This window comes from Odontesthes bonariensis, chromosome 20 (genome assembly GCF_027942865.1).
Source record: "Odontesthes bonariensis isolate fOdoBon6 chromosome 20, fOdoBon6.hap1, whole genome shotgun sequence".
Lineage (NCBI taxonomy): Eukaryota > Metazoa > Chordata > Actinopteri > Atheriniformes > Atherinopsidae > Odontesthes > Odontesthes bonariensis.
Window position 1 is genome coordinate 8,771,642 of NC_134525.1, and position 114,277 is coordinate 8,885,918.

Here is a 114,277-nt window from a genome sequence, read left to right on the forward strand (position 1 = left end):
GGGCTGAACACTTTGTGTAACACGTCTTTGTTGAGCGAATCCAGCAGACAGTGTGATAAAAGCAGGATTTATACAGTCAGCGGACATAAAAGGTATTGAGTAGGCAGACGGTGAGGCAAACATCTCCAAAACGTTGCTGGGACTAAAAACACTACAGCAGATACAAGAAAAGAAGGCTGAAATCTTTTCTTTAAGAGGCACAGGAGGGGGTCTGCTGTGTACTGAGCAGTCTGTGGTCCATCCTGACAGAAAGACAGCCGTGTCATAGTGTCAGCATACAACAAGGCGAAGTGAAAGACCCTCAGCCTAAAGGTTGTTCCCAGAAGAGCATAGAAACATAGAAAATATGTCGAGATATTTTACTATTTTATGAAAAACAATAGATTTGATGGCAGCAAAGTATTTTCAAAAGAATTGGGACAGAAAAATGTTTAGCACTGCGTATTATCCCTTCCTCTTTTAACAACAGCCTGCAAACATCTGGGAACTGAGAAGACCAGATGTAGGACCTTTGGGAGATGAATGATGTCCCATTCTTGTCTAATATAGGATTCCAGCCGCTTTTATGATGCTGCGAATGTTTTCAGGTCCGGACTGCAGGCAGGTCAGTCCAGCACTCGGACTCTTATACTCTGAAGCCGTGCTGTTGGAACAGATGTGGTTTAACACTGTGTTTGGGGCTTTCCCTGAAAACAATTAAGCTCATTATGTTAAGCCAATTAGGCTAATTAGTTGCAGTATATCCTTCCAGATGAAACTCTATAAGCTGTTGTTGCGTGAAGCATCTTATCTCACACAAACATCGCACTGTCACACTGCGGTGAGGTCAAGCGGGTTTTTTGTCTCGTCTCCATGTCATGTCTCGTCACTTCCTGTTTTATTTTGAAAGATTAACTCTCCTCTCGTGTCCCAGTCTGATTGTGGCATGAATGATTCCGCCTGTTCCCTGTTGACCCTGTGTGTATAAGAGTCTGCGTCTCCCGTTGTCTTGTGCCAGTGTGTCGTATCTGTTGGTCTTAACGTGCTTCACTCTCGCCTTCTCTAAGCCATCGTCCAAGTTACAAGTAATCGTTTTTGATCGTGTCCTCGCTAAGAGTTTTTTGTTCTGAATAACTTTTATAATATAGCCTTGATAAAGCCAAGTTTAAACTTAATAGCTTTCTTGTTTTTTCCTCCGAGTGGAGTGACTTTTTGTTTCGATAATATTTCATAGTGTAGTGCCTCCTGTTTTTCAGGTGAGGTTTTTTGTTTTCCTCCGTAGCAGGAGTGACTTTATGTTAAATTCTAAAGTTTGGTAATCCTTTTGTTTTTCCCTCCTTAGTGGAGTGATCCTTATTTTTCATAATTTTTCATAGATATACTTCTCTCATTTTGGGAGAAGCATATTATTGATAACTTCTATAGCCTGCTTTGTTCTCTCTTGGAGAGTTTTGTGAACTCCTGCTCCTGCGTCCTCCATTCTCTGGGCCTGACACCACGGGAACCTAACATTAGTTGATCTGTTGCACTCAAGTCTTCTAACACATGGAGGATTTTTACTGAATTTTGGTTAAGCAGACTAACAGACTAACCACGTGAAATCCAGCATCTCACTTCATTGTAGCAGAGGATGTTTGCCCTGTGGAAGAATTGAACATACGCAGAAATGTTGCTGAAACAGGAGGAAGAAGCTTCTGGTCGGCCCTCACTGAGCGCCGACCTGCAGCAGAGCTGAGCTGAGCTGCATTTCTGTTGACTCATCAGGACAGTTTCCATTAAAACCTTCTCACTGTTAGCATAACAGAACCCATGAGTCACATTTTCCTCTTTGCTAAAATCTTGAGTCTGTTTCACAGACATAGGGAGAATGAAAGCAGTTGAACGACTCCCTGTCAATCCAGGCTTTTATTATTCCAAATGAGACAAGCCTCCATTTGGCATCTGTTCAAACCTGTGATTGATTGCACCAAATTATCATAAACCCAAAGGCCTAATAGGCAATTGATCTCGCTGGCAGAAAAGACACGGCCATTTCTGGCTCCTCGGTGATGTCCATTGAAACTTAAGATAATAGCTTTGGCCCCAAAATGATATGCAGTCATTTCTGATGGTTAACTTTGTAAATATTGGCAATAATTGTTGATATGTCTGTTGCTGAAACCCAGATGTCATTACTCACTGGGCCCCTCCTACACAGCTGAGGTTAATTAGATATTTATGAGCATACTGCATCCGCACAGCCTATACGTGTTCAAAGATAGCTGCTCCAGACACACACGGTCCTGCAGAAATCCCTTCCCGTGTAATTATCTCGCTTTCTGATGGCAAGTGTGCGAAATCCGTGTCTGTGACGGTCCCAGTCTGTGACAGGAAGTTGTGAATTTCCTCGGCACAATGTGCAAAAGCTTGTTTTGCTTTGTGAAATGATGAGTCCTGCTGGGCTGCAGTTGTCTACTCGCACTGTCGTGATTAACTGCTTGGGCTCGATGACGCCTGTCTCCTAATTAGGGGCCTTGCTCCAGCACTGCAGAGAGGAAGCCGCTTCTCTGAGAAATCCCCTTCTTGTTCCTGTCAGACAGACGACGCAGCCATTTGGAAGATACCCACACACACACGGGGGCACACATTTTTGCTGTGAAAGTAGCGCTCTGGGCCTGTGTTGAATCTGTTATGTGTACCACCCAGTGGCGGCTGCTGAGTTTTAAAACAGGGGAAGCCCATATTACGCGTTCAGGGTTGTAGTGGCTCGTGCCATCCCAAAGCAGAAGATAGCAAAGTTAAAAAGAATTAGTTATAACATAGCTGTGTCTAGTATGACAAGTATGCCCAGTAAATACACAGAAAGAAGGTATAGACTTTGAAAATTCACACAGAAAGGCCAAAATCAAGTATGATCGGATCTAAGGCCTGTAAATGGCTGGATCTGTGGCTGGATCAGAATCTGTGGAGCATTTTTTCCTGTCATAATGAATACTTAGAGTTTGATGGTGGTGGTAAGTATTCTTAAAAAAGGTAACATTTGTGAATGGGCAGCATGAATTCTGGAAAGAAACAACTAAAAGTATTACAGCACTTTCACAGACAACCAGTCTCTTTGGTATCCGCTTTGGGACTGAAGTTCCAGCGTGCTTCTCCCCGCTTAAAAATTCGGCTGCCACAAAATCTCTTATGATGGACAAACACTAACTCCAATCATCACAGCACGGCCCCTCATATTGACACGCCCACGTCTAATCTACCCCCAGAGACGCCGGGCAGCCTCGGAAGTGATGAGTTTTTGTCGATTTAGCCAATGATGACCTAGAATTGTAGAAAAAAACTTGACTCTCCCGCCCCCTCCTGAAGCCGGGCAGCCCTCGGCTCGGAAGCCTGGCTGTTAGTGGCGGCTTCATAACATGATTTCCTCAGTGAACGGCGGCGATTTCAGAACAAATCACTTCATTAAGCTACAGGACAACATGTTGTAGTTATGAAAGTAAATGCAGTATTGGGCATATCTTGTGTTTTGTGAGTAACTGTTTTATCGTCAATTTAACATTGAAGATGTAGCAATTTCGCCAGAGAATGGGAGAGGCTGCCCGGCTTCCCGTGTTGTCTCTGAATAGCCGCGGCTGGTACCACCAATACCGCCAGTTAACTCGTATTTATCGCGTTAACGCGTTAATTATTTAACGCCGATAAATATTTTATCCCGCATTAACGCATGTTTTATTTTTTTTATTTAAAAAAAGTAATAATTTTAATTAAAACAAAAAGAAATTTCGAGGGCAAAACACACAACTGATAGCAGCAAGTTATTCAAGGAAACAGACAGTGGAGCGAAGCTTCTACATAAAAACTACAGAAAGATGCTGATGTTAAAAGTGTGTTTACACAACAAATGTTATGGCACTTTCATTCATATGGCAACGATTAAAATGTTTAATCTAATTAATCACATGATTTCCCTGATTAATCACGATTAATCGCATTTGTAAGCAAAATCCAAAAATGAATCCAAAAGTAGTGTATAGCTTTCAGCATTTAGTTTTATTTTAAATGTGCTGCCATATGAATGAAAGTGCCATAACATTTGTTGTGCAAACACACTTTTAACATCAGCAATTTTATGTAGTTTTTATGTAGAAGCCTCGCTCCACTGTCTGTTTCCTTGAATAACTTGCTGGTATCAGTTGTGTGTTTTGCCCTAAGTGACATTTTAGACTGGAACTACTACGGTGAGAAGACAATTCAACTTAGCTGTAAATGCAGGAGTTTTATAAAAAATTATTTTGAAATACGTGCTTTTATGTTGAAACAAGTAAAACAGGAAGTAGCGCTGGTTAGCCCCGTGAGCTTCACACAGAGACCGAGGAGCACGGCTTGTTTGCCTATGTTGATTGGGATAAAATTTGGCCTGGCCTTAATAAATATGTACTAAATAATAAAGTCAAGGAAGTTTCATTTAAAATATTACATTTAATTTACCCCACAAACACACTTTTACAAAGATTCAAAATTGATCTGCCAGATTTATGTGTTTTCTGTGGTATTACGTCTGAATCTATTTGTCATTTATTTTACGAATGTTTTTACTCAAGATTTTTTTGGATTGAGGTTGAGCGTCTGTGTTGTGAGGTATGGTCTTGTCATGTTTCTTTAAGTATGAAAGATATTTTACTTTTCTTTGAAAGAGATGATTTTTGTGTACCGTATATCTTTATTTTAAATCTTTTTATAAGCTTGGGAAAATACCATATTCATAAATGTAAATGGGGAGGAAGGAAACCATCTTTTGTTGCTTTCAAAAACGAACTCAAATTTTATTTGAACTCTTTAGAAGGACTGAACAGCCGAAATGCCGAAAGGACTATTGATTTAATGGCAATTTATAATTTTTGTTCCTCTTTTGATTAGTTGTTGCACTGTACCCCGCCTTTACAATGTTTGTTTTTGATGTGTTGTTACAATAAAAAAAAAAAAAAAAAAAAAAAAAAAGAGACCGAGGAGCACCTGTAGCGGTGATGTTACCTGCTAGTTTATTTTTATTTTATTCCTCCATGCTTCGTGGTGTTTGCTGTAACTGCGTGAATGTGATGCATTCAACAGACTTTTACAATAATAAAATCTGCGTTAATGCGCGATAAAAATATTTATAGGCGTTAAATAATTAACAAGTTAACGCGATAATAACGAGTTAACTCACCCAGCCCTATGGGCAAACACAAACAAATCACCTCCAGGTTGACAATGCTACCGCTAACAGTGCTTACTGAGGTGACAATAGAGGGTAACTGGGTTCTGTTTATATGCGGCGTAGAGTCAGTTATCCGTAATTTGACCTTTTTAGGGCTCTTCATCCCGGTGTTGATGAACATGAGCATGGCAGTAAGCCCTGCAACGCCTCTGCACTGTTTACGCAAAAAAAAGGGTAGGACGTTGAGCGTGGAAAGAACAAAGGCAGGTCCACTCATGATGTGATAACTGAATTAGTTTCACACTTTGCTGTCTTTCACCAGAGACTGCTATAGAAACAGATGCCTAACACAAAGCCCAAGGCCGGGCCGCTGGTGAGTCAGAGCCATACCGATGTGTGTGTGAACGAGGTTAATTTAGTTTGAAAAAAAAAACGTCATCTGTCTTTATCACTCAATTATAGCAATTTTCAGAAGGTAAATGTGCTTTATCTTCACTGTTTCTGCCTCCAGGTAGCACGCAGGCAGCTGATTGATGGCGACGAGGCGGCCTCTCTCGGGGACCGATGTGAGATCATTCACACGCTGTTAGTCATTCATTCGCAGCCATTTGTGCTGCAACATCTGAATCATACTGCCAGTCTAATGGTGTATGCACATTAACTCTAAAGAAAAGGAAAAAATCATCAGTGTGAAATTAACTTTCTCGTTAAAAAGAAGGCAAAACAAAAAATTGGATAAGTTTGCTACAAGAACTATCTGAATACCCCCTGAGAAAGCAACATAAATGTGGAATTAGTCGATCCGGGGCTCAGCCTTTGGTGTTGTGAGATAATTAATGCCTCTGTCAGCAGACTGCACAACACGCTGCAGCCTGTTTAGCCAGCATTTGTTTACAGTTTGTCAAAATTGCACAGTTAACCGTTTACTATTCTGCTTAATTACAGGATCACTGCACTCTAATAACAGTGTCATGTTAAATAAGAAAAGGTGGAACACAATTAAGTCTTTTTTCTTACTAAGAACTGGAGCCCATAATATCAACGATGCAACTCACTGGAGAAAATGCATCAAAATGTGTTAAAGCTATGCTAATCCACAGAGCAGAATCCATTAGTTTCACATTAAAGGCTTTAAATTGAGAAATCCAAAAGTAGCTTCTTTTTGGCCTGCATTCACTCTCACATTGCAGGTTTTTTTTTTTTTTTTACTGTTTTTATTTCTAAAAGCCACATTGAAGCTTAATTGCTCCCAGTGAGCATGATAGAACGATGGCCTGCATTATGAGATATAAATGCAGTTAATTTACCTACCAGTTGGGATACGTCCTGCTACAGATACTACAGGTGTTCACAGCAATTCACAATAAATACAAAAAAGTCAACTCAGGGCCCCATACAAAGAAATTAAAGCTCTATTCAAGTTGGGACACTGCGTAAGATGTAATTAAAACAGAAGTCAATGACTTCTGAAACTCATAAACCAACAATTTATTCACAATAGAATCTAGAAAATATATTAAAAGTGAGACATTTCACTATTTCATGAAAAACATGAGCTCCGTTTTGAATTTGACGGCAGCAACACGTCTCAAAAAAGTCGGGACGGGGCAACAAAAGGCTGGAGAAACTTTATCTTTTAACTAAATGCAAGAGTTGAGAAAGACTCATCGCGGGGCTCATTTAAGAAATATTCTGGTGCCCTTGATCATTGTACCTGTTCACATTTCTGACAAAGATAATCTGGTCAAAAGCTCTGCAACATTCACTTAATGGGCTGAAAAATGAAATGATGAAAGCATAAATAACATTAAATCATTTATTCTTAGTGTTGCGTTTGCTCTGTGTTTAATCAAAATACGTTTGTAGCTAACTGAGAGCAGAGATGGGATTAAATCCACACTGAATGAGTTATACCATCAGGCTGAGACTACTTAAAGTAATCACTGGCTGCAGGGCGATGCAACCCCTCCACACTGTACACCTCCACCCATGGGAAACCTGAGGGAAGATGTGCACCAGAACACTGTGTGTTTGCAGCCCTTAAAGGCAAAGTGAGTCACCCTGAATAGTACAACTTATTGTGAGGGGGCTTCACAACAGCCCGAGCTTAATGGATAACTATGGCTCTCACAAAAAGGCTCTTTTTTCTGTCGTGGAGGAGACTGTCTGCACTGCAAAACAGATTTATCGATTTCTTTTCTGGGAGTTATATTGAGCTCTCTTTCACAATAGCCCATGAATTAATGTGTGCTTCAGCAAAGAGAAATTCAGCTTCAAATTATGCATTAAAAGTGGCTAAAAGCTCAGTTTTAGTGTCGAGGGAGGAAAGGGGAGACAGAAACATTTGATACTACCTACAGCTTGCAAAGTATGGATCAGATATAATGTTGCAGTTACTATAACGATAACATTTCTGAAAATAGTTTGTTAAAACGGCCAGTGTCAAGTTACATAGAACCTAAAGATTCCACTTTCATAGTGAGTTTAACACAAGGCAAATACGCAAGTAGCAAATCCACAGAGAAAGTTGCATTTGTATTTATTTTTCAGTGTTTTATCTTTATTATTTAATCATTTTAGATCTTGATACTGTAAATGCACACACACACAAACTTGTTTTTCTGTCTTAGTATTGATTCACCATTGGCTTAAGGCATTCCTTAGCCACAAACTGCAAATGGTTAACCCTAACACTTAACTAAAGTCTAATTCTAACCCTGATCATAAAACTCAATTTTGACCCGAAAAAAATCCCTTTAAACTTGTTGGGCCGAGTGTTTGGTCCCCACTAAACACATTGCACCATCAGTATACTGTGCTTCCTGTTTCCGGACCGTTTTTTCCACATTTTTCAGCACTTTCAGTTCAAAGTTTTTACATATTGGTACTCAATACCAGGTTTTAAAATCAGGTAAATGGAACTTCATATGAACAACAATATCTAACATATTTAACAGTGTCATTATTTATAGACAAAAAGTGAGCCAAAATGCAGAGGCATAAAAAACAGTCCACCACATGATGCGTGTGGTACAGCAGCTGCACCCAGAGGACAGCCCTGTCCCCACACTGGAGGAGCTGCACAGTTCCTGCTGCCTCAAGAAGGCAAAAAACATCATGTAGGACGTTTTTCACCCTGGACACCAAGTCTTTGAACTGCTCCCATCAGGGAGATGGAACAGAATTATAAAAACAAAGACAAATAGACTAAATAACCGTTTTTATCCCACTACAGTCGCCACACACTGCCAATACATGACTTTTTAAGTCTTTTTTACACGCGAAAAGAAATCGGTGCAATAATGCTCGTATGTGTGCTTGTGTGTCGGTGTACACGTTACAATGACGATAAAGATGATTGATTAATAATCTAAAGTAATAGTATAAATTAATCAATGGTTTTACTTTTTTTTTTCAATAAGATTTAATGACAAAACTAACAGGCTGGTTTTATCCTGAAAATCTCATTTAAACTGTAGTGAGCAGATATGACCACTTGGTGGTGCTGTTGATCCGGGATATGCACGAGTTTAAAAACACCGACATCCTGTTTTGTACAGAACAACAGGTTGTGTGTCTTATTCTTTTTCTTGTATCATCAAAAAGGTACAAGCAGAGAGAGGAACCTGGCAAAGCTATCCTTCCTCTAAGAGTGTAATTATCTATATTACACAGATCTATGTGAGCAAGTGGTAAAATAGAAATGACAGACAAGAGGTAAAATATTACAGATGTGCAAAAGTTCTTCTCTCCAAGACAAAGAAATGCTTTGAATATGTTTTATTTGTCGTGTTTTTCTACCATCTACAGCACAGTGAGACTACGCAGTGCTGCCAGAGTGTGGAGCCCCAAACTAACTCCTCGGCCCCACAAGAATGAACAAAAAGCCTTTACACTGCAGAGACTTTACCACAAGCGCAGGTAAACAATGCACTGTTCATTAGCCCCGTATTGTTGTGCGAAACAAAGGCCTTGTGTGCTCGGACATCCTCATGATCACTCTCCGCTGAAAGAATTCAAACGTCCGCAGGCACATTCTGTGCAAACCTCTGCTGAAATTTCAATCAAATAAAGCCTTGTTTGAGGTCATAAATACAGGAGAAGAGCAAGTGTAACCACACGTTTCTTTTCTTTTTTTTTTCTTAAAAGTTAAGGAACAAGCAGCAACAAAGTCGACCAAATAAAAAGAAAACGTGTCGTCCTGCATCGTGACAACGTAAAGAATAAGGCCACTTATGATCTTCCTTGGTAGAAATTAGTCTTCAGATTCTGTGTTGCCTCCTGCGGTCTTCTGAAAAGCAAAATTTTATTTGACCCATTTTGCATTCGTCTCGTAGCAGCTGAAATACAATCCCCCTTCTGTGATTATCAACCGTAGGAGCTGGTCAGACTCAAAACAAGATGTGTTTGAGGTCCACACAGGAGTCTTGGTCCTGTGCCAGCATGACATTACAGCCTGGAGCCTCTGAATGCCGCCTTTGTTTCCTTCCCAGATCAGTGATAAAGGCTTTAGTAGTGGGACCCCCTTCTGCCTCATGACACCCCAAACCGTGGCAGCTTCAGGCAAATAGTTCTCTCTAACTTTGTACCTCTTTAGTAATGATAGCTTGGATATATTTGGATGGGTAGAGAATAAAAACAGACATTATGAAAACGTTAGCATGTGCAGCTCCAGCAGTCACAGACATCAAAGAGTACATGAAGGGAAGAGTCAGTGATCAGAACTAAATTTGACCTCACAGCTAACAATTAACCTGTACTTTTCCTGTTGTAACGAGTAAATAACTTGGGGACTTGTTCATAAACAGCAGTTTTGGTGTTCGCTTGCCATCAGATCCCAAAGCAATCATAAAACTGGACTTTTGTTAGATATATGGAAGAACCAGTTACTCAAGCCTATTTTTTCTTCTTTAAACCTGTCCAATGCTCAATAGATTATTGGATCGTATCGTAGGCCCTCAACAAAAGATGCTAAGTCCCTGCAAACTCTCCAGTCTTGGCTCGCATTTCATTTTAGCACTCTGACTTCTCCTTTTTGAGGAAGATGGATTGTTTTGGAGCTCTAATCATCTAATTTATTAAGTAATATCTATACCATAACAATGCCTCAGTTAACCACTAATGTGATTATCTGCTTCGCTGCTTGGCCTTTTGCAACGTGAAGATCAATTTAGCAGCCCAGTAAAATGAAGAATGCCAGGAAAGATGTCAGTGCTTGTGCCATAAAATGCTCATTATAAAACCAAATACCTCAGAGAAAGTATTTTTGAATGGCAGGTTAAAATCAGGGATCAAGGGATGAAGTTGTCATCAGCCTTTAGTGTGTCTGGAGCTCATAAAATAGCTCAACTTATCTTGTTCATTTGATCTGTATATAAAAAAAATAAGGTCTGTCTGCTGCTGAACCGGAAAAGAAAGTAATCGGCGGATCCACCAAACATGGAGAAGGGTACGGAACCTTTACTCGGCCATTTTCATTTTAAAGTTCTTCCAGACGGCGGAGTCGACAGAACCAAAGTCATCTGTAAACACTGCCAAGTTGAATTGTCTTCTCAGCGTAGTAGTTCCAGTCTAAAATATCACTTAAAGGCAAAACACACAACTGATAGCAGCAAGTCATTCAAGGAAACAGACAGTGGAGCGAGGCTTCTACATAAAAACTACAGAAAGATGCTGATGTTAAAAGTATTTGCACAACAAATGTTTTGGCACTTTCATTCATATGGCAGCACATTTAAAATAAAACTAAATGCTAAAAGCTATACACTACTTTTGGATTCATTTTTGGATTATGCGTACAAATGCGATTAATCGTGATTAATCAGGGAAATCATGTGATCAATTAGATTAAAAATTTTAATCGTTGCCCAGCCCTAAAAAAAAAACAGTGAATAAACAAATAAGGGATTAATTTGAATAAAAGATATGTTAAAACCAGGGGTGGAAGTAACGAATTACAAATACTCACATTACTGTAATTAAGTAGATTTTTGGGTACTTGTACTTTTATGAGTATTTTTTTCAAGTGTGTAATTTTACTCATACTTGAGTACAATTTACACCATGTAATCTACTTTGCTTCTTTTAAAATCAAAAGTCGCCACTGAGTTCGCCCACAATTTGAATTAATATTCAAACCGTCAGATTTCTTTTTTTTCCAATGCAAATCCTTGTTGGCCGTCAGATCGCGCCCGGGCCAATTAATCTAAGACGTAATGTAAGGAAAGGCTAACTCAGCTGCTGCAGCAGCTCAGGTTTCTGGAGGTAACACACCTGCACAGCGGAGCAGAGAGACTGAGGAGACAGCGTCCAGATGCAGTGAAACTCCACGCTGATATCAGTTTACAAGACTTCAACGTTTAATCTCAAAAAACACACTGCGAGAAGAGGTTTTACAACTATACTTGTATGATATTGCTTTCTTATTTTTCATGTGTTAAGGTTATTAATCTGGCTAAGATAAGTCTGCAAAGCTGCCATTGGTTAGCCTGATAATAAGACGGAGCGAGCTAACGGGTGGAGGCAGAACCGAATGTTTTCATGTGTGTGCCATCTGTTTACACTCTGGCCTCATAATAGTCATATCATTGCAGTAATTTCACTGTTTAAGGTGAGCTGTTTGGTTAAAAAAACCTGGCACACAGTGCTGAGCTGCATCTCAAATTAAAGGGATAGTTCGCCTCTTTTGACATGAAGCTGTATGACATCCCATACTAGCAAAAATCATTTATTGAATTTTCTTACCCCCTGCTGCGTCCTGTGAGCCGAGTTCCAGCCGAGTTTTGGCGTTGATGAAGGTAGTCCGGCTACCTATTGTGAGGTCTGACTTTTTCCTCGACAACGATTTTATGATACAAATGTATTACTCTTCTGAACGCATATTGTTTTGAGAAGCAAAACGCTTTATTTTTTTAAGCCACAGCCAACTAGCCGGACTACTTTCGTCAACGCCAAAAACAAGGCCGGAACTCGACTCACAGGACGCAGCGGGGGGTAAGAAAATGTTCATAAATGATATTGCTATTATGGGACGTCATACAGCTTCATGTCAAAAGAGGCGAACTATCCCTTTAATACTCAGGTTCCCAGCTCTCTAGACCAGGGGTCTGGAACCAGTCTGCCCATTCTCCTCTGACCTCTCACATCAACAAGGCATTTTCACTGTCTTTGACATATTTATAGAATATTTATAGAACGTATGCATAAATCTATGCACTAATTATATGAAAGAGATAAATGTAAGTCAGACAATTTTAGTTTAAATTCAGATTCTTTATTTTTTTAAGGCGTAATGCAGTGGGTTGATGCCCCCCCCCCCCTCGTTCCGACGTCTACGCGCTTTATAATCCCATTTGTAACATTTACTTTTTTATAATTCTTATTTTGAAAAAGAAGGAGAGCAACCAGCTGGTGAAACAGCCACGAAGCTTTGGCTAATCTTTTGATTCGTGTCCCGGGACAACGAAGCTCGCGTGCGTGAGTGACCACTGCTGCAAACGGTTAACGGTCCGCCGTGACGTCACGCCCCCGCTGCTACTCCTCCGCGGGCCGCACACTGATCGGGGAGAGGACGAATATATATCCACCAAATCCACCAACAACTTCCACGATCGGATCTCCCGGTGCCGCCGAATAAACATCACAAACATGGGCAACTGTCAAGTAGGTGTCGTTTTTTCTTCACCGTCGCCGAAAACACGCGTTTCCTTCGTTTCTTCTTCTTTTGAGTTAAATCTCTACAGTAATCAGTTCGGTGTTTGCTCACAGCAGGCGGTGACACGTCTCAAACTCAACGTCGCTTCTTATGTCACGATCCACACAATCGTCGGGATTTTGTTAAGGAAACTTATTCTCAGGCGATGTAAATGTACTGTTTTGTTTTTTTTAAAATATGTCGCTAAAAGTGTTTGCCGTGACCGTTATTATGGATTAAAGTATTGCGACCACGCTGAGTGACTAAGAGTTTTTCGTTCAGGCTTATAATAAGCGGTGTGTCTTTAACTATTAAACGGTTAACACGCTGTGAATGACACCGTGTGACAGGCGCCTTGTCCGGGTTTACGCGGACCAGAGGGCCCCTCCTCTGCGGACTCCATCACAGCTCCGTTAGACGGGTTACATGAATGAGCCTGGATGTAGTTCAGAGGGAAGGTTTTTTTTTTTTACCATTAAGTCCGTCTTTTTAACACCCATCTCTTATTGTTTTCACTTTGAATACAACTACCACCAGCTTTTATGTCTCATGCCATCAGTTGTAGTGGTAAAATGTGAAGAAAATGTCAGAAAATGACAGACCAAACTGGATTGACTGCACAGAGTAGGCCAATCTGCTCAGGTTAAAGCTCTCGGAGAAGAGTCGGCACTGCGTTCACCTTATTATGGGAAGGAAAAGTGAAACCAGTCTTTGCAGCTGGACAAAATGTCCTTTAAAAATGCCCCATCAGACCTCTTTTTGGTCTCTGGACTGCACTTTGGTAGCTGCTGGCATTCTTGTGGCCCCCATGAAGTTTGTTTAAAGACTTTTGACCCTGAATTCCTCAACCAAAGCCTCATATCATCCCCTCCCCCACCCGCCAGCTGCTCCTACACACCGCCATGAATCCCCGGTTAAACAATAATTACCTTGATATCATTATTGTGTGTTGCGTAACCCTTAAAATGCCCAATCTTTTTTTCTTCCCGTAGCCCACAGTGTATCCCTATGAGGACTTTGATGTGGTAGCCGACATCAAGGCCATCCGCAAAGCCTGCAAAGGGCTCGGTAGGTTGAAGACAGTATCAGTTATTGTCTTTAATTCTTGTTTTCCGTGAACTTGATGAAAGCGTCTGCTTTATTTGCGTCTTCTTTTCAGGAACCGATGAGCAGGCCATCATTGACATCTTGGCAAACCGCAGCTCTGCTCAGCGTCAGGACATCAAACAGGCCTATTTTGACAAGTACGATGACGTGAGTGCCATTCGCCGCTGTTCTTTACGAGAGAATCGCACTCCGTGTCTCTGCTTCCTCCCGTCTGTAAGAGTTAAACCTCATCTGTCTGCGGCAGGAGTTGGTGGATGTGTTGAAGAGTGAGCTGTCGGGGAGCTTTGAGAAGGCCATCCTCGCCATGTTGGACCCGCCCGTCATCTACGCCGTGAAGGAGCTCAGGAAGGCCATGAAGGGAGCCGGGACGGATGAGGATGTCCTGGTGGAGATCCTCTGCACTTCCACCAACGCCGTAAGCTGCAAATGATACGCTTTTAGCAACGGTTAGCGTGCTATTACAGTCCAGAGATCTGAGCAGTGTGATGGAGAAACTTCTAACTTTCCTTTTACTGTCAACAGGACGTTGCCATGTTCAAGGAATGCTACTTCCAGGGTAAGTAGTTCATTTTTACTCACAGATGGTAAAATGAAGCTTTTTTAACCTCTCACCCACTAAGTTACTGCAAAACAGCCTTTCCCGTCACTGTATTGTGAACTCTAGAGGAAATTACAAAGGCTGACTCATTTCGGCTGACATACACTTCACACAGCCCTATTTCTGTCGCTAATACCACTTAATGAAGGGTCACGCTTTGTTTAGTCAAGGCCCATCCTGCTGTAACTTCCCCCTCACAATGACACCAGCGCTGACAGCCGACTATGTTTGCCAACTTCTCCTTTAGGGTTCCAACGCTCTGTGACGTTTTAGCTTCTGAAATCTTCATTTTACCAAAGCAAACTCCTCTTGTGCTCATCCTGAGATTGTACGTGGACAGAATGTCCACTGTAAACATGATTACTTTAGGAAAACCTAAAGTAATTATGTTTACAGTTAAAGTAGAATTTACAGAGACTGGGACAAAGATTGGAGACTGATTGGTATGTTTGAGGATTTTTGGCACCGGCTCCGTGCTAATTAGCTTAAGAAACTTAGCTAGCTTGTTGGTTTTCATATCTCTCGTTCTTTGTTAAAGTGAGTAATCGGGCTTGTTTGGTTTATTAGGTTGTTTTATGCTGATTTTATTAGCCTCTTGGCTGGTTATCTGCATTCTGCTGGGCATGGCATAAAGCTTGCCACTTTGTCATGAAATGTATGCATGCACTCATGTTTTGTAAGAACAACTGATAGTTCACCTCAGGCATACTTCATCTTATTATTATTATTATTATTATTATTATTATTATTATAAATAATGCTTTGTTAATGCTTATAAAGCATTAATAATGCTTTGTTAATACTTATAAAGCATTAATAATGCTTTGTTAATGCTTTATTATGTTGTTTGGGCTCAGAATTAGCGTTTTTAGCTGCATTCATTAAGGGGATCGTGTGTGGGGACCTGAGTTTAAGCAGTAAACAGACTTGGTGCACCTACACAGATTTGGGCCAGTGTACCTGGGCTGATTAAGAGGTGTAATTCACATCATGCATTCAACCAAGTTGTTTTACCCACTTTGTGTCCAGCCTGGAAATTGCTGTTTTTCTGTGGTTCTCAGTGGGTTAGTCCCTCCTTGTCATTTACCACAGTGTTTGTGTACAAAAGCCAGTTCACTTTACAGTAAACTTTGCCTCTTAGTTTGAGTTGTGGGATTGTCGTGTCTGGTTTGCTTGCTGCTCAGATGTGCATCTGCATACACTGAGCTGCGTTCTCAGAGGGAAAGAGGTCAGAGTGGGGAAAAATGCAGGATAAATATTAACTTAAGACTTGTGAAAGAGTAGAATTCAAAACAGAATAACAAACTTCTACCAGCTGCCTTGTGATTTGCTTGGTTTCTACCTTTCAGTGCATGAACGTGATCTGGAAGCAGATATCGAGGGAGATACGAGCGGGGAGGTCAGAAACCTTCTCATGGCTCTTTTGCAGGTAAGCAGCCTGGAGTTTTCTACTCCACTCGTGTAACTGAATTCCTCCCATCTGTCCCCGCACTGAAATGGAGCTCACTCTCCCTGGGCCCAGTCCTGCCCTTTAGACGCACACACACACATGCTGGCCACTGTCCAGACAACCTCTCATCAGTAAAATGGAGGTCAGATAAGGTTGCTCGAGTCAGACAGAAAGGCCTCACTGCTTAGATCCTCTTTTTTTCCAGGGCAACAGAGATGAAAGTTACGACGTGGACGAGGATCTGGCTGAACAGGATGCCACTGCCCTGTTTGAGGTAAACATTTCAGTTTTAGAGTCATCGTAATGAATGAACTGTGAGGCTATTATGAACCCTGAGCAGCACTAATATTTGCTCCTCTCATGCAGGCTGGTGAGGGTTGCTTTGGGACGGATGAATCCACCTTCACCCACATCCTGGCCACTAGAAATTACCTGCAGCTCCAGGACACCTTCAAGATATACGAGCAGGTATTTGTCATCAGTTTACCCCACATCTCGTTTTTCAGTTAGTTGTTACTAGGGCTGGGCAACGATTCAAATTTTTAATCTAATTAATCACATGATTTCCCTGATTAATCTTTAGGTAGAAGTAAAATAAAGCTGATATTGTCTTGTGATATTTGAGTAATCGGGTGTTTCAAGTGACAGCATCGCATTTGTACGCAAAATCCAAAAATTGATTCAAAAGTAGGGTATAGCTTTTAGCATTTAGTTTTATTTTAAATGTGCTGCCATATGAATGACAGTGCCATAACATTTGTTGTGCAAACACACTTTTAACATCAGCATCTTTCTGTAGTTTTTATGTAGAAGCCTCGCTCCACTGTCTGTTTCCTTGAATGACTTGCTGCTATCAGTTGTGTGTTTTGCCTTTAAGTGATATTTTAGACTGGAACTACTACGCTGAGAAGACGATTCAACTTGGCAGTGTTTACAGATGACTTTGGTTCTGTCGACTCCGCCGTCTGGAAGAACTTTAAAATGAAAATGGCCGAGTAAAAGTTCCGTACCCTTCTCCATGTTTGGTGGATCCGCCGATTACTTTCTTTTCCTGTTCCGCAGCAGACAGCAACAGACTTTTACAAAATAAAAGCCTGTGAGCAACAGACTTGTAGAATAATTAAATAAATAATAAAACGGGTGGTTTGTGGCGTAGTGGGTTGAGCAGGCGCCCCATGTAGAAGAGGCTATAGTCCTCACTGCAGCTGGCCCCGGTTCGAGTCCCGGATCGGACGGCCCTGTGCTGCGTGTTGTTCCCCCTCTCTCTGCCTCCTGCTTCCTGTCTCTCTGAACTTTCCATTAACCTTGTAGCACACAAGCATATGAATAATCATTGAAAAAAATCATTTTGGCTCTGCTTGCATCTTTTTGGGTGGGAATAAACCAATATTTTTGGAATTTTTGGAATTGGGCTATTTTTGATCATTTTAGGCAATGTTGCATATTTACAACTGTGGGCTTTCCTGATTAATTTTATTCACAAAACCAAGTCATTCTCTGCAGATCGTTTGGCAAAAAAGGTATAGTGAAAGGTGGACAAAGCAGACCACACCAAACGAGACCAGAACGAACTAGAACAGACCACCGCAAAGCAAAAGTCTAATTCACTGACCCAAGAAAATGATTGCGGTGACAACTGTCGGCACATAAAATGTGATGTAAAAAAATATTACACATGAATGTAAATAATCTATGTAAATTTAAAAAATCAAATAATGTAATGTAAATAAAAATGTAATGTAAATAAATAATGTAAATAAATAAAAAGCTTGTTGCATATCTGCAACTGTGGGTGCTACAAGGTTAAAGGCACAAAAGCCCTCAAAATTTTTTTTTATTTTTAATTTAAAAATTCTTTTTTTTTTTTTAAATAAAATATACGTTAATACGCGATAAAATATTTATCGGCGTTAAATAATTAATGCGTTAATGCGATAATAACGAGTTAACTTGCCCAGCCCTAGTTGTTACTTTACCCACTGAAACCGATGAACACAACTCTAGGATACTGAGACTCCGTTACTTTCTCTCCGTAGCTTTCTGGAACTGAAATCTTGGACGCCATTGATAACGAAACGTCTGGAACACTGAAGAAATGCTACATTGCTCTCGGTGAGTAGGGAAGTGGAAATACGAGTTGCATAAATTGCACTGGAACCTACTGAAGACCTTTTCTTCCCCCCCGCAGTGAGAGTTGCTAAGAACCCTCAGCTCTACTTTGCCAGGCGACTGCATAAAGCAATGAAAGGCGCAGGCACCGACGAGGACACTCTGATTCGCATCATCGTGTGCCGTTCAGAGGTAATTGTAATAAAGATTAATGGGTGGAGCCAAAGACTGAAAGTAGCAGACAAATCTAGCATTGGAGGGGCCTTAACAGCACACTCAGCAGCACGTTTACATGCTCACAGGCCAAGATAAATAAGGCTCAACACTTTACTAAGGCCAAGGCTTCTTAATCTGTGCACCAGTTATTATTTAAATGCATTTAAAAAGGCGTCTGTGAGTATTTGCTATTAGTTTGAAGATCCAGTGAAGTAAAAAAAAACATAATCAGAAGCCGTCTTAGATCTTTGTAAAGCCCACAGACAGACTTAAAGACTCCCCAATAGCTTTGATTTATGAAATAAAAACCACAAAATATGATGGAAAATGTTCTTTCCACTCTACAATTCGACAAATTCAGGGCCTGTCAACTTACATTTACTGATATATCTGCATATAAAGAGCTTTTCTTTCTGCTTCCGTGGCAACAGTACGATTTGGAGACCATCAAAGACATGTACCTGGAGAAGTACGACGTGTCACTGAAGGACGCCCTGCGGGACGAGTGCAGCGGCGATTTCAAACGTCTCCTGGTTGCCATCTGCCACTGAGAGCTGGAGAGGTTTCCCGTCTAACAAACTAACTAAAGTCAGCCTCTGTAGGACATTAAGTCGGGAGCAGGAGGGTGTTGAGGTAATGGGATTATTTACATGTCCAAAGTAAACGTCCGCGAATGTTCGTGGCTCTTTCTAATTCCTATTTATTCACAGTCAGTGTGTGGAACTCGCATCTTTTACTGCCCATTTGTCTCAATTTTGTAGCTCCAGTTGTTCTTACCAGTGTTTATTAGATGGTAAGTGTCTTTAATGTAAGGAAGCACCAAGATTTCTGTGTTTCCAACGTAAACAGGAGCCAGCTGAAATCACGCCATTACCAAGGAAAGCAACATTTTAGCCTCAGCTTGTTCCCCTGCTGCGTGTACTCATCTAAGTTTAATTTTTCCACCTTTGCAGAAGAATTTTACTGTTAAATCAAATAATTCCCAGCAGCTTTTTCACCCTCCATGCCCCAAACAATGGTTATACTTCACTGCTCTCACGACTAATTAAAATCACTCCATATGGCTCTGAAAATGTGCTTTGACATGAAGAAATGTGAACGTTTGTTTTGATGGACTATCAGCGGGACTCATGAAGGATACGCCATGTTATTACGGAGCTGAAAACAAATATATCTATTTACAATATGTTGTTTTTGTTGTTTTTTTTATCCTGTGCAACTACAATAACTTGACAAATCCAAGTACACGTCACTTTGTTATAAACGTGTTTTGTAATCCATGACTAACAAAGAACAGAATTAATATATAGCATGATAGAGTTGGCGGTTTTTAGGGAGCCCAGAGGCTACAGGGGAAAGGAAACCTGATAACAACAGCGTCCATGTTAGCTGAGCATTTAACATCTGGAGACCCTGATGTGACTCTTATTTGTCTCTTTATGGCAGCTTAGATTCGTCTGTAATCACCACAAGTTCAGCACATGAGATCATCACAACGTTGACGTCAGTTGTTTGCCTCTTTGTAGCCAAAGAATTTTAATCCAACTACTAATAAAGTCTACAGTAACACCTCAGATTTCTGGTTTTATTTCATCTGATCACACCTATATATCGATGGACGGTGGAATGAAGCTTCTGTGGAGACTTTTTACTACCACAGGGCAGGTTAATAGGGTTTCCATGACTACCCTATCGAACACCCAGCAGCTGTCAACTGCATATCAATCCAATACTTCACTTTCTGTGGCGGGACACGCCCCCTACAAATCCATCTGTGCTGTTTTGCTGCTTTCTAGTACACTAAAAATACTCAAATTTTAAACTTAAATGTTGAAGTAGGAGCACGTTGACAAATCAGTGGGGTGGCTGATAAGTTTACAGAATATATACTGCAGAAATAGTTAATTATAGGTAAATTATCTATGTGGTACCTTGTCTATCATGCTTCCATCACTGTCACCCATTCCTCACTGTCTTGTTCTATTACATGTTTATACACAAATGTGAATAAATAACCTGAAATACAAGTTAAAGACTGTCTCTTCTTTCTTTTTTTTTACTGCAAATAGCAAAGAATGGATTCTAGACGGAGGTCATTATGAAGAGTGACCGACATATTCACACCATATACTCGGAACTTTATGATATTTGCTATATTGTGTGCACTAAAAGTGAAGCAAGGATGTTACAGCTGCTAAAATCAGGGGGAAAAAATGCTAAGTTCTTGACCCATTAAATTCTTTATTTGCTTCCAAGCAGCCAGACTATCTTATAATCTTTTAAAGTGGTGTTGAGCAATAGTTCTCCAGGCTGAGTGAAGATCTCTCAAAGTTTTTCTTCTGACATTTGCAGCTTTTTAGCGAATTTTCAGTCAAGTTTTGGTACTTGGTTTGTTGCTTTGAGATCCTAACCCAGGGAATGAACAAGTGTTGTCAACGCATTACAGACAACTTAGCAAAGAAGCCATTTTAAATGTTATCTTTAGGTGTTTTGGGACGAAAAAGATGCCAAAGACAGACATGGAACAGTATTTTTTCCCCCAACAAGGTGATTCTCAAAAAAAAAAAAAGATTTGTATATAGCGAATGTTTGTTCACTATTTTTATTTTTATTTTATATTTATTTATTTATTTTATATTTATTTTATTCTATTCTATTTGCTTGTTCTTACTTTAATTGTTTTCATATATTTTAGTGTAGGCCTATGCTGCTGCAACAAAACAATTTCCCAAATTGGGATGAATAAAGTATTTATCTATCTATTTAGGAGCTGAAAACTTGGCGTATCTCACATAACAAATAAAGTATTGGAGGAAATAGACAAAAGGAGGATAAAAGAAGCAGATAAAAAGTATCTGAAAGTGATGTCCGTAAGAAAGAGGAAATAATCCAGCAAAGACCTGACACAGGAGCTGAGAGATGCATCTGGACCTTCTGGCTCTGGGTGTACCTCGGCTTTCCGACTTCCTGTGGAGCCGTATCCCTGCGCCGCGTGGCCCCGCCCCTCTCCCAGGCATGCCTGCTGCGGTCTGGTCTGGCATTTTTCTGCTGCTCTCTGTTTATATTCTGGATAAACGGGGCGTTTCACACGCACTGAGATCTCAGCTCACAGCGGGACAAGCACGGGAACATTAGAAACCCCGCGTAAAAACCTCTGGACTCACTTGGAGGTACGTTGTCATGTGTTTCACTGGCTTTGTTAGTCCTTTTCCCATCTTTTGGCTGGTAATTAGTCATTAGCATCCATCTTGGTTGTAGCTAATTAAAACCACAGCAGGAAAAGATGCTTAGTCCGTTGCCTTCGTGTCATTATACCTTTTATAATGTTTTATCTAGGTCTATAACTTCTGTCATGCAAAATATTCCCTTTTGAAATAATGTATCTCTCACTGCAATGTTGCTGAGAAAATATTTAAGGGTAAAGATAACAGGCCTGTAGACTTAAATGTGGTCATATTACCTTGTAAAATATTATAAAAAGCCGTCTTCAGACCCTGGCAGGTCATTTCCGTGACAGTAACAGGCATTTTTAGTGCGTTTAGTTATTCTTTTTGTCAGATTAATAACTGCAGTACTTCCTCATGTTTGGGTGCTGCAGTATGCTTACCTGAAAAATCAGCTGTCATAATACAACTTTTCACCTTTAAAACTGAAGTGAAACAGTGATGTTCTTCTGTAAACACGGGCTGTTTACAGTCTGATAAGCGCACCACGTCTCTGTAGACTGCAGCCAGAAGACAAACATTAATAACTGAAACCTGGCTCATAATGATTTCATGCTTTCATGCAGATCTGGCCTGAAGGACTGCTGTAAAGCACTGACAAATGAGTTAATTTGTCACTTTATTCGGTGGAGATTAATCCCCGCGAAGAGGACTCTAAAACCTGTGGAAAAAACACTTGTATAATGGGCAAGATTTCAGATTTTTCATCGAGAATATTCAACTGCATAATGGGACACGTAGGCTTTACTGTCTCTGCAGCTCAAGGATCTGGGAAGTCAGGATATCTTGGCATCTTCTTTGATTTAAGGCTCAAATACAAGAAAAACAGCATCGCATTTCTCACGCAATATCCCATTAATAACCATTTCTCTGTCTACATCTCCATTTTATATAAGCCTCTTAGCCCTCCATGTTTTTTGTTTTTAAACTCATAATTTAGTGATGCTAAATCATTATTTCTTGATATTTTCTTTCGTAACTTGCCACTGACTTCTTGTTCCCATCAGAGTTTGTCAGCTTTTAACGTGAAGTCGAGCACGCGCGTCCAACTCTTGTAAATTAGCGGGTGTTGCTTCGCCACACGCTGCAGTCGCTGATTATTGGTCCCATAAAACCTGTTCAGCTGCAGAAACAGCAGTTTGTGAGGAAGTCGAGCCACACTTCAAACATCACCCAGAAGCCGGTGAGCACTCAGTTTGTGATCCGAGTGCGGATGGAGGGATTTTGTTCTTCTTAAAACAGCTGCATACTGACACCTTTCTGACACATCCCTGAGATCTTTTGGCCAATATCACGAGTGATGAAAGGGAATCCATCCTGAATGACACGTACAGTAGATGTTCAAAGCAAATGATGAACGCAGGAGGACAAAGTGGAGACAGTAAAATGTGTAGAGAGACGAAAAGCACGACTACGGAAAACTCTGAAGCTGTATTTATGAAGAAGCATGGTCTCCTGTTCATGAATCATTCACTATATTCTAGTAAATATTTAAAACCATCATATCTGCAACTTGTGTGGCTCTGCATTGATAAATGATTAGCTCTCTATTTGATGAGTAGATTAAGTGCAAAGGTGATATAAATGCTCACTACAGCTGTTAAAGGGATAGTTCGCCTCTTTTGACATGAAGCTGTATGACATCCCATATTAGCAATATCATTTATGAACATTTTCTCACCCCCTGCTGCATCCTGTGAGCATAGTTCCAGCCTCGTTTTGGCGCTGACGAAAGTAGTAAACACTACGTGCTGTGTAGACCGTGCAGACCGAAGTGCAGACCGAGCAGTCCCCTGCTTCCGAGCAGCAAACACCGTAACAGGTGCGGCTATCGGCAGGCGGCAGCACGCAGTGATACGAAGGGAGAGAAAATAGCGCCAAGCGATTGTGAGGTCTGACTTTTTCCTGGAGAACGATTTTGTGATGCAAATGTATTACTCTTTTGAACGTATATTGTTTTGAGAAGCAAAACGCTTTATTTTTTACACCCCAGCCAACTAGCCGGACTACCTTCGTTAACGCCAAAACGAGGCTGGAACTCGGCTCACAGGACGCAGCAGGGGGTAAGAAAATGTTCATAAATGATATTGCTAATATGGGATGTCATACAGCTTCATGTCAAAAGAGGCGAACTATCCCTTCAAACAAAGTGGATGCATTCTTTGTTGATCATTAATCATGGATCATGAGGTTGATGACGTCACGAAAAGCCATTCGTCAGCCCAGTTAATGAATTATTATGAAGATTAGAATACCTGAGTCTTTGTATTAATCAGTGTGTTGTTCTTATATTTAGATGTGAGCGAGTTGCTCATAACACATGAGATATTACATGCATTAACTAGTGCAGAAATTCTTACTTAACCAGACCCAGGACTGATTTAGAGGTCTTACAAAACCTTACAATCTTCTGTTTTAAAGGACTAGAACGTCTTCACCCGGGCCATAAACTCCAAGTGTTTTCATCTCTTCAACAACATGCATCATTATTCGAATTTAGGAGCGTGTGCTCATGTTCAAACAGCGCAGATGTAGAAAGGAGCACGTAAACATTTATTCATTTCACCGAAAGAAAGAAGAAAAAGTTTAAAAATAGTTGGACAAACTTTGTTAAACGTCATGATCTCAACATGGAGACGGATTAAAACTAAAGTTATGAGCTCCATTCAGAAGCTTAAAGGCGGGGTAGGGGATCTTTTTCTGGAACATTTTTTTACATATTGCTTGAAATACTCTTCACACCTAGCCTGGGAATTCCCATGCTGCTTTGCGCTCGATTTCATTCTCACTGCAAAGTCAGCCTGGAAACCACCGCCCTTATTTTTGCTAGAGTTTGGGAACCAATCACAGAACGGGGGGGGGGGCAGCAAGACGATGACGACGTCTATGCGCTACACCGAAGCTTGTAGAGCGTTAATCCAACATGACAGCGGACACAACGTTACCGTTCAATGCAGCCTTAGAAAGTGTTTCGGAGTAGATTCACCCTAGGGTCATTTGAACCGTGACATCCAGCCAAGTAGCCCACCCGAAGTTTTTCCGATATTGGCTGAACATCAGCTGAGTTACCGAGTTATCCCGAATAGCTTAGTACAAGCGCTAACGGACCCTGGTCCGTATCTCCAAAATTACCACACTAAAATCACATGTCATGACACCAAACTTCTACAGTTGTACAAATATGGTCTGTACTCACCAAACGATGCATTTGGAAGTTTGTACATAGTCCAGGAGTTTATTATTATCATCAACACAAGCCTGATAGCTTTTCTGCTGCTAAAGCTTCGTTAACGTCACTTCTGGGAGCCGGGAGCTTCAAAGTAAGATGAGGGTTGATCTACTACTGTAGACAACAAAGCAAGGCTGGTCAATTTCTCCATTATTAAAATAAATTCACAACTCTACAACATAAAAATTCATGTAGAATATAGCATATAGGCCTACTTTGTTGTCAATTTAAGTAGCTTAGAGCGCAAGTTTACTTTTATTTTCCATTTTTTTCTTCTTCCTCGTCGAATTTCTGTCGTCATCTGGTATAAGTGATACAATTGGCTATGAATCGCGCGCAAAGCAGCATGGGAAGAACCTGACGTCATTTGATAGACATTCGTAGCGCCCAATAAACGGCTCTAGGCATTCGTAAACCACGCCTCAAATACGAGAAAATGCACACCTAGTTCCCAGACCACCATCTCATCGAGATTGTGGACGCGTCAGCCAGGCTACTTCACACCCCCATTGCAACCAATTAATTAAAAGTTTTGACACAAATATGAAAAGTTTTAGTGGCCTCTAGAACGTACAATCTAGGAAAAACTGCACTCTGCTCCTCCCTCCCCCTCCCCCTCCTTCCCCCTCCTTCCCCCTGTGCGCGTACCCTGTTCCGTGAACGAAGCTTGGCAGGAAGCTAAACTAGAGCCAGCTTGGCTAGCACCTAGCATTATTAAACGTATAGTTAGCATAAACTAAATACTAAATACGGCAACGATCGATGCTTGCTGTCAGAACAGCGCTCGTGCACCTTCGTGTGCTCGTGCGCGTTCATGTACTCTAGAGGCGTGCCTTTGGGGGGAAAGTGAAGAAAAGGGTTGGGACTTTTTACCTGTGTATTTTCAAAATGCAGCTTCGCTGGACTCAAAATCCAGGATCTCCTACCCCACCTTTAAGGAGTAGAAAGGTGTTGGAAAAATATCACGAGGTTATACTATAAGAAAAGAAGTGCCGTGTGCACAAATGTTTTACGGTTTGGGAAGATTAAGGGACTCTGAGCCTCATTGGCAGAATTTTCTTCACAAAAGTACAGATATTTGTGTTAAAATTGACCAGAGAAATAAGCGCAGATACCTGGAAATTCCACTTAAGCGCAGTAACAAAGTACGTGTGCTTTATTACTCCCAGCTTCTGCAACTCTGTCAACATATTAACGCTTTAGATTCTTATGGATATGATTGACTTGGATCCAAAACATTACTTATATGCTGTAAAAAGAGGTGGAGGGTGACTACAGATAGCTGTGACTTATATTCAATTCAGTTTTATTTATATAGCGCCAAATTCAACAAATGTCATCTCAAGGCACTTAAATAGTATAGTCCAATTCAAGCCAATTAGAATTCAATTTGTTGTAATCATAATTATTTTCAAAATAATCCAATTCATTCATATAGAGCCAATTCAAAAACAATTTCCTAGCTAAGGAAACCAACAGATTGCACCGAAAATTAACTGGAGATGCAACACTGAGGTCGTCTACATGAAGGGACTGAACAGACTGTTCTTATTAATGAAGCATGGGTCCTTCAATGTGTTCATCAAGATGCTGCAGATCCTGTGAGTCTGTTGTGAAGAGAGCAACCTGCCGTCTGTTGGAGCAGCAGCATCAGAGCCAGTGACTCAAACAAACTGATGAAGAAGGCTGGCTTTGGAGCTGATTGTGCATGATGGACAACACTGCATGCCCTCTTTATAAAGACAGGGATCAAGCCACAAAGTGTATTCAGCCATTTGTACCAGCAGCAATAACCTTGCTAATGATAAGGGGTGTGATTTAATTCAGTTCTGTGTATTCCGTGTCCAGGTTTGGAGGATGTCATCGGTGTGGCAGCAGGAGCCGTCAGGTTATTCCCCCTGCTTGGAGATCGACTCCAGCTCAGTGAGGACCAAAGACCGCCTTTGCTCTCCGCCTTGGCTGAAGCAGGAGCACGACGAGCTCCGCATCATGAAGTGGGAGAACTTCCAAACGGGAGCCTCGACAGATGCTGTTCAGGACAACACGCCCAGCAGCGCCATGTCTGGTGAGTGCTGCTGCGCAAAGGAACAAAATGAGCTGTTAAAAGCTTCTATAGTTTCAGTCTGTAAGCTAGTTTTAAAGGGATAGTTCGCCTCTTTTGACATGAAGCTGTATGACATCCCATATTAGCAATATCATTTATTTACTCAAAACAATATGCGTTCAAAAGACTAATACATTTGCATCACAAAATCGTTCATCCAGAAAAAGTCAGACCTCACATTCGCTTGGCGCTATTTTCTCTCCCTTCGTATCACTGCGTGCTGTGCAGACCGAGCAGTCCCCTGCTTCCGAGCAGTAAACACCGTAACAGGTGCGGTTGTCGGCAGGCGGCAGCACGCAGTGATAAGAAGGGAGAGAAAATAGCGCCAAGCAATTGTGAGGTCTGACTTTTTCTGGATGAACGATTTTGTGATGCAAATGTATTACTCTTTTGAACGCATATTGTTTTGAGAAGCAAAACGCTTTATTTTTTAAACCCCAGCCAACTAGCCGGACTACTTTCATCAACGCCAAAACGAGGCTGGAACTCGGCTCACAGGACGCAGCGGGGGGTAAGAAAATGTTCATAAACGATATTGCTAATATGGGATGTCATACAGCTTCATGTCAAAAGAGGCGAACTATCCCTTTAAAGAGCATGCAAGGTCCTAATTCAGATGTGGAGCGCCTGCATTAATTTGAGTTAAAGGTTTAATTGTGAGAGTCCTCTTCCTGTTTCCTGTCACCAATCATTCTTTTGTGGTTTGTCCCACTTGATGAAACTTGTTTCCAGCTGGCTCACATGTTGAGAGCCTGCCTCCGAGGGTGCTGCTGACCATCACCAAGCTGCAGTGCATGCTGGAGAGCAAACAGGAGCGCATCGCCGCTCTGGAGAGGCAGGTGGAGGACCTGATGCAGGACCGCAAGTTCCTGCGCAGCCAGATTGAAAACCTCACAACTAACCGCTCCATGGCAGCATTTGCTTCACCCAGTCCAATAACTGAAGGTCAGCGACTGAAATGAACTTGTGCAGAACGTTTGAAACGTACCTGATGTTGTTATTTACGTCAGTTGTGTGCTTTGTTTTATCGGCCATATACAGCTCCTAAAACGAGCAAGGTGCAGCATTCAGAAAACAAATCTCGAAAGAGAGAAAGGGCTTCTTCTTGCTCCTCCGCCAGCAGCAACAGCGGTTCTGAGGCGTCCGACTCTTCGGAAGTGTCAGCGGCCTCAAGCGAGCACAGACGGAAGAAGCACCACAAGGACAAGAAAAGATCCAGGAAAGGGAAGGACTACAGCAGGAAGAGAGGTAGTCAGACATTAGGAACTCGAGCAGGATTTGTTGTTCCATCAGTACCAGCTGGATGACAGATACATGACAGCATGTGGTGGTTGAGGAGCCTAATTGGTTTGGGGGAATTTAAGATAAACAAAAACCAACTAAAGTGAAGATGAGAGTCAATTACTGCAAGCAGCGGTGGGCCTTAAACTGGACCAGGGTATACAAAACACTGTCAGTCAGGACTGTTTAATGGAGGAATCAGGGACTCATACAACTTGGAGTTTTATCTGTGATAGCGTTGTTTCTGGATATAGATGTCTGTGTGGATGTGTCTGGTTTTATCTCCAGAACTCCCACCAAAGGTCTATCCGCTGTAGGGATAAGCTGCTCAGTCCCAGAGAATCCACATGATGGACTGCTGATTGGCCAACAGGGAAACAGAGCTAATAAAACCATAATTAAGGGGAATAATATTTTGCTCTTGGCACATTCTGTACGATCGCTTTCATAAATCATCTGAAGTTTCATCTAATTATATCATCAATTGATGGCAGCGGTTTGTCGTCCACTCAGCGGCTCGGAGCCGATGTGTAACATTCCCAGCTATCACTGCATCACATCACCAGGGAATTTATGCACATACTTCAGACAAGAATCGTCAATGAGTGGAAAACTGTCCACACGAGGGAGCATTTGCAACTTCTTAACACTCACTCACTCATCAGGTTGACTTTTGGCTGACACCTCCTCTGTTTTCATTGGATAATCTCTGGTTCTACACTTGTGTTCAGTCTTCAATAGTACCATCAGCAGGACTGGTGGTTGCAGCAGTAGGATGTCACCGTACCCTGTAGGGTAGTTCTAGGAGCTGTAATAGGAGCTGCAGTAGTTACATGGTTGGGGTGGCTGTAGCCTGATTAACATAGACTTTCAAATCTCTTCGAGATTCTGGTCTGACCAAGACCATAACGAATACGATTCGAAATGGCCTGGTCAACCCGCCTCCCTCGGGTTGCTACTGGTTGTGGCCAGAAAAGGGTGTGCCTAAGCTTAAGCCAATCACACCACTCTTTCCTCTGACGTATGATTTAGCTACCAGCGGGGCTAACTGGTAGATTAAACTCTTACCAAAGCCAGTAGGGAGCAAGGCGAAAACGTCTTTCCTGTCAAGAAATGATTCAAGGGCTGTTCTTTGCTCGATTTTTAACGAGAATCTCCCGTCGAACACTTTCATTACAGCATCTACAGCAGTGTCAAAAGCTTGACGCTGCTCCATGTTGATATTGAAAGAAGCGCTTCCGTGTACAATCCATGGGTTGAGTGGCAGTTCAACCACGTCACTACCTTGAACACGCCTCTACCCTGGGCCGTTGGCGCTGCTCAAAGTTGATTGCTTCCCGACAAAGTGGGTGGAGTTCCCATTTTTTCGGGAACTCGAATCCACCTGAATGAGCAGTTTGCCTGAGTAAGTGTAGCAGAGCCGAAGGTGTTGCGTCACTGTGAGGGCGGAGCCTGGGTAGGGTGGCTGTAGAATTAACACCATTTCAAGCATTGCTAGTTTTAAAAGGAACTACAAGATTTGGTGGAAGAGGTGTCAGAATCTGAAGGAATGGTAGTGAAAATGAACTTATCTAGTAAAGACCAATCAAAAAAGGGGACACATCGGCTGCCGTTCCCCTCGCCGTAGTCTCAAAACGTTAAAGGGATAGTTCGCCTCTTTTGACATGAAGCAGTGTGACATCCCATACTAGCAATATCGTTTATGAACATGTTCTTACCCCCTGCTGCGTCCTGTGAGCCGAGTTCCAGCCGAGTTTTGGTGTTGATGAAAGTAGTCCGGCTAGTTGGCTGGGGTCACAAAAATAAAAGCGCTATTTTCTCTCCCTTCGTATCACTGCACAGCACGCATTGATATCAACGATTTTGTGATGCAAATGTATTACTCTTTTGAACGCATATTGTTTTGAGAAGCAAAACGCTTTATTTTTTAAACCCCAGCCAACTAGCCGGACTACTTTAGTCAACGCCAAAACGAGGCTGGAACTCGGCTCACAGGACGCAGCAGGGGGTAAGAAAATGTTCATAAATGATATAGCTAGTATGGGATGTCATACAGCTTCATGTCAAAAGAGGCGAACTATCCCTTTAACCTGAAGAAAGAGCTTGTAATGAGCTTTTGTGAGCATGCAGACAGTTAAGTGCACGTTCTTCACAATCCAGTGCGCGGCAGGACTGTCCCTTTGCACACAGAGCAGAAATGCTTCCTTACAAAAATAGTTTTTGGCTTGATTGACGTGCTCAAACTCATTTAAGATGAACTGAGAGGAAGTGAAAAGCTGTTCTAAGGTCTAATCTAAATTTAAGAGAAAAAAACTAAACTAAAGAGGAGAGCGGACCATCCTGCGTTTCGTCGGGTCACAGTTTTAAAGCCAGCATACGTGGTGGTATGGGAGTGCACTGGTGGACATAGCATGGATAACTTACACAGCTGAGAAGGCCTTATTAATGCTGAGCAAGACGATATCAAGATAATGCATTAAATGCATTTAATTTCATTTGCTTAAGTGCTGTTCTTGCTTTCTAACAGCCACCGGTGTCCAGTACGTCATACATCGCTACAAACAAGTCTTATCTGCTTTCATCAAGAAGAAAAGCATGAGTGAAGCCTTCCGTCATCTCGGAATCGACCGGAACACAATCGCCAACACGGCTTCAATCGCCGAGCTCCATCTGGCCGGCAAAGACATGGTGCCTTTAGTGGGCTTGTTTCGCCAAGGGGAAGAGACTCTGGTCAGCTACGCCCAAAGGTGCACCTTGGTCATCGACAGCGATGCAGAGCTGTCCAGAAAAATCGACCAGATGAAAGCCAACGGCGAGCTTCTGCCCATCTCAGGGAAAAGGTCGAGACTGTTGCATTCTCACCTGCAGCCACTGGGGGGAGCTGCAGAAAGCATTTTAATAGGTTAACCTTGATTTAATTGCACTGAGAGGAGGTGGAACTTGATGCCTTTGATGAAAATTGTTCAGTTGTTTTTTCTGTCATTTGAAGCTGCTGGATTTTGAAGTTTTAAGGAGTGTTTTTGTTCAAACATGCTTTATGTCTCAAAGGGACCAGATCATTTAGTCTACAGTATTTTAGTATTCTCTGTACATGTTGAGGATGTATATTTAGTTCTGAATTGCTATAAAAAAGTTGTTTGTGGCTGCTTTTACTGATGGAGAGAACTTTTTAAATGTGTGTAGTAATAGAAAGAGCCACAAGATGGCAGTGCTCTCGTATTATGATTACATATCACTTCTCTTGTCATTTATTTCAAAATGGTGGATTGACAGTGTCCCTTTTTTCCAGCACTTGAGTTATGAGAGTTTTTAAAGGTGTTTACACTCTTTGTTCAAATCATTTTCACCCTTTTGTGATTCATATGTTTGTATTTAACAAACGTGTGTCCGTGTCCTTCGACCAGGAAACTGTGACGGGATACATGACGTTTAATATGTCACAACCACTTGAAATGACTTCAAAGTAAACATTGATCGCCCTGTCTGTCCTCTGTAAGCTGAAATGTGATTGATAACAAATGCTGTGCAGGCCAGTAGAGGTGTACAGCATGTTAGAGGGGTATTTTTAGTGCCTTGAGGAGCAGGCAGCACCAGTTGTGTGAGACATCCTTGGCTGATGGTAAGTGTCAGTACAGAGCGTTGCCATTGCCTTTCCTGCTGGTTGCTTTTCACACAGAGTGACAAATTACTTGTGCAAAACCATTATGGGGGCTACACCCGCGTTGTTTATCTTTGCACGGGACTCTGTCACTGTCACTTTGATTTGCAAGCTGGCTATCTGCTTATCTTTCACTCTCAAAGCCCGATCAGTCCACGCCCTCCTTGGCAAGCCCCCACTCTCCTCCGTTATGGACTCATTAAGTCATTTCTCATCACATATCAATCTCCGAGTTTCTCTTCTTGCCCCATTTTTTTTGTCCGATCCTTTCACTGAAAAGCTGGTCAAGAAGGTTGGAAACATTTCATGCCAATGTGACAGATCAAAAGTTCCTGCCAGCGCGCTCACAGCCAGAGGGGACAGGTGCATGCTGGTTAGCTCAGCAGCGCCAGTTGGAAAATGGAGGGTATATCTCATCCATTTCCCACCTTCTGAGGCATGCAAATGCCACTTCTACTTTTCTTGTCCACCACGAAATTTGACGGGGGGCACAGGAAGAAACGTAGTGAGATGGATCTTTGTTGCATGGAGCCCCATTTGGTCAGCACGTCTGTAAAAAAAAGGCTGAAAGTGCAGCTGCAAATACTCTGGCGTGGGGATGGTGAATTTGGTGCTAATGGCTCAGGGTGATGGAGCTCGGAGCTGATGGAGACTATGATTTGGGCCTAATCGAGCCTGAAGCATTCTTCCCTCCTCCCCAGCCCACTTGCGAGGCCAGCTGAGACTCCATTTTGTGCCTTTTCTGGCTGCAGGTGCCACGTCACTGCTGAGTATCTCAGTGCCCGATTGGTACAAATCTAAGCCCCGTCCACCTCCCGGTTGGTCTTGACCTTGAAAAAAAGAGCATCTGGAGGTTCTCACATAAAGTTGCCTGTAATAACCACCAATGTCTCAATATGTCTGAACTGGTGAGTTGTTTTTTGTTGCTGTATGATATATGTAGCAGACATTATGCAAAGGATTATAAGATTTGTTATGGACCACAATAGCCCAAACTGGTAAAAAATAGGTTTCAGAAGCTAATTAGAGTGAGATTATTGTTTGATATTGGCAAACAATGCTCAGCTTGTGTTGAGGCTTATTGATGAAAGAGGCTATTAACACGATATTTTATGCTTTTTAACTTGCAAGTAGGGACCTAATTTTTATCTTTTATCATGTCTTTAATTTTGACTTGTTTCCAATTTTAAAGCACCAGAAATTTCTTCTTTGTAGAAGTGGTTAAACATCGTTGTTCCTCTGTAACCAGACATTACCTGATATAACTGATGCCATTGGCTCACGCTGCAAAGATGAAATACGATCAGCAATACGATTAGCACAAAGTCAGCAAAATAACCTATATTTTGTATGGTTTTTTGTGCGTTTTCTGTGTAAACCTTCACACTCCTTTGTAAAATAAACTAATTTCAGGGGTGCCATCAGTGTAGATAGTACAACATTTGAATCTGAGATGGATGCAGAACTGGAAAATGGTGTTAAATATTATGAGTTAGGAGAGCACAAACACTTCAAATGTGTAAAGTTATTAGGTTATTGTACCTAAACACTTAATAAAGATCTGTTTTCTGGCAACATTATCAATTTAGTAACAATTTATTAATACTGATTACGAACTCTTCGATGAAATTTGCTTAGGAGTTCAGAAACTAGTAGTTAAATCTCTACCGATTCCTCATTTGTTCCCTTTTAATTACTTAAAATGTATTTTTGAGGGTTACTGGATTTTCTGTCATTAAGATGCAATAGTTGTTTCCCCCTGTGTAGGGTGGAGATGGACTGCTTAGCTCAGCAGAGAGATGGGGGACAAGCTAAGGGGACTGTTTCAGAATGCAGAAAAATCTTTATCTATTTCGGTTTAACAATAGGCGTTAAAATGGCAAGGCTAGCAGTCTCCTTCTGTCCTCAGTTTGTGCAAAGCTGCACTGGAGCTCAGACTCTCAGCATAGTACAGCAGAAAGATGGAGGAGGCTAAAATAAAGATGCATTTTTTAAATTCAACTGTAATTATTCGTTTATGGAGGTTATAACAATGACAGTGAGCTTTAAAGCAGCTGGTTGGTGTCTTTTATATTGTTTAGACACAGCCAAGCTAGCCGTTTCCCACCGTCTCCTCTCTTTATGAAAAGCTAAGCTGGAGCCAGAATAAACTTAGCATGGTTTGGCGATTTTTCTCATTTAATTGGAAAAGTTCTTAGAGAAAACATTGCAGATACACAATGTCTCAACAGGGAGGTTTAGAGGTGGCTCTTTAGCTAAGTAAGCTGTATCCCTTTGTGTTTGAAAAAAGCTTTTGGAAAAGTTAGTGCAAAGATGTATTAATCTGCTCCAAAGTTAGGAAAGAAGTCTTGCTGGTTTACTTTAAGAAATTCAGCCCTTGAGAGACTGTCGTGTGTGTTTTATTGACTGTAGACACAACCAATCGAGCTGTTTTCTTTCTTAAAGATGAGATAATTGGCTACTAGCTCCAGCTTTATGTTAACTGTAAGTCATGTGTATCAGAGTGCATTTAATCACATCAGGTGAGCTGTAGTTGTGATAGGCTCCAAGTAAAAAAAGAAATCTGATACATTGCCCTGACGCTAAAGTGCTAAATTTATAAGTCGATGCTTTAACTGCATGCTGGCAGTCAGAGTTACTCAGCTCTGCGTTTAAAGCCACATCCTTCAGCAGCAGACAAGCTGCACAGATATGAGCTACTCAGATTTTAATTTCAAAATGAAGGTCAGTTTGGGTATGAACACGAGTTTCTTTACTTGTTTGCCCTTGCTCTTCCATTAATGAAATCTTAAAATAACCTGCTATCTGCTGAAAAAGTGGGTCAGAGCCCCATTGTTACACAGATTCAGTACACTAGCATCAAGTAGTGCATTATGGGTATCTACCCCTTTGGTAGAACTGAGGTGGGGGCTGGATTTTGCGCATCAGCGGATGCCTATTCTTGTCCTTTTTCTGCAGTGACGTGACATGCTGGTGGAGCAGTCAAAAACTGTCTCTGTCAACGTGCAATCATAGATATTGCATCCCAGCTTTGTGTAATCATGACTACACGACACCGCTGGATGACAGCAGGGTAGCATCAGCGGGACTCAACATCGAACTGGCTGTGGTAGGAGGCACTAGAGAACAGTGTTTCAGTTCACACTGCTGTGTTGTTGACATAAGACAGTTTGCAACATCTATTAGTCTAATTTTTCAATTAATTTCAAACTAAAGACATGTGTGTGTGTGTTTCTAAGAAACCTTAAATAACAATTATGCCATTAATGAGAATTTACTGTGCGACTCAGGAATGGTTAACAAAAAAAAAAAAAAACAGAGATGCTAATCTAAAACTACACAAGCTCCCCACAATGACAGTATTTCTGCCAGCACCGCTCGATCAACAAGTCTTGAGGTATGGCTGGTGTTCTCTCCATCTGGCTGCCACTGATAAGAACTTACTAGGGGCTGTTGGATAATAGTCTTGCAAGCACAAAGGGGGGGGCATAATTTATTCTGTGGGAATCCAGCAAGCAGAACCCCATAAAGCAAGCCTCATCTCCTCCTTGTGACCGTATTTGGGCAAAAACGGCCCCCTCAATATAACCAGTGGAGGGGGTGGGTGGGACATCATGTTGCCAAACACTTGATTTGCAATGAGTGTGATTTAACTCCTGCAGAAACAAGATGGCTGCATTCAGTCACAACATATGAGTAACATCATGTTTACAATAAAATGATTTAATCCTGTAGCGGGAATGCTTCACTCCAAATGACCTATTTCTGTCTGTAGCCTGAAATATTTGATGCTGGTATGGCCTTTACTTTAAGGGTCAAAGTGTTTTTGCCCCCCCCCCCCCCCAGGTATCCTCAGATGGATGGGGCTCTCTCAGAGGAGATTAAAGATCATTTTTCATTCCCTTTGTGACAGCGGGGGTGAAAACAGTAATGGTAATTTTGTGAATTTATATTCTGACCTAAGCTGCCGAGCAGAAGTTGCTCTGAAACTGCCTTCATTTATGGAAGAAAAAAAAAAAGGAAATCTTTCTTTCTCTACCCCAGAAATTACAATGTGGACTCGTGAGAAGACGATGATGATGTGTGACGTAGAAGAACACGCACGATGACATTACGAAGGAACCCTAACTCCACCCTCCAATCCTGTTGGTTAGTCATCTGGTGACGCAGGGCCTTTTTGGCACCAACGGGACTGGAAGCAAGCAGAATGTAAAATGCATCACAGTACGCTTCAGAATATTTGCTGATGAACGGAAATTCATTTGGATTTTGTCCGTTACGTTTCATTGTAGCCTCAAAGCCACATGAGGCTGCTTCACGCCAGCGGTGTGTTTCAGCGTGATAAAGCTGTTTGATCTGAAGGTTTCACAGTCCTGTGTGTCCTCAGGGTTATTGACAATCATTAGTATTGTTGTAATACCTGTAAACAGACATTGATTGGAAGTTTGGTCATCTGTGATAATTGTATTTAGCATTTTATGGTTGGGGAACACATATCCTGGATACATGAAAACACAGTTTATAAATGTCTCCATTAGAGGAAGCTGGGATTTCCTGTATTCACCTGTACTTGACCTCCACTAATGTATGATAACATAATAATCATACAGTAGTAACGTTCCCTGTGAAGCTGTTGTTTTCACACATTGCATGCTTTCCTTTGCTTTTCACATTCCTCAACAGAGTCACACAACATGCATCTGTAGATATTTTAGAGTAAGACACACATGTCCTTTGTGTGCTGCTCTCAGGGGTGTTAGTGCCATTTTACTTGCCAGATGTCGTGCTGATCTGGGTTAATTACAGCCAATTCTGGAGTTTTCTGCTGGCTGCATTTCAGATTAAGAAGAAGAATTTGCCCTCTGCTCCTTGAATCAATGAGTTTAGTTATGACTAGAGTAAATATAAAACAGCAGCAGCTGCCTGGCAACACTGCAACCGAACATGCCACTGCATCACTGGCTCCATTTGAGCCAACCTTTGCTGAGAAATGTGCAACAGACTATGCGATTGGCACTGCATGGTTGAAATAACACCACGTCAACCTCCAGCGAATCAGTTATAGTGTTTGAGTTACCTATTCATGTTTTTGTACGTTAATATTTCTAGAAATAGCTTCCATAACCACAGTTTATTTCCCCGCTGCTCATAGCTGATAACCTGCTACCAACTTGGCGGTGATTAGGAACAGAGAGACAAAATGATAACTTTTCATGAACCAGGCCTTTATTTGTGATTCTGAGACACTGGATGTGGTTAACAACAGTTATCCTTAAACCTGGACCCATCTGGATACCAAAGTTCTGTCTGGACACATTCCTCTGCTGCAGCTATCTTTGCCATAATGTCACCTTGTTAGCGTCCCTTAACACTAAAAATCCTGTTTTCTTCATGAGCATAATGAGCCATTAGTATGGTGGATTTACAGGTGAAGTGAGAGAGCCAGTATGTTTAAGTAGAACATTAGAGGAACTAATCCAGACTACTTGGTAGGACTGTCCAGATATTCTGCACACACTGTGACAATAAAATCAGAAGCTAGCAAGAAGAAGTTAGCCTAGCTAGCTAGGCAGCTTGGGCGCAGCTTGTCTGAGGGACTGGCAGCCACCGGGACTCATCCTTACCAAATAAAGACTTTTAAACACATTTTATAGATTGATTTATAGAAAATTTGTTTTACAAATAGGCTATCAATCTCTTGGCAGCACTAGTTGCTGAGATTAAAGCTGAATAATCAATGTTTACTGTGTTTGTTCCATTAAGGAAGGGAAAAAACTTAAGCCCTAGATATTAGCAGCCTGTTTTGTTGGCAGAGTAAACCTCAAATGTGGTTTCTTACAAACAAGCTCAGTTTAATTGCTGAAATTCTGCTCAGAATAATTACATAAAGAATTAATAAAGACATAACCAGAACAATTTTGTTGCCTTTTGCAGCTGAGTGTTATTAAAGTGTGGTTGACATGATAGTGTATTAAGCAGAAGGGATGCAGCTCTCTTCTTTGGCTGTAAACTCATCTTTTTTAAACATGCGCAAAGAACAAACTAAATTCTGTTATGACTGATCCTTCATGAGTCACTTTTACTGGAACTTTAAAGGATACAAAAGCAACCTGAATACTGAGAGCAACAGAGGATTTTTGCATCACCAGGTTACACAACTCCTCTCCACAAGTGAAGGACCAACTCTGTTTTGATGGTGAGTCACTGATGGGACTCTTCAGCATCGTGTCTGGTTCTACTTATGTAGGATGGAGGCTGGAAGAGTGGGAATTGTCAAAAGGTTTTTTTTTGTTCATATTGTACTTTACATATTTAACAAAGTACTTGAGATTTATTTTAGCCATGCTAACAACGTGACTCTGGAGATGGCAGTGTTGGTCTGCTAGCTGATTAATCAGCTACACAGATTCATATCCCTCTCGGGGTAAATCACGATACCTTTATTGATACCTCAAATGTTCATTCTGCGCCACCTGATTTTTAAATATTAAAGGTGAATTTGCACTCTTTGAGGATGTTGATTCAGCTGTTTTATTTAGTAAAACTATAAATAGATAAATAAACATATCACAGATATTAATTTAATCCAATTAAATGAGTTAAATATAATAAAACTGTTGCAATTTTTAGCTTCCCCCCACCTTTGTCTTGTTATGGACCATAAATTATAGCTCAGATTGAGATCCAGGCTGTTTTTAGGTCATGTCGTTTAAAAAAATGAAATACTTTACTCTGTTACAAGATGCATTGTCATCCTGTATTTGACCTCAGAATAACCAAACCTCATTTTGACTGATGGAATGACAAATTTGTGCCAAAGGTTTAGTGTCCACACAGACATTTATTGCAGAAAATGACTGCCATCTCCCCAGGGCCTTTCGATGACATCAACACCATTTCAGGCCGTCATCTTTTTCATTGCACCAAACTAAAGTTCCAGCATCGTCTCCTTGTCCAGGGCAGATGGGTGATTCATCACTGAAAATCACTTTCGTCCAATCATCCATGACTGCTGCTTATCAGCCCACAGTAACCTTGTTTTCTTCTTCTTCTTCTTCGACGCCTTTTCCTTGGTCGACCTGTATGTTTCCAGTTTACAAATCAGTTTTCATTTGCATTTTTAGACACAGTTAACTGGGAAGAGCAGACATCAGAGCAAACAGCCGTTAGCTCCAATATTTTGGAATATTTAGGTAGTTTTAAGGCTGTTGAAATCTTACTTAGTTATTTTTTTTTTTAAATGTTTAGCTTTGTCGCCAAATACCTGCATAACTAATGTAATTTATATTAAACTCAGTTGAACTTTACCATCAGTGATAAGCAAATGTCAGCCAGCTAACATTAAATGAAGGCAGTAATGTATCAAACCTTGAAACGCGCATGATAACATTGTTACTGTGTGCGTGCTGAGCTTTGCATTCAGCCCAAAGCAAATTGAGTCTCTAACAGATACACAGAACATACAGCAGTTAACACAAATAGTTCAACTGAAAATTACATTGTTCGAGCAGATAAAGTCAATATTTGCAGAGCTGCAGAGGATGCTGTGAACAAATGTCTTTGATGTCTTAGATGTTATGATCTGCAATTGTAGAGACAAAATTGAGCATTTCATAGTCAACCCACAACAGATCCATCAAAATGTGCATACTAAGGCTTGTTCTGCGGTAGTTTCACTGTTATGTTAGCTGCGCAAGTTGTGCTTGTGCTGCATTGAATTGAATACTTTTATGGTGATGCGGTTCTTCTATTTTACCTCAAGGTATGTTTTCCTTCACAGTTCATCAAACAAGGTGACGCCTCACAGTATAGTGTGCCAGAACACACACAAAAGCAACAACGGGCAAGGTTGTCAGGTCAGCCGAAGAAAGGTGGGCCAACGCAGAGCATAATGTATGTATATGGTTGTGGCAATGATAGCCTAATGATCTATCAACTGCACAATCCCAATACTCATTTCAGTGGCTCATGATATCCCATATAGCACAGCTGGGGAAGTCACGGCCCAGTGCTTTACCACAATGGCAGCCAGTCATTGAGAGAAGTCACAAGACTGTCAGGCATTCACACCACGTACTTACAGACACAAAAGCCTCATCAGTAGCCTTATTCAATCTGTCTTCACAGACAGAGATGACTCGGGTGCTGCAGACCCAGCTAGCCACCCACTGATGTGCATCACTGAGGCATCAACAATCAGAGCGTGCCTCCTTAAATCTCCTTCAAGTGATCTCTGATTTTGCCTGATTGTGTCCACCACTCTGCCGTTGTTCCACTCGCTGCTTTCAAGTGTGACCATGTGATCAGTGCAGAAGACGACGGTATACTGTTTGTATATATTATATTAGCAGTGCAAAAAAGGATGACAAGGCAATGTACATGTGTTTACAAGTCTGCTTGAACGGCTTTCAGCCAAGTGAGGTTTGCATTGATACATAAACTAATTCAACCTCACTGAAGTCATTCGAACCACAATTAACCTTGTAATGATGGGGCAGGACACAGCAGGGTGTGCTCTGCTACAGGAGCCATATGAGGCTTATATCGATTTGCACACGCCACACACAAAGAGTGTGAGACAGTGCTGATCAATGCCCTTATCAATCAGTCAGTCAACCTTAATAAATTGCTGCCTGCCCTTCAGACCAGTGTGTCACCGCCACAGCACAAATACAGTCATAAGTGTTTAAATCAGAAGCGGTTTTTAGGAATAAAAATATTAATTTGCTTCAGCTTCAAGGGCAGCAGATAATAAAAGGCAGCTAATCCTTTTATTTTTGACATTTCTGTCTCATTGCAATGTGAAAGCGAGTCAAAGTCAGAACCATAATGGCTGCATGTAAGATAATCCAAGTTTGGTTTGCTTTCATAGACCATAAAATGTTGATAAATGCTTCCAAAGCCTTGAAAATGACAATGCAGAGATATCCATAATAACTGTGTAGGGTTTAGTGAGTGGGCTAGAGGCGACAAAGCTGAGTGACCTGCTCGTCAGTCCAGTGCCACTTCATTTTCAACAACATAATTGTGTTCAACCCTTACACTGTTGTGAATCCTCACACATTTCACATATTATCCCTCTGCAGAGTTGGGCTGAGAACATGTCTGAGAACAGCATCTTTAATTTCAGGTAAGACACTTTGTTCATTAAATCAGACTACTTCTAAATTCATATTTAAGTATAAAGCTTAGCTATTATAGACAGGATTAGTATTCAGGTTGTTTTGGATGTGCATCTGAGCGATAATTCAGTTTATTTACATGGTTTGGTAGAAATATGGCAACCATCCAGGTCCAAAAAAAGGAAATGAAATCAGTGCAATAAGATTGGGTAGTTATATCTGTGAGCGAGACTCGTGTTTATTTATTCTATTGACTTATTTAATATTTAAAAATGTATCATCTCTCTGAATGAACAAACTTTTGAAAGATTCTCGTCAAATATGCAGGCAAAATATACTCCGCAATAAACTGAAAAGACTAAAATTAGTGCATGTGCTGACTCTGAGCTCTGGGCAGTATGCGAGGAGGATTATTGGATCATGTAACCATCTTACGTGTGTCATAAGATGAGAGATCATTGTACAGCATCAGACAGAGAGGATGATTCCTCATGGTGTTGAGAGATGTGGCTCGGAGTGCAGCGGAGCAGTATGTAGGTTACCTGTCAGGAAATTAAGCTTATTAGTTGCTTATGTAACACGTCACACATCAGGCTCAGGTTCCTTTTCCATATTTCATACGTGGTTTTCGGTAGGAAGAGACTTTTGTGAAGACGTTTTGTGCAGGAGTTGGCTTTTACACAACCTAAAAAGACTTGTGTTTTCATGTTGAGACTAAATAGCTTTAGAAAATTAAAATATGAGCAGCAATTTATTTTGTGCTGCTATCATGTTGTTAGCGGTGCTGTGATAATTGCAGGAACATGCTCACAATGGCAGTGCTAATACGATGCCTACAGCAGCAATTATTTCAGTCAGACTAAGTGTTAATCTATAGATTAGTTCATAAGCTTCACTTTTAAACCTGTCATGGTCTTTATTATTGGTTTTATTCCTTGACTCGCTTGACTAACACACCTGCATTGTGTTAGTCATCACTCCCATCAGTAAACCAGGATTCAGATACTTGTTGCTGTGTGGTTCTTTTCTCCTCAATCTTATTCTCTTCATATCTATGCGTTTTGGACATTCTGCAGTTTTGGATTTGTTTTAAAGTTTATTATTGTCTTCTGAAGTCTGCATTTGGCACCTCAACTATACACACCAATTTTCTAATGAGGTGGGCAAATAATAAGCTCCAGTCTTAATGAGTCATTGCCAGATTAGCAGGGATCAAGTCCATTTCATATCTATGTTTCTGTTGTCCATGAACCCCACATCTATTGTACGACCCTTCTGGATATCCTGCTGAGTACCAAGGCCATGAAATGAGACAGAATAATGCATTGTTATCTCCTCACTAACTATCCTTAAACTCAATGTTTATCTTGTAGAACACCATGTTTATGATTTGATCAAATTTCAAGCAAAACAGTCTCCAAAGTCTTTCTCTGGCCATGTGGATGTTTTAGGACACTGGAGGATTAAAAAAAAAAAAGAGGATCATAGCAGATAATAGGATTCATCTAAGATGGTTCAGAATTTCATGGCAAAAAGATGTTCAAGTATCTCCCTCTAATCCAGAGAGTTGCATTAATGTAGAAACTTGATTTCCTCGAAATCATGCTAGCTGTGCCAAGCAAAGAAATAAGGAAAGATCTGCAAATAAAAACTGTCAAATCCAAAAAGACTTTCAAATGTCTTGGACTCTGCTTACTGAGAAAGATGTCATAAAACAATCGAACACGTTTATTTCTATAGATGTTTTTATTATTTGTACATTCCTAGCTCAAACCAGGTGTGGAATAATTCAGTGGGGGCAGGGAGAGTTTGCACACTGAGCCAGACCTTTGTGCGTTCTAATCATACGGCTATTATGGCCATCGGTGCATCTCCTTTCTTGGTCTTGGTTCAGTGTCCAGGAGCCATTTGTAATGCAGCAGACCAGGAAATGAAGTTGGAGCATTGCAGACACCAAAGCCTGGAGGATGAGCCTAAAGGAGCCACACTTAAGTTGGCATGCTGATTACGCATGGTCCCTTCCAGACAGACAGCAGCGGGGTCATTACAGGGGATAAGGGGGGTGGAGGCGGAGGACTAGGTATTACAAAGTGTTTGTAATGGACATAAATCACTATTCCTCAGATTTATTCCTGTCAACCACCGATGCCCTGAGGCCAAATAAATGATGAGGCTTTATGGCATGGTTAAAGCAGTGGACCTATAGCAATTTAGCTCCTCATTGGAGCCAATTGAAAGTAGATTTATTATTCTTCAATTTCTGAAATCTTCTTGTCATTTTTGTTTCTTTTCCTTCTATTTTCTAATTGTCTTTGCTTTCAGCTGTGTGGATCTAAATTTAAGTTTTTGTTTTTTTTTATCATGTTGTGCTGCATACTGTAACGTAAACTGAAGCCACTGCCTTTAGTTTCCACTATCGCTTACTTTCTTCCACAAATATTCATGCAATAAGTGTTACAGTTGGTGGGTGGAGAGATGAGGACCCAAATGCAGAATAACAGAAATTAAACTTAACTTGAATTCTATTTAAGAAGCCAAAAACGCGGCCGAGCCAGAAAACCATGAACTAAAACTGAGAAAAATGTTTAAAAAAACTAAATACATAACTATTCAGAAGGCTTAACAGAACAGCTTAGCAAAGAACTGACTACAGAGAATTTCCAGGTGGTTGTTACAGCAAGGATCTGACAAAGACTGAGCTGAACAAATGACTATATATACTGAGGGGAACTAATAAGGTAGTGGCAGCAGCTGAGGTTGACTGAGTTGACACAGGTGTGGAAGTGGAGCTGATTACCAAAACAGGGGGACTGAGGATAACTTGGAGTAATGACCTGAACAAGAATCTAAAACACAATACGAAGTATGAGCTCAAACAAAATACCGACTAGGAACCTGGAACAGAGAGCAACCAAGGAGTTCAAAGAAGCCACCAACTGAGAACACAGAAGAATACAACAAAGAACTAAGAAATGATGAAACCACAGAAAAGACCAAAGACCCAAAAACCCAAAAACCTGGATTAACTATGAACAAAAAGACAAATCAAGAATACACTAAAACAATCAGAAAGCATCCTAATTTAAACCAATGGCAAAATAAGACACACAGGAAAATTAAATTCAATTCAGTTTTATTGGTATAGTGCCAAAATCACAACAAGAGTCATCTCAAAGCACTTCAATAATAGAGTCCAATTCAAGCCAAATTCAAATTCATTGTAATCATAATTTCAAAATTAATTAAATTCAAAATTAGTCTAATTCAAAAACCATCTCCAAGCTAAGAAAACCAACAGATTGCACCGAAACTTCTCTTCAGTCCCGTCCTGAGCGTGCATGAGGCGACTGTGGAGAGAAACGACTCCCTGTTAACAGAAAGAAACCTCTGGCAGAACCAGACTTGGGAAGGGCAGCCATCTGCCTCGGCCAGCTGGGGTTTGAGAGGACAGAAAAGAGGGGACAACATACACTATAACACCTTTCATACCTGCTGAGAAAGATAGTTCGAGAGAAATAGAGAGAAAGGTATACCTAAAATGTTCAAAGCAAAATGTTGAATTGAATTGCACCAACAGCAATTGGATAAATATATCTTATAGCCTTTCCTGATTTGATTGAGATACATGATGCAGATATGCCTCAGAGTATTTAGAGGAAAATAATCACTCTGCCATCTGTTAGTCTGGATAATAAATGATCAGCTTCACTGCTACAACAATTAGTTTCTGACAGCTTGAGCAGAATCCATAATTTACAAAGAGTAAACCATAGCTGCATTAAATTACTTTTCATATACATACAAGGAGACTGGTAATTGGGCAAAGTTTGGTCAAATCAAAGGTATCATTATCAAAAACAAACAAGATGACTGAAGGACAAAAACAACTTATTCGTTATGTAATTAGCACAGCTAGTGACGGTTTTTCAAAAATAAGAATGTTGCTAATTTTCCCCTACACGAACATGTTATTACTAATAATATGCAATACTAACAACTATGCACCTTATTATTAATGCTTACAAAATAGTGAAATGAATATGTGTAAGCAGCATTTTGTACAGTTGTGGAAATGGTGGTCTTGCTAGCAGGTTATGTTAGCTTGCTAACATCTCCTGTGTTAGCAAACTTATGTGAAAAAAAAGTTAAACTTGCTAACAGCTTGTGCTTGCTTAGCAATGTTAAAGGAAGCGTAGTAAAAGAGAAAGAAAGGGGAAAGTAAAATGAAAGGTGGATAATTGATTATATTGTTGCCAACAAAAAGCTAGATTGGGCTAAAGTTAGCAGTTTTGTTAGCGAGTCTAGTCTTGGGTTTCTCTTTCTGATCAAAAAGTCTGGGCTTTTCTTTTGAGTCTGCATTCTAAACCAGTGGCAGGCTATTTCTGTTTTCTGTGGTTTAAAAGGTAAAAGGGGGATCCTAAACAGGCTAACTGTGATTAAAAACCCAATGCATGCTTGAATTGCATTGTATATGTCCAAAAAATGGTCTTCAAAACTCTATATTCTACATGGCTTTAGTCCAAAAGCACTGCATTTGGAACAAGGCCCAGTTCAGAATATCCATCCATCCATTTTCTATACCCACCAAATCGTCAGTCCATCATAGGGACAAACGAGACACACAACCAGGCACGCTCATAGTCACTCTTACGGTCAATTTAGAGTCACCATTTACCTAACATGCATGTTTTGGGGCAGTGGGAGGAAGCTGAGAGAGAGAACCCATGTAAACATAGGGAGAACAGGCAAACTCCACGCTATGTGAACAGCATAAATAACTGCCAACATCTAAAAAAATCAACATTAATCTTGATTTGTCGGTATTATCATGAAGCAAGCTTTGGCCTGACAGCAAGCAGTGTCCCTCCAGTGGCTCTGTCTTTAGTTGTGCATCCAAACCTCGAGTGCGTCTCAGTGTGATCATCATACAGATTTTGTCGACAGCTGGAACAGCTCATTCAGTGAGGCACAAAATGGCTTTAACAACCTTATAGCTACTTAGAGGAAGCAGTGTGTGTTAATGGGTTAAATAGGAGTTCTCTGAGCTGAACTCTCAGTTCAGCTCTGGCTCGGCCTCTCAGCAGCTCTTTCCCCAGCGGTGCCTGTGTAATGGGACACTGCTAAATGATGCTGAGAGCACCCCGGTGCAGTCATGGCCTGTTACACCTGACTCGCTGCTTGCTGCTGTCCATGCACTTGGCTGTTGTTAGCTTGTCTTCTGCAGGCTAATTTATTACCCTATCAGGCTCGTTGGCTGCTGGCTGTCGGACATGTTCATGCTAAAACCAATTACTTAAACTAATTACTTGAGCCTAATAACTTCGATATGTCCTTCCTATTTCTTGATGTGTGATATATGGCAAAGGTGGCTGAGCCACACAGGAACAAAATCCTGCTATCATCCAAGAGATACTCAAGCATGTTGAATCACTTCAAGAGGAGTAAGTATGATGCTGAATTTTGGCATATTTATGTTTTGTAAATATGTCAGCAATTGCAATTCTATGTATGGACTTCCCTGGACTTTTCTTGGCTTTCTTTGGCTAAACAGAATGTACACATACCTACTTCATTTGGATTTCTAATTTGCAAGCTTTGGGAGCGGCCGGGGAGATTGCTGCTGTATGCAGTGTGTGTTTGTTTGTAAATCGATGCTTTATCCTACCATCAGTTTGTCTTTGTTCGCTTTATTCTTTTTTCAACGCCGTCCGTCAAAGGTCAGTAAGAATTAAAAATGGAAATGGTTTGTTTATAAGTTATCAATCAATTGTGTAACTATCAGTCTGTAAAGCCCAGACAGGTTTATGTTCAGTGTTTGGAGAAGTTATGTTACTACGTAGGCTACTGCTTTTGCCAGACTTACTCGTGATATTTGTTGCTGTTTTACATTTCTTTGCTAAATCAAACAGTAAAAGCAGGAAGTTTCTCATCGTGGCGTTTATACTTTTCTTTGACCTGAATCTTGGACAAACTGCACTCTGGTAAAGTTACTAAGAAGCCCTGCAGATATGCTTTCATTTCTGTTTGTGTGTAAGAAAAACAAACGTTTGGCTTTATTCTACTTAATTTAACATTCATCTTTACCTTTGTATTCACAGTCATTTGGATTAGTGTTATTTAAAAAAAAATGTCTTTATTGTGTCTTCTCATTGTGATGAACACAGCATGGAAGATTATTCTGGCTTATATGTCAGCAGTCTTCTTGTGACAGGGTTAAGCTAAAACTTTAACCCACTCATCAGTGTTAGAGATAAGCTTCAAGTGGCCAAATGTCTGCTTAGACATCACCTAGATCAAACGGTGTCTAGTCTACTAAGTGCTTTATTTCAGATTTCGGTGTTACTAGTATCTTTTTTCCTTTTGTTTTAAGCAGTTTTATTCATTTCAAAAACACAATTTATTTAAAAATCACAGTCAAGCTTCTCCTCTTACAGTAAATACACACTCAGCCATACATGTGTAGCTCATTATATGTGCACTTGTACACAGGCTGTGGTTAATGCCACATCCCTACGCAACTAATGAAAAGTGACAGTCAGCCAGAGCTGCGGGGCATCCAAGGTTAGATAACCCAATTCGTACAGACCCACAAACACACACACAACCTCTAAGGGGTTATTTCCTTGCAGCCTGTGCTGCTGTTGGAGGTGTCCAGTGTGAATCCTTAGGTTTCACCTTCCTGTCTCATGTGTCTCAGTGTGTTGACACATACAGAGGCAGTGATGTATTATTGAACATGTCTACAGATTACCAGGTGCTGTACATTTGGCTAACAGCAGCACAATTACCTGCACGAGGATACATCTATAGGACTCTTAATTGCTCTGCATGGGCAATGACTGATAATGTCAAAGCAAAATAATGTCTGGGTCTACCAGTTTCATCTTCCTACGGGCATCTGATCTGTTAACAGTTACCCAAAATGAATCATCACAATGATAATTAGTTGAAACAAAACAAAAGCTCGGGACGGAATCTAAGAAAGCACATGTACTGCAGCCCTTTCTTATTATTAATAGAGTAACCAGTGATAATAAAAAGAGGAATGGCCATTTGCACCTCTGTGCAGTCAGGGCCTGTAAACAGCTTTCCTTTTCGTATGAATGGGAGTCTATATGAGGAAAGGCTCATGCTGCAACACAGGCTAATTCCAGCTAATCCCACTGCAGCTCCTACCACTTAGAGATGGTTTCCAATGGCAGCCCTGGAGCAGGGGAATTGCTAGTGAGATTAGCTCCCGTTAGCTCCTCCTCTGTGCTTTACAGTCACAGCCAGGCCAGGCCTGCATGTCACTGCTGCCATGCTAACCTTTCGCACACAAATGGATTAATTTGGTTTTTTTTTATACAAAATGTCACGTCTCGTATTGGGAGAATAATGTAAGTTTGATTAAACTTGTTCAACTCTTGCTTTAGCAATAATTGAAGTATATTATTGGTCAGTTATAGTGTGAAACGCATTATTTTCCTTCATGTGATTGTTAGTTTTGCTCCTCTGAACTGTCTTCTGTGCATTTCCATGCAAACATAACATCTTTTAAGTTCAATGTATAGCATTTTATAACCTTGTATTTACATTGTTGACTTGTCGTTTTGAATTTCCTCTGATAAATGTTACATCGGATGATACTAGCTTTAGAAATTGACCGTCTCTTGTGTTTGGCTCTGAACAGACGCACTTCTTTGAGAGACAAGAAGCAAGCTATGACATCAAAAGGTGTATGAATTGCTCATCTTTTTTTATGTGTTAGTAGATAGTAGCTGTGTGGGAGAGTGTTAGACCCAACCATCCTGAAATAAACCCCCAACTATCTGGTTACCCAGGATTAACCTCAAGTTCAACACTCAATCGCTCAGTTTAATTCCCAAACAGACCATCGTGAAGCACTCTGAGCTGTAAACAAACGAGTCACATGGTTACACTCAAGCATTAAAGAAAGGTCAGGTGTATGTTTTAATGCACATTCTGCTTTAAGTCTCCTGTAGATGAGCTCATCACTGATATCTTTATTAAATTATATGTGTAGTGACGCCAACCTTTTGGTCATACACAGTGTCCTCTCCTATCTGGCACCTGCTCTTTTCTAACTGTGACCCATTTTTATATTTCGTCCCCATTTTGCAGGAGATCTCTCCTGAAGATGTTTCCACAATCAGGAAAATCGATTGTCTTTGACAACTTTCCGGATCCCACCGACGAGTGGGAAATCATTGAGACGATCGGCAAAGGGACCTACGGGAAAGTCTACAAGGTGCTCAACAAAATCGATGGCAGCAAAGCAGCTGTGAAGATATTGGATCCCATCCATGTAAGTTGTGCTGGCGAGTCCATTGTTAGTAGAGTGTAGCTGAGTATTGAAACTGAAAGACACTAAGTCACAACATACCCATGTTACAGTCATTGCTTAGTGCCTTGAAGCTCTTGGTGATGACACAAAGATGCTATTGGACTGTGGATTTCCTCCTTGCCACTGCAGCGCACCAATTTCAAACAGCCTGGATTTTACATGTAAGGATGTTTATGACATGTATACGTGAAGAGCCAGTGATGGCGAGAGGGCCCCCGCTGGGTCTCCTCACATCAACAATGCAGCAGGGGAATTGTTAGTAAGATTAGCACATGAACACGTTCCCAAAGGCAACTTTCGACTGCCAGCCAGGACGTACAATCTGCTACTGTGAAAGAAAACAAAGCTCACTTGTGCAGAAGGAGGCAGCCGTACATGTGTCATTCAATAAGGGAAACCAGAATATTTAAAAAGGAAACACACTGCAGTGTGTTATTTGGCCGAACTGGTCCCTCTGGAGTCATGATTATCATTTGGTCTTTAGTTTCTTCACTCCACATGGCCACGTTGTTGTGAAAGAGACTGTGCGTGACTTGTTGAGTTAGCTGTTTGCCTCCCTTCTGCTGCACTGAGCAGCCTGTGGGTGAGCTGTTGCACCAGCCACCCCGACATCAGTTGCACGAGTTGAATTGGCTAAAAATCATGAGCACAGTGTCTGAAACATTAGCTCAGCCCTGGATTGTATTAAAGATTCAGACATTTCAGGGAGATATTTGACTTTTTGTCCAGTTCTGTAAAGTTTTGCTCATTCAGCATTTATTCTTTCCGGATATAAGTTCAAATATAAATCTAAGGGGTAAAGAGAGACGTAAAAAAAAAAAGCAGTTTTTGCTGATTATTTTCTGGCTTTCATCTAATAATTCTCATTGTCTTGTGGACAAATGGATATTTTGCCCCAGCTGTTTAAGGAGTAGATGCTCTTTGGTTAAGTTAAGGAAGATTCAGAGCTATGATAAGGATACCTTTGCTTGTTTTAAGGGTAAAAATATAATGTTAAAACCAAACCAGAGGGTACGTTTGTCATTCAGTCCAATATATAATGTCACAATCTGTGAATACAGCTTGTGAGATGGGAATGTATTCCTAGGATGCTGTTTTCATGTCTGCATATCTGCTTAATGTAGGAGGTGCTCAGTGTCACAGAGATGTGTGGATAAGTGCTTTCACCGTCACATCATCGTCCTTATAGTCCTTATAAGACACGTAGAAGCCGACATCATCGCATAGAAGACGTTGAATGTCACTGTGCTGATAAATTGAAACTTAAGGGGCATCTGTGTAGGGAACAGATTAAGGAAAACATATCATTTGTACAATTTTGGGGCCTTTTTTGTGAAACTGCAGCGGACCAGTGCTGCTATTTCCAGCCTGTAGTCCAGTAGTAGCAAAACTCAATAAATGTTAAAACGGGGCAGCTTTAATGAATCAAAATCAAATCAAATCAAATCAAATTTATTTGTATAGCACATTTCATGTACAAAACAATTCAAAGTGCTTCACAGAAAATAAAAGCATTGCAGCAGGGAGTGTAAGAAGCTTTAAAAATACATAAAAGAATATAAAGAGAAACAAATAAAATAATTTAAATGAATTTAAAAACAAGCAACAGTCCAGATAAATTAAAAGATATCGTGCAGATTTCATGCATAGACACATGAGAAAAGAAATGTTTTTATGAGGGTAAAATAACAAACTGGATTTTTACAATTTTTGAGCAATGAATAAGGTGCTTATTCGGCTTTTTATTTCTTTTATTTCTCTATGTTCTCTTTGTTTTCATATTTAGAGTGTGGACATGAGAGGGAAAATGTTTATTCCTTTAATCCAGAGTGCTGGTATCAGCATGTCTGTTTGGCACAAAATTAAAGCTGCTCAACCTGTAGCTGCAGGTGACAAAATCAGTTGATTTTTCTTATTCTGTCTGATCTGTTTCCCCTGTATTTCAGGATATCGATGAGGAGATCGAAGCAGAATACAACATCCTCAAAGCTCTTTCTGACCACGCCAATGTTGTCAAGTTTTTTGGCATGTACTACAAGAAGGACGTGAAATGTGGGGATCAGCTGTGGCTCGTACTGGAGGTAGGAACACCGAACCCTCCTGTGCCGTCACTGTGTCATTGACACACAGAATGCAGGTGCTGATTAAACCTCTGATTGGACCTCACACGATACGTCTTGCTAGATATATGCAGCAGTGACCCAATTTGGTCAGGGATTATGTAAGAGTTTTAGCCACCACCGGCAGTCTAGGAGTTTATTTACTGGCCACCTGGGGATTTGGTCGCACGCCAGCCAGCACGGAGCAGGTGGGGGATAGCTTGCGTGCCATGGACACCTTGCTGTGAGCAGCAGAGCGGGGATTTCTGTTCACAGAGGCTGTCTCAGTAGATCAGTTTATACACCTAAAGGTCTGCAGCTCAGGTTAAAATGTCCTTTTTCACTCTTGATTGCTGTTGCTTGGATTTAGGATGCAGTACACATGCATGTATTGTTGCTTTCCTACATCTGCATGTGTGATTTTTCACTAACGTTCGAGGAGGCTTTGTTGCCAAAACCTGCCTCCAACTCCCCATTTCTCCAGCTTTCATCTGTCTTTGCCTGCAGGAGACCTTTTAAAATATCAAGCTGCAGACAAACATGTAATGGAGGTCAACCTCAGAGGAGAAAAATCAGCGTTCTCTGCCTTTTGACGTTCTGACCATGTGATTCTTTTATCTTTTCTTTGCTTTGGCTTTGATAGAGAGCAGAACAGACCTGGAGGTATCACATAAACATAGTCACAGCTTTGGTCCAAAGTCTCCAATGCACTATTTTATTTATTTTCTTATTAAATGTTCTACCTATAGTTGAACAGGACAGTGGTAGTTGACAGGGGAGCAGAGACCACAACGAGGACTCAGCCTATATACAAGAGGCGCACATTCTACAAACTGAGCTGGAGCGCCTTTTTGTGAATTACTTCTATAAGTTTCCTAACTTCTCTTACAGGCTATGAATGTACTGCTAATACAATCTAATCTTGACCAATATCCAGATTGCATCCCAATTTTAGAAAATCTAAACCTCAAAAAGCACATAAAACTCTTGACTTAATGCTCCGAATGCTCTGATCAGATTTCTTCGTGTTTCTGGTCTCACTCATAACACCACACACATGATGGTTTCTGAGTGGAGTTAATGCTCCAACCAGAGCAGAGCAGAGCTACTGAGGACAAAAATGGAGAAAAACAGTAGCCAAATGCTCAAATAAACTGCTGGCACATCAGATTTTCAAAGGCTTCGGTCCTCTGGACAAAGAACGGTTGGCTTTCCCAGTCACTGTGTCCTGAATGAGGTGCAAAACCCAGAGATGCTTCATTTATGATGTCAAAAAACTGAGTTTGAGCTGAATCAGAAGCTTTGTCTGTGTTTATTCAGTATTCTGAGTCAGTTAACTTGGCACAATCATTAAATCTGGTGGCACTATGACTTTTATAACCCCATCCTCTTCTTAAAGTGTGAACAGTCTTGATAGATGCTTGTTATTTATTACGCAGAATACATATGTTACGGGGAAATATGTTGAAATTGATGTCAACTTCTGCCACTCTTGACTAGGACAAAAAAAGCCCAGTGCAAAGGATATTTAGAGGGTAGGATGGAGGCAGTTTGAAGTCAGATTAATTGGGAAGCCCCTGCTTCTGCCCGATAGCTAGATATCCTGAAACTAGAGAGACAAGACTAACTATTACGAGAATATAGTTTAGTAATAAATTCTTAGCATCGAGGTACAGTATCTTCTCAGGATAACTGACTTCAAACTCGGAGAAAAAAAGATTAACAGGAATACCTTCTCAGATAAAAAAAAACACCACAGTCCACAGACACATAAATCCAATTTGATCACCTGCAAACAAACATCAGAACAGTCTGTCCTCTTATTTGAGAAACATATCTGATTTGCCTGCAGTCCACAGCCATTTTTTTTTTGGCAAAAAGCTTCCAATTTTATCAGGTAAAGGACTTATTTTCCAGCTGTGAGCTCAACTTCTGCCTAATTTCTGGGGACTGTCACCTCTCTGAAGCAGTCCACCCCAGTATGATATAAAAACTCATTTAACTGTAGACGTCACGTCTCTGTCACAGAGATGTGTGGATAAGTGCTTTCACCATCACATCATCATCCTTATAGTCCTGATAAGACACGTGGAAGCCGACATCATCGCATGGAAGACGTTGAATGTTACTGTGCTGACAATTTGAAACTTAAGTGGCATCTGTGTAGGGAACAGATTAAGGAAAACATATAATTTGTACAATTTTGGGGCCTTTTTTTGTGAAACTGCAGTGGACCAGTGCTGCTATTTCCAGCCTGTAGTCCAGTAGTAGCAAAACTCAATAAATGTTAAAACGGGGCAGCTTTAATGAGGGTAAAATAACAAACTAGACTCTGAGTTTTTACAATTTTTGAGCAATGAATAAGGTGCTTATTCAGCTTTTTATTTCTTGAAATCAAAGAGCATCTTTAATGTTCTTTCCATCATATCTTATTACATGACATTATGATATCTGTTTGCATTTATTTTATTATCAGCTTTAGTGTGCATTGTTTTTTTTACTTGATTGTCTTTAGCTACACTTTATAAACAAAAGCCCACACTGCCAGTTGTCTTCCACATCGTCTCCTTCTATATTCTCTGTAATCCAACCTCATCGGGCTTTTGCATTAAGTGCAGCCGTGTCATGTAAACCCACAAGATAGTTTTCGCCTCTCCATCTTGTGTTTCTTTCCCTTTTTCATCAGCGTTCTCCCTCTTGACCTTTGCAGGGAACCTTGCAGTCACTTCACCCAGATATCCGGATGCAAGTTGTTTTTACTTTAAAGAGCTAATCTCCTTTGTGCGAAGACAAAACTGTGGTTTGCTCTTGGTTTCCTGTGTTCACTCTGAGACTGCACAGAAAGACTTGCCGCCAGCAGTCCAAATCTGTTGGCTAATCCTGAGGCTGAAATCACTGCCTGACAGTTTAGTAAGTGGCTGCTTTGGCGCTGGGTGCATGTGTGCGGCTTTGAAGAAGACGCACATGGCAGAGAAAAGACAGGAAATCAGGGAGTGAGATGGTCATTCACCATGGTTACTACCCCTCCTTTCGACACTGTAATTTTCCATTCTTTCGTTGTGCTGAGAGCAGCCTTTGCACTAACAGCCGACCGCTCATTATGAGCAGAATTCATACAAATTGCATCCTTTTGCTTTGTTAGCCCTTTATTGAGGTCTGGAAGCTTTTCGCTTTGCCTCTGTTGTGTGCTCCTTTATGATTGCAGATGTGGGCAGAGATGAGAGCGCCTAACGTCGCTAATAGGGCTTAAAAATACTTCAAAGATAGCAATGATTGAGCGACTTTTATTCCCTAATTGAAAATAAGGAACTGATTTTGATGTGCATTTAATTTGTGAGACCCCACCTTTCATCCAGGGAGCCTTTTAAATAAAGGTCAGAAGAGCGGGATTTTAAAGCTCATCTTTTAAAGATGTTCTTTTCATTCTGCCAGTTGCGTCACTGCCTTGGCCACGTTGTGTTTTCCAGCCTGAATTAATTTGGTTGTTTACAGCTGCTGATCTCTGGTGAATTAGATCTTTTTTGATTAGCTCACACAATCACCAACATCGTTAGAGTGTTTTTTTGATTGAAGAAATGTGACAAATTTAGAAATCTTTGGTTGTTTTTGCTGTTGAAAACAGGGATGTGATGAGCAGTTGGGGTGTCCGTCCAAACCTCTTTGGTTGTGTGTATGATTGCTTATTTTTTATCATAAATCTGGTCAGAGAATGCATCAATGTGATGTTTTCTTTGTGCATGTTTCAGCTCACTTATTTCGCTTCAGGAACCTTTTATGATTTACGTTGATAATCAAACAGAAAGAAGAAGAGGTGCATGCAAATATGTTACACAATGCAAACTTAAATCTACACTTTCTCCTTTAGTCACTTGAATAAACTAAGTGAACTACAGCTTGAGTCTGGTGGCTGAATTTGAAATGTTCTCTGTCACCTTAGTCTTGTTTTCTGTTGCTGTTTGTTAGATTTAGGCAATAAAACCACTGGATTAGATTTAGGAAAGCATCGTGGGTCGAAGTTGAAGTTCAATATTATAGCCGCATTCGGACTGTAGGAACCTTTGGCAGTTCTTAAAACCTTTTAATCCAAGGGGCCGTTTCTCCCGCATTCTCACATACAGGAACTCGGGACCACGGCCCTCAGTTCCTGGAACCATTTTAGCTCCTTCTCCTCAGCTGGGTCTGTTCTGGGTTCTATAGGAACACATCTGACGGAGGCTTTTAGTTGTTGGTAGCTCCGCCCCTTGTCATGTTGTCACAGCTGAAATGTTTCCTCGTACGACACAGACACAACCGGCGCGTGTTTAATAAGTTAAACCTCCACGTGGTCTGCTTTGTCTGCGGCGCTCTGCTCTCCTTCCTTCATGAAACCAAGAAGTACGGCCTGCTGCTCGATCCTTCGTCTCCTGACTCTCTCTGTGAGCTCTTCCTCCATGTTAGACGCCCGATGTGATCGTCCATGATTAATATCACCATCACGCAGACCATGAACACGGTGGCCTCCCCGCTCTCCATATTAGCTTCTTGGTGGTGTTTTTTTCTTCTCCTTACTTTTACCGGGTTTTGTTTTGTTTTGTTTTGTTGTTGAATGTGGCGCTAAAGTAACACGTCACTGACGCAGTCGGTTGCGTTGCATCAGTCCCGACTCATGTGCGAATGCAAACTGAAACAGTTCCGCTGGGGAAGGACAGTTATTAGAACGAAATTCGATTCTTAGAACGGCGTTCTTAGAACGGCTCTGTCCGAATGCGGCTTATGGCATCTCCAACATTTTCTAGGTCACCATAGTGATGCTTTCAGTTTTAGTCACCAACAGGGACATACCATGTATGTGTAATATTAAAGCTTCCGTGGCCTCCTGAGCAAGCGTATGTGATGAGATGGGAGAATTGGATTTCCCCTGATGACTCAAACGGTGATGATCGTGTAATTCCACCACTGTTCTTGCCTTGGTAGACAAATGAAATTCACACGTTTTTGTACATGTGCAGATCACGATCAGCAAATCTACGCTTGTGCGAGTTAATTAACAAACATGTATGCTGAGCCGTGAGAAAACGTTGAAGACATTCAGCCGCCTCCAACTGTCTCTGGGGGAGATCATCGGATCTTTTCAGATGAGGCCGCGGTTATAAAATCAAGATTTTATTAGAGCAGAGCGGCAGTCTTAAGTCGACACATTCAGCCGTCTGACAAAAGAAACAGAAAAATATGTGAATGAGAGCAGCTTTATAGCTGCATTAATGTACACTTTATTGTTTTTACAGATGTGTGCCATCTCTCATATCTCCCATGTCTACAGCAGGTGCAGAGAGCTGAAGCTTTTTCAGTCTGGTTGAGCGTGAGAGCGGTTTAACCCATCGTTGAGAGCTTAGATTTTGTACAATTTTGACTAAGATTGCATTTTAAAAGTCCACTTTTGTTTTTTTTTAAAACAAAGTAATGAATGTCCCCTTTTCTGTTTGTGGATTAAAGTGATTGGAGCCGTAACTTTAAGCTTTAGAAACTCACAAAAATATCTTTAGCTGATGAGTTTGGTCATTCGGTGATGATGGAAATAACTGGAACATATAGGCCGAGGATCGGAAACAGAGACGAGTAATTGCGCTTCATATACTATTGGATATTTGCTTATATGTGCAGCATATCAGCCCATACAGAAAGAGATATCTGTGCCCATACTACGTGACCAAAGTGGGATCCCAGAACCTCATGAACATCCTCTGATGAGAACATTTACGTGAAATGGATCCTATGGTGTGCTGCTCTCCGCTGCCAGCCACGCCTAACACCGATGTAAGACGCTAGCTCATCTTAAGAGTTTGTATGTTTGATGGTTTGGTAAGAAAACCAGTCAACGGGAGAACGGAGACGAGTGTTCAAAGCCCTGAAGAAGAGACTCAAAAGACTTGAAGATGCTGCCATTTTCAGTGTTTCTTCCAAAATGGTTTGAAAAGGAAAACTCCCCTTTATTGATTAGCTGAACAATGCCATGAGTGTGTGTGTGGGGGTGCTTTTTAATTAGATTATATAAAAGCTCCCGTTTGTTTGTTGCCGCCCTGTGAAGGTCACCAGCACACTGCCGTGTTCTGAACTGACCCCAACTGGTCTCTGTCCTGACTCGTCCTCTCAACCTCATTAATTGACAATGAGGTTTAAAATGTTATTCCTTGTCCGGACTTTTCAATAAACGGTGCTGGAAAGCAGACACCTCGGCTATTATGCCGCTGTAAACGATAAGGCCGTGGTCACAGTGGCCTCGCTTTTCTCTGGACGCCATCCAAACATGTGACACACACACACGCAATACAACATGACAAATGTTACAGTAGGACACATCAAAAGATGACCTAAGCTAGCACCTGTGTGTTTGATTCATCTTTACCTTTGTTTTATCTGCTTCTTTTGCTCGTCTTTGATGGACTACTTTCATTTACATGACTAAACAAGCACCTGACCTCATTTGAATCGGAGACTGTGCCACTTAATATTCAGCGTATTCAGTTTAGTCTTTGAAACCGATAGCTTTGTTAAAACTCACCTAAGATGTGGCTGGAAAGATGGGGATCTTTGTCTGCAAGAACTCCTTAAGTTGCCATTTAACTTTCTGTTTTTTTAAACTGATCACATTGAAATATCAAAACTCCTTTGTGGTTTTATGGTTTATAAAGAATGAATGACTCATAATACCAAGGACTAACAGCTGAAAACAACACGTAGGAGAGCTTTGCATAGTTGAATATCGTTGCTTCCCATTTCAGGGATATTTTAATTGTGTGCAACCTGTTCATATCCTTATTATAATTGTAAAGGTGCCTCTGAAATGGATCCTTAATCGTGTCGTATTTGATATCTAGCTCCATGGACACATTAGGAAATGTCATCTCATCTGAATCAAACCAAACCAGATCGGAGGTTTCGTGTATCACTTCCTCCCTGAGGAGGTTTGAGTCTGCAACACATCTCTAATAATTAATGTTCATGTCCAGCATGGCTTTGTGGATGTGGGCGCTGTAGCTAAGGTGAGGGCACTAACGTTGAGCTGCTTTAAATCTAGGACACCAGGCCTCTCATTAATATGGATTTGTCTGTCTGCCCTGTGTAATCTAATGATGACAGGTGATATGTTGGCAGTGATGTGCACTGACGTCAGGGACGCCTCATTGTTAGAGTGCTGTGCTGTCTGGGAAAACCTCTGTGGTCTTCTCTGCTTAACTGCAGTTTGTCTTCAGGTCTGATAATGGAAAGGAGGAGTGATTAAGCTCCCCATGTGGCAGCTGAGATACACGCCATCCATCCAGGGAAAATTCTCTGCGCCGCTGAAGGACAGCTGGATTGATTGACAAATAGAAAACAGACACGGGGCACAGTGTTGAAAACTTATGCCAGCACTCAATCAAGGTCAGAGGCCCGCTCTGCTCTCAGCCTCTTCTGTATAAAAGTGTAACTAAACAGGACAACTGGGCCAGAGTTTCTGTTTTAAAGACGCTGTTGGTGTTTATGGTTGTTACAGAAAGCGACAGAAAAGAGACTAAATAAATTACCAAAAGAAAGAGACGTAAAATACCACAAAGACTACAAAACTAAAAATATGTGTGGTCATTTTGTGTGAATATAAAGCTATTTTGCAAATGAAGACGATAGCCACCAGGGCGGGGCTAGATTAACACTGTCATGGAAACCTATTCCCTGGCCACTTTTTTTTTTTTATATTAAAACTTCAAAATATACCATTTTGAGGGACAGATGAGTTTTTAAAATGTCAATAACTGCCGGAGTAACACCACACTCCATTGAGGAGGCACATGATGTGTTGAAATGACAGAAAGCAATAAGCTTCCCTTTGATTGACAGCGCTAAGATGACGACGTGCCACCGTTAGACCTGTTGAAGTCCCCCAGACTGAAAACCAAAGTCGAACTACATGCCCAACTCTACAGCGAAGTATTGTAAAGAAACACTGAAGAAAAGGGGCATGGAACTATGTTTTTTTAACTTGAGTTTTCAGTCAGAAATCGTACCAGGATCTCTCTCGGTCCTGCTTTCGTTAAGCTCCATCGTCCAAATCCCTAGCTATTGTGTGACATTGATTAGTCATTTTATTAACTCCAAACAATGAACACTGCACGGGACAGGGAGCCTGATGTCCATGATCTATTATCTGTGTTTCCATGGTGATGTGGTGGTTACCGCTGTTTCCTTACAGCAAGAAGCTTTGAACTTCGGTTAGGGCTTTTGCACATCCTCCCTTTGCCTGTACAGGTTTTTCTGTCTGTCCAGGATGTTTAGACTCGTGTCCTGAAACACTGACACGACACACTTGTACATTTGCAACCTTAAATCTGGCTGGTTTGAATGTGGTGTTTTTAGACCTCCTTGGAAGGACAAAACCAATCCCTGTTTGCAAATTCGGTCTCATGACTGCAAATATTGTACTTGTGTGATGGAGCTGGTATTTTAAAAGTCAGCATTTCTTCTCCCCTGGGGAGTTATTTTTAGAGTAATTATATAAGAAAAGTGCATCCTATTGCTATAAAATGCCAACCGTCGAGCTGATAAATATTGCTTGCGAGCCCCATCCTGTGCTTCTGTGTCGCCATTTGTATTGAAAGTTGTTACAGTTGTAAGAACTGTGTTATATGGATGTTACTCATTAATAACATTTTCTAATATGTGATCTTTGTGTCATCACCCCAGGGGACAGATTTTTATCCTCAGCAACCACACTCTGCTGTGTGATTATTGGCTAATTAGGCTTTCAGTTTACAAGTGAGGGAAATTAGTGTAATTACACAGAGAGACATAATGGAAATTTCCAGTTTTTTGCTTGATGTCAGAGGTAAAAAAAAAAAATCCAATGCAAATTGAAAATAAGGGAAAATGCATTAGTTGAAGCTACTGTTGTGTTTAAAAAGAAGAATTCACTCGAAAAATCCACAGTGTCTGTTGACTTTCAGCCCCCCCACCCCAGCCAGTGACTGGCACTTCAGAGCTTTTTATTTTCTGTGCACCTCTGGCATCTCTGGAAAGAAAGCCCAAATTAAGGGTTGTTGTTGTTGCCAAGGCAACCTGCTGGGTAATTTTCTATAGATATCTATTGTCGAAGGAGTCCGTGTTGTGATGCAGTGCACCACGAGAAAACACCTACAAACACAGAAATGAAACGTTGTTTTGCTCCGACAAAGAGAAAGTCTCATAGTGCCTGCTTATAATCCGGTCTACTGCAGGGAAGATGTCCTATTTATGGTGTATTATTTCTAATATAAATCTTGGCTTTGTCTGAAAACCATAAGCTGTTAGAGGACAAGTTGTATGTGTACCCTCCTCAGTCATAAATGCTTAGATTAAACCTTTGCTCACAAAATGCTCATCCTCTCCCACTGAGCTGTCTTAGAAAGATAAGCTCCTGCAGAGGGAAAGAATCCCTTTTTCTCACTGCAGAAAATCTTCTAATCGAAAACAATTTTAAATTCCGCACATCGAAGATGCCCCAGATTTCCACTTATTATGTAAACTTAGCTGTTAGTGCCGACTCGCGTCGAGTCTTTGCTCATTGTCCTTTTTGTCCTTGTGGGTTTTCCTCCCGCAGCTCTGCAACGGTGGCTCGGTGACGGATCTGGCCAAAGGCATGCTGAAGAGAGGCGACAGAATGGATGAAGCTATTATTGCCTACATCTTGCACGAGGCCCTCATGGTGAGTCCAGTGGTCTCAGCACACACTGGTGGCTCACTGAAGCCTTTAATTGGGGTAATTTTGCAGGCGGGTGCTTGTCAGAGAAATGTTATTAACCTCTTTTCACAGGGCCTCCAGCACCTGCACATCAACAAGACCATCCACCGTGATGTCAAAGGCAACAACATCCTGCTGACAACACATGGAGGGATCAAGCTTGTGGACTTTGGTGGGTAATGGGCCTCTTTTTTTACAGAGAGATGCTGTAACATGTTATGGCTCTATTTAACACAAGAGGGTCAAATCCATTACCTTCAGCTGTCTGAATTGTGCTGCTAATTGGTTTCCTTGAGAGGCTTGGACACATTGACACAACCCAACCATGTAGCAGATGATTATACTTTCCATTGCACCTCATCTTTGCCATTTATTCCTGAGGCAGCGAAGGGCTTTGCTGCTATTCTTCTAGTGATTTCACTCTTCTAGTGATTTGCTTTTTGGTTTTCTTAACCAAATGAGGCACTCCAAGCGGCCAACCGCAGCCCCTGGACTCGAGGCTCACGACAGGCAAAGTGACACTGACTACATCCAGGAGATGACTCACCCCCGTTTTCTTCAAGCACGGAAGAAAAAAACAAAACAGCCGCCTGTTTTCATTACAAATAAAATCCCCACTCTCCATTAGCAAACCTACACCACTGTGTAGGCTCTTAAAAGCTTTTTTCCTAACCGCGAAAAACAAAGAGTGCAGCTCTTATTTAAAGAGGAGGAAGAGAGGGGGGGGTATTAATGTAGTCACTAATATGGAGCAGATCCACTTTTACTTCCCATCATAGCAGCTTCTTCCTCCTCATACTGCTGTTATATAGATTCTCACTGCCTGCTTGTTGCATCAGTTTTAAAGAAGGAAATATTTTTGCTCTTTATGGATAAATATATATATTATATAGGACATTATAATATGCCGTGTTGTTGTTATTATATTTATATACACACGCTTCAGGTGGGATGACGTCATCGACGCGCCGCTGCAGCACAGCTCATTCACTCCGTGCTTTGTGACAGTCGGCTAACTTCACACGGAGTTTGCTGCTGCTAGTTTTGTGCAACATGGCAGGATATTTAACAGATTCTGCTGACGTGGACGACAACTTTGAGTACGATGGAGTGAATGAGCGGCGTGCGTAGATGACGTCATCCCACTAGATGCGTGTGCAGGAAGCCCTCAGATAACAACAACACGGCAGCTCTGAGCTAACAGTGCAATACTACGCGTTCATTCATTCATTGGTCTTAAAAGTATTGGTGAAATAAAGACAGATAATGCCTTATTTAGAGGCTGTATTGTCTCTGCCCTGTTCTCTATGGATCTCGAGTAATCTAAATATCTTCCCAAGGACGCCGACTTTCACCAAACTGTGAAAGTGAGTAAGGCAAGGCAAGTTGATTTGTACAGCACAATTCAACAACAAGGTGATTTAAAGTGCTTTACGGAGACATTAAAACAGTGGAAATAAAAAGCAGGATTTAAATTGTAAACAAAAAAGAAAGAAATAAGAACAACAGATAAAATCAGGAGTTAAAATGTGATTAAGTTTTTAAACTCAAGCTTCAGATTTGGAGCTTTATTCAAATGCAGCTGAAAATAGGTGTGTCTTCAGGCTGGACTTAAATACACTGAGTGTTTCATCTGATCTGAGGCTTTCTGGGAGTTTGTTCCAGACATGTGGAGCATAGAAGCTGAATGCAGTTTCTCCATGTCTGGTTCTGACTCTGGGAACTGATAGAAGACCGGATCCAGATGAGCTGAGGGGTCAGGAAGGTTCATACTGGGTCAGGAGGTCACTGATGTATTTTGGTCCTGGACCATTCAGAGCTCTATAGACCAGCATCAGAACTTTAAAGTCTATCCTCTGATGGACAGGCAGCCAGTGTAAAGACCTCAGAGCTGGACTGATGCGGTCCACTTTTTTGGTCTTCAGTAGATGAACGTATTTTAGGCCAGAAATAAGGTCCAGGTTTAAAAAAAACGAACTTCCCCTTTAAGGCTATTTTGTGACGACCTTTTGGTTTCAGACTGTATTTCAAGTCAAAAGTATGATCTTGTACAGATTTGGGGCCTAAATACAAAAAGTATTCAAACAGTTGTGGCAAAAAGGCCCCAAAACTTTCTGAATGTTGAGTTTCAGATTGATTTCAAACACAGCACAAATACAAATGCTCACACTGAAATTTACATGTCAAGACAAAATGTAAATAAAAAACAGGTCCTCACCAGAAGGCCTCTTATACAAAGCAGATTCAACATATCCAGGGTACCTTTAGGTGATCTGATAAGTTTCTGCATGTTGAGAATCCAGAGCTGAACCTGAAGTTACTTTGCAAAGCTACTGATCTCGCTTTGTAGTACAGACCCTGGTCAGATATACAACAACTGCACACGCTGCCTCTGAGTTTGGGCTTACATTTGGTTAAATAAAGTGTAATCTGTCGTGTGTTAATCTTCAAGACTTAACAGTTCCACTGTAAATATCGTAGAAGACAATTCAAGTCTTAACCAGGATTGAAGTGTGTTGGAAATGTGGTTAAAGTGAGTATATTTGTAGTAAAACTACATGTATTAAGAAAACACAATGCATCAAATGTTCAATCCAAGACATAAAACATTTCAAGAGTTGTGGAATCCCAAGTTAAATGCAGCTTAGTAAATACACTGTGTTGCTATTGGGGTCAAGTGAAGGCAGAAGCTGAGTTTTATGTGCACAAGAAGTGGAGAATTCTGCTCTGGTGAAGCACAACTGTGAACATACACATCATACAAATCTTAATAATTGGGTGTGTTATGTAACTAATGGCCACTGACCCATTGGATCACATTTTGTTTCTATTTCTGCAGCAAATTAAAGAAATACTCTTTTTAGAATACAGTTCATGGTCTACTAAAGTTATAGGCAATTGCCCCAAAGTGGAAATGTTGAATTTATGTTACTTATTTTGTCTTTTTTGATCAGAAAGCGTGTTATTTATTTGCTAATAAACAATCTGATCAATCACTACCATTAGTCCTTGAATAAATGTCTAAAAATATTATAAAAAATGATCAGATTTAGGCCAGAATTGCATTAGATTTGGTTAAAAAGTCTTAAAGAAAGAAATATAATGTCTTAATATTAAGCGCTTGAACAGGTGACTACCACAGGTTGTATCAAATGCCGCATTTTCCTCTCCCTAAAGAAGTATTTTTGGTGCCCAGACCTAAAAGACATGTTTTTACTGTCATGTTCAGACTGAAAACAAAAGAAAAACACTGAAAAACACTTGGGAAGAGGACACTAAAACATCCTTCTCTTGGTTAAGTCTTAGTCATGAAACTGAATAAATGTCACGTAAATCTGTTGAAACAAAGGTGGCAAACGGAGCTGAAAAGTGCTGTAATGTGCCAATGAAATTAATCTAGCAGGAAACCCCGGGTACACTATGCAATGGTTCCACCAAAAAAAGGCTGCTTTTGTGACAGCCGGCTTGCTGAAAGCTGACGTTTGCATCGGGTCTTTGACGTCATAGAATTCAGAGAAAAGAAAAGGAGGAGTTTAGAAATAAGCCCAACCTGTGCCAAAACTTTAAAGTGATGAAAACATCTGACTTGAGCTTCCTCCATGTACGACACGCAGGCTCTGCATCACGCTGGGATTAATGGTTTTTCATGTGGAGGGGCGCACGCTACACTAAGCAGCTGAAGAGATAAAGCCCCCGCTGTGACTCATCGCCATCGGAGACACAAAATAGCAAAGAGATGGATCAAAAAAGAGCAGCAGAAGAATGAGGCGAGCTGCTCGTCCATGGGTCCCTCATGAATATTCTAATTGACAGCGTTATCTCTGTGATGATTATTAAGTATGGCCCACCAGGCTCCACTCCTGGCTAATGTAGTGGAAAGAGAGGGGGCTGTGAGGGCTTTAATTGGGGGGCTCTTTGTGTTTCCATACTCTCACACACTGATATATCTCACATATATATCACAGAAGACGCATGGAGGTAGTGTGGGATTACTGAGGAAGTTCGGTTTCTTGTTTCTTGGCGTATCCGCCTGCATCCATGTGAAACTATATGCTTGTCCTCACCACTGTGGGGTGATGTTAATGTTTAGTGGTTTTGTGGGTTGATGACAGAATGTGACTGCCCTCGTGTGTGTCAGCCAATGCGAATACCCTTTCCTGCACATGATTACAATCCCTTTTGATGTCTTCTACTCAGCCATTTTCCTCTAAACAACTCATATTTGTACTTTTCTTCACCCTATGCACCAACAGACCGTTGGTGTGACATGGTTGGAAACACATTGAAGCTTCGGGTTTCTTCTTTTTTCTGGATAAGGATTGTGCGCACATGTGCATGGTTCATGTTACAATCTGAAATAATCCCTGCACTTCCCTCGAAGCTGTCCTTCTGACTGCTGAAACGACACAGTCTTGTGGTAGTTTATGAAACCCCCATGAAATACAACCCATTGATTCTTATTCATGGACATTTTTATTTTCCAAGAAGCCTAAAAGTGAATATTTTGTGGCTGCAGGGTGTATCGGTGGAGCGAAAACCTTTTTACAAATGATTTTGTTGAACACTTGCTGTTTGTTTGGTTGAGGCAATTGAAACCATGCGGTCAGGTTTCGGCTTCTAAACTACTTTTGTGGGATTCATGGTAACTTGTATGTTTCCATCTCTGTTGCCCTCCTCAGACGGCGAGAAGGATTTTGGATGTCAAATCAATGCTAATGGACTTCTTCTCCAAAAACGTAACAGCCCATAATCCCTGGAGATCCTATGCACACAAGTGGAGTGCAGATTTATTTACAAGGAGTAACAAACAATAGCTGCACTGAGCAATTGAAGACATTTTAACCCTCAGTTAGCTCTTTGTTCACCATGATCTTAGCTAAAGCTAAAGGACCAACAACAGCACCAACACAACAAAGAGTAGCCCAGGCCTCAGATTGTTTCATATGTTGTAGCCACCCCAAGTGGTAGCAGCTAGCTAACAATAACTGGATGTAATGTCAGATTCCAACGCAGACAAAGATCCATGCTGGAAACCTTTGTTAGGATTAGGAAATTAGAATGGCTTGACTTGAAATAGACTTTGTTACGATATGTCAAGGTGCTGATCACCGCCCCATCCACAAACAACACAAAATATGTTGTTGGCATGTCACATCTCCTTTAAAGACTCATTAATATCATAAATACATTGATTTTCATTCTCACATCCAGGGCAGGAGATATTCCTGCTTCGCCAAACCCAGTCGCATCTTTGGGAAAGGCTCCTGGCTTTTCTGTAGATGCATTTCTATACAATAGCCAATTTGATTTGAAGCAAAATGTTGCTCAACACAAATTGGACATCAGACATGCTTCCATTAACTGGTTCGGGATGTGTTGTGTCATCAGAATCTGCCGGTTCAGGTTACGTCAGTCATGGCTGTGACAAACGTAGTCGTGGTTACCAGCTGGAAGCAAAGCCTTGAGGAAGTTGCCCAGTTATCCTGGCCAAATGTGAGAGAATTACGGGGGCCCCGTAAGGAGACTTTTTAGTTGTGATCATTCTTTAATGATGGCTAGTGCTGGCCTCATCATCATCACCCACAGCTTCAAGTTTGGCATTTTGACATTGTCGGTTTTTTTAGAGTTACGTGACTGAGAAATGCAGAAGTAATGCCCTCCCAGCTGTCCACCTTAATCAATAACCATCTGTTTTACTCTAAGGAGGACCATAATACACCAAATTCAAATGTGATTAAGACAAAATACTCATGAAGAAAATAGAAAAGAAAATACGAGCTGACAAATTAGGTTAAATGAAGGGTGTTCGGTTTGTTTGCAGCTAAACTCGTCGCCCCCTGCAGGCCAGGAGATAGAATGCAGGTTTAAGGTGTTCTCCCACTTTATTGAACATGTTTCTTCTTCAAAAGCAGGAACAGTTGATAAATCGATCTAAATGTTTGTCCTTGTATGCATAGAAAAAAAAAACAATATTTTTTTTGCATCATTAGGGAGGTTAATTTTTTTGTTTTGTTTGCTGTCGTTTAACCTTTTCTGATTAGTGCATTTAAGATACACGATGGGAAGAGATGGCAATGAAAACGCAACTCATGGGATCAGCGTGTGCTAAAACACAGACTGCAGATTTTTTGTGTTTTGCAGAAGCATTTCGTATCTGCATCACCTTTAGTTTTGTAGGTCTGCTTTTGTCTGGAGGGTCTGCCTTTGTTCTGGTTGCAGCTCTCGAGCTGGCTGGCTGCCTCAGCAGGAGCCAGCCCTGGGACACATCACAGTGTGGTGCAACACTGATTCGTCTGGACTCGACCACAGTCATGATTGTGGGTCAGCATGTTCCTTGTCAGGCTTTTCACCACACATAAAGACACACAAGCCCCCCCTCCGTCTCTCTGCAGCTCGGTTTATTTCTCTGCCTCTGATGCCTCAGTCTTCCATTGCATAAACTATAAATCCCTCAGATACACAACGTCTTGTTCTGAATGTGGAAAAAAGGTGCAGCAAAGCCGGTGTACAGTTGAATTCTATTCAAATGTTGTTCTTGAAATGTCCAACAAATCCCCTTGTAGTCACATAAGAATTTGTAATTCAAAGCAGTATATCTCTGTCAGAGTAAAATAACTGAAGGTTGATGTTTCTGTCTGCATCTACAATATATTTAGTTTTTTCTTCTTGTCACTACGGAGACAGGTCTATCAGTGAAGCACAGAGTGCTGTGAAATCCATTCAGCCTCACGTCAGCCGAGCAGCATCCTGCTGGTGACTGTTCACCGTTTCCCCTTTTCACAGATCATCACTTTTTATCTGCCACGCTGATCTTTGTCTGAAATAAAAACACGTAAAGGAAGTTGTTTGAGATGCTGTGAATCGTCTTCACGGAGCCCCGATTGGGAGGCTGAAATGACTGAAATATGTATTCTCTTCCCTGCAGGTGTTTCAGCCCAGCTGACAAATACTCGTCTGAGGAGGAACACCTCTGTGGGAACTCCCTTCTGGATGGCTCCGGAGGTACGCCCTCTCTTTTCCTCTAGATTAGATACAGAATAGATTTTAAAGTTCTGCTACTCATCTACAAATCACAGAATGGTTTAGGTCCAGAATACATGAATGACATGCTGGTAGAGTATAAACCCAGTAGAGCTCTGAGATCTGCTGACTCACGTCAGATAGTGGAGCCCAGAGTTCAAACTAGACCCGGTGAAGCAGCTTTTAGCTGTTATGCTGCACACAACTGGAACAAACTACCAGCAGAACTGAAATCAGCCCCAACTGTAAGCACTTTTAAATCCAGGTTAAAAACATTTCTCTTTCGGTGTGCTTATGGTTGAGTTTATATCTTTCTTTTTCCCCTCTTCTTTGATTGCTTTTAACTGTGTTTTCATTTTTATTCTATTTTTTTTCTCTTTAAATTGCTTGTTTTTATGCTGCTTTATGCTGTTCTTTTAAATGCCTTGTCTTAATGTAAAGCACATTGAGTTGCCTGTGGTATGAAATGCGCTGTATAAATAAAGATGCCTTGCCTAGATTAGCCTTAGTGGGCAGTTCAGTTTATAATCATAAAAGGGATAACACTGACAACCATAATGTAAATGAAAGAGTCATTCCTTCACTGTCTAATCACGGCTCAGTACACTTACCTTTAAACAGGAGATCTTTACAACCTTATTTCCCAAAATAAAGCAACACCTTCCACACTTACATTTACCAACGTGCTGAGAGACAACTTGAATGCCAAAACAAATCTATCAGCAGCGGTAGATGCATGTTTAGGCTACCGAGCAGTAACCTTTCATTGAACTGAACCCAGAACAGGCAGTGGCATCTCATAACCACCCACCTGCACGCTTCACCTCAACGCTGAGCAAGAGTTGGTCTCTGTTGGGCAGAATTATTCTCATCTGTGCCTCAGCTCAGAATCTCTCGCCTGGGATTCACAAATCAAAATGGACATTTTTACATGAGGTTTGCATGCTGCTCACACTTAGCATCAGGACACAGACAGCAGGGCGTGTTCTGCGATTGAAGGATTTTAATTTCATTTGCATGTTGATCAACAGCAAAGCTCTAAGAATGAGCATTGCTTGAGTAGACTCGAGACTCCGGCTGAAAGTTTGTGAAAGTCAGCAGCGAGATTTGTTAACAGCGATCTACACAGAATCTTTGCAAAAAAAACAACTGATTCAGCGGATATTAAACAGTACGACTTCTGAAGAAGGTTTGGTTGTGAAACATTGATTTGTGGGGTAAGTTGCATCCTGTTTGCATCATATTGTGTTAACTGTACATTACTCTTTTTTTTGTGTGAACATTTTGATATTTAATTATTTTTTTTCATGACACAACAGTCTCAGAGAACAGCTTTAAAGTTCTTTAATGCGGGTCTCTGTGTTTTGCAGGGATTTTTCTGCTCATCTTGTCTGTGTGCAGCAAGTTCACATGTGTTGAAAACAGGGAACACAAATTGTATTGATTTTAGACGTTTTACAGTAATGGGAATCTGGCTTGTGTGTGTATGTACCTCCCACTCAGATGGGTCATATTGTTGATTGGGTACCATGTTGCCCTCAGGACAACGATGATAGACCGACTGTAAGTGTGTGTGTTCAGCTCACAGCAAATGATGTGGAGTCTGTGGATGTGGCTCAGCTGTTACAGTCTATATTACGTTCCTCTTATACTGCACGGCTTTACAATGACATTTCGCTCTGTAACATGTTCACTGTGTAGTTTGTCATGAGATGCTTTGATAACATCAGTGTAATTCAGTGTCCTGCTCTGTTGCTGCAGGTCATAGCATGCGAGCAGCAGCTGGACTCGACCTACGATGCTCGCTGTGATGTCTGGTCCCTGGGCATCACAGCCATAGAGCTGGGAGACGGAGACCCGCCCCTCTCCGACCTCCACCCAATGAGAGCTCTCTTTAAGATACCCAGGTAAACCTCCACCGACCTTTCAGGAGAATCTGTGGCTGTTCTGCAGCACTGACTGAAGAGGCAGTGTGTTGACTGGGCCCTTGTTGTGTAACCGATTAGCCACTGATTGCTTTCATTTGAATCCGAACTTAATGTAGCTCATATTTCGATCATGTTCAGATTCTTTAAAACATAATAATTATGAAGTTGGAAATAGTGCATAAACTAAAGACAAAACATCCGTTTTGATGTGAATTAACTATGGCTGGGCGAGTTAATTAGTTATTATCGCGTTAACTCGCTAATTATTTAACGCCGATAAATATTTTATCGCGCATTTACGCAGGCTTTATTTTTATTTCTTTATTTTTTATATAAAAAAAAATTTGGGGGGGCTTTTGTGCCTTTAATGGATAGGAAAGTTCAGAGAGGCAGGAAGCAGGGGGCAGAGAGAAGGGGAACAACACGCAGCACAGGGCCGTCCGATGCGGGACTCAAACCGGGGCCAGCTGCAGCAAGGACTATAGCCTCTTGTACATGGGGCGCCTGCTCAACCCACTACGCCTTGGACCACCCCTGTTTTATTATTTATTTTATTATTGTAAAAGTCTGTTGCTCACAGGCTTTTATTTTGTAAAAGTCTGCTGCTGTCTGCTGTGGAACCGGAAAAGAAAGTAATCGGCGGATCCACCAAACATGGAGAAGGGTACGGAACCTTTACTCGGACATTTTCATTTTAAAGTTCTTCCAGACAGCGGAGTCGACAGAACCAAAGTCATCTGTAAACACTGCCAAGTTGAATTGTCTTCTCAGCGTAGTAGTTCCAGTCTAAAATATCACTTAAAGGCAAAACACACAACTGATAGCAGCAAGTCATTCAAGGAAACAGACAGTGGAGCGAGGCTTCTACATAAAAACTACAGAAAGATGCTGATGTTAAAAGTGTGTTTGCACAACAAATGTTATGGCACTTTCATTCATATGGCAGCACATTTAAAATAAAATTAAATGCTAAAAGCTATACCCTACTTTTGAATAAATTTTTAGATTTTGCGTACAAATGCGATTAATCGTGATTAATCAGGGAAATCATGTGATCAATTAGATTAAAAATTTTAATCGTTACCCAGCCCTAGAATTAACACATTTTAGATGCTTCAGTAAGAATTCGAATGTGCTAATTGATGTCTTTATTGCCACGTTTAAGCGGATTGCCTCATTTGGCTGCCTAGAATAGCCTGTGTACTGTAAATGGGAGGAGTTTTCCAAGAAAATCCAAAGTATTTAATGCTCCACGGCAGTATCAACTGGTGGCTTTCTAACTGAGGAGGCAGGCTACGCAAAATACATGTATGCGCACACGCTAGGGATGCTCATACCGAAGTTAAAGATTAGAATTTGATTGTTTTTTTTAGTAATTTTCCCTTTAATGACAGGAAAACAATTAAATACGCATGACAGAAAATACCTGAACAGTAAAGTCGGAGCAACACCACCAGGCTCCACCAGATAAATAGCTTTGCGATGCAGATGTTCGGCACATCTATCTGTTCATCCTCAGCATTCACACAAGTCATTTCTTTTAAATGCATTCAACAACAGTATTCAGTAAGAGTTTCTGAAGGCTGAATCAGATGACAACTGGATCCAAGTAATGTTCAAAGCATCTGAAGATACTATTGTTAATAAAAGCCATGAGTAATTGCCATTGAAATCCAAACAATAGGTTACATAATAGCACAAGCGCCAACAATAACAACCCAGCCTTTCAATCTGAACTGAAATGTAATGCATAGGGGGAGAAAAACATTCTCACTTGTAGAGGTCTCCCATCCTGTCCGGTCTTTAACTAAAACTGACTCCAGAGAAACAGTTGCCAGGTTTATCTGACTTTATGTCCACATGGTTTGTTTCCCCCGATTTTAAACAGGATAATGAGACACTTTCCCAGGTCTGACAAGTCTTTAATTCCCCTCCACGTTCACACAGCTTGATTCTGCACCTGCTGTCCTCCGGATTATGTTCACTTTTCCTTTAACCAGCTTTAGCAGGCTACAATAATAAGAAAAATGTCACTACAGTGAAGCCTGAAGATGCTGCATTCTGGTCAAAAAGTACGAGTTCTTTGCACAGCATCAGCATTACAGAATATCTCCTGAACAGAAAATCTACTCTCTGTCTGGATGATTATTTCCTCAAAGAAGGCAAAGCAGCTTTTGGCATTTTAGGCTTCCCCTGTCGGCCCTATAAATCTCCCAAAATCATGATCAGCTCTGCCGTGATGCTTGCTGACAACCTGAGCAAAAACACACAGAATCAAATGTAATTATTTAGTTTATTTCAGTCATTTTCCAAACACAGTAACAAACACATGTTAATGTTTACATATTGATCCAAAGACACATTTCCACAAATATTAGCAATAATATTGTATACGTAAACATATGTGAATATATCTCAATGCACAAGTACAAACAAATATGGGATAGTTGTAGCAAAAATAACATAAACTGACAAAAAATCAGATAAATCTTAAATTTTAGAGGACGTTTTGCCTCCTTTGCTTCCTCTGAAGAGCTGCCGCTGCTGAGCACTTTCCTTCTGTGCCTCTCTTCCATTCTCAGGCAACATTAACAGTGTTTAGCAATAACAGACATTCCAACGTAAAGTCTGTAAGCACAAAAAGCATGTTTTTATCCTGTGAAACCCCTTTGACTGAAAGTCAATACCTGGAGGACATCTGATTGGTGAAAGAATCTGTCATCCAGCAGCCAAACTACAGTCCTGCTAAGCCAAAATTCCACACTTTATTCCACTGCTGCACCAGCTCTGCAGAGTCAACAAGATCCCTGCCAGGGCCAAAGTAAAAGGATTTAGAATCAAAGTCAAAAGTTAACCACTTCTTACTTTAGAAATGAACGTGTAACTGTTAAAGTTTGCCATTTCTTTCACGGTGTGCACACATTTCTCTTAAGGTTGGAGCTGTGCTTGCAGAAAGGTCGAAACTGGCAGAAAGCAAACATAAAGTAAGGTGTTTTATGCGCTGCGCTGGTGCAGACCATCCCACAGAAGTGGGCATGTTTTCATTATGTGGCTAAGGGGGTGAAATATAACGACAGGGTGATGCCTGGTGCCTGCACTGCAGCCTTGTAATGCAGTGCTTTGCTTTTCTTTACACTGTCACCAGACAAATTACAGTCATCTCATTTCAGATGTTTTTTTTCCTGTTTGCAGGAGCTTATCCATCTCCCACTCCCCCTGATCCCATTCACCCTGTGGGGGAGACAGGAGAGCACAGCCGCCCTTTTCTCTTCTGTTTCTGTTGTAAGCTGAGGGTGAAAGCTAATTGTTTATCTCGCCCACATACGTGCACACGCACTCACCCACAGACTGCTCCTGCGTCCAAGCTGTCCTGTGCGTTTGCCGTGGGGGTCGGGCTCCACCGTAGCCATCACGCAGCTTTCTCTGACTCTGTCTGACTGCTGCAGCCAGAGCTCCAGGCGCTCAGTTCACACTCCTCACTTCCCTCGTCGCACCACTCTGGGTTCATTCAGCTGGCAGCCTCAGAAAAAGCCGCGCCGGGGGGCACGAATTCAACCACTCACTGTCTTATTTAATTCAGATTCGTAAGGCCAACTCTCCTTTCCATGTGTGGAATATCAAATACATTTTAATACTAGGGCTGGGCGAGTTAACTCATTAATTATTTAACGCCGACAAATATTTTAGCGCGCATCAGCGCAGGTTTTATTATTTATTTTATTATTGTAAAAGTCTGTTGCTCACAGGCTTTTATTTTGTAAAAGTCTGTTGCTCACAGGCTTTTATTTTGTAAAAGTCTGTTGCTTTCTGCTGCAGAACCGGAAAAGAAAGTTATTGGCGGATCCACCAAACATGGAGAAGGGCCATTTTCATTTTAAAGTTCTTCCAGACGGCGGAGTCGACAGAACCAAAGTCATCTGTAAACACTGCCAAGTTGAATTGTCTTCTCAGCGTAGTAGTTCCAGTCTAAAATATCACTTAAAGGCAAAACACACAACTGATAGCAGCAAGTCATTCAAGGAAACAGACAGTGGAGCGAGGCTTCTACATAAAAACTACAGAAAGATGCTGATGTTAAAAGTGTGTTTGCACAACAAATGTTATGGCACTTTCATTCATATGGCAGCACATTTACAATAAAACTAAATGCTAAAAGCTATACACTACTTTTGAATTCATTTTTGGATTTTGCGTACAAATGCGATTAATGGTGATTAATCAGGGAAATCATGTGATCAATTAGATTAAAAATTGTAATCGTTGCCCAGCCCAAATTAATATATCTATTAGGATACCATCCATCCATTTTCTATACCGCTGAATCCGTCGGTCGGGTCGCGGGGGGGCTGGAGCCTATCCCAGCGGTCAATGGGCGAGAGGCGGGGTACACCCTGGACAGGCCGCCAGTCCATCACAGGGCCACATAGAGACAGAACTGGGATACTATTTGATGAAAAGCAACATCAGCTCCAGAATGATAACAGTATTGAGGGTTCTAATGTTATTTTGTCCACTGTTCGTGGACCTTTATGGTGCAAATGGACGTCAGATACAGCCTACTCTGTAAAAGTGAACCCAAGTGCTTCAGACATGCTGATAAGAGATTGAAAAATCTTTATTTTAGCCTGACAGGCAAAACTGGGGTGAAAATATACACCTTTGTTCATCTGTGAATATTTGGCCTGACAACGTCGGCATATTGCATCACTAAACTCTATTATGAACAATGTATTTTAATAATTAGAAAGCGTCCTCATACTTATAGCCTTTACAAAAATCTAAGTAGGTTTATAATTTAGCAACTTGCGTCGGACTCCTCTCCCTCTGTTGTCATCTCCACAAGACCCTGTTTGTCTTCTGGATAAGAAAAGCACTTTAATAGTCGCATCATTAGCTGAACAAACTCCAAATAAATGCCTGATACATTTGCTGTCTATATTGCCCGTGCTGTTGTGATAAACAGGAGACGTATGTCCTTTCATTAGGGCAATTTATCACCGTCAGAGCCGCCGTGCGAAAGGCCACCATGCATTAGCAGGCAGCGCTGACTTCACTCCCGAGAGCCAGGGACCCTTTTGTAAAAAGGTACTTAAAGCACGACGAGGATTTATAGTGAGTCATTCGCCTTCTGTGAAGCTTTCAGGAGAAGCATTTAAACACTGGAAAAAATGCTCCTCCAAAAATAAGTTAAAAAAACAACAAATAAAAGACGTTTTTGCTTGAAATAAGCAAAAAAAATTCTGCCAATGGAACTAGTGAAAATCGGCTTGTCAAGATTTCTTGAAATAAAATTTGATATTTAGGACTTTTGAGATAAAAGTGATCTTGAAATTAGCTTAAAAACCTCTTCAAATGTAAAAAAAAAAAAAAAAAAAAGCTTGTTTCATATGACTGAAAACAGGATGTTTTCAAGACTTTTTCAATTAACAAGATATTCAAGATGTATTGGATGGACTTGTCTTAAAACAAGTGTGAAATAGCTCTTGTTAGGCAATGGTGTCTTATATTAAGTGTAATGAGATATTTTGACTAGAAATGGGACAGATATACTTGGTAAGACTTTGATTTTTTCCAGTGAAGAAATCTGGATGAATACAGCCGTGTTAATGATTATTTTCATGCTGCAAACTCAGTGGCCACACAGGTGGAGGGTCATTATCCGTTGCCTCGTGCCACCACAGAAACACCTCTGGATGTCCTCAGCGACTGATTATTTCACAGTTAAGATTTCCCGCCATCGTTTGCCTTTGTTCTCCAACACGCCTGCGAAAATCCCCATCTTATCTTTCAATTTATCTTTTCAATTTCTTCCTTTAACAGAAACCCTCCGCCCACTCTCCACCAGCCAGAGCTTTGGTCAGATGACTTTAATGACTTCATCTGCAAGTGAGTGCGTCAGCGAGTGTCGCTCCTGTGTGAATGATAAATATTTGGACGGATGCTTTGAATGTCAAAGTGTGCTTTTATTCTTTGTCCACATCACAGATGTCTGATTAAGGACTTTGAGCTGAGGCCAAATGTTTTAGACCTGCTGCAGCATGTGTTCATCAAAAAGACCGTTGCCAGAGAGAAAATCCTGCAGAAACAGCTGATTGAACTCATCGATCTGAACCAGCAAATTGGAGTGATTGAAAAAACAAGGTATTGTCCCAAAAGTATGAATGTTTCCATGTTTCCTTCCCCGTATCTCACATTAACACCTTAAAGTGTGTGATACATTTTCTTATAAAACCCCAAAAAGTCTAAACCCACTTGCTTGTCAGTGGGTTTTACGTGCTCGGCTGCAGGCAAATTGCAGCCCTTACTGGATGCTTTACAAGTCCTGTCAGCCTCACACAAACAGCAGCTCAATCCTGCACCGGCTCCACTTAAGGTGCAGGCTGTACAGTATGTGTCACATGTTGGCCCGGACGGTGTCTGTTGCCCGTACGATCATGCAATGTTAATCCTATTTCTGTCATTTAAGCCATCATGGAAAGACAGACAGAAGCACAGACAGTAATGACAGGTAACAAACGCACATATGGCCTTTAGTAGGAGCTTTGTAGTTCAGTAAGTCGCACATGTATTTGCCGTCAACTACATGGGATGTAGATTGTTTACATGCTGTGATAGTAACATAGTTGTCTGTCTTAGCGTTTGAGCCATTTTTTGTCTTTATTTTTTTTATGTTTTTGAAGCCTTATGCTCATATAAGGCCTTATTATTCAATTCTCAAGTGTATCTGGAGTTACTGCAACGAGAGAGTTCCTTGTTAACCTTCAGATGAAATGGTGTTTTAACCGAGATCGATTGCAATGATGATGGGAAATTACTGCCATCATCAGTGATTCAAGCGCGAGAGGAAACTTAATGCAAAAAAAAGGAGTTATACTGGTAAAACTCAAACTTTGTGCACTGAAATTGGCATTTTCCAGATATCTTTTGGCAAAATATTGAAAAGATTTGTAACAGTGAACACACATTTAATTAAATTAGGCATGAATCTCAGAGGTCAGAAGATTGGATTGAAGATTACATTTTAATACGGTAAACATCTGTAACCTTGGTAAGGAGGTGGCCCGCAAAGATGGAGATTTAGTGGAGCTGACGTGTCGCAGTTTATTTTGGTCGGCTACAGGCTCACCCGACTGTGACACCAAACAGAGCAGAAAGAGGAGTAACGGGTCAACATTTACATTGTATAAAATGTACATTTAGAATCTTATGTAGCTGCTAAAGTCTCGATTATATACGCACATCTTTGCTTGAAAAAAAAAAAAAAAAACATCTAGCAGTGATGTGTATTTACATTGTAGTGTTTCGTAATGTGCTGAATTTACATTTAAACTACTCATACTGTGCTGTTGTGTGTGGATAAGTGTGGATAAGATTAATTTCCCCAAAAAGTTGGGACACTGTGTAAAATGTAAATCAAGACTGAATGTAATGATGGGAAGGTCATTCAAACCGGATATTTACTATAAATGTGTAAAAAAACAACTTATCGAATGTTGAAACTGAGAAATGCTATTGTTTTTTTAACAATAATAATAATAATAATATGTTTTTTTAACAGGACTCTTTCTTCTTTGACTGAAGGTTTCAGTCTTTAACAGTTTGGACCGTCCTTTGATGTATTTTTTTTTTCTTTTTCGGTGTGTGACAGAACTGGACGGCAGGCTGTTCAGTTCAGCATCCATATTTATTTATTCATTTTTTTATATACAGTATATATTTATTTATTTGCTTTCAAAATTTTATACAATACGGAACCCCCTAGGGGACACGGGAGGGAAAAATGATTTGTGAAGAGAAAGAAAAAAGGACGGACTTTTGCGAGATCTCGCGAAACTTTTGTGAGATCTTTGTCGCAAAGTTTTGCGAGATCTCATATGATCTCATATTTAGGACAATGTACATCCGGGTCAGTTAGGCCCATGGCAACGAAAACAATCACAGACACAAACATGGAGTGGGAGAAATGTTATTTTTATCTCGCTGTATTTTAGGCCCATTTCAAAATAAAATAAAGGCGAAAGTTTCGTGAGATCTCTCTTTTGTTTTTTTCACCCATCGTTTTTCCCCACCCGTGTCTCCAGGGGGCTCCGTAATACAGAATAAAACAAAAATAAAATAAACAATAATAAAAAAACAAATTTAAAAAAAGCTTTTTTTTTTTTTTTTTTAAAGCAGAAAAACTAACATAAAAACAAACGAACGAAAATCTAGAAGACAGAGGAACAAAAATTAATACTGCCACAAAAAACAAGGTCCAGTTTCAAATCTTTGGATAAGTTTGACAAAAAAGAAAAGAGTCTGTGTTAAAGGCAAGCCCCGAGATTTAGGTCACAGTGGATGATGTAAAGGAGGCAGAGGTGAGTACCGGGCCGGCTGCACCAGTCCGGTTGAGATGCAACCGTCCATTTTCTTTAACATGATCCACAAAGGGACCCTAAATGGCACGGCATTTGGAGTGAGTATCCAAAAGTGTATAGCGCACTTCCTCAAGACACAGACAGGAAACCAACTCATTCAGCCATTTTTTTGAGCAAGCAGGAGAGGCGGACTTCCATTCCTTCAGAATTGTTCGTTTAGCAATAACCAAACCAAACATTAGTGCTTGCTACAGAGTGTAGGGGAGAAATAGTGTCTGATTGGGGCATCCCAATAAAAGGGTGTCAGGGGTCAGCTGTCTGTCATAAATGGAACTATACAAACTGAAGATATCAGATATGTGAATGATGAAGTCGATGAAGAACTTAAAACTGGATGAGCTGGAGTTTAGCATTACCAGCGCATGCTTTAATCCGCTTCAGTGCTGTGGACCACAGGACTTTTTTTTTTACTGCAGTTTTGATGTTGGAATCATGATTAATGTGGTTTTAAGGGCTTTTTCTCTGGTTATGTCACACTGCGGATAGGACTGATGGAATGAAGCAGGGCCAGCCGGTTATTGGAGGATAAATCAGAATCACAAAATGGAGGCTTCATTACTGGTTCTTCACCTTTTGTTTTGGGCTTTTAAAGACCAACATAAAGAGCTGTAAAAAACATAGTTTAGAAGTTTTTCTTATAACGGCACATTCATTCGTTTGTTCAGCTGATCATCATACGTTTAAGGTGTCTTGACCCTCATTTTGGGAAAGCTTCTACTCTGACGATGAGTTACACTAACTGCAATCTTGCAGTCACTTGCACCCAACTTTCCTAGACTTACCTAGACTTACCTAGACTTACCTAGGCGTTGGGACCCTGAACCACAACGCTCTCCAGTCGGCGGGTCTGCAGTGATGGCCAGTCACTGCCCATCTTCTCCTGGCTTCCAGCTTAACTCCTCCCTCCTACTCCATAACCAGCAAGAGGCTCTCTCTGCTGCCTCGCCCAACCTGCGAGCAGCCATCTTCCTCTCCCTCCCTGCCATTCCCAGCACTGTAAAGACACCTTGACCGGGAATAGCCAGGCTTGCCATCCTTTGTCTCTGCATGGCTGGACCAGGTCCTGAGGTCCTGGTATTTGGTGATCTTACGTTCTGAGGCCTCGATACACCCATCTTCCCAAAGGGATCGTTAATTCAATCTGAAATAAAAGCTTCTCTTAAAAAACACCCTTAAAGGGATAGTTCGCCTCTTTTGACATGAAGCTGTATGACATCCCATATTAGCAATATCATTTATGAACATTTTCTTACCCCCTGCTGCGTCCTGTGAGCCGAGTTCCAGCCTCGTTTTGGCGTTGACGAAGGTAGTCCGGTTAGTTTGCTAGGGTCCCAAAAATAAAGCGTCTTGCTTCTCAAAACAATAAGTGTTCAAAAGAGTAATACATTTGCATCACAAAATCGTCCCTCCAGAAAAAGTCAGACCTCACAATCGCTTGGCGCTATTTTTGCCTCCCTTCATATCAATGCGTACAGCTACCTAGCGATAGCCGCACCTGTTACGGTGTTTGCTGCTCGGTCTGCACTTCAGTCTGCACGGTTTATACAGCACGTAGTGATACAAAGGTAGAGCAAAATAGCGCCAAGCGATTGTGAGGTCTGACTTTTTCTGGAGGGACGATTTTGTGATGCAAATGTATTACTCTTTTGAACGCATATTGTTTTGAGAAGCAAGACGCTTTATTTTTTAAACCCTTGCCAACTAGCCAGACTACCTTCGTGAACACCAAAACTAGGCTGGAACTCGGCTCACAGGACGCAGCAGGGGGTAAGAAGATGTTCATAAATGATATTGCTGATATGGGATGTCATACAGCTTCATGTCAAAAGAGGCGAACTATCCCTTTAAGAAAAAGTCCTATGAACCCCAGTTGGACACAATTCCTACTTTTTGTCCAACTTTTAAAAAGATATGTTGCTGTCATCCAACTCAAAATGCAAAATGTGCATATTTCTAACAGTTCAAATAGCATCTCTCAGTTTTAGTTCACGATTTGTTGTCTTTGTACGTTTTCCGAGTAAACCCAGACCTTAAACTGAATGCAAATCACTACATTCTGTTGACATGTACATTTTAGTCGGCATCCCATTTTTTTGAGGAAACAGGGTTAGATTAGATCACGCAGTAAACCACTCGTTTGTGCGTCTTCCAGGCATGAGCGTATCCACACTAAAAAAGGAAGCCACATGAAGACGCAAAGCGACGCAGACGAGGTGGACGACCTCGCTACCCTTGAAGTTCTCGATGAGGTAAAAAGAAGTCTCAACATCTCAAGTCTCAAACTCAACATCAGTGGCTAATCTGATATTCCAAAATGAAAAGAGACAAAGGAGAAAAAAAGAAAGAAAAAAAGGGGAAAAAAAAGAAAAGGGGAAAAAGGAAAAAAAGAAGGAACGATAGAAAAAAATGAAAAATAAAAAAATAAAATAAAAAAGGAGAAATAAAGGAAAAAATAAAATATAAAAGACATAAATCCTTCTGTTTTTGGGACAACATCCCAAGGAACTTGACTTTATGAGACTGCACATTTCCCTTTTAGATAAGATAACGTATGTAACACTGTCCAGTCTCTATTTGAGGAGCAACAGCTTTTAAAAACGCCATTTCATGAGACAATTTGATAGCTAGTTACATGTTTTAAATGGGCCACATTTGTTATATCTATGTTTGGAAAAGATAATTACATTCCATTTTGGCTAAATACATTCTATGTAGGTATTTTATGATATCGAGCGGCTGTTTTTGTCATGGAAATATTCCATTTCATCAGTCTAATTAAATCAAAACTGAACAATGGATGAATACACATCATATATTGTGATAATAGTTATTGTATACACGCAGGGTCCAGTGCCTCGAACATTCAGTCCTCCCCCCTCCCATCACCTGTCTGTCTGTTTGAAATAAAAAAACAGCATCTTTTACAGGAAGAACACTTAAAGCAATTTATCAAATCTGAGCGCTGTGTTGACGTATTGAATGATACAACCGGCTCCATTGCCAGCGGATATTTCCAGCCATCCTTCAAGCTGTGAAGCTCGGCTGTTGTTGATGAACCTGGCAGTGCACAGAGAGGAGAATTGATCACCGTATTATGAAAATAAAACATCAATAAAGCCCAAGACACATGCTTGGACTCGTGACAGGACATAAGCTAAAGCGTTGGGGGGTATTTTGTTGTGGTTCTTTCACAATGTGGTTCTGACAATCATGTAGGGATTCATTTAAAGTTGAATTGTGCTTCTTTTCATCAGAACACGGTCACAGAGCAGCTTCAGAGTCGATACGGCAGAGATCAGATTTACACATATGTGGGAGACATCCTAATCGCTGTCAATCCTTTCCATAAGATGGAGATTTACACGCCTGAGGTAAGTGGAGATACTGCAGGCCTTTCTGCACATGTGGTCAGCCGGGTGTATCTCATCAGAGCGCCTGTGTTTATTCAGTCTGCAGCTTCCCATTCAACCTCACCTTCTCACACAAGCTGACCCTCTTCTTTAACCTCCCCAACACTTCCCTGACATTAATTCCTCTCCTCAAGGAACAGAAATACTGATACATGGCTTACGATTTAACATTGATGTGGTTTTCTCCCACATAATATCTCCTCCTTTCCATGTTTTACAAAAGCTTTTGTGAATTCCTCTCTTCGTAGCACACAAAGATGTACATAGGAGCAAAGCGGACAGCCAACCTGCCGCACATCTTTGCTGTGGCTGACAACGCCTACCAGTCCATGGTGTCATACAACACAGATCAGGTAAAACAATCCTTACAACGCCAAAATTGTTTGATACGGCATGACAACACGACCCTGAAAATACAGTAATGACGCAGAGTGAGCACAACCAGGATTTCAGCATCGATTTCTAGTTAAAAACAGGTGATTTGAACCAGCAAGCCTCATTTCAAACTGCTAAAATGCTAATAGATTAACATGTAACTAAATACAGGTGCTCAGGTGTTGATGAGCGTTTCAAATAAAGTTTCAGAAATATAATGGCTGCCAGTACTTAAATAGGAGCTGTACGTATTCATGTAAAATAAGGAACTTATACTCTTATCTGTGCATGTAAGTACTGAAGAGGTTCAGTTTTGTCTTGTCCAAAAGAAGAACAAACCTTGTACTTTATCAGTATCAGTGATATATGGCTGATTAGTTCGCCCTATGTGGGTCATTATTAAAAGTTTGATTAGCATCTACATAAAGTCAGTGAAAAAAAAGACTCTGGGCTGCAGAGGTTTGTCACTTAAGATTGTGGATAATAAAACAAGTAATGAAAGAGAAGACTTTCATCTTTCCTGATACTGAAACTGCAACTTTGGGGTTTCTGTTTCTGTTTATGCGTTTAGCAGACGATTTTATCCAAAGCTACTTACAAATGAGGATATAGCATTACAGCTAACATCAAAGCTAACAGTACGCTACATAGAAGGAAACCATTAGTCAGACTCTGTCAGAGGTGACAGACACATCCATTGAGTGTGTGCAGTTTGCTGCATGTTTCAGTACTTCTTTGAGTCTTCTGTTTTCCCTAAATTCTGTAATATTGAAGTTAATTTGTGTTCACTTAAGGTGCAGCATGTTTAGGTCATAGCACCACCGTACACTGTTGCATTAACCCATTAAAAAAATGCATCCATTTTAGTGGCGTTATAAGTGCTACATCTATGTAAATGTAAATGTAAATGTACTTTATTCATACAGCCCTTTACAAACAATCCTTACGATGTACCAAAGTGCTTTACAGCAGGTAATAAATAAAGAGAAGAATAAGTAAAAACAAATAAAAGCAATAAAAGAACAGTGAAAGCAATAAAATACAACAAAATCGAATAAGATAAAATAAGATAAAAGTGTCATCATACTACTGGGTATTAAAAGCCATCCTAAATAAGCAGGTTTTTAGCCTAGATTTGAAGAGGCCCAGGTCAGAAATAAGATGAGCTCGATGGGGAGCTTATTCCAGAGCCTGGGGGCAGCGACGGAAAAGGCTCGCTCACCCCAGGGTTTGTATTCTGACCTGGGCACTTCCAGCAAAAACTGATCTGTTGACCTCAGAGCTCTACCAGGATTACGGACTGTTAAAAGCTCAGATAAATACGATGGGGCGAGGCCGTTAAGAGCTTTAAAAACAAGCATTAAAAGTTTAAAATCAATTCTATAAAGGACAAGAAGCCAATGGAGGGAGTTAAGAACAGGAGTGATGTTGGTTAGTGTTGGTTAAAAGACGGGCATGACAGTCATATCTTCCCGTTGCTGTTTATTTTTACATGTGTACATGGCTGATATTTCAGATGCTCAACCTGTGACTTCTTGTGTGCAGTGTGTGGTGATCAGTGGGGAAAGTGGAGCAGGTAAAACAGAGGGTGCTCATCTGCTGGTGCAGCAGCTGACAGTTCTTGGGAAGGTGAGGCAATCAAAACTTCATCAGTGTGTCCTTTTTAATCGTTCTTTATCATCCTCACCATCCTCTAAAGTTTCTAAAGGAAGGAATAAACCAGGTTGGAAACTCCTAACGAGTTTGGGCTGAATCCATCAAAGCTGCTGATCATCGAATGTCCATGAGAGGTCAGAGTGGCAGCTGAGGTTGCCATGGTGACCTTAAGGGCTAAATTCCATGTGACTCTTGAACTGCCGCTATTTCGGGAAAACTAACTCTTATCGGGCCGGTTTTGGCACCGTGAGCATCGCAAAGGCTTTGGCGCACACGTCGGCGTTTCTGATGTAAAGAAATTTTGCCGAATAGGCAAGTTTATAACAGATTCAGGTTGCAGGTTTCTCTTAAAACGCTGCGTTGGAGTCTACGGCAAAGTAGAGCACATTGGTTTCATTTGGAGGCTTCTTGCATAACTAGTCTGAGTCTGTTGGCCAAGAGAGGTGAAAAGTTACGCTGCTACACTTAAAATACAGAAACCGAACACTCATCGGTGCCTGACAAGAAATTAGAAAACACTTCGTCCTTTTCTGTGTGCGAGGTCCTAAAATTGTGCTGAAGTAACCAGCTCATTTCAGCAATGACCAAATCTCTCCAACAAGGGATTAGTGTTGGTGTAGAGCTGCAAATAAGCAGACATGTTGATAATCTAGAGTCCGCAGGCTAAAGAAGCATGAACCTGCTGATATGGTCACTTTAAAAATGATATTTATCAGATCTGCTCCGATAAACATCGTCCTGCTATCACACGCCATCAGACATCAGACTTTATGGTTCAGGATCAGACAAGTTAACATGTAACCAAAGAGCATGAATAAAGAGCCCATTTTGGATTTAACTAATAATTGATTGAGGTGCAAAAAGTTTTGGTGCAGCTGGTATTGCATAGGTTGCATGTGGCTGGAGATTAGATTGAGTATGTTTAAAATAACGATGCTGGACAATCGATACGATCTGATTAAGCCTCATTCCAAGTATATTCAGAGGTCTGCTCCTGCAGGACCACAGCCTTATCAAGAGCAGAGTCGAAGATTTGCTTTCTGTCTGTGCTAAATAATGCTGCGTTAGCATAAGCTAATAAATTCGTTTTTTACTTCTTCGCAGCTTTATTACTGGACTTCTTTGAGGTTAAGGAGACGTTCTTTTTTTATTTTAACACGAACAAGAGGTATTGATCCGCTAACCCCAGTATTGGACTCTCTTATCTGGCTGTTTCAGAATTGATTTTAGGATTTTATTGCTTTTTTAAGGGTCTAAATGAGCTGACCTCATTCCACCTTGCACAACTTTTGCTTCATCATGGCCCCGTTTGGCAGCACTAAAGTTGACTGGCCTGGATATTTGCCTCGGAGCACTTCACAGACTTTCTCATAACTCATTTGTTCAGTATCGTTGTATTTACATGAAATGGTACTTTTATTGCTTTCTTTTATTTCACTGCGTTTTATGGGTTGACATTTTGATTCTACAACACTGTGGTTGAACTACTCTTGTATTAAAATGTTCTCCATAAATCAAATTAACATTTATATTCATGTGGACGGAGTCGAACTCTGCAGGAGTCTGTATATATTAGAGGATTCAGTGTGTAAACTGCTCTGTCCGGTCCATTTAAGCTGGAGCTGGTCATAATTTGCAGCTTAAATGAAAAGAAAATGTGATTTATTTTTATGAGTGGATTAAAGGAAATGGCACTTGGTCACATGGCATAAATGTAGGAGTCATTTCTTGCCTTTGCTTCCACTGAACTGACCTGGAATAATAATGTTTTATTCAGGCCAACAACCGAACGCTGCAGGAGAAAATCCTGCTGGTCAACAACCTGGTGGAGGCATTTGGGAACGCCTGCACCGCCATCAACGACAACTCCAGCCGCTTCGGCAAGTACCTGGAGATGAAGTTCACCTGTGGCGGAACAGTGGTTGGAGCAAAGATATCAGAGTATCTGCTGGAGAAATCCAGAGTCATCCACCAGGCAATGTAAACATCACCCTCTTCTTCTTCTTCTTTTTTTACTGTGATACTTTCAACTGACACTGACTGATCATGTGTGACTCCGAGGTTATTTTTCCACCGACTGTCCAGGGATCAGTGCGTAATGGATTGTCTCCACCTCACTTTCACCCCTTCTTTTCCATTTTTTTTTTACCTGGTGACATTTGACTTCAGCCGGCGCTTCAGTCGCTCCGTCTTTTTCTTCTTATCAAGTGTTCAGAAAACAGACCCGGGAGCGGACCGGGTCAAGTGGAGGCGCTGCCTTATTTCCTGTTTGATCAAAGATTGCAAGTGCACTCAAGAGAAACTTCAAAGGCCGGCTCAAGTATTTCATTATGAGACGAACACACAGGCCAGAGAGGGTTTGATTTGGCCGTAAGCAGCATGTGCAGCTACTTTTCTGTAGCTTGTTATTTCACACTGCTTTTTGCAGCAAACAAGGTGAATCCACATCTTCAAAAACTCTGAAAGGAAGATGTTTTTGGAATTGTTTGCAAGGATCATTTTTAGTTTTCACCATCTCTAAAATTCTTGTTAACTCGTTTTTGTGGAATATTCTGAAAAAGGGAGCAGGATTCTCTTCTTAAAAGTTGAGCAAAGGACTATTAGATTATTTTTTTTCACACAGAGCACTGAGGCATTTAATTAATTAACTCAGTTCCACTCCCGTGCATGTTTATTGTCAGAAGAAAGGTGGTCCAATTAGCTCAACTCAGCTGTGCATGTGACCATGCTGAGTCACTCGGTCAGTATCTAAAACAGAGGAAACAAGACAATGATGTTTTCATTTTGGTTTTCTTTGTGAAAGAAAACTTTGGTGGTTATGTAGGACATTTGCTGTTTATTACAGATGATAAATAATCATTTTGCAGACATTAGAGCAACTGCTGTTATCACCTTTCTTTGGTAAATGTTGCTATGCTTGCACTCTCTATGCACCTTTTTCCAGCAACACATAAAGAGTCGAGTATATGACACTGTTGCAATTTGGGTGCATAGTCGCTACACCTGCCGGCATCTTTAAAGGAATATATGCTATATGTATAATACAGATGCTATGGATCATTTGGGACTGGTTCTGAACTCCCATCCCTATCAACACGTGATGGGGATGTCATTTTCAGTCAAAATCCACAGTTATTTCATGTAAGAGCATAATATTGATGAGCCTGATATTTACCAAACAGATTATCTGTTATTTGCTTTGTTGCCGTGGATATTTTTTGCTGGTCAGTTTCAGACAATTCACTGGATTCAGGTTTGATTCTGTCAGGTGGGGTTTGGGAAGTTCTCATTTCAATACGTTCCAGCTTTTCCAGCAATCTTTCACATCAGTAGGAAGACTGTTCTCACAAACAAGGGCTTTAGTAAAGCTGGCCAATTAGGAGAAAGTAAGCCTTTAGAAAGGCGGGTCTTAGAGAGAAAGGAGTCAAAACAGCAGGTTTCAGAGAATGGATGAACAAAGAGGCTTAAAAATAAAAGGAAAAGCACACAATAAATAAGATTTTATCAGATTTACTGTGAAACATGCAGAGCTAATCCAATGGAGTCCCAGAGTAGAAATAAAGGAGCTGGATAGGTCCCATTTAACAACATATATGGACAGCTGTGTCAGAGATTTGCTTTTAAGATCTTTGCAAATTTTTTTTAATGTCTGACTCATAAGGTTTGTGTTTCCACAGAGGAGAGAGGAACTTCCACATATTCTACTACATTTATGCTGGTTTGGCTGACAGGAAGAAACTCGCCCACTACAAGCTCTCTGACAGCAAAACACCTAAGTAGGTTTGATATTCCTCAGTCCCTCCTTCAACCTCTGCAATTTTACTCTCTCACCCTGCAGACTCCCTGCTTCCTGAGACCCCTGTCCAGACCTTTGTGTTTGCTTTTTTATCTGCAGGTATCTGTGTAACGAGCACATTAAATTAGGGCCCGACATAGTCAGCAACGCCTTCTACAAGGAGCAGTTTGACGCAGTGGAGCAGTGTTTCAAAGTCATTGGATTCACCCTGGAGGTATAAAGTACTGCATTAAATACCAGAAAAAAACTAAAAGAGGCCTGCCTACGAGATTTCCCAGCATTCATTCAGACTCTTGCCCACTCATTCCATAGCATATAATGTATTGAAGTCAGTGAAACAAAAAAATAAGATGAAAACAACCTAACTAACAAGTGATTTCTCTCCAACACTGTACACAAAACACGAGCAGCAAATGTAGCGCACATGCGTTTTCATTGGTTGTCTGTATTGGTTGTGAAGGAGCATAAAGCCACAGGCGCGTGTAGGCAGTGAGCTGTTGGCATTGTGGGGGCTAATGAGCCTCAAAGAAGTGATTGCTCTTGGGATCTGCACGTCAATAGCACTTATCCTGTAATCACTCTGCAGTGCTGGAGCAGCAGCATCCTACGTTACAGTGTTACACTGACCTGTGATGTAGCTTCATGTGTTTACACAATTATTTTTGAGACATTCAGAAGATCTGAAGGCACACCCGATGTTATTTTCCATCGTGGGTAACCATCTTCTGGAGCCAGTTTCAGCCCAGCTTTAGCTGTCGGACAGACGGCCTCACATCTGACTCTAGAACACTTTGGTATCCAGAGGAGTTCATGGTGGACTCAGTGACTGCAAGGTGCCCAGGTCCTGTGGCTGCAGAACAAGCCCAGATCATCAGCCCTCCACCACCGTGCTTGACAGTTGGTATGAGGTGTTTGTGCTGATATGCTGTGTTTGGTTTCCTCCAAAAGTGCTGCTGTGCATTATGAGCAAACATCTCCACTTTGGTCTGGTCTGTCCAAAGGACATTGTTGCAGAAGTCTTGTGGTTTGTTCAGATGCAGCTTTGCAAACCTAAGCTGTGCTGCCATGTTCTTTTTAGAGAGAAGAGGCTTTCTCCTGCAGCCCTTCCAAACAAGCCATACTTGTTCAGTCTTTTTCTAACTGTGCTGTCATGAACTTTAACCTTTAACATGCTAACTGAGGCCTGTAGAGTCTGAGATGTAGCTCTTGGGTTTTTGACCTTGGGGTGACCTTGCTGGGACGTCCACTCCTGGGCAGATTGACAGCTGTCCTGAATGTTTTCCACTTGTGTATAATCTTTCTCTCTGCAGAACGATGGACTCCAGATAGTTTGGAAATGGCCTTATATTCCTCCCACATTGATGGGCAGCAACAGTTGCTTCTCTAAGATCATTGCTGATGTCTTTCCTCCTTAGCATCGTGTTAAAACGCTCCTGAATGCTCCAGACCAGCAAACTTCACACGACTGTTTATCTGTCACATTTGCAGGAGCTGGGCAGTGTTTACAGCACTCTGGCTGCCATCCTTAACTCTGGCGACATCGAGTTCTCTGCTGTCGCCTCGGAACACCAAACAGACAAGAGCAACATCTCCAACATTTCTGTCCTGGAGAACGGTGAGTGAAGCATCAGCGGCCGGCTGTTGGACGACATAGAACCAAACAGGACTGTGCATTTCCTCTGCTGCCATCCCATCCTTCCTCCTCTTCCTCCTCTTCCTCCTCTTCCTCCTCCTTTTGCTTTTCACCATTAACTGCACTGCAAGCTCCATTTGGAGTGGAGATAAATATAGAAAATTGTTGTTGTAAAATAAATTATACATCACTGGGGACATGCTATTCACAGAAAGTCATTACCAAACATGCATTTTGCAATGTTTAGATGTTACACTGCGTAGTTTGCATAATCCTCTCTAAATTGCAACATGTTCTGGTTGGTAATTTGCAAATCTCTTTTGATGAAGTTTATCAATTTAATGTGTTTGATGAATTTTCTCCTCTTGAGTCAGAATGAGGACAGCTAACGCTCGTATTTGCACAACCTACATTTATGAAAGCTGATTTTTATCCACTCATGTCCCGTCAGTGGCATCTCTGCTGCGCATCCGCTCAGACGAGCTCCAGGAAGCCCTGACCTCCCACTGCGTCGTGGCCCGCGGAGAGACAATCGTCCGGCCCAACACGGTGGAAAAAGCAGTGGAGGTGAAGGACGCCATGGGCAAAGCTCTCTACGGCCGCCTCTTCAGCTGGATTGTCAACCGGATCAACACGCTGCTGCGGCCTGACAACCAGCTGGGGTGAGATCAGACTCATAGAAATAGGCCATCTTACAAAGTTCCTGCTTTTTCATAAACAGGATCAAGTCAGTGTAAGCACAGAAAAACCTTGATTTTTTTTTCATTTTGACATAAAGAAGTATATACTGATGTTGTTATAGTGAAGCAGCATGGGTTTAGGGTTCCCTCAATGTGCTGCAAGTAAGACTTTAGGTCATGAAGGAGATGATGAGGGGCCATTATTAAAAAATAATGATATGCAGTTGCACAGCATATTCACAGAAGGTGCTTAAAGTTTAGTGTGTTAACATGAGTAATGTTGAGTACTGAATGATTTTTATATGTGGCTTAATTCAGACTGATACTGAATACCAGCAGTCCAATGACTTTTAATTAACTCGAGTTAACTCGTTATTATCGCATTAAAGTAATGCTATGTAACATTTCTGCCTTAAAATAACAGCTTGAAAAAAATTGTGCGGCTAGAATGAGTTTTAATATTACGATTGGCCTGTCTCCTATGCCCTTCGGGGGTCTGAGTTGGAAAAACTGCGCTATGTAACTTTGCTGGACCGGCCCGGGAGCTGAGCGGAAGTACTTCGACTTGCTTTCTGGCACACCTACCGCAAAAACAAATAGACCCCTCTCACGCTCCCAGGTACATTTGATTACTTAAAAACTACATAAAAATGCTGATGTTAAAAGTGTGTTAGTACAACAAATGTTATGGCACTTTCATTCATATGGCAGCACATTTAAAATAAAACTAAATGCTAAAAGCTATACTTTTGGATTAATTTTTGGATTTTGCGTACAAATGCCATTAATCGTGATTAATCAGGGAAATCATGTGATTAATTAGATAAAAAAATTTAATCGTTGCCCAGCCCTACTTTTGTTTTTTGCCGCTGAACTGACATGAACTTTTTCTTTATACTGTCAGCTGCTACGGGATAGCATGCAGACAGAGTTCAGGGAGTAAAGCTCAGGAGAGCTGGGACTTTGTTCAAACCCACCCACTATAGCAGGGGTGTCAAACTGATGCTTGAAAGGGCCGGTGTGGCTGCAGGCTTTTGTTCCAACCCTGCAGCAGCACAGCTGATTTGCTTCATTCAATCAACTGAACTGTCTACACTGAAGGTCTTAACCAGTTCTGTTGATTGAATTATATATATGCACTATAGAGTCTTTGCTACGTAGAGGACTCACTGGATATCTGGCACTCAGTTATGAAACTATGCATCAGTAGCAGACAGCTGCAGACGCTACATATAGTGAACAAGAAGACCATTCAAACACAGCCTAGGTGCTGCCTTGTGGCAGGCTTATGAAGGTTGACCAGTATATGATAGGTAATCTTTAAGACATTTGTAACAAAATGTGTTGTTCTACATTCAGGATTTTACCCAAAACGTCACAGTGACATTAGATCAATCGTGCCAGGATCACTAAACTCATTAGGATGTGTCCTCTGGACAGCATTGATCTGCATTTAATTTGATATCCGTCATGTTTTGATGAAGACATGTTACTAAAAAACTATAGGGATTCATCCTGTGGGGACATTTAAAAGAACATCCTTTTTCTTCTTGCCACCTCCAGAGAGGACGACAAGGGCCTGAACATCGGCATTCTGGACATCTTTGGTTTTGAGAACTTCAAGAAGAACTCTTTTGAGCAACTGTGCATCAACATCGCCAACGAGCAGATCCAGTTTTACTTCAACCAGCACATATTTGCTTGGGAACAGGTAGAGTTCACACCAGCATGCATCCTAACCCCCGTCACTGAAATCAAAGACTGCTTTCTGAGCGCTCGAATCCCTCATGGAAAGCTGGTACTTCCTTATTTCCATCTAAATTGTGATAGCATGTCACAGTTTGTCACTCTGCGTCTTAAGAGAGATATTAAGGGGAAAATATGCTGCTCTCTGTATTCACGGCAAAATGAGATTCACCATTTTCCCTACATGTGGTCTCGTGGGAGTTTTTTTTGCCTTCGAGGGGGTCAGAGAATGGTTTGCTAATGTTAAACGATTTGGACTCACTCGCAGAGAGGTGCTATAAATCATGCCAAACAAGGGTCAATTAGGAGTTGAAGACACTTAATGTCGAACTTAAACTCACTCTTGGGAATTGTTGGAACCAGGCCCAGAAATACATCGCCCTATACTGCCAGCACTTGTACTCAAAGCATATGGGAGATGTACTGTGCTAATTAGATTAATAGACCTCGCCTACTGTAAGTTACTATGTCTCCAGTATGATTGCTGTGTGGCACAATATTTCATCAGGGATTCACATGTATTTGTTCCTTCACTTGTATGTTTTTCGATATGTTTCCACATACACTGTCGTGTCCTGATTTTCTGACACACTTAATTTACTTCGCAGTGATGGTTCGTGCTAGAATAAACTGATTGACTTGATGTTGTTTGTTCCCATTTATGGGATTTTATTCTCTGGATTGAGGTCTCCTTTAACGATTTACTAAGTCATAGCAGCTCTGAGTCAGCCTGATGTGATCAGGTTAGCTGCACTTAAAGTGGAGGGCTACGCTCTCTTTGTTCTTTATTCTTATAAGAAAACACTGGTGTTAGACGAGATAAACACAGCAAGGCAACCAATTCTGGGAAGTTCCATCAACGTTTTCCCAAAAGTTAGGCAAAACAACGTAGAAAAAATTGTGGGTATGAAATGACCTCTTCTGAAGAAACAAGAAATGTAGAATAAAACTCTTTGAGAGGTTAAACCTTCTGTTATTATTGTAAATGTTTGACTTTGCCCTTGTGTTTATCAAAAACAGGTCCTAAAGGGTTAAAGGATCATTTTTCATCACCATTCAAATTACAGCCGACTAAATTAAGCTGCAGGACTGACGAACTGCTTACAAATGGGAGCTGTCTTGGTTTTCTATTTATCACACTCACCTCCGCTCCTTTAATTTAACGTTCCTTGGCAAACTGCTTGTAAGTGTTGATAAATCTTCCTTAAACAAACAAAGTCAATTAGGCACAATTCTGCTGCGCTGGGTTCTTGACTTTTATCATTAAAGAGATGATGGGACATGATTAAACTTATCCAACAATCATTTTTTATAATTGAGACAATGCAAAACTACAGTAAAGGACCACAAATCTAAATCTTTACCTCCAAAAAAGTGGTTATTGATACATGAAGGCAGAAAATTAATTTAAAAAACAAGCCAAAAACACAACAGAAAATTCAGCCTGAAATGGGGAAAGCTTGACAGTGAATTATCAGCGAGTAATTTGACAAGGAACAAGGAACAATGAAGTACTCATATTAGACTCCAAATAGATATTTACATCTGCAGCGTTCCTTTGCACGTGCAGTAGAATTCCAGTGTCTTATAAGCCAGGTTATAACATGTTTGAAATCACAGTTTCCCACCCTCCCACGCAGGATGAGTACCTGAACGAAGAGGTTGACGCTCGGATGATTGAATATGAAGACAACCGGCCGCTCCTGGACCTATTCTTGCAGAAGCCAATGGGGATGCTCTCCCTCCTGGATGAAGAGAGCCGTTTTCCGCAGGCCACTGACCAGACGCTTGTAGGTCAGTCCATCATATTTCCACAGGGCAAGTGTGTGGAGGTGGATTTGCTGTTTGCAACGTTTTTCTTTTTTCCAAATATCATGTCATAAATATGCAAACTATCTCTCTACAAACGACTTCCTCTTCCTCATCAGTACCATCATTTTTTGCAGAATTGCCAGAATTTCCACTGGATAAAACTTCAGATGTAAATTATATTGGTTGTGAATATTATCAACTAATGCATGATCTGGTATCTTTTAGAGAAATTTGAAGATAATCTCAAGACAAAAAGCTTCTGGAGGCCAAAGAGAGTCGACCTTGGGTTTGGCATTCATCACTATGCTGGGAAGGTAATTTGATATTTATTTATTCCGATACGTGCACATTGGAGAGCGAAGCCAGTTGACATGTGTCGGCATCTTATACATGTTTTTCCTCACAGGTGATTTACAACGCTGCCGGCTTCTTGGCCAAGAACAGAGAGACACTGCCGACTGACATCATTCTGCTGCTGAGGTCGTCGGAGAACGAGCTCATTCGCAAACTTGTCACCCATCCTCTCACCAAAACAGGTAACCGACTGATTAATTGATAGTTTAAAAGCAGCACTAAAGATTTTCTTAAACTGTAAATCGATAAAAAAGGCTTTCCCCTCTTGTCTGCCAGATATTTGTCTTTGTAAGCAGGCTTTGGCAGAGTGAGTTTTCTGTTGGCAGAGTCGGCTGCTTGCTGTGTCAAAATTAGGTCACAAAGCCAATAATCTCCTAATCATCCTTTAAAAGTAGTCTTAAAGCTGTTGTATCAACCGCTGGTGTGTCATGACACTATGAGCCTCTTGACACTGAGTTAATCAATGGCAACTCGGATAAAGGACTAACTCTTCTAGCTACTGCCCCACTGAGTTTTGAATATCAACAGCTTATTTTTTTTTAGCAATAAGCTCCCATGAAGAAAATACCACCATTTTTGCAGAATCAGAAAGAAGTTTTAGATTATTTCCTTTAATTTGAACAGTGTGTGAGAGTTTAAATTGATGGACTCTTTACGAATAGGCTTAAGCGGTTATGGAGTGTCACTTTTTGTGTTTTTCACAGGGAACCATACTGTTCCTATGACGATGCAGTGATTTTTATTAGACCATTGACTCCATCCAGAGCCATTTAGTATTGGTATTTCACCCTGTCCCATAGGCTACTGATATCTCTTTGGATTTCTCAATTACCGTTGATGATGAAATCTCCAAGTTCTTTTCAGTTTTACATCTATAACCCGGATCGTTCATAAATGGTTTAAATAAACAGTTGTGGGCTCCTCTTTATCTTCAGCGAGACTGCTGTGTTTCATCACTTTCTATTCCTGTTCAGGGAACAAAATTCTTCTTTTTGGAGCACCCAGCGATGTCGCCAGCTAAGACAAGGCTCCATTTATGCTGGACACCCATTCATCTAAAATATCTCTTTTTGTTTCTGTAGTAATTTTAACATAGAAAGCAAACATTAACACAGCTAAGCTAGCCAAACTGATGTTAGCTTAGCTTGCTAACCGGCTAGTTTGAATGAGAATAGAGTTTTAAATAGAGTTTGGAACACTGCATTGTTGTTTTGACGTAACTTAACCCCTTAAATACAAAATAATAACACACGTCTTTAAATTGTTTAGCAAGTTATCTCTGTTTCTTTTCAGTTTGGAAGCTAAGTGACCTGCAGTGACTGATGACTGAGTTATGCAAAGTTGTTCATTTCTTTCTTACAGTGTTCACAGTTCCCTATATACTGAATATTTCTGCTCTATTTGTTTTGAATCTCACTAAACATGGCTGAATTACCTGCTTCACAGGGAATTACGGGGCAATCTGAATGCACCCTCACCCTCTCTGGGATACTCTTTTTACACATAATCATCCTATTCACCTGGTGCTAATTGACCTGATTATTGTGAGATACTCCACCAGCTGTTTTCTTGTTTTTAGCTTCAGTCAGCTTTTCTATTCTGTTTGTTGCCTAATCACAACTGTTTTGGAATATGTTGAATGAGCATATATACGTTTTCTTCTTTCATAAAACCAGAAACGCCAACATTCAACGTTTATATGTGGCCTTTCAACTGTTTTTCAGAGGGTTTACATCACTTGTAAATCATTGCCTTGTGATTTTATTCACCTTTTCCAATATGACTGTGTGACCACCTCTTCATCTGTTTAGGGCAGTTGGTTTACTGACTCATTCTCTGATGTGTTTTTTAAACATAGGTAACCTTGCCCACACCAAGGGTAAAGCGATAAATACAATGCAGAGCTCACGTAATCCAACGCGGACCTTCAGCTTCGCCAAGGTACCAACAGCGCTGTCTGCATTAGTGCCATATTATCTCCTACATAAAGAGCTTCCTCTGAAAGTTTTTCACTTACATTTTTTCTGTCTGCCTCCCACTGTGGCAGCCAAGAACTGCTCCTGAGTTACAGTTCAGCCACTTGTATTTCAACAGTGTTTTCCATATAATCACAAGTTATTCATTCAGTTTCTTTCTTTTTCTCTTTTTTTCCCCTTTCTCCACATTTCTGTCGTAAAAGATGGGAGTTCTAACCCTATACAGTTCTTTTTCTTTTAGTGAGGTATTCAGCACATTTTTATATACTCTTTTCCTAAATGTATTTATCTTTCTACCAATGCAGACACCTTTCCTCACTCTAGATATTCCAAAATTTAATTTATAGATCCAGATTTAACTTCCATAGATTTGATAGAGAGATTTATGGCTAATTTACAGCTGTGCTTTCTGCTTGTTGTTGAGATAATGCTTATATGCAACAGTATTTTGTGAGATGCTAAATTCATTAACACCACCTCAATCTGCCCTCTGATGTAGCCCTTCTTATCTATGAATACCTGCTGTTTATGTCCCTCACTGTGGTGGATTTGTGTTTATAGCACCATGCCTCATTCTGCTATATTAAAATTGCTTGATTTAAAGTGTTTTAAAGCACCTTTAAAAAGGCATTAAAACTTGTATTTTGCAGTCCAGGCATTCCACAATCATCCTAGCTTTTTGTCTTCAACATAAAACTCCTCCTGGCAACTTGATTACATAACCAATTAATGTGAATCAGCCTGATTGCGACAGTACTTGGTAAATGTAAGCATGGGGGCTATTTGTTAGCCTCAAAGCAACTGAAAGCAGCTGCATTTACATGAACTGTATTTGATGAGTTCTTGAATTAATTTCCATTCATCTGCATATCTTTAAAAACACAAGAAAAGCTCATTGAAGGCCACAATTAGTAGTTTAGATGGTAGTATTAGGCTGATGGTGTGCTGTAGCAGTGGTTTCCCACGTTGTGTTAGTGCTGAGAATTAGATGTAGCGTTCAATCTATGATAAACCGTAGCTGTTTATTGTCTTTCAGTGAGTAACTAATGTAGGTTTTGGTGATCGTAGATGTTTACTTTTGTATATGTGACCATTTTTCAGTAATCGCTCTAGACAGATTGTATTTAACTAGAAAGCACTCTTGATTTGGCACTTATGCATTTATCTCTTTTGCAGCCTTCTTGGAAAGTAAAGCACACTCCTGAAAAAAAATGCTTTCTCCATGTGCCTCTTGAAGACACAGTACAAATTCAAACGGTGATTGGTGGTTTTTCAAAACAAGATAAAACATAATACACAGAAGAAAAAGGCCTTCAATATGAGTTAAAAGATGCCATCTACTGTGTGTAGGAGTTTCAGAATGTGAGAGCTAATATGTGTTTAGCTAAATAGCTTCTCAGTGTCAAAATGTTCCCTTTTATTTCATCAACTTATTAAAAAATGCACAATTAGTGTAGACTGTTGTCTAATTGAGCAGTATAGTTAGCATTTTTAGTATTTTAACATGTTAAATGTTTTGTTTTTTTCAGGCAAAAGAACCTGGAGATGCTCCTTATCACCCGAGGGAAACCACGAACATGAAAACACAGACCGTGGCCTCCTACTTCAGAGTAAGACTGTATTCTTTCTAAAATACTGTACATGCTGTTCCTCCCCTTTGCTGCAGACTGATGCTGCAGTGTACTTCTGAGCTGGGAAGTCAACATTATGTCATTTCCAACCTCCTGGTACAAGCGGCCATTTTGGAAAACCTTCCTCAAGTTATTGTCTATGAAATCCAACTTCTTGTGGCACCAACTCAGACTTCTCAGATACATTTGAAAGCATCATCACAACTGTGGGGTTTGAGGACGTGACAGACGGGTCAAACACAGAACAAAGCAAAAAATCGGAGATATGAAATCATCACGCATCATTACGTTTTGTGTAAAAGTGCAAATATGTGTGTGATGGTGATTTGAACTATGTTTTTATAGTCTTCACACCTGTATGCTTTCATTGGCTGGTGTCTACATACCCCTCTGCCCAAAAGCTTCAGCCCTAAAATGTCTTGATTTTACAAGCTGGCTCTACTGAGGATAAATGGTTAATTAAATGGAAACAGTCAGATGTAAATGTAGGCCCATATTTTTTTTACTGAGTATCAGTTTTTACAAAACCAAGTCATAGAAAAAGGAGGAAACAAATAGGAAAGGGTGTTAATCAAACTAATTAATCAAAAGAAAAGGACCATTAATTAGAGTTTTTCATGTCTTTGCTAAAACTAAAAGAAAAAAGGCTAAAAAAAAAAAAAGACTCTTTATATCCAAAGCAAAGCACAATAAGACACAGAACCCTTAAACTGTCTGAACACATCCTGATATGTTTTTGACAGTTTGGAAGGAAGGAAACTAAACTTCGGCTGAGCCTTCAGGAACAAACTCATAGCTTAATGCAGCTTTTAAAATTGATTCACAATTAAAAAAGGGGCAAACAAGCCTTTCAACTTATCAGTTGAATAGTCATGTTACTTGTCCTGGGGCTGTTTCTCTGCAGAGAAACACACCACCTTACACTTCTACTGAACCACAAGATATGTTACAAAAGGGGTTACTCTGGTGTTAGTTTAAATGTTGATTCTTTTAGGAATATTCTGCTTTTCAGGGTTGTGAGTGGAAGATGTTTTAATCCTCATATATCATTGATGATTGTGGCTTTAAACCCTCTCTATGTTTTTCTAGTACTCTCTGATGGACCTGCTGTCCAAGATGGTGGCAGGGCAGCCTCACTTTGTGCGCTGCATCAAACCCAACAACGATCGCCAAGCCAACAAGTTTGACCGGGAGAAGGTTTTGGTTCAGCTGCGATATACTGGTGTCCTGGAAACTGCCAAGATCAGGCGACAGGGTTACTCTCATCGCATCCTGTTTGCTAATTTCATGAAGAGGTCAGTGGTTCCTCTCTTCTCACCGGGTCTAATCTGAGGAGGACATTATCTTATTTAATCTAGTGACTGTTGCAGGTACTACATCTTGGCTTTCCATGCTCACGAGGAGCCGGCTGTGACTCCAGAGACATGTGCTGCAATACTGGAGAAGGCTAAGCTGGAAAACTGGGCAATGGGGAAGACTAAGGTGAAACTTCATCTGAACTCAAGTGACTGAACGAATTTTGTGCAATAACATGGAACATTAACATGGAAATGTTCAACCTTTGTTTTTCTTTCTTGATGAGTGTTGTAGCCTAAAATCATGCAATGAATATGTTATAAGGTTAAGATGAAACTGTAACTTAAGGCCAAACTGAAGAAAAGGTTTATGCTTTTCGCTAAGTAGGAGCTTCCAAAAAGTTCAGACCTCATAATAAAACCCAGGAGACCCAGAGTTTATCGTACAGTTTCATTCTTTTCTTGCAAAATTTTTCTGATTCCACATTGAAACCATTATGTAGAGAGCAAAAATGCTGATGGTTCCCCAAGCAGGTACTGTACTCGCATCTTTCACTGTAGGTAACTGTAACTAAACGCTAATACACACCACAGACAGAGTTATTGCTTGTATATGAGAAACAATCGCCAGCCTGTTCTCAGAAAGATAAAAAGTGAGTAACATGACAAGTCAATAGGCGTTTCACAGGGTTCCCTTTATAAATTTTCTTTAAAAAAGGATTTTAATGCAAAAATTCACCTTTATGCTGATGACAGTATTATTTATATTCATTCACCATCCATTACATAATAATGATAATAAGAAAAATACTTTTTATAAAGCATTCTTTTTTGTGGATGGTTTTTATACAATTTACCTCAAAGGAACACAGCAGTTAACTTTTACCCCATCATGACACATAAAAAGTTTAAAATCTGCAGAAATGTTTCCTTAAATATTTCCAAAGAGACGTGTTGTCTATACCAAATACCGTAAGATCAAATTCACTGCCAGCAGCTTGTGTAGATAAGTCACTTTGAAGCATAATGTGAAGCGGGAATATAATTTAAATGTGAAATTATGGCACAGATGTTTTGTTTGTTTGTTTGTTTTTGTTTTTTTTTAGAAAATGGAAGTCAAGTAATGTCAGCTTTCTTTGGCTGCCTGATAGTGACCTGATAGTGTTAATCAAATGTTATTTTAAAGTATTCAGAGTATACTTTAAATGCAGCGGTTGCCAAAAGAAGATACCCTGGTCGATATAAGACCTAAATCATAGGTGACACGTTGAAATTACATTACATCAAAATCAAGACTGTTCTACTTCTGTTACATTTCACAGGTGAAATGCTAGCAGTTTAGGAAGGAAGCAAGGCCTTTAGGATTGTTTGCCCTCAGACGGCAGTTCAATCAGACAATAAAAACATACATTTCCAGTTTCCACCTGGGAACTCTATCTGCACTCAATGCTGCTGAGACTTGATCTCACACAAACATGCAACATACTTTCTGTGCAATGTGTATCATGTGCAATTCTCTTTTTAATGACTTTCTAATGTATTGTGTTTGTTTCAGGTGTTCCTAAAGTACTACCATGTTGAACATCTGAATCTGATGGTGCAGCAGGCCACTCAGCGAATCATCCTGCTCCAAGCTTGTGTTCGAGGCTGGCTGGGAGCTAAACGGTACCAACGGATGTTAAAAGAGCGAGAACAGAGCGCTCTGGTGCTGCAGTCGGGTTAGTAAACTTTATACTCGGTCATATGAACAAGCTGTGGGCAGTCATACAAACCAATTCATACTTTAATCTCCAGCTTATAGGGGTCAGAAAGCTCGGAGGAGGGTGGCTAGTGAAAAAAGCAAAGCAAAGTTGGAGGCCTTCATCATCCAGTTCCAAGCAGGTAAGAAAAATCTGATACTAATATGGTCTGACGACACAAGCTAAACCTAAAGTGCATGATGTAGGTTTTTGTTTCACTTGTCATCCTCTTCAGTTTGCAGGGGACACCTTGCAAAAAAGAAGTACAAAGAGTTGGTAGATGAGAAGAACAAAGCAGCAACCAAGATCCAGGCTCGCTACAGAGGGCACAAAGAGAGGAAGAGTTTCAAAAGAAAACAGTATGATAGACAGGAAATTCAAACAGTATATTACTCATGGAATGATCTTCTAAATGCTTTCTGACAAAAATACAAACATTTTGTTTCTAGGGAAGCCAAAGAGAAAGAGAAAGCAGAGAAGGATCTTAAAGAAAAGCAGGAACAAGTGCCAGAAGCAGAGGAAAGCGCCTCTGCTGACGCAAATGGTGAGGAAGAGGAAACTAAAGCTGCTGTGGTTCTTCAGAGCAACTTCCGGGGTTACAAAGAGAGGAAAAAGTTCAAGGAGAGAAAAAAGACAATGGCTGGCACTGAGCTGGAGTTACCAAACGCAGGTGAGGAGAAGAAACAGGAGAAGAAGCCAAACACCACAGAAGAGAAAGGGCAAGAGGCAGCTCATAAACAAGAGGGTAACGATGAGGATGATGAAAGCACTTATGAAGCTGAGGAGAATGACGATAGTGACAATACTCAGGTGGCAGAAGATGAGGAACACATAGAGGTGGCAGATGAAGCAGGGATTGAGGACGCAGATGCTGGAAAGGAAGAGCAGGAGGAGAAGAATGAACAGGAAAAGGCCTCGGGGGATGAAGGTGTCAACTTAGAAGAGGAAACCAAGGCAGCCACTGTTCTCCAGAGTAATTTCAGAGGCCACAAAGAGAGGAAGAAGTTGCAGGAAGAAGGCAAGATCCCAGCTAAGACACAGAAAGCAAAAAGTTCCGCAGGTGAAGAGGATCAAATCTGCGGGGAAGAGACAGAAGAGACATCTCAGGCTGGAGCAGATGTGTCTTTGAGTGAGGTCGAGTCGGGTGACCCAGACGAGACCAAAGCAGCTGTGGTGCTTCAAAGCAACTTCCGTGGCCACAAGGAGCGCAAACGCCTGGAGGAGGAGGGAAAGATCCCCAAGAAAAAGAAGAAGGAACCTACAAAAGAAGAAACTGTGGTGCAGGCAGAAGAATCGCTGGAGAATGCTTCATCAGAGAACCCAGATGGACTGGATGAGGAAAAAGCAGCTACTGTCCTGCAGAGTAACTTCAGAGGCCATCGGGACCGAAAGAAGCTGAAAGCAGAGAAAGAAACACGACTGAAAGCCAAAGACGACGATACCGAGGAGTTATTGGACATTACTGATGTGGTTATTGAGCGTAAAGAGGACGCAGACGTTGAAAAAGAAAGGCAAGAAGAAGAACAGGCTGCAGTGAAGATCCAGAGTAACTTCAGAGGGTACAAGGACAGGAAGAACCTGAGAACCAACAAGCAGGCAGCACACAATGAAGCTACTCAGCTGGAGAGCTTCTCCAAAGAGGTAAGGACATTAAACAGATTTTGTTCTAAACAGTCACCCGGCAATCTTGTCATTTCGTCCAGTCATATATTGTTCTTCTCTTATCTCTTCAACAGATCACAAAGACGTCTCAGGACTTTCAGGCCCTGCAGCATAAGCTGAATGAGATCATCCAGGCTCATCAATCAAATCCTGAGAGCAATGGCATGTTTGTGAGAGGAAAAGCAATAAATGGCTACGGTCCCCAGCATCAGCAATCAGGTGAGATAAGTGAGATTGGACCAGTGAAAAACAGATTATAAAGCAATGAATATCACTCATAATGTTGGCACAGATTGACCCGAGGTTAATGTGAACTTTTGGGTCTGAGCCATCAGATAATTAAGAGTGTCAGTCTAAGGAGGAAGAATGTCTATTCTCACAGTCTATATATCTTTTACCGAAGATATCAGACAGCGGGCGAAAATGAGCTCAGATGTAGTCACCAAAAGATGCCAGAGTGCAACTGAGTCACTTCCTGTCACGGAAAACACAGAAAAATAGAAAAAAAACAATTGGAAATGTCCAAAATTTGAGGCAGGAATTTATCCTCAATTAGTCATGACGCTATTTTCATTTGTTATTGTACTCTTAAAAAAAAAAGAAAGAAAGAAAGACACCAATGTGGAGACTTAATTGATGCCTGAGCAGACAGTGATGTCATGGATAGATTCATGTTTTCCTTTCTCTCTCTGGTGCTGCTTCATTAGATCAGGAAACCTGAGAAAGTCAAGTGCCAAAACAGGAGGCGCCTCTCTACTTGATGTGTCATCAAAAATAAAATTGGATTTTCACAGATGATAGCTGTAATTGCTTTCAGGGTGGTGAATGGGAGGAAGCAGCTAATTGAAAGTTCAGAGTCAGGCTGCTAAAATATGACAGCCACAGTGGGTTCAGGTGTCTTAAATAATGCAGTTATTTGGTTTGCATCATGATTATTCTGACATTTCTTTGTTCTTTCTTTCTGTGTAATTCTTTGTTAACATGGGATTTACAGTTTCTTTCCCCTAAGATAAATAAGTGCAACTCTAAATTCTCATTCATTTGTGATGAATATTTCCTCAAAACAGAATCACATTACAAATTGTTAATACACTTGGTTACAAATTCAGTATGTTTATATATTGTTAAATAAATAAATAACAGAATCGCAAAACAGCTCAATTTCAAAATGAAATTGATTTAGATTGATTTTGATAGATTTACCTGCTACATTAGAAATTGAAAGATGAGATAAACTCAATGGTAAAACAGCGTGATGAAAATAAAAGTAGATTAGACAAAGACCATAATGTATAAAAAGATACATGCATACACCAAGAAGTGAAAACTGCTTTCATCCGCTGATAAATAGACCAAAAACCTCTGATTAAGGTTAGCGATGCATGTCTGTTTCCATTAGAAACTGCTCCAGTTAATCATTCGAATCATGCTTGCAACAAAAACTAATAAAAACAATGAGATATCAGTATCTGTGACACCTCAATGAGTTATCTGCCTGCAACCCATTAAAGTTGCAATAATCTTCAGCATTATTATTTGTGTTGACGTAAAGGAAACAGGAAACGATGCCATCCCAATACATCCATTTTAGCAGGTGGTTAGCATAGCTAAACATAGAGAATGCAAAAATGTGCAATCTGCTAGCCTGGTTCTGTTAAAAGTTTACAAAATTCACACAACTACAGCTTTTATGTCACTCTGAGGTTCTCAAACAAGCTTTACACTTATTTCTAGTCTTTGCTACACTTCAAACAGAGCTTAGCTTGCTATGTCTGTTTCCTATTTATGCTAGGCTAAGGCTAGCGATGTTAGCTTTATTTACATAGTTACAGTAGGCTACACTCTTAAAAGCAGCATAACACAGTGTGCTACACAGAGCACAGTCTTCCTGTAATCTGGGTATGTTTGCCCTTTACAGTCTTTTCTCCAGTAGCTACACTGCCTGAGGTTAAACAGAATAAATTAAATGTATTATTTCCAAGGGCCAGCACGTCTCCCAAGAAAATTATACTTTTTGTCCGCACAAAGCCACAGATAGAGCAACTCTGTCCACATGAATTTCACAAACGCAATAAACTGAATCTAAATCATTTGTGCCACACACAGCGAAAGCAGATGAATGTCAGTCACATTGTTCTTCATGCAAAAGGTCATCAAATGTTAATCATGTTACAGCAGGAATTAATATGACGACGTGTAGAATTAGCTTTACTTGTATGAGCATTACAGAATGACCTTTAGATGAAGTTGTTCAATAATATTATAAACGTTTCTTCACTGCAAGCTTGTGCACATGATGGATTGTTTTCCCCCAGCACGAGCATTTAACAAGCAAAGGTTACTTTAATATTTCTATAATTACAATAAATGAGATGTTCCAGAGTGTGGGATGTCAGGCAGCTGATCACAAACACATAGCTCACTTTGTGTTCAATACTTACTGAGAATACTTGGAACATGGATGGTTTAGTTTAGTTTAGTTTAGTTTAGTTTAATGTTTACTTAACAGGGACATTGCACAACATACAATTGAGCCAGATTATAGCCACAAGGCTAATTTTCATCTGTAGTCCCTGGACAGGAATTGATGTTAAATTAAAAAAAAAAGATTAAAATGAATAATAATACAAAAATATAACAAGAAAACACAATATTGGGTGAGACTATGTGCAGAATAGGCCTACAGTATATTGCATGACAAGTAGGCAAAAAAAATTTAAAAATAAACTAACTAAACAAAAACATGATATATGATAAAGTAAACACAAGTACACAAAATCAATGACTAAAAATGTCCACAGTGCTGCCCTGCTTTTAGCCACTTCTTAAGACCTGATTTAAAAATACTAAGTGTGGTGCTTTCCCTGATACCAACACGGATGCTATTCCACAGCCCTGATGTTTTTACTGAGAAGGCACTTTGTCCAAAAGTGGATTTTCTGAACCCACTTATGCAGTCCCCTCTAGTTGATGCTCTTGTAGCTATTGTATTAGTTGTGGGTCTGCGCAGACTCACAAATTGCTTAAGGGGAGGGGGAGCAAGATCATTTATAAATTTAAAAAATAGACAGCAGTTTGAAAAAGAAATAAAATAGACTAAATAAACCATACTTCTGTATGATAGTACAGTGATGGTAAGTGTTGGATTTTTTGTCCAGGATTTTCAGTGCCTGTTTGTAAGATTTGTAGATCAGTGATAACTGTGGTTACACAGTTGTTGGACACTTTGTGTCAAAGGTTGTTTAGAGTAATCTCTGTGGAAAATTCAGACTGGATAAAAGCCTCAGGGCAGCTCGATAAGCACAAGTCAGAGTTCAGTTGGGTGGAGTTTCACACTCAGTCACTCGAGTAATTAAGTCAGCCATGTATAAAGATTCCACTGGCTCTGAAGCTATCATATCGTTATGGCCAGATGTAAAATCCTCAGAATTATTGCAAAGGTTCAAATGAAGCACAAAGTACTCATCTGTGTCATAAAAAGGTCTTGAGCCACCCCTGGTTTCTCTATATTTTGCTTCCACACCGCCAGACTTTCTTGTAATCTTTTAAAGTGGTTTTGAGCAATAGTTCTCCAAGGACACATAATTAGTTACATCTACGAGAAAACTGCCAAAGATAACCCAGTCTGAAAGACATAAGATAGTATTTTTGCACCAACAAGGTGATTCCTAAAGACTATTAGCTGAAATCTTGGCATGTCTCAGCATGGTGTGTCCTGTGAAAAATTGAGGAAACTGGATAAGTGGAGGACAAAAGACATGAGTTCAGACTACTATGTTTAGTTTCCAGGTCTCTGCAGCCATCATCACCTCCTACGTCTTAGGCAGGTTGGGACTGCACCAAGAGAAAATCTGCCTCAACACTGAGGGGCCAAATGTGCTGTTTTATTGCAGAGTCCAGGGTCGGTTTTCTCACGTCAGCCTTAGTTTTTTTCCCCTCTTTCTCCCTTCCCTCATTTTGGTTTGTTTAGGGACATATATGTGAGTTTGAACTGCCCTGCACAATCTGCAGAACTCTGATGTCTTCAAAATGTCTTTAATACTTTCCAGTCGACAAGAGATTGTCAAGAACCCCCCGCAGGACCCAACAGCCAAAGACCCTGAACACACCGGAGGACTCCACCTATTACACCCTCATTCATGTGAGTCACAGCAAAGACGGAGATTGATTTCAGATACTTTCTACAACAAAGCTTCGCTTTCCCAGCTATTTGCTTTTACAATGCACTATTGATTGGCATCTTTTTTTTTTGTGCCAGTACTCTCACATCTAAGGCGAGAAATAGACTATTACAAAGTTGTCTGGAAAAGTTTTCTTTGGAGCCTTTGTCAATGTTCCCGTCTTTTTCACCTAAGGCGATTGATTTTTACTTGCTTCTCATAATTTCGGCGTTCAAAAGCTCAGCGTGGAGCGGCTCTTCTTGTAGCATTTGAAGTTAGTTTGTTATGATGTTTGTTTTGGTGTTTTAGAATATGCTGTAGAGGTACAGTGGATCTAATTGGTAACATTAAACAGCTGGAACATAATGACAAACAACAATGCAGAAGTTGTTTAGAGTTTAAACATACAAATTCAGTGAAAACTTTACGAAGGTACCAACAGACTTAGTGACAATTCATAATTCAGAGGTGCAGTGGTTGTTTGAACGGTTAATAAATGTATTAAAACAGCTGCTGGGTGATGGTTTCTAACATAAAGAGGCCCCTAAACATGTAAAAAATACAGCCAGGCTACAATATTTGGTTATTATTTGTACAAGCAACTTGGAACAATACATTTGATTGTAACACACTGTTCTAAAACAGATATTTTTCCCCTCAACACAGACACAAGTTTTGTTGGTTTGACCTGCAGTCATAAGTTCTCTGTCTCTCTCCACTCAGCGATCTGTCCAGGATGATAAACGCAGACCCAGGAAGGAGGAGTAAGTGTCCAGTTCTTTCTTCAACTTCATTTTAATGATCTATCGCTTCCTTTTTAAGAGTTTGGCTCACTGCCCGTCTGCTTGCCTCTCCTAGTCTGGAGTAATGGCTACAGCCCAGCGCCAACATAACTACAGTGTCTGGGTCCAAACTTTAGGATGTGCAGCCTCACACACAACCTCGCTTAACTTAATTACCCTCAACTTTTTCATTGGCCTGAATATGATCAAAGACACAATTTTATGGCTTTTAGCAGTATTGTTACATGATCTTTAAAGGAGCACTTAGTATAAAGTGTATGTGTGTGTGTCACACAGGCCACAAGGTGAGCGTACCGCCCAAAGTGAGTGGGTGAAGATAGACCGATAGGGATGACTGAACAAGCACAGGCCAGAGTGCTTTATCACAACAGCTTGAAGAGACACACGCACACACCCGCCTTGTTGTGTGCATACACAATTCAGCACAGTCCTAAACATCAAGGGTATTCATTTTTTAGTAGATAAATAAAGCCGGCAATGGACAGGAGCAGTTTACATGCATCATTAGGGATGGGAAGGTCAGCAGGAACGATGGCGTCTCCTGATGGAGCTGACAGCTGAGGAGAACGGGAGATGGGAACACGTGGGTGGTAAGGAGGTGATGATCGTAAATGGGAGTGAAGGCACGTAGAAGGGGAAGTGGGAAGGGAAACATACCATAGGTGTCTGCACTTTATCACCACAGTCAGCCACTTTGTATTGTGTCTCTTTTATATGCAACATGGTGGGATTCAGCTGGTGAAAACGTAGCTATTTAAAGCACCAGGAGGTCAGTGTTGCAGTGGGAAAGAACAAGTGTCCGCACCAGTGCTGGTGACAGAAAATCTAGCTGTTCTTCAGAACTATGGCTCAGTGCTTAGAGTCGGTTGTCCAATAACTGGAAGGTTGGTGGTTCAATTCCCTCTCTCGCCACTCAAAAAGATTGGTAAATGTGACAGCTGGAGGGGTGTCAGTCCCACCGCTCCAGTGTCCAGCATCTGTCTGCATGAGTGTGTCAACAGTTGCCAACCTGGATGGGTTAAAAGCAGAGGACAAATTTCATGTGTATGCATGACAATAAATCTGATTTTTTTAAATTTTAAAGAATGTTCTGCACATTAAACAAAATATGCAACTTTAGACCTTTCACTACTCACAGATACTTGTGTTATTGCAGCACAGCTCATTTACGTCATCCCAGTAGACGCGTGTGTACAAAGCCCCCGATAACAACAACACGGCAGCTCTGAGCTAACAGTGCAATAGTACGCGTTCATTCATTCATTGGTCTTAAAGTATTGGGGAAATAAAGACAGATAATGCCTTATTTAGAGGCTGTTTTGTCTCTGCCCTGTTCTCTCCCGTTATATGGATCTCCAGTGATCTAAATATCTTCCGAAAGACGCCGACTTTCACCAAACTGTTATCGGTGAGTTAGATGAACGTATTTAATGCCAGAAATGAGGTCCAGGTTTAACCCTCTGGGGTCTGAGCCGTAATGACGTCATGTTTTCTGATCATAGACCTCAGAGACTTAAAAAAAAAAAAGAACTTCCCCTTTAACAACGACAATGGATCCTGATAATGTGTCAGCACAGGAGGCCATTTGATTGGAGCATAGTAATGTTTTTATCACTGGTGACTTATTCTAATTTCTACCAAAAGCAAAATTTGTAACTAGTGTCACAAGAATCACTAGTTTTGTCTGTATACATGACACCACTGCAGTTTCTTGGTAAAGCCCAGAGTTTTCCAAATGATCTCTTTTTGGTAAGCTGTAGTTGCATCTGCATGTGGACAAAAAAAAAACTAAAGCTGCTTTTTATGCCTTTTTGTTTGATGCTTTCTCAGAACACGTCAAAGGCTGGACAGCATCTGTGTTTTTCTTGTCATTTAAGTTCAAAACTGTATTTTATTCCTCTTTTTGACATGATATCTCTTTCAGCTGTTTTTGACTAACTGCCAACCTTCAATTTGCTGCTCAAACTGGATTTTCTTGTTTTTTACTGATATATAGTAATTTGGGGTCATATAGAATACAGGAAACTTAGTTACTATATATATATATTTTTTTTAGTTTATTTGTTTATTTCATTCATCAAAAGTTAAAACAAAAAAAGAAACAATAATGCGAATGCTGAATGAAAAAGGGGCAGAAAGAAGCGAACTTATGTTGTCTACCCCTTTTTCAATAATCATTTTACAGATTAAATTATAATATGTGTCCAAGCAAAAAGAAATGGAAAAAGAACAACAACAACCATAAAATAAGTTTAAAGGGATAGTTTGCCTCTTTTGACATAACGCTGTATGACATCCCACACTAGCAATATCGTGCATGAACATTTTCTTACCCCCTACTGGTAATACATTTGCATCACAAAATCGTTGTCCAGGAAAAAGTCAGAACTCACAATTGCTTGGCGCTATTTTCTCTCCCTTCGTATCACTGCAGCCTGCAGCCTGCCGCCTGCCGCGCCTGTTTCACCTGTATGACCTTTTCCTGGAGAACGATTTTGTCATGCAAATGTATTACTCTTTTTGAACGTATATTGTTTCGAGAACAAGAAAGAAATTGGTCATAAATGATATTGCTAGTATGGGATGTCATACAGCTTCATGTCAAAAGAGGCGAACTATCCCTTTAAGTGATGGCTGCTGCCCAGCCATCTACTCAACATCAAACAAATACACACACATATCAGTATACACATATGAACCCATACAAACACATACATGTGCACATGCATGTGAATACATACACCTGTACATTCAGTGTCCCATTTCTTTAACCGGCTCATATTTTTGTATCATAACAGTTTTGACAGTTTTTTAAATCTAATGTTTGATCTTGCTTCTTTGGCTTCCTTGTTCAGACTGTTCCATAAACTGACTCCTCTCACAGACATGCAATGTTCCTTCAGTTTAGTTCTGAATCTCGGTTTATTAAATATCTCTGTTCCTTTTAAGTTATAATGACTTTCTCTTTTTTCAAGTTTTTTTTCTGGATGTTAATTAGCAAAACATTTTTATGAGCTTTAAACATTATTTGGAGAATACTGTCGTCAACCAATTCCTGTAATTTCATCAACTTTAACTGACGGAATAATGGATTTGTATGCTCTCTATAATTCTTTCTTCTAATTATCCTTATGGCTTTTTTTGTAAAATAAAAACTGAATAAAAAAAGGATTGGCAAGCATCCCCCCCATATTTCAACGCAGTAGGTCAGATGTGGAACAATCATCCTTTATCATCTATCAACTCTTTTGTTTTATGTCGCAGAGCAATCATTTTTGATAATATAGATACTATATATAACTATATCTTGATATAAACAGTCACAGAAGCTGACACCCAGTCTATAATGTGTTTGTGCTCTAGTCCGGGGAAACTGCTGGATGTGGACGACCAGTACTACCGCACCCTGTCCACCAGCAGGTCCGCACCCTCCATGTCCACCGCGAGCTCGTCACCGAGGAGCATGCCTGAGAGGAGACAGTCCATGGAGAGGAGACGGTCCATGGACAGGAGGCGGTCTATGGACAGGAGGCAGCACGGGGACCGGCGGCAGTCCACAGAGCAGAGGCTGGGGGGTTCCACCCGACAGACGAGAGAGAGGGCCGTCACTGAACCAGAGCTTCCCCGACCTGCCAAAGACAGCAGGTACCTTATCAAGACTTTATTATTTTTATAGACTAACTGCTGGGCTATATGAGTTACCTTCCTTTTCTAGTTCGTGCTCTTATTTTAAACCATTTGGAGCGTTTCAACCAATAATCTTATGCTGAACCAGTTGTTTCTGAGCTGGAACCACAAAATAACAGGGTTTCAAGTGTGAATTGTGGTGACTTTGGTGACCATGTCAGATTCTGTACGGGTCAGAAAGAAAAGACATTTAAAGCTCTGAGTCGACGACTGGTCCTGATGGCAAAGGTTCTGCTTAATACTGGTGAAAATGCAGTCTGATTTGGACTGATCTTGTGTTCAGATGTTTTAGATTAATAGAATGAATAGAAATTAAACAAATAGGTGTGTTCAGTCAGAGGCTTCTTCAGCTGCGCTGCAACAAAAAGTATTACAGGAGGTCCCTGCTGCCCACAGCCCAATAACTATTTTTACACTGACTAATGAGTGTTTTAGTTCTTTATGCTACTAAAATAAATCATTACTCCTTTAGTTCAGACAGTTTCTGACAGACCTTAAACATAAACCCTTTGTTCTTAAAGGTAGGGTAGGAGATCCTGGATTTTGAGTCCAGCGAAGCTGCATTTTGAAAATACACCGGTAAAAAGTCCCAACCCTTTTCTTCACTTTCCCCCCAAAGGCACGCCTCTAGAGTACATGAACGAGCACGAGCACGAAGGTGCACGAGCGCTGTTCTGACAGCAAGCATCGATCGTTGCCGTATTTAGTATTTAGTATTTAGTATATGATAACTATACGTTTAATAATGCTAGGTGCTAGCCAAGCTGGCTCTAGTTTAGCTTCCTGCCAAGCTTCTGGACGCGTAATTCGTTCACGGAGCAGGGTACGCGCACAGGGGGAAGGAGGGGGAGGGAGGAGCAGATTGCAGTTTGATAGACGGCATCAGTATCCAATCATTGTTAACGGTCCGTTCACACCGTTCACACTGTTTTTCCTAGATTGTACGTTCTAGAGGCCACTACAACTTTTCATATTTGTGTCAAAACTTTTAATTAATTGGTTCCAATGGGGTGTGAAGAGTATTTCAAGCAATATGTAAAAAAATGTTCCAGAAAAAGATCCCCTACCCCGCCTTTAATCTTTCTTCAACCTAAATTTAACTATTTTTTTTTTTTTTTTTACCTAACTTTAATCAAGTAGATTGTAATGTGCAGAACAGCAATGAAACGCTGAATGAGTGCCAAATAAATTACAATTCGGGGTTTTAAAACATTGGCGCTCTGCACTGGACTCAAACTTGGCTCCTCGGCTCGACGTCCTACCTTCCTGAGCTCCAAATCCAGACTTTTTTCACCTGTTAGATATGAAACAACAGACGCCTCCTGATTGATTTACAGAAATGCTGTTACTCTGTGTTCCTCTGCGTTGTCATTTTCATGTTCAGAGGCACGGAAAACAGCAAAAGAGAGACTGAGAAACTGAGTTTGATCTACACAGCAGAGGAATGGAAGTTGTGAAGTACGAGCAAGCCTGGATTTCTATGCTTCACAGACGGGGTTTTTTCTAAAAATGCCACGCTCGGTTTCCCAGTCCAGTTCCTAAAAGGACAAATCTACGTACAACATCGGAACTGTTCGTCACCACAATCACTGAAAATTATTAAGAAAACCTCTTTTCCCTGGCCTTCTACTAGCTGAAATGGAGTTTATCTTTGCTTGCTAATTTTATTGTTATTTTATTGCTAAATTTATTAGAAAAAATTTATTTTATCTGTGACGCAGTTATTCTTATTGCTATTTTATTGATGACTTTCTTAATATGTGAAGCAGTTGCTATTGTGAAGCACTTTGGTCAGCTGAGGTTGTTTTAATGTGCTATATAAATACTAGGACTGGGCGAGTTAACTCGTTATTATCGCGTTAACTTAAAATGCTGATGTTAAAAGTGTGTTTGCACAACAAATGTTATGGCACTTTCATTCATAAGACAGCACATTTAAAATAAAACTAAATGCTAAAAGCTATACACTACTTTTGGATTAATTTTTGGATTTTGCGTACAAATGCGATTAATCGTGATTAATCAGGGAAATCATGTGATTAATTAGATTAAAAATTTTAATCATTTTCCAGGCCTAATAAATACATTTTGAATTGAACTGAACTTCTCATGTGTCTCCTGTGTTGGTTGGCAGGCGTTCTGTTCCCAGATTGTCCTCCGTGGAGAGTCGGACGGCGGACAATCCCTACGACTACAGACATCTGCTGAGGAAGACTTCACAGAGACGAAGGCTCATCAAACACTACTGAAACACAGGAAGGGCCACGCAATCCTCACCCCGTCACAGCGCATATGACAACACAAACACCTTCTGCATATCTTACATTCAGCATTTTTTCTTTATCGATGGAACACATTTAATTAGAAAATGAGTTCTGCAGCAGACTTCACTGATCGCGTTGTATTGATTTCCAAGCTGATTATGCTGAAGAATGCACTGTACATGATTACATATCTTTAAACTTTGTGTAAATTAATGTTTACTTGTGAGATCTGTAATTTAGTCACTGATTAAAAAGTGTATTTTCTCTCTTAAATCATACACAAAATGGCAGGTGATGCTCTTAAACTTGAATATGTGCATTTCAATGTGTTTTAAATAATTTATCTTTGTAAAATCGGCTTCAGCACTGTCATGTTTTATGAAATGTACATTCATGTCTTTGCTGTAATGTCTGGTTTGTTCACTTAAACACGATATCTATTAAATTCTTTCTCATGTTTGGCTGCCAGTTTCTCATCTGTAAAACGGCTGAATAACTTTGAAAGAATCCATGTTCACCCAGCTTTTTATTGCCTGTTTGATCTGGTTTTAAAAGATGTCACAATGGCCAGATTGGGCAGCTTATGTCATGTCTTTTGTGAAAAGTATCAGGATAATATCAAACCAGCCCCTGTGAATTCTGGAGTATTCTTGAGCATTGCTCTCAGACTCAACCTCTTCAACCTTCAACCTTTATGTGACATTTTAATGGAGGAACTCCCCCACAGGGGTTGTTAGTGAATCCCAGATGCACATTTTCACAAACACAACATACAGAACTGTGCTGTAGTCTTCAGCTGCCCTCATTTCTTTGTATATTACCAGGACAACAGCAAATAGATGCAATGATTTAACATAAATGTAAATGTATTTGAATCTGAATACAATATTAAAGGCAAACAGAGTTTATACAATTCTAAAGATCTTTACTGCTCTGAGCTCCTTTATTCTCCAACACAGCCTGAACCCTCTCAGACGAGCTTTCTGTCCTTTCTTTAAGGAGTCTTCAGGAATAGTTCTCCAGGCTTCTTGAAGGACATCCCAAAGCTCTTCTTTGGATGTGGGCTGCCTTTTGTTCCGTTCTCTGCCAACATGATCCCACACTGCTTCAGTAA

The 114,277-nt window shown here is 40.7% G+C and overlaps 3 protein-coding genes across 5 annotated transcripts; all 3 read left to right on the plus strand.

Annotated features, from left to right (window-relative positions):
• Window positions 1–12,654: 12,654 nt before the first annotated feature.
• On the plus strand, window positions 12,655–19,902 carry anxa13 (annexin A13). 2 transcript variants are annotated; one of them, XM_075452474.1, is made up of 11 exons: window positions 12,655–12,817; window positions 13,841–13,916; window positions 14,008–14,102; window positions 14,203–14,370; window positions 14,478–14,511; window positions 15,903–15,982; window positions 16,209–16,277; window positions 16,370–16,471; window positions 18,040–18,115; window positions 18,192–18,304; window positions 18,760–19,902. In XM_075452474.1, exons 1-11 carry the CDS (start codon window positions 12,803–12,805, stop codon window positions 18,877–18,879), a joined length of 948 nt encoding a protein of 315 aa, XP_075308589.1. In that variant the 5' UTR covers window positions 12,655–12,802; the 3' UTR covers window positions 18,880–19,902. The 2 variants fall into 2 exon arrangements, with proteins under 2 accessions (XP_075308589.1, XP_075308588.1); XM_075452473.1 differs by having other exon boundaries at window positions 12,656–12,817; window positions 14,200–14,370.
• A 1,447-nt stretch (window positions 19,903–21,349) lies between these two features.
• LOC142369869 (uncharacterized) lies at window positions 21,350–33,470 on the plus strand. Its single transcript, XM_075452276.1, has 5 exons — window positions 21,350–21,498; window positions 26,630–26,846; window positions 27,618–27,830; window positions 27,927–28,133; window positions 30,694–33,470. Exons 2-5 carry the CDS (start codon window positions 26,639–26,641, stop codon window positions 31,071–31,073), a joined length of 1,008 nt encoding a protein of 335 aa, XP_075308391.1. The 5' UTR covers window positions 21,350–21,498; window positions 26,630–26,638; the 3' UTR covers window positions 31,074–33,470.
• A 7,438-nt stretch (window positions 33,471–40,908) lies between these two features.
• Window positions 40,909–114,051, plus strand: myo3a (myosin IIIA). Of its 2 annotated transcripts, XM_075452500.1 has the most exons (36): window positions 40,909–40,954; window positions 49,071–49,254; window positions 51,240–51,374; window positions 60,979–61,083; window positions 61,192–61,291; window positions 68,045–68,121; window positions 69,901–70,046; window positions 75,888–75,953; window positions 76,053–76,208; window positions 80,637–80,733; window positions 81,739–81,855; window positions 82,143–82,247; window positions 83,815–83,898; window positions 85,703–85,905; window positions 87,603–87,701; window positions 87,821–87,935; window positions 89,210–89,336; window positions 89,806–90,016; window positions 91,598–91,745; window positions 93,421–93,574; window positions 93,818–93,906; window positions 93,999–94,128; window positions 95,805–95,887; window positions 96,126–96,167; window positions 97,452–97,532; window positions 98,643–98,848; window positions 98,924–99,035; window positions 100,404–100,566; window positions 100,643–100,729; window positions 100,823–100,946; window positions 101,037–102,228; window positions 102,324–102,468; window positions 106,299–106,390; window positions 107,133–107,173; window positions 110,576–110,857; window positions 113,034–114,051. In XM_075452500.1, exons 1-36 carry the CDS (start codon window positions 40,926–40,928, stop codon window positions 113,146–113,148), a joined length of 5,442 nt encoding a protein of 1,813 aa, XP_075308615.1. In that variant the 5' UTR covers window positions 40,909–40,925; the 3' UTR covers window positions 113,149–114,051. The 2 variants fall into 2 exon arrangements, with proteins under 2 accessions (XP_075308615.1, XP_075308616.1); XM_075452501.1 differs by lacking the exon at window positions 96,126–96,167.
• Window positions 114,052–114,277: the final 226 nt, after the last annotated feature.

Coding starts and splice junctions, on each gene's coding strand:
- anxa13 (XM_075452473.1), top strand. Junction 14,103..14,199: donor ATTTTGACAAGTACGATGAC/GTGAGTGCCATT, acceptor TGTCTGCGGCAG/GAGTTGGTGGATGTGTTGAA. Junction 16,278..16,369: donor ATGCCACTGCCCTGTTTGAG/GTAAACATTTCA, acceptor CCTCTCATGCAG/GCTGGTGAGGGTTGCTTTGG.
- LOC142369869 (XM_075452276.1), top strand. CDS start 26,639: ATGTCATCGGTGTGGCAGCAGGAGCCGTCAGGTTATTCCCCCTGCTTG. Junction 27,831..27,926: donor ACCCAGTCCAATAACTGAAG/GTCAGCGACTGA, acceptor GGCCATATACAG/CTCCTAAAACGAGCAAGGTG. Junction 28,134..30,693: donor GGACTACAGCAGGAAGAGAG/GTAGTCAGACAT, acceptor GCTTTCTAACAG/CCACCGGTGTCCAGTACGTC.
- myo3a (XM_075452500.1), top strand. CDS start 40,926: ATGTCTGAGAACAGCATCTTTAATTTCAG. Junction 61,292..68,044: donor GATCAAGCTTGTGGACTTTG/GTGGGTAATGGG, acceptor TCTTCCCTGCAG/GTGTTTCAGCCCAGCTGACA. Junction 94,129..95,804: donor CCATCCTCTCACCAAAACAG/GTAACCGACTGA, acceptor TTTTAAACATAG/GTAACCTTGCCCACACCAAG.